The sequence below is a fragment of the Pipistrellus kuhlii genome, unplaced genomic scaffold (assembly GCF_014108245.1).
Source record: "Pipistrellus kuhlii isolate mPipKuh1 unplaced genomic scaffold, mPipKuh1.p scaffold_m20_p_24, whole genome shotgun sequence".
NCBI classification, from domain to species: domain Eukaryota; kingdom Metazoa; phylum Chordata; class Mammalia; order Chiroptera; family Vespertilionidae; genus Pipistrellus; species Pipistrellus kuhlii.
Window position 1 is genome coordinate 3,918,779 of NW_023425523.1, and position 106,239 is coordinate 4,025,017.

Here is a 106,239-nt window from a genome sequence, read left to right on the forward strand (position 1 = left end):
TGTGCTACGGTGTGTTTACATGGAAACATGTCTATGCCAGGTTGGATCTTCAACTCTTGACAGCGTTTCTCCAAATGCACTCAAGGAACCGTAGAAGTTGCCATGATTTTGTGGACGATGTGGTTCCAAACCTGAAGGGGACCCAGTGGGCTTGGTTCCTGGGACATCAGAGATGAACAGGCGCATTTAGGGCTAATTATACACAGTAGTAGGTGCCCACTACACAGGGCGAGGAGCCAGGAGAAGGCTGACTCAGCAGCCACAACAAAAGGGACACATCCTCACAGGAACCTCCTCCTCACGCTCTGAGCAGAGCCACTAATCACACACTGACATATGGCGTGTCTACACAATGAACTTGATAATAATGGAAAGACCACACAATTTCTGCAGACTTGTGAACGAAGGCTGTGAGTAATGAACTTCCCAATTCAAATCCTTTCTCCAGATTTGGAAAACTTGAGAATAAGGAGTCGCTTGGGTACAAATTGTTGTTTTGTGTTTTTGTTTTTTGGCATAGTATCCTGTCCATTGAAAAGGGGGGAGATGAAGGGTGGCTAGCTAACATTCTCCCAGTGCCCTTATCAAATGTGCTTGATAACTGTCTGATATGAGATCTGTTCCAGGAGAACTAATTGTGATTTCTGAGAAATTGCTGTCATGTCCTGCCTATCACAGGAAGTGTGTGCTTTAATGGCTGGTATCACTCAGGCCATCATCCTGAGACGTTCGATTTTCTGATGCAATTATTCTTTTTAAAAATTGTGAAAATGCCATGTGAGCTGACAAAAAACAAACAAGTGGTTTTTGGTCTCAACAACTTAGGTTTTTAAGGAGACTATTTGAAGAAAATAGTAAGAGGGCCATTCTGATGCTAAGAGTGGGGTGGGGTGCAGAGAGATGGTCTTGAATAAATGAATAGTAATTAAAATGGTCCAACAAAATGATCACATCCATTTTAATCCTTATTATCTACAGCTCTCCTGAATCTCATGTTGCTAAGTGTGATTTTTTTTTTTTTATCTTCACCCAAGAATATGTTTTATTGATTTTAGAGAGATAGAGAGAGGAAGGGAAAGTGAGAAGGAGAGGAAGAGAAACATTGATGTGAGAGAGAAACATCAAGCAGTTGCCTCCCATACACACCCTGACTGCGGATGGAACTCACAACGTAGGTGTGTGCCCCGACTGGGAATGGAACCTGAAGCCTTATGGAGTACAGGACGACGCTCCAACCAACTGAGCCATCCGGTCAGGGCTATCCCGTATTAATTTTATTCATTAACTCCAGAGTAGACATGTCTTCCTCAGGCTGGTGAAGCAGAATCGTTTCCCTTGGAAACATAATATTTTTGTTCCTTAGCATTTACGAGCGAGCTCAGACTACCTTCTTCTTCATTCTTTCAAATCACGTGTCCAAGAGGGAGGGGGAGCTCCCGGGTGTCCTAAGACAGCTTGTCCGGGGTCAGCTTTCACAGTGCTGCTCGGATTTTCAGCTTCTTCGGCCCTGGCCACCCAAAAAGGGAAGTTTCTCCTTTAAACAACAACGTTCTCATGAACATGTGTCTTGCGTCATAATCGCCATTTACAAGTGTGGGCCTGCGTCACCGCATGATGAGCCCTGGTGTCCGGTTACCTGCAGGTGCCCAGCGAGTCCTCACCAAGCCTCTGGGTTTCAGGGAGGGCTCAACGCTGTCCTGGGAGCTTAGGATTGATGCCACGTGGGGCATGAACTGAGCATCTGCACTCCGCTGGGCATTAGGATGCAACATAGGAAGGATGCTCCCCGTGCTCAGAGCTCAGGGAGAAGCCAGCTGACGAACCGCAGGTTGAGCCAGCGAGTGCCAGAGAGGAGGGGAAGAGGAACTCCTTTTTTCTTTGGAAAATATTTGCATTGATTTTTAGAGAAAGAGGAAAGGAGACGGGGAGAGAGGGAGAGAGAGAGAACGATTGATGTGAGAGTGACACATGGATCAGCAGCCTCCCGCACGCCCCCCACTGGGGATCAGGCCCGCAACCTAGGCATGTGCCCTGACCCAACCAGCAGCCCGTGCCATGGAAGGAGAGACTTTTTAGGGAGCAAGTGATCGCTGACCCCAGGCCTTGAATCCTACCAGTTCAAGATGAGTTAGGTGAGAACTGTGGGGAAGTAAGTTTGGGTAAGTAAGGTGGTTGCAGGGGAACTTGAAAACCAGGGGCAGCCCTAACCGGTTTGGCTCAGTGGATAGAGCGTCGGTCTGCAGACTGAAGGGTTCCAGGTTCGATTCCAGGCAAGGGCATGAACTTTGGTTGCAGGCACATCCCCAGTGTGGGGTATGCAAGAGGCAGCTGATAGATGTTTCTAACTCTCTCTCCCTCTCCCTTCCTCTCTGTAAAATATAAATAGAATATATTTTTTTAAAAAGGAAGAAAGAAAACCGGGGACAGGGACTTGGACCTGAGCTGGTGAGTCTCGGGAAGCAATCAGCTGTGAGCTGCGGAGGGGGACGGCATGACCCGCGCGCTGTTCGAGGGAGCCCGCTCAGACATGCCCTGCTGGAGGCAGGGAGGCGGCCCAGGGGCAGCCAGGCAGTTCTGCCCAGTGCCAGCCAATGGGAGGTAATGAGTAAACGAGGGGAAGACGGCGTGGCTTTCAGCCGCGCTGTGTCCTAAAACGGCTCCTCCTGGAGATGCCTCTCAAAGTGCTGCTCAGGCTCTTAGCCTCGTTGGCCTCGGTTTCCTCGTCTGAAAAGTGGGGCAGCTGATTGGTGACTGGCTACCATCCTGCCAGCGTTAATAATCAGCGACTCTGTCCTTTTTTGTCGATATGGTGCTCTTTCTCCTTAAAAAAAAAAAAAAAAAGGCTGAAAAATGAACCTCAAGCTTCCCCCCCGCCCCCCGAAGTGAGCGGAGGTGAACACCACTGTATGAGGTACGCAGAGAATCTAAAGGCCTGTGAGCCGAAGGCCTGTTGCTCACTGTTTGAAGGATCCCATTGCCAAAAATGGAAGTGGCGTTTGGAGTGTTGTTTTTGCCGTGTCCCCTGGACTTAAATGGAACGAAATCCTCTCGCAAAGATGCAGAGAGGAGAGGAGCGGAGGGGAGAGAAGGGGAGAGGAGGGGGGTGCCTTGGCTGGGAGCGGCTGCTGTTCTATGCGCCCGAGGTTCAAGTTCAAATACGCTTGCAGGAAAGCTGCGGTCCAGTCCCTCGCCCCCTACACAATGAAGCTGTTGTGAGTCCCCGGGCTGGGAGAAGGCGGCTGGGTTTCTGGAGCTCCGTGGCCACAGTCTTTCTTGCTCCTTTCTGAACCCCCTCTTCTGGAGACACGCCCTGCAGGGCACGCTGGTCCGTGGAAGGAAATCCTCGCCGTCACGTCTAACCCACAGGCAGCGATCCCGACCGGAGTCACCGGCCCTCGTGAGCACGCGCCTCCCTGCCTCACCGGCCCGCGCGGGGAAAACGACTTTCCCTCAAACGGGGAGCGCCCTCCCCGCGCCCCGGGCTCGCCCTGCCCCTGGTGACCATTTTCGGTGGGGGAGTCGCTGCACAGCTGGGTCTTTTTGCTGCGCTGGCTGGATTCTGTAAGCTACCCCCTCCAGGAATGTGCTGGATGGATGCCCATCTGATTGCCAGGGTCCAGAGGGACTTCTGTGCCTACTGCTCATGAGATCTAATCGGCCGGCCCCCGACATGGCTCTGACCCCTGTCTCTGCCAAAAATTTCCCAAATGATAAATGGCTTTTCCTGCCAAACCCCTCTCTGTGCGACCGTATTTTTCTGCGCGTGAAGCGCCAGCAGTTGACACAAAAGGAAACTGAGGCTCACAGAGACGGAGGCAGGCGATGCATCTGATACGGCACTAACACGGTGGACACCTGTTCGGTGCTGGCTCTGTGCCAGGCCCTGGTACGGGCTCTTTAGGAGTTTAACTCACTTCATCCTCAAAGTGGCTATCTGGTAGATGTCACTGTCTTCAGCCCTTTAAGGCTGAGGAGACGGTGGCCCAGAGAAGTGACGTCATGGAGCTGCTGGGTGGCCGGGCCAGGACCCCGGCTGTGGTGCTCAGAGCCGGACAGGGTGCTGATTTCCCGTGAGCGGGTGGCCCCCTCACTCTCCCGCCTCTCGGTCTCCTGAGGGCCATGCTGTGTTTTAGTTCTGGATCCGGTTCTTGACTATTTGTTGTCTTTGTGCTCGTGTTCCCAGACATAAGATGGGCAGAAAGTAATGGGAGAGTCCATAGGGATGGAGGGTAAGGGAAGAAGCCATGTATTGAGTAAACACACGTGTGGGTGCATGCACACACACACACATCAACACATGTGTATACAGGCGTGCACATGCATGTGCATGCATTACACAGACATGCATGCACACAGACACACACTCTCGCTCACAGGCTCCAGGCCCCTTTCCTGCCAGGTTATACATAGTCCTTCCCCGGGGACCAGCCCTTTGCCCGCCAGGCCCTGGGAAGGGGCAGGAAGGAGCGGCTTCCTCCCGGGGCCGCCGGAAGGCCGTGTTTGGGGCGGAGCCGGGCCAGCACCGTCCGTAAGAGCAGCGGCTGGCAGTGCCCCGGTGCCCGGCCTGCCTCTGGCTTCCGCAGGGCTTGGACGGAGCGGACCCAGGTCCCCCTTCTCCCAGCCTCCGGCCTCCCTCCGCGTCTCCCTGTCCCCATCCCTGTCCCCCGGTCCCCGTCCCCATCTCTGTCCCTGTCCCCCATCCCTGTCCCCCCGTCCCCATCCCCATCTCTGTCCCCATCTCTGTCCCCGTCCCCATCTCTGTCCCTGTCCCCCGTCCCTGTCCCCCATCCCCGTCCCCATCTCTGTCCCCGTCCCCATCTCTGTCCCTGTCCCCCGTCCCTGTCCCCGTCCCTGTCCCTATCCCCATCTCTGTCCCTGTCCCCCGTCCCTGTCCCCCGTCCCTGTCCCCCATCCCCGTCCCCATCTCTGTCCCTGTCCCCCCGTCCCCGTCCCCATCTCTGTCCCTGTCCCCATCTCTGTCCCTGTCCCCCGTCCCTGTCCCCCGTCCCTGTCCCCCCGTCCCCGTCCCCATCTCTGTCCCCGTCCCCATCTCTGTCCCCGTCCCCATCTCTGTCCCTGTCCCCCGTCCCTGTCCCCCGTCCCTGTCCCCCCGTCCCTGTCCCCCATCCCTGTCCCCCCATCCCCGTCCCCATCTCTGTCCCTGTCCCCCATCCCTGTCCCCCCGTCCCTGTCCCCCATCCCTGTCCCCCCATCCCCGTCCCCATCTCTGTCCCCGTCCCTGTCCCCGTCCCTGTCCCCATCCCTGTCCCTGTCCCTGCCTCCGGCGCCCCCTTCGAGGCCTGCAGCGCCTCTGATGCCCCTGATGCCCAACCACCTGGGCTCCCAGCCTTGTCAAAATGAACCACCTGCGGAGGTGATGGCCCGCACCCGCCGGCCCCTCACCCTCCTCTCTCTGGGGGACCCCTCACCCTCCTCTCTCTGGGGGACCCCTCACCCCCCTCTCTGCACGCTGTGGCCCGAAGGGCACGTCTTCCTCGAGTTGCGCCGCAGGTGCGCGAGGGTCCGAGCGGGCCTGACAGGGGCAAACCCCGCGCCGCGGCCGCCTCGGCCTCCCGGGATGGGTGGGCAAAGCTGGGAGCCATGGGAGCCTCGCAGGTGCTGCTGAGGAGCCGGAACCGGCCCTTTTGGAGCCGCATGCCAGTGCAGACGCTCAGCTCTGTGACTTCCGGGCGAACCACTTCCGGGCGAGCAACTTCCGGGTGAACCACTTCCGGGTGAGGAGGTGAAACTCTGACTCGCCAAGTGGGCCGCTGGCCCCAGGCTGGCTGGGCACGTGTCTCTTCCAAAGGCTCCCCCTCCCCCTCCGGCAGGACCAGGAGCCCAGACACCCTCCGCCTCCCTCGGTGTCTGGCTTTTGCCTCAGTCTCTCCCTGAAGCTACCAGCCATTCCTTCCACCACCCGCAGCCCTCTCCCAGGCATTGGGTCAAATGGAAACAATAAAGCTTTTTGCAAAAAAAAGAAAGAAGCAAGAAAGAAAAGAAAAAGAAAATTGCCACTGTAAAGGCCGGGCCTCTGGGAGTGAGAGGCACCACCGGCAGCTCGCAGACCCTGGCAGGAAGTCCTCTGTGCTCGCCTTGAGCAAAGCAAACCCCAATCCCAATGGGTCACCCCACACATGCCCCTAACCCAGGACCCCAGGATTGTCATCTGGGGACATACTCTTTTTAAAAAACATTCTTTATTTTTCAATCACCGTTGGCATACAACATTGTATTAGTTTCCGGTGTACGTGGGGACATGAGACATGCTGTCATGTGCTCTAGTGTCTTACACCCTGGACTTGAGAACAGCTCCAGCCCTTACAACTATCCCATCGAGAGCTGTGCCGCCATTACAACCAACGAGGCTGAATTAATCCTGAAAGATGCCCGGGGTGTGCTTATCAGGTGAAATAAATTTTCAGAACTGTGTGCATGGCACAATCCCATTTGTGTGACAAAGATAAAAACACCTGCATCTTAACAATAAGAATGCACAGTAGGAATACCTACCTAGGCTTATTATGCACTTGCCATTATACTAAGTATATTTATTAATGTATTAGTCCTCAGAAAACAGTCCTAGGAAATGGGTACTCAGACTGCCTCCGTTTTATATGAAGAAGTCCAAGGACAGAGAAGTTAAGTAACCTGCTCAAGGTCACCCAACTCAGAGGCCACGTCAGGATTCAAACCCAGGCATCCTGGCTCCAGAGCGTCTGTCACTGAGCAGCACAAGCTACGAAGGCAAAGGACGATTCTAGACCAGCACACGGCACCCTGCGAACAATGGCTGGCTGAGAGCCGTGGAAATGGTGGGTGGGACGAAGGACGACACGGGGATTTTATTTTTATAATCCCTACTTCTGTACTTTTGGGCGTTATCCTTCTTTTGTTGTTGTCGTTCACCCTCACCCAAGGATATGTTTTTGTTTGTTGTTTTTTCAACTGATTTTTAGGGAGCGTGGAAAAGAGGGAGGGATGGGGCAGAGAGAGAAACAGCGATTGCTTGGCTCCCGTCAGCACTCAGCAACCCAGGGTCATGCCCTTGACCAGGAATCGAACCCAGGACCCTTCTGTGCACGGGCTGGTGCTCCAACCACTGAGCGGCAGCAGCCGGGGCCTAGGCATTGTTCTTAAGCTCTCGCATTATCTGTGCACAGCTTTGAAAACTCTCGAAGGGCTGCAGGCCACCATGGATTCCGGGGTAGCGCAGCCAAAGGGAGAGGTTCCGCAGACTCGGTTTCTGGGAGGACAGAAGTGGGCCGGGCTCCTGAGCAGAAAGGAAAGAGCAGAGTGTGACGTGAGGATAAGAGGAGGTAGGAGGGGCTTAGCCAAATCCCGGAGACAGGAAGCGGATCGGCCCATGGGGCTGGGGAGGGGGATGGGGCCAGCGTCTAACGGGTGCTGAGTGTCAGTCACACAGGGCGGGGAGCTCCGGAGGTGGGGGGTGGGAACGCCGCGATGCCGCCGACCTGGGCGCTTAAAGACGGTCAAGCAGAGCCCTCACCAGTTTGTTCAGTGGATAGTGCACCAGCCTGCGGACTGACGGGTCCTGGGTTCGATTCCCGTCAAGGGCACATGCCTAAGTTGTGAGCTCAATCCCCAGTATCGGGTGTGCAGGAGGCAGTCAATCAATGATTCTCCCTCATCATTGATGTTTCTACCTCTTTCTCCCTCTCCCTTCCTCCCCGAAATGCATTTAAAAATATTTTTTAAAATGGTTAAGGTGGTAAATGTTATCTTAGTATCGATTACTAAATTAGGAGCATTGAGGAGATGCCTGGCCAGGGTGGCTCAGTGGCTGAGCCAATGACCTCAGTCCAGGAAAGCCATCTTGCGTTGCCACGGAGACAACAGAGGGGATGTGGGCCCGGCTCACTGAGGGAGGAAGTCACTCACTCAGGCTATGCGGTGTCGGTACTTTCTCCCACCAGATGTTTTCCTGAGGCCTTCCTGTCTCTGAGTGTGTGTATCTGTGTGTATATGTGTGTGTTTGTGTGTGCGCATGTATGCATGCCTGTGTGTATGTGTATGTGTGTTTGTGCATGCATGTATGTGTCTCTGCGTATGCATGTGTGTGTCTGTATGTTTGTTCTTTGTGTGTGGTGTGTGTGCCTGTCTGTCTGTGTGTGCGCGCACCTGTGTCTGTGTGTCTCTGTGTGTGTCTGTATATGTATGTACATGTGTGTGTCTGTGCGTGTGTGTGTGTCTGTGCATGTGTGTGTGCCTTTGTGTGTGTCTATGTGCCTGTGTGTGTGCTCACGTGCGCGCGCGTGTGTTCGCATGTCTGTATGCCTGTGTGTATGTGTGTGCAGTGGGATGAGGCCACAGTGGGCTGGGGCGGAGGATGGGCAGAACCAGCGGAAGCCGGGCTGGCAGTGGTCTCCCTCCACCAGCAGCTCCGTTCAGAGGTGGCGGCCTCTACGGCCCCTGAGGCCAGCAGCGCCCAGGGGTCGCACATGATGCCCGGGCTGGGCTGGGAGACAGGCATGGTTTCTGGCTTTCCCGGGCCCCCTCACCCCATCCGGTGTCGGGAGGCGTCACGCCCTCTGCGGGCAGACCCGGGCCGCCCCAGGCGGGCACGGATGAGGCTGCGGCCGGGAGCCTGGCCCCTCAGCGCCGGTCTGCTCGCTCCGGGAGGCTGCGCCCTGCCCGGGCCGGTGCACCCACCCGGCCTTCTCTGCCGAGGAAGCCGCTGCGGGCGGGGCGGGGGCAGCCTCGGGGAGACAGGCGGGGGGTGGCTGGAGGGCCGATGGGGGTGGGTGTGCTCCCCACGGCCCCACACCCCCCTGTGGGCCTCTCGGAGCCACCGGCCTCCGATCGCAGCCCCCGCATGCGCCCCCCGCATGGCCGGCGGGAGGAGGGCTATTTTTAAGCCGCTCTGGGTGACTTCCTTTTGGCCTCCATCCTGCGCTCCTCTCTCAGAGGCTGACAGCGGCTTCCTGCTTAGATCAGCCGGCCCCCGGGGGGGGGGGGGTGTGTGCGGGGTCCCGGGGGGCAGGGTGCTGTGTGCAGAGTGTGCTGGGGCGGGGGAGGGAGCCAGGGCCCGGCAGGCAGAGTCCAAACCCGAGGATGACAGGACTGTCCGAGGCCTCCCAGCCTCCGCCCGGGTCCCCATGGGGGTGAGGGAAGGGGGCTGGGTCGGTGCCCAGCAGCGGTCACAGGGCACCTGCAGGCTCTGGCGCCAGGTCCCAGCTCGGCTGCTGGTGGGGAACGCCCTCCGTCCCTTGGCCTGCGGCGTGTCCGGAGGGTGGGCCGGCATCCTCACATTGTGCCCCAGTGAGTCACCCGACAGCCCCGCACAGCGAGCTCCCGGGAGCCCCGGGGAGGCGGCCCCGCCTGCCCCGCTGCCTCCTCCGGCTCTCAGGCCCTCCGCTGGGAGCCCAGCCCGCTGACCGCCCCGCCGGGGGCTCGCAGCCCCTGCCCTGAGCGCCTGCCCACCGGGGACCCCTCAGGGCGGGCTCGGCCCTCAGCAGGTGGGCATCCTGGTGCCCGGGCACAGGGAGACGGGCCGGGAGCGCCCCTGTGTGTCCCGGGCCCGGTGCCCACGGCGTGCCCAGAGAGGGGGTGCAGGTGAGGGTCAGGGCCAGGGCCTGGGCCTTCTCGCTAGAGGCTCCTCCTCCAGGGGCAGAGCCAGCCCCAGGCCGCCCTCCTGTTGGACCCTCAGCCTCGGGGACTCTGTGCGGAGACTGGCCGTGGCCCCGGGCCCGGTGTCCCGGCAGCAGGTGGAGAGCCCGGGGCCTCGCCCTGGGCCAGGACCACCGGGCTGGAGGCTGGCTCCCCGCCCGGCACTGCAGCCTCGGCAGGTCACGCAGCCCGCCCCACGGTCAAGGCCCTCACCTGCAGGAAGCAGATGGGAGGAGGGGGCTGGGGACTCCGGGCGGGGCCACGCCCGGGACCATGGGAGAGCCCGCGGCAGCGCTGGGCACAGTGCCAGGCCCAGCGGAAGCACAAGAGGTGGAGCTGCTATTTTTGTATGACTGCTGAGGAAAGTCCCGGGCCACACTACACACACGCACACACACAGACACACACACGCGCGCACGCGCACACACACATGCATGCACACACAGACACACACACGGGCACGCACACACACACATGCACACACACACAGACACACACGCGCGCGCACGCACACACACACGTGCACACACACTGTGCTAGGTGTTACTTTATTATTATTTTTTTTAATAAGCAGTGCTTATTATTTTATCACATTTTGTGATTTGGGTTTTTTTGTAAATATATTTTATTGATTTTTTTTTTTTTTTCAGAGAGAAAGGGAGAGATATAGAGAGTTAGAAACATCGATCAGCTGCCTCCTGCACACCCCCCACTGGAGATGTGCCCACAACCAAGGTACATGCCCCTGACCGGAATCGAACCCGGGACCCTTCAGTCCGCAGGCCGACGCTCTACCCACTGAGCCGCACCGCTTTTGGCTGGGAGTTACTTCAGACTTTGCCGCTACCGTGGGCACATCTGCCTCCTCTTCGGGCCTCTGTCACCGTGTGTGACGTGGGGCTGGACTTGCTGTTCTCGAAGGCCCGCTGCAGCGTTCAGAGAACTCAGCACTCAGAAGGGCACTCACACAGGGCCCTGCAGACCCCCTTCCTGTGCGGGTGGAAGGGAAGGAGAGGTGGGGGGCCTTACCCCGGGGCCTCTCGGACTCGGGCGGTCGGATCGAAGCTGTGCCCTGTGCCCTCGCCGAGGTTCTGGCATCTTCCCCCCCAGCCCGCCCCCACGGGCCCCTCCCGCAGCCCGGCGGGTTCCCAGCCTGTAGATGGCACGGCGGCCACGCCGGTCACTTGTTCCATCTGCTCAGGAACAACGGCCGGCATTATGGGCCGCGGGTGGAGAGGGTGCCAGCTCCACCCGGACACACAAAGCCCCAGTCAGGGCGGGCGGGGGCGGGCGGGGGCCGGCGGGGGGCCGGCGGGGGCGGGCGGGGGGCGGGCGGGGGGCGGGCGGGGGCCGGCGGGGGGCCGGCGGGGGGCGGGCGGGGGGCAGGCTGTGGCCTCAGGCCCGTGGCTGCAGCTCCAGTCCTGCTCTCCTCGGGGCAGGGCACTGGCCGCCCAGGGACTCCCCTCGGAGGGACAAAGATGGGGTGTCATTCCAGCTGCAGAGGGGCCGGGCCTGAGGGGAGTCCAGCCCGGCCCTGAGGTCGAGCCCTCGACCCAGGCAGGTCAAATCCTATTTCTTTGTTTCTTTGAAATCAGGAGAGAGCCCAGGGTTGACGAAATCAATACAAATATATATATTATATTTTTTCTTAAAGAGGAAGCTGGGTTGTGAGGAGAACTCACAGGTTCCGAATGGGGAAAGGCCGGCCCGGGTCCAGCACAGGCGGGGAAGCTGGCCGGGGGCCCTGTGTGCGGAGCAGGGGAGGGCAGGCCAGAGCTGAGGCAGGGGTGGCAGGCAGGTTGCTAAACAGCCCAGGGAACCTCACTCCGGCAGGCCCTCACCCGGAGTGCGGAGGCCGGAGCGGGGAGGCCTCTTCCCAGCGGCCTGGCCTCGGGCAGCGCTCTCGGCCTCCGCTTCTCCCGCTCTGAGATGAGGTGGACGGCACCCGCCTCGCGGCGTTGTTGGGTTAATTTAGCGAGGGAAACGCAAACATTGCTTTTACTGGGACAACCAGGGGTTTGAATGGGGAAGCTGCCTCTGCTCAGCCTTCTTGAGCCAAAGGGACGGAGTGTATTTTTGTCTCCTTTGCCCTTGATTCTCACTTTTGTCCTTCTCCTCCTTTCATTGTCCGCACGTCCTGAGGTCGCGGCTCAGGAGGGCTTGAAGCAGGGATGCCACTCCATGCTCATCGTTTTCAGCCTGCGTCCTGCGTGGCAGTGGGACAGTGCTGCCACCTGGTGGTCACCGCTGAGCATAGCAGCCCAGCGGGGATACAGGAAGAAGCTTTTGGTGCCTGCTAGCTTCTACCCACTGAGACTTAACGCAGTTCGAACACCTCTCCTTTCTGAGGGCCGAGAACTGGGACTAGAGGGCTAGCTGAACCCTTTTGTGGGTTCTCCGCTCGGGCCCGGAGACCTGGCACACCGCTGGGGGGGGGGGGGGGGGTTGTCCAGTGGGAGGGGTGTAGTGCCTGGAGTAGTTCCCCTTTGCTGGCAGGATTTCCTGTTACTCAGAGTGAAGCAACACACACACACACACACACACACACACACCCATACACACACACACACACACACCATACACACACACACACACCACACACACACACACACACACACACCATACACACACACACACACCATACACACACACACACCATACACACACACACACACCATACACACACACACACCATACACACACACACACACACACATACACACACACACACCATACACACACACACACACACACACACACCACACACACACCATACACACACACACACACACACACACACACACACACCATACACACACCACACACACACCATACACACACACACACACCATATACACACACACCATACACACACACACACACACCATACACACACCACACACACCATACACACACACACACACACACACCATACACACACACACACACACACACACACACCATACACACACACACACACACACACCATACACACACACACACACCATACACACACACACACACACACACCATACACACACCATACACACACACACACACCATACACACACCATACACACACCACACACACACACACACACCATACACACACACACACCACACACACACCATACACACACACACACACCATACACACACACACACACACACCATACACACACCATACACACACACACACACCATACACACACACGCACCATACACACACACACACACACACACCATACACACACACCACACACCATACACACACACACACACACACACCATACACACACCATACACACACACACACACCATACACACACACACACACACCATACACACACACACACACACACACACACAGCCTTCCTGGGCTCTAGGGGAGCCTCCTGAACTCTGCAGGTCTCAGGGGGCCCTGGCTCTGGGGCCACCCCTGGATTGGCTCAGGTCACTGGGCCGCAGTAAGAAGTCCCCCGGGGACAGGGGCTCCAGGCCAGCGCCTGCAGGAAGCCATCTGACGGGCCCAGCCTCCGCCCTCCGGCCGGAGCGGCGAGGAGGGCAGGCTGCTGGGAGCCGGGAGTCAGGGCCGGCCACCTCGCTGGGCTGACTGTGGGTCCTCGTCCTTCCTAAGCCCCTGCCGTTGGCCAGCAAGACTAAAGCTCTGCGAGGCTTTGGGGAAGTCGCCCGGAGCCGAGAGGAAGTGAGCACACTGATTTTGTGCAATTCTGCAGGCAGCAGTGGGCCCGGGAGAGCCAGCCCCACAGAAGCGGCCACCTCCCGCCTGCCCGACATCCTGTCTCGGCTGCCACCTGCACCCGCCGTGGGGCCCGCCTCCCTGCCCGGGCCCTGCTCACGCTGTCTCTTGCTGCCTTTGCAGGCTGGCTGCTGGGGTTTCCCAGACTGACCTGAGAAGCTGCAAAATCTCTGAGAGTCTCTGGCCAGCCTCTCGGGATGTTAAGCAGAACCCCAAGGTCAAGGCTACAGGCTTGTGGGTGAGCTCTTGGCCAGGAGGCTCCGACCCGGGCTGGGTACAGGGCAAGCCTTTCCTCAGGGCTCCAATGGCCTTTCCTCCCACAGCCTTGCCTCCTCGACCAAGTTCAAGTTCTTTAGTAAAACCAAAACCAACATGACACTCCTTTTATGGGAAAATCCCTGAGCCACATTTCACTTGTAGTTTATTTTATTATTTAGAACTAGAGGCCCAGTTGAAACTGGTTTGGCTCCGTGGATAGAGTGTCGGCCTGCGGACTGAAAGGTCTTAGGTTCAGTTCCAGTCAAGGGCATGTACCTTGGTTGCAGGCACATCCCCAGTGGGGCGTGCAGGAGGCAGCTGGTCGATGTTTCTCTTTCATTGATGTTTCTAGCTCTCTGTCCCTCTCCCTTCCTCTCTGTAAAAAAAAAACAAATCAATAAAATATGTGTTAAAAGAAAAGAAAAGAACTAGAGGCCCAGTGCATGAATTCGTGCACCAGTGGCCTGTGGGATCGGGCCTGGCCTGTGGGATCGGGCCTGGCCTGTGGGATCGGGCCTGGCCTGTGGGATCGGGCTGAAACTGGCTCTCCAACTTCCCCCAAGGGGGCCTGGGTTGTGAGAAGGTGCAGGCCAGGCCAAGGGACCCACCGGTGCATGATCAGGGCCAGGGAAGAACTCAGTATATTGGTCAGCTGCGGGGAGGGCTCCAGGGTGTGTCCAGCCATCTTGCTCAGTCCCTATCAGCTGGACCCCAGCAGCAAGCTAACCTACTGGTCAGACCTTCTTCCCCCTGGTGGTCAGTGCACATCCCAGCAACTGGCCTACCAGTGTCCTGCCTGCCCCCGGTGATCAGTGCATGCCATAGCGAGGGGTTGAGCAGCCTTAGCATATCATTAGCATATTACGCTTTGATTGGTTGAACGGCCGATCGGTTGACCATTCATATGAGGCTATTATGATATAGGATAATATTTTTTGGCATCTTGGTCCAAAGGGAGGCTTTTCTTTCTGACCGAGGTCTCCCTCGGACCCCAGCCCCAGTGGCCGGTGTGTGTATGTGTGTGTGTGTGTGTGTGTGTGTGTGTGTGCAGCGTCGTCTGCCTGGTGCCTCCCTCTCTCCCTAACTCAGGGCTGCGGCCCGACCTGCCTATACCTGCGCTTAGCTCCCATGGCCTTGGCCACTCCTTTCTTTTCTGGACGTGAGGTTAGGACCTCCCCCTGACCACCCGGCGCCCTCAGACCTAGGGGCTCGTCCATGAAAGCCTCGAGAGGTCCTTCGCCAGCTCATTCCTTCAACGAAGGCCGAGGTTCGGACCCTGTGCCCTGCAGCCAGGGCCCCGGGCAGGGACCCCACGCCCTCGCTGTGCGCCCCTGGGCAAGGAGCTTACCCCCTCTGAGCCCAGCTGGCTCCGCGGTGACGACGGTCTGTCTTTCATGGGAGAGCAGTGAATCAGGACGTGTAAGTCCAGCGGCGAACACAGCAGCTATGACCATGGGGAGCAGTCCTGGCGAGTTACTGGTGCTGAGTGCAGTCCGGGCTCCCAGAGGCGCTTGCCTAGCAGGTCATGTCTCCTTAGACTGAGCACCCGCCACCCGCCAGGCCCTGCTCGGGGGACAGGCAGCAGGCAGGGAAGTCGGGGCGCTGCCCTCCAGAGCTTGCAGGAGAAGCTCAGCATCTCGGGGCGCCAGGAGGGGCGGCGCCTGGCACTTTCCCCCAGGCCTGGCTCCCAGGCAGCCTGGCGGGGACCGGGCTTGTTTCCCAGGCCTCCCGGCCGGCCCGGACGGAGCCCGTGTGCAGGGGCGGGGAAGTGAAAGCTGCCTCCAGCCCCGGGGATCCGCCCGGGGGCCCGTGGTTTCTGGGAAATCAGGCGACGGGAGGCTGCAGGGGCCAGGAGGCCCCATCGCAAAGGGCCCCCTGGCCATTCCAAGGAGCGTGGTCTTGACCTTGGGGGCCGCCGGAGGCTGTGAGGGAACCTGGCCTCCAGGGTGGGTGAGGAGGGGGAGGAGGTCCCCGCACGAGGTGGTGGGGCAGCTACGTAACCAGGACTCCTGTCCTCTGTCCCCTGCGCCCTTTGGCGGAGAGGACACTCAGGCCCCGTCCTCAGCCCCGATGTGGAGTGACCCAAAGGCTCTCTCTGCTCAGAACGAGAGAGAGGCAGTCCCAGGTCTGCACAGGGCGTTCTGGAGACGGAGTCCTGGGTGCGACGTGGTGGCGTGGCCGGTGGCCCCCAGCGTGTGCCCTGCCTCTCCTCTGTCACAGGGGTTAACGTCTCCCGGGCTATCCTGTCCCCACCAGCTGCTCTTTCCCTGGCTTCTCTCACGCAGCTGAGACGGGCTCCCCTGGGCGCCGAGGGGCAGAGAGGGGCAGATGTCATAAAACACGCCCCTCAGGGGCTGGCTCCGTGGCTCGGACACTTCCCGGCCTGACCACCCCTCCATCGGCACCTGAGCTTTGCTTGTAGGAGCCCTGTGTCACCCCCCAGCTCTCCCTCATGGAGCCGCCTCCCTGGCAGCCGGGCTGGGTGCGAGCGGACCTGGCTCCCCTCCTAGGTCCTAGAGGGCCTTTCTCCATCGGCTCCTGGCTGCCCTGGGCGGGAGGGGCGGGGGGAGGGTGCGCTTTTCAGAGTGACTCAGAGATCGCTGCGGGGTGAGAGCAGCCGCCCCACCAGCACAGCCTCCTGGACTGGCTCCCGCGGCTTCCTTCTCTGAGGGGAGATAAAGAGAGCGGTTTCAGGGGAGACGTTGACAATGACCACGTGGAAGCCAGGAAGGGGATGCAGTCAGAGGCCCCTTCGCGTCTGGGGAGTTGGCTCAGGGAGACGGGGCAGGGCAGGCGCTCAGACAGACGTGGGCCTGCCAGCCTGGGGCGCCGTGGGCCCCCATGGGTGGCAAGGAGAGCCTGGCAGGCCCCAGCGGAGGCACCCCTTAGTTGACCGCCGGATGCATTGGGGGCTGTGCATAGGTTGGTGCTTTAAGGTAAATATTCCAGACCTTAAACCCACTGTGTGGGCTGAGGCTCAGCTGTTCTGTAAACGACCCCTTTGGGCGGCACAGAGAGGCGCCTGGATGAGTGGCCCTCGCCTGGCAATCGCTCCGAGTGTGTGGTTCCCCCGAGCGGAGACCAGGTGAGCAACTTCAGGGAAAGGGCCCGATCCCCAGACAGACACCTGTTCCTCAGGGTGGGGTGGGCTTTGGGCACCAGAGGGGCTGGGGATGCCCTGTGATCACGTGAACACATTGCTCTTTCCCTCCTTTCTGCATGGCCGGCCATCCTGCCGTCCTGTTGGCCCTCAAGTAGATTTGACACAGGTGGTTGTATGGTGGGGTGAGGGCTGGGAAGGAGAGGTGGGGTGAGGGGTGGGAAGGGGAGGTGGGCTGAGGGCTGGGGAGGGGAGGTGGGGTGAGGGCTGGGGAGGGGAGGTGGGGTGAGGGCTGGGAAGGGGCGATGGAGCAGACGTGATGCCACGGGATGTGCCGCATCTTCTGAGCAGGGAACCTTCGCTTGTCCCCAATGACAAAAGACCTTTACATGAAGGCTGGGTCCCACTTGTGCCCAGCAGAGCAGGTGGTTTATAAACAAGAGGCTGGGAAGTTCAGGATCAGGGCTCGGGCAGAATCCGTGTCTGATGAGGACCACCTCCTGCTTCATGGATGTGGGAGGGGCAGAGGAGCTCTGTGGGCTCTCCTATAAGGACCCTGGTCCCATTCCTGAGGGCTCCGCCCTCATGGCCTAGCAACCTCCCGAGGATCCCGCCTCCACAGACCATCGTCTTGGGAGGTGGATGTCCATGTGTGAAATGTGGAGGGACACACAGTGGGGCTCTGCGCTCTGTGCGGTGGGAAAAGTGAATTCTGGGGAAGGTGAGGGGCCACTTCTTGTTCCTCTGGGCCTCTGTTTGCCTCGGTGTCACGGGATCTTCTGCTAAGCCAGCAGAAAGCCAGGATAGTCCGCTGTCAGAGCTCCCGGCGCCTCTCCCTCCCTGCTATGCTAGCATCCAGCATCCGGTCCTGAGCGCAGAATGCTGAGCTTTCCCCGGGCCACTCACACCCCCTCCTCCGTCCTCTCCATCTTCTTGCTGAGGGTTCCTGGCTCTGTGCTTCCTCTTGGCCCATCTCACTTCCTGAAACACCCTGCCCGACGAGGGCTGCTTATCTCGATGGAGCTTCGTGAGCCCTATGGACAGGGGGAGGCGGAGCCCCTGAGCGCGTCTATCTGGGGAACTAAGAGCAGCGGCTCTTTCAGATTCAGCTCGAGGAGCTTTGGGGAGCCCGGGGATGTGTGGCCGGCAGAAGGGCTGGAAGTGAGCCCTGTGACGGGCTCTCTCTAGAGAGCGGACGTCCTCCAGGGGAGCGCCCCACCAGAGAACAGAAGGCATGGGCGAGTGGTGAGCATCTTAACCATTAGGCGGCGGCTGCTGCACCTGGACCTCCAGGAAGAGCTGGACTCCCCGGCCCGCCTGGAGCCTGTTTGTGCACCTGCCACCTGGGAGACGCCCCTGGGAGACCAAGATGCCTGACCACAGCACCACCCTGACGTTGGCCAACATAGCCTACATCGCCATGGAGATTGTCATCGGGCTCTGCGCCATCGTGGGCAACGTACTGGTCGTTTGGGTGGTCAAGCTGAACCCCAGCCTGCAGACCACCACCTTCTATTTCATTGTCTCCCTGGCCCTGGCGGACATTGCTGTTGGGATGTTGGTCATGCCCCTGGCCGTGGCCATCAGCCTGGGCATCAGGGTCCACTTCTACAGCTGCCTTCTCATGACCTGCCTGCTGCTGGTCTTCACGCACGCCTCCATCATGTTCTTGCTAGCCATCGCTGTGGACCGATACCTGCGGGTCAAGCTCACGGTCAGGTAACCTGCTGGAAGAGGGGCGGGGCAGGGCGGTGATGGAGGTGCCTGGGAAACAGGGCTATCAAGTTTCAGGCCCCAGACTTTTTGAACAAAAGCAAATCCCAATTAGCCCCTGAGCCTGAAAGAGGTTCATGTCACCATTGGATGGGGGGGGAGGGGGGGAGGGGGGGGCCTTCGACGGTGACGTGCTGAGACTCGGGAGCGAGAAAGAGGACTCAGGGTGTGGGTGCTGGATCAGCCAGGGGAGCCAGCGACAATAAAAGCTTGATGCATTTTTTATTAGCAAAACAACGCTCTGGACTTTTAAAACGATGATAGAAACCTACTAGATAAGATAAGGAACAGACATCTAAGATAAGGTCGAGCTTCTCTTCTTTGCAAATAAGTGCGGGTTAAAGTTGTTTCCATGTTGCTTCCTCCTCCATGTCGAGAAGGGGACCAAAAAAGTTCCCCATTGCTCAGAGTAATAACAATCTTTCGTGTGACCGAGTGAGTGGAGCGGACCACCTCATGGAGGAATCCGATTCCCCTGACTGCTTCCATCTCATGTTTCTCCTCTCTCCTCTCAGGGAAGGATCTCGGGGAGGGAGCTGTAGACAAGCTTTTGATACAAACAAACCTGGGTTCAAATCCCAGACCTTGAGATCTGATCTTGGGAATATGATAGAACTTTCTCTTCCTCGGTTCCTCATCTTACCCCATAATGGTTAAGATGCTCTGCGCCTTCCCTCTTCTCAATGTGAGCTGCTCCATTGTGATCTGTACAAGTTACTTAACTTGTCGGGTTCATTCTTCTCACCTGTGAAAGGGGGACAGTGATTGCACCTTCCTCGCAGGATTAAGTGGATTAACATTCGCAGAGCTCTTAGAACAATGCCTGCCCACAGTCTAGGCTCAATAAATGGTAACGCTACTATTTATTTCCCCTATTATTTTTTTAAAATATATTTTATTGATATTTTACAGAGAGGAAGAGAGAGGGATAGAGAGTTAGAAACATCGATGAGAGAGAATCATCCATTAGCTGCCTCCTGCACACCCCCTACTGGGGATGTGCCCGCAACCAAGGTACATGCCCTTGACCGGAATCAAACCTGGGACCTTTCAGTCGCAGGCCGATGCTCTATCCACTGAGCCAAACCAGTTTCGGCTATTTCCCCTATTATTAATGAAATGGAGATTCTCGTAAAAATTGTGAGATTTCATTAAGAGAAAGTCTACTAAGTGCACAGTACTTAACAAAGTCTGTGTCCTTCTGTGCAGAACGTTGTCAGGAAGGATGGTTTAAAGAGAAATGGAGACACTCAATGGAGGAGCATTTATGGTCCTGGAAGCATTTCAACATGACCTTCCCAGCTCCACAGTCACTGAACTCAAACACCAAGTGTGGTGTCAGTGTAAGAAGAGAAGCAGGGTATTCAAAGGCAGAGTGAGTGTGGGGGAGGCAGAGTATAATTAAAGGACTTCAGAACAAAAAAGCAACCCAACGAGCAGAGGATGCAGGCAAACAGGCTTTGAGATCATTTCTCACCAGGTAGGCCATGCCAGGAGACTTAGATGACTGACTTATCTCCCAGGAACTGAAGAATTCTTGGGCTGGAAATGGACTTGTGCATGGAGTATGTGAGCACCTGCTCCGTTACAGATCATACTTCTTTTAAATATGTTTTTAAAATTTATTTCAGAGAGAGGAAGGGAGAGGGAGAGAGAGAGACAAACATCAACGATGGGAAAGAATCATGGATTGGCTGCCTCCTGCACACCTCCTACTAGGGATTGAGCCCGCAAACTGGGCATGTGCTCTGACCGGGAATCAAAACAATGAGCTCTTGGTTCAGAGATTGGCATTAACCACTGAGCCACACGGAGAGGGCCAGATCATGCTTCTTTAGAAAGCCCTCCCAGAGAGGTTTTCGTATTTTCCTCTAGTTGTTGTTTGTTCATCTCATCTTCAGATCCAGCATTTAGCCAAAATCATCATAGAATACCAACTCCATATTCCTCATTCCTGGGCCAGCTCCGCCTCCCCCGTCCTTGAGCAAATGCCGTGAACTCACCCACTCTCTCCCGTTCAAACAGATACAGGAGGGTCACCACTCAGAGGAGAATATGGTGCGCCCTGGGCCTTTGCTGGCTGCTGTCAATCCTGGTGGGGTTGACCCCCATGTTCGGCTGGAACACGAAACTGTCCTCGGAGTCCCCCCAAAACGAGACCTTCATTCCTTGCCAGTTTCGTTCTGTCATGAGGTTGGACTACATGGTGTACTTCAGCTTCTTCACTTGGATTTTCATTCCCCTGATTGCCATGTGCGCCATCTATGTCGACATCTTCTGCATCATCCGGAACAAACTCAGTCTGAACTTTTCAAACACCAAAGAGACCGGTACATTTTATGGACGGGAGTTCAAGACGGCCAAGTCCTTGTTCCTGGTTCTCTTCCTGTTTGCTTTGTCCTGGCTGCCTTTGTCCATCATCAACTGTATCACCTACTTTAATGGTGAAGTGCCCGAGGTGGTGTTGAACTTGGGTATCCTGCTGTCTCATGCTAACTCCATGATGAACCCTATCGTCTATGCCTTTAAAATAAAAAAGTTCAAGGAGACCTATCTCTTGATCTTCAAAGCCTGTATGAACTGCCAGCCCTCCAATTCCTTGGACCCAAATATTGAACAGATTTCTTAGTAGTTATCCACGAAAGATGATTGTCTGCCCAACTGACCTTCAGATTCAACATCAACATTCAATTCAGGTCCTGGGCCAAGGTCTTTCACATCCTTAATTCCCCCCACTGATGTGGGGAGCATTTGGCCGGCTGTCTCCAATTATACCTCTTCTACTACCCTCTGCCTCTAATTTGATTTTTTACTTTTGTCAATCCTTCCTAATTCAATTCTCTGGATGCCTGACTTGGGTAAAATGTTCTATTATTGTTAATATTGCCCATGTTCCTCCTTGCTCCCAAAAGGAGTCACCGAATCTGAAGGATGCCTCACTGACTTACTGACAAAAGTTTCAGTTCAGGCTGAACATGTGTGTGGTGGTGACTCAGTTCTACTCCACAGACCCTGCTCTCAGTAGATGCCCGGGAGACGGCGGGAACAGGAGTGAGCTGAGCTTAAGGGGGTACTTACACTGCCAAATCCATATGTAAATGTATCTGAGTCAATAAAGATGAAAACCAACAATTGTGGAGCTCTTTGCTAAAGGCCAGGGTCACTTGGGGCTTGAAGATCCAGCTCTTGGCATTCAGCCTACTTGCTACCCGGAGCCACGTGGCATGTTCGCCTGTATGAATTCTGGGCCCCTCACTGCTTACCCCAACTCACTCTGCTCCCTTTTCCTGGGCTGATTGGAGCACCTGTCAACTTTATGATCCATTCGTGGATTGATAAGGAAGGAATGATTCTCCCTCGAGAGCTGAGTCCTAGTAGTTCCTCTGGTGTTTCATTGTAATGGGAGTAGTGGGGGCGGGGCAGAAAGAGACAAGGGCATAGTTAGTGTCTGTTGGGTACTTTCAATGCACTAAGCACTGCGCATGCATTATCTTTTTAGATCTTGACAATCTTTGAGGTAGGTACCACCAGTACTATCACCTCCATTTTGCAGATGAAAGAACTGAGAGGTGAGGTCCATGGTCGGCAAACTGCGGCTCGCGAGCCACATGCGGTTCTTTGGCCCCTTGAGTGTGGCTCTTCCACAAAATACCGCAACCTGGGCGAATCTATTTTGAAGAAGTGGTGTTAGAAGAAGTTTTAAAAAATGTGGCTCTCCAAAGAAATTTCAATCGCTGTACTGTTGATAGTTGGCTCTGTTGACTAATGAGTTTGCCGACCATTGGGCTAGGTAATCTGTCTATAGTCACGCAATTAACAAGCAGGAGAACCAGGATATAAACTCAACCCTACCTTATGGGAGGACCCCAGATTCTCAGCACCTATTCTCAGGCATGAAGAGGGACTCAGAGCTGCTCCAAAGTCCAAACCCTCAAGTTCACCTAATGGACCAGTAGCAGATGCATGGGCACAAGCTATGATTTGTGTACTCGAGGGCTGCTGGCTTCCTCTTCTTCCCTGCCCCCCCCCCCCGCCCCCGCCTTAGTTATCTCTTATTAATCAGTACACCACACGGGGACAGAGTTTATGTCACATCCTTCAAGCACTGAGTGTGGCTTTGGAGAGTCAAGGTGACATCTCTGGCTTGTCCACCCAAATTCGCATCTGTGGACTCTCACTCCCAACACAGTAAGTACATTAGCTTGGTGAGAGCCGCAGGATGGGGATTTCAGTGTAACTATGTCCCACAGGATAAGTCGCTGAAATGGTGTTTATTAATTCGTAGCCAAGTCCTGAAAGTTTCTCTGGACCACCGTCTTAGGCTGGAGCCTGATGATCATGTTTATCTGGTTAACGTTTCAGGGAAGGGTCCTTGTTTCTCCTCCTGTCACCCCAGGAAGAATCAACACTGGGAAGTTCAACTTGGTCACCCCACCCGTCCACTTCCTGGCGTCACTCACAATCACATCTTCCAGGGAGAAGAACCGGAACAGCCCCCACTGTCCCTGTCGGTCCCTGGGCGTGGGCAATGGCTTTATTCCTGACAATCTCTTCCGTTCAACATTTTGGGGGATATTTTTCCTTAAGAATTACACCCACTGCCCAGGTTTTTTTCTTAGGGGTATCTAAGGCTCCCCCACTGAATTAAATGTCTGTGTAGTTAGAAAGCACCTCCGGGACAAGGCCCTGGGCTGCCTCTGGGGCTGCTGGTGACCCCCGTACAGCGATCTGCCCAGGAACCACCTTTCCCAGATGGCTACTCGAGGGAGGTACTGGTTCCTTCTCAGTCCCCACTGGTCTTCACATGAGCTTCTTCATTTGCAGTCTTGCACTTCATTGCTGTAGCAACACTCAGCATCAGCCCTTTTTGGAAACTTGATATAAAGTGATCATTTCCCACCAAACAAAACAGCAGTCTGTCCTGGGTCATCTGATGTCATCCTAGGGGCTGTAGCTCCTGAGAGTCAGGAAAACACTGTTTTCTTTTCTCCCTTCCTCCTCCTCCTCCTCCTCCTCTTCCTCCTCCTCCTCTTTGTTTTTCTTCCCAATGGAGCTAATTTTTTATTTATTTTTTGGTCATGTGGGTGTCCCACCAGCCCAGAAGTAGCCATTAAAGTAGAAATGTCCCTAGGAGTGAATTAAAAAAGAGATGAACCAAGAATCACGCGTGAGGAGCTTGGGTAGAAGCGGTGAGTCCCACGCTGGCTTCAGGTTTAGAGATTACACCACAGGGTCTCCCCGACTCCAGCTCCTGGCTAGCGCCCTTCGGCTGCACACCGGAGGGCGGCTGTTGGGCTTTTATTCCGAAGGAATAAGGTGGGAAGACCACCCTGACACAACGAAGGTTCCTCCTCCCCTGTATGGTTTCCCCGGAACCCAGGCAGATATTGAGTAGGTGGGTCTGTTTGCCCATTGTTTTATCAAGGCCGCTATGGAAATAAGCTAAGACCAGATGAGAATAGCAAAGGCCATTTCTTCCGGGTTCACTGTAACAAGGGAGTCAGCCACCACCCTGCGTCTTGGCAGAGACTCAGAGGCGGGCAGAACAGCGGGGAAGCTCTGTTTGGGGAGAAAGGAGGCTGTGGGGCCTGGCCGGAGGCTGCTGTCCTGGGGAAGCTGCAGGCGGGCTAACTACAGGGGCACCTCTTGTGTGCTTGGTTAGGGGGGCACATTGGCCTTTCTCTGGCTGCCCCCAAGCTGGAAGCAGGAGGAGAATGTAGGGGAGCTGTCAGTATATCAAGTCCTGGCCGCTCAGGGCTGATGGTGGATGGGTTATTGTTGGGAGGTCTGGGCTAGTACTAGCTTCCTGCTCGTCTGACTTCTGGCCCCTGAGCCTCTGACTGGAGATAAGGGGCTGGTTTCCTGGGCTGCTTGTGGGCCTGCTCACGTGTTGCAGACACCACCGGACACATCTGCTACTGACAGCTTCATGTTCCAGCCCTGACCCCACCCCCAGGGAGGCTTCTGCGTCTACCTTGGGAGGCAGGGAGTTAGGAACCTCCTTGCTAGTCTTCCTCTGCGCTAAAGAGGAACTGAGCAAGAGTGGTGGGCCCGAGCAGTGGCCACTGGGATACCCGGAACCTTGGCAGGGCGAGGTACAGCTGCACACACGAGCATGTGCCAGCGACAGGTGCCCGTGTGCTCCTCTGATTGTGTCCAGGTGGATTCATCCAGGTTGGGGATTTCCATGCCTGCTTGGGGCTCTGCCAGGAAGCCCAGGATTTTCTCAGTTGCCCCACTTTATCCTATACATTCACGATCATGAATGGTATTCCTCCAATGAGGTACCCTGGTGCCATCATGTGATGGACACCTGAACATGGCAGCAGTTGTTCCCTCTCCCCTGGTTTCTCCAAAAAGGATAGAACCACCTTGAGCTCAGAGATACCTGTTTCTCTTAAACAGATCCAGGATTGCTGAGACCCCTGGGTGCCTCTGGCCACTGGAGGCTCATTTCCGTTCAGCCATGGGGCTCTTCGTTCTGCTCTCCCTGACTGTCCTTTCAGGTAAGACATGGGGAGAAGTGTCGCCAGCCTCCCCAACCTCCCAGGGACCTTCCAGTACCACCTCCTCTCCTCCTTATTAGCTCCCGCTGCCAAAGGAGTGGGATGGGAAAATAGGAGGTAAAATAGATCTTGCCCAAAAATAGTTCTTGTTCTTAGCTCTGACTAGAGAGCTGTAGGGAATTTGAAACCCTCGGCTAAAATGAGGGCCCTGCATTCTCTCTTTCAGTTTAAGTTCCTCTTCCCTTCCCCCGTATCCCCTTCAAAAAACATTTCTGCAGATATACGAGAGTAAGACGTTTCCCTTTCTGCCCATTCTCTTTTTTATTTATTACAGAGAGAAAGGGAGAGAGATAGAGAGCTAGAAACGTCAATGAGAGAGAAACATCGACCAGCTGCCTCTTGCACACCCCCTACCGGGGATGTGCCCGCAACCAATGTACATGCCCTTGACCAGAATTGAACCTGGGACCTTTCAGTCCGCAGACCGACGCTCTATCCACTGAGCCAAAGATGAGACTGGGAGGACTGGGCTGGCCCTGGCTCTGTCGCTCCAGCCGTGACCTTTGAGAGTTGCTGGGGTCTCTGTGGGTCAGTGCCTCTTCCTGTGAACTGAGCATCACATGATCTTCCTTGTGAGGTGGATATGAGAACAAAATACCAAGTGATATCCATTGGTACCAAGGACACGAGTCTGCCTTGCAGGCCAGTCCCCGCTCACCGTGAGCCACGCCGGAGCTGGCGTTTGAGGGGATCCCAGCACACATCTGGAGGCTCACACAGATGGGCTGCTGCCCCCCTCTCTTCTCCTTGGCTGGACACTTCCCCAGCCGGGGTCAAGCTGGACGTGGTGTGCACGACTTCCTCGCTATGCAATACTCTCAGATGACAGAGGTGCTCGTGCTGGCCTTGTAGGGAGGAAATGAAAAGTTCTTGGCCTCTAAGAACCGCCCCAGACAGTCAACAGAAGCCCCCAAACCTTCTCATTTTCTTTTTGAGGGTCCGGGGTGGACTGTGGGGGAGCGTGGCTGAGGGCAGAGGATCTGTGAACGGTAAGCCTCAGGCTCTTCAAGCCTCCCGCCAAGCAATGTGAGAGGCCTCCTCAGTCCTTGCAGATGGGGGTGGGGGGTGGGGGTGGGGGAAGAGGGGGGATATTTTACCTGTCCAGAGGCCAGGGAGGAACACTTCTCCAGGGCTGCTATGTTCATTTGCTAAGCATTCGCTAGGCCTGCTGTAACACGCCTCACAGACTGGCAGCTTAGACAACAGAGATTTAGTTCCACGTGGTCATGGAGGCTAGAAGCATAAGGTCAAGGTGTTGGCAGGTTTGGCTCCTCCTGAGGCCTCCCTCCTTGGTTTGCAGAGGGCGGCCTTCTTGCTGTATCCTCACACGGTCGTTCCCTCCGTCGTGTGTCCTGATCTCCTTTTTTAAGGACAACAGTCATGTTGGTCTAGGGCCCATTCTAACAGCCCCATTTCAATGTAACTGCCCACTTCAAGGCCCTGTCTCCAAGCACAGTCACATTCTGAGGGACGGGGGGTAAGCACTTCAATGTATGAGTTTTAGGGTTCACACCACTCAGCCCCTAAGAGTTGCCAACCCCCAACAGGCAAAAATCAGCCTTCAGTGTTTTCATTAATTTTCCTCAAGGAGGGCAGAAGCTACAACCCGTTAAAAGAACACTGGTGTTTTTGTACGTGTGCGTGCGTGCGTGTGCGTGTGTGTGTGTGTGTGTGTCATGTTTTTTATTGAGTTTATTGGCGTGAATTAGTTCATAACATTATGTAGTTATGAACTACATAACTCTGTATCATCTGTACACTGTATTGTGTGTCCACCACTCTGAGCCAAGTGTCCCCATCACTGTTGGTCCCCCCTTACCTCTCCTGGCTCCGTGTTTTTGTTTTTGTTTTTACAGAAGCCATGGTCATGGACAAAAAGCTCAAGGAGAGCTCTGTGCTGGACACGATGTCTGCCGTCTGCAGCTACGCCGCCCACTACAAGGACCACCTCAAGTACTGGTGCCGAGGCTACTACCGGGACTACTGCAGCATCATCGCCTTCACCCCCAACAGCACCGGCCGCGTGGCCCTGAGGGACACGGGGGAGCAGCTCATTGTCACCGTGCCCTGCCTGACCAAAGAGGACGCGGGCTGGTACTGGTGCGGCATCCAGCGGGACTTTGCCCGGGATGACATGGACTTCACCGAGCTGGTCGTGACTGACTCCAGAGGAGCCCACACCGGTGACTTTTGGTCTATGAAGGGTAGGGGCATGCCAGGGGTCCATGTGGGGGCGCCCCTACAGCGGTGGCTCAGCGAGCTGAGTGCGGTGTCTCGTTCCCTCGACCTCGCTCCCTGCAGGGTACCTGTCATGCCACGGTGCGTGGTGCCTCTGCATGACCAGCCATCACGCACGCGGGGGAGATTGAAGGAATGCCAGACGGAGATGCAGAGGCAAAGGGTGGGCCTGGGAACGGGCCTTGCTTGGCTCTTAGCAAATCCTTTCTTTCTGATGCAGATGCGCCAAGGAACACGAACAGAAGCTGCAGGGCTTCCAAACTTGTGTACAAGGCAGATCACTACTGGTGAGCAGACGCGACCATGCACTCACATCCGCCACTTTCAGCGGCATAGTTTCTCCACCTCAACAAGGTCTCCCCAACGTGACCATATGGTTCCTTCCCAAAGGATACAGTTTAGAGCTCTGGGTCACAAGATGCCACAACCTGTTTTCATTTGAAAGGAGAGAGTGGTGTCTCACAAATGCAAGGGCAGGACGCGGCCGCCCTCAGTCAGCGGGAACTTCATCTCCGTCTCCCATTGGCTGGTCTTGCGTGTGTTTGCCTTCCCCCCCGTCCTGCTCCCTGTCCTTCATCTTGCCCTGGGAGAAGATATCCATGTCTAGCTCCTGAGTTCTTGTCTCCCCTTCAAAGGCCTGGTTAGTCTGAGACTGGATCCTTCTCCTCCAGGTCTCAGGCTGGTTTCTGAGGAAGGGACTCAGCCCAGCGCAGACACACACCCGCCCTGGGTGCGATCAAGTGCGGCCTGGAGGGCGGCGGCCCCTCGGAAGGCATACACATATACACACTTGGCAGGAGCTGCTGGAGAACTGGCTGGGGCAGGAACAGGGCGGCGGGGGCTGATCTCAGACAACGGGATCCTGAGCAGAGAGTCAAAACGTGGTCTCTTCCAAGGGACATAAAAGTGTCTGTGGTTCCTTCCAGGATGTCCATTCTCATCACCTGCGTACTGATCACAGCCGTGGGGATCATTTCTCTAACGACTCACTTGTTCAGAAGGAGGAGGGGCCAAAGAAGCAGAAGTAAGCAGTGGTTGGGAGGGGGGTGGGGGGTAGTGTAGGGGAAAGAAAAGGGGAGCAGCTTTCAAATGGGTCAACGTGACCTCTTCTTATGGCCTGGACCCCTGGAAGCCAATGCAGCCGGCCAGGGGCTCAGGGAGGTCCTGCTTCGTGGTGACAAAGGCATCATGAGTTGTGACAGAGACAGCGCTGTCCCCTCGTAAGCGGGGGGGTGTGTGGACCAGGGAGGAGGGCGGCCCGGAGACAGCCACAGCACAGCTGCCATGACGAGGGGCCACCTCCCTGCCCAGCACCCAAGCTTTGGGAGCAGCCTTCCTCTTGAAACATTTCGTTCTCTCTGGAGGGACTGGAAGCCACGCCTCCTGTCAAAGGGAAGCCCCAGGGGGGAGGGGGCATAGAAAGGCCACCTTGAGAAGGGTCAGGCGTGGAAGAGGATGGGACCACCAGCCTCAACCCTAGTCCGGGGTCCTTGAAGCCTCTGCCTTCGGGCGATTACAGGTAAAGGCCTAGCTCGAAGCCAGAACACCAGGCAAGCTGCTTCTGCGTTCGCCACGCCTCTGGTAGGTTCCCTCCTTGGCTCTTCCGCCTGAGCCCTGTGCCCCACAACTCCTCAGTCTTTAGGGCTCCCCGTTCCTAACCAGAGAGCAGGGGCCCCCTGCGGGGCGGGCTATGTGGACCTGCCCACCTTTCCTTTCCAAGTAACAGCCAGCTGGTTTCAGCCCTGAAAACAAACTGCGGTGTTCCGGCCCCAGGAAGCCCTCATGGGAGAGCTGGTAACTTTGGCTCAAGAGACACTCGGCCTGGGCAGGCAGTAGATCTCAGCTTCCTTTTTCCTTCTGTTTCCCACAAAGTAAACTACTCTCTGAAGCCCCCCTCGTGTGTCCAGACTCCAAAGAAACTGGCTCAAACTGGACAGATGCGACTGAAGATTTATTTAGTTCCTAAGCAAAGTGATGCTCCAGTAGAATCAGCATGACAACCAGCCACATCTACAGCTAGGTAAGAACAGTGGCCATGCCTGCGCAAGGCTAGTCAGAAGACACCTCAAGATCGTGGTTCTCATGCATTGAGCCGGCTGGAAGCAAAGAGGAGGGGCAGAACTTATAGTCAGGGGCCCAGATTACTTGTATTTTATTTGTGAGCTAATAAATTTCTAACCAGTGTTGAAAGTACTCCAAAATATGACTAACTTCTCTTGGGATGTTATGGGGAAAATATTTCTGGAAGTTTCTTTTAAAGTAGTATAATATTCCAGCTGAAACCGGTTTAGCTCAGTGGATAGAGCGTCGGCCTGTAGACTGAAGGGTCCCGGGATCGATTCCGGTCAAGGGCATGTACCTTGGCTGCGGGCACATCCCCAGTTGGGGGTGTGCAAGAGGTAGCTGGTTGATGTTTCTCTCTCATTGACATTTCTAGCTCTCTATCCCTCTTCTTTCCTCTGTGTAAAATAAATAAATAAATAAATAAAAATAAAATAAAAATAAATAAAATATAAATAAAATAAAATAAAAAATAAATAAAGTATAATATAAATAAAATAAAATAAAAAATAAATAAAGTATAATATTCCAATTATTCCTGAATTAATATTACCTGCTATCCTATCCAAAGAAAGGGAGAGAGATAGGCTAGATCCTTGATTTTCAGATTCTCTTGGTGAAAAACTGCTCTTTGAAGACTGAATGGATGCTGGTTTTGGTCAATGAGAAACCAAAATGCAAAAGCTTTAAATGAGATATTCATTCAAATCAGGAAAACAAGGAAAGACAGAGGCATCAGCCAATGTAGGTGCAAGTGAGGTTATATTGTCATTAACACCCGAATTACCGAATTAGCTCCCACCAGCATGTCTGCAGCCAACTCTCTTAGCTCCCACCTCATGCCTGCACCCTCTTTCCCCATGTAGTGTCTCTCCTGCTATTTCAGGGAGTTCCCAGGGTCTCCCCATACTGCTTCTGCTGTCCTCATAAAAACCCTGCTCTTCTGGTCTCCTCCAATAGGGTGCCGGCCAGGCTCCGTGCTCAGGGCTAGGACAGGGAGGTTGGCTCGATTCCGCACACACCCTGCAGGTTGAGGTCCAGGCTCTCACAAAGCCCCGATGAACACAGCTCCTTCCCCATCCATCCTACAGAAGCCCTCTCTGCACAGGGAGGGAACTCGAAGCCAGCCAACAGCCTGAAGAAAAGGGGAGGGCATGTGGGCATCACCCCATTCCTGCATCTTCCGTGTCTCCATACAGCCAGTCCCCCTTCCTTCCAGAACCTTAGATCAAACATCAAAGTGCCGCCTTATCCCTCAGCCGCACACCAGCCCTGATCCCTCCCCTGTGGCCATGCACCCAACTCACTGGAGGAGCCACTACAAAGAGCGACCCAGTCCAGGCTCGGTTAGAACCTCCTACGACGCCAGGCAAGAGAGCAGACAGCCACCTTCCCCGAAAGACGAAGCCACTCTGGATGTCTTGGGAGAGTCGCTCTTACCTGTGTGGGAAACTACCTCCCTGAGGGCCCTGAGGGCTTGTCTGCTTCCAGGATCCAGGGCCTCGTTTCTCCCCTCACCTGCAGATTCCCAATCAATGGTCAGTCATTCACTCACTCATCTCGCTCTCCAGCAAGGCTAGCTGCACACCACTCTTCATGACAGGGAGACAGAAACAAGACTTTGAAAACAGAGCTCTGCTGTTCAAAATGGGAAGCTTCATGAAAACAGAGGGGAAACAATGAATCTGATGGTTCACATGCACGTGGCTAAGGAGCTGGTTCCCAGCTGTTGCTAAGGAACTGGCTTGAACCGAGAAGCAGACGTGGCTTCTAGCATAGGGGTGGGTAGGATTGTTTGATGTCATTCTATAGTTTGGGAACCTCTGAAAATAAATGAGGCTCAACCAGTGTGGCTCAGTGGTGATGTGGCTCAGTGGTTGCGCATCAACCTATGAACCAGGAGGTCACAGTTCGATTCCTGGTCAGGGCACGTGCCCTGGTTGTGGGCTTGATCCCCAGTGCACAGGAGGAAGCCATTCAATGATTCTCTCTCCTCATGGATGTTTCTCTCTCTCTCTCTCTCTCTCTCTCTCTCTCTCTCTCTCTCTCTCTCCCTCCCTCCCTCCCTCTGAAATTAATTAATATAAATATATATATATATATATATATATTTTTATTTTTATTTTTATTTTTTTTTGTGCCAAAACCTGTTTGGCTCAGTGGATAGAGTGTCAGCCTGCAGTCTGAAGGGTCCCGGGTTCGATTCCGGTCAAGGGCATGTACCTTGGTTGCGGGCACATCCCCAGTGGGGGGTGTGTAGGAGGCAGCTGATGGATGTTTCTCTCATCAATGTTTCTAGCTCTCTATCCCTCTCTCTTCCTCTCTGTGAAAAATCAATAAGATATATTGAAAGAAAAAACCTTTTAAAGAGAAAAAGTCAATCGTAAAAGAAAAAATAAAGGAAGTGGATGGGGCCTCCTTGCGGCAGGGGGGGGAGTAGGAGGGAACTGGTGGCGCTCTGCTGCCCTCCTGGGGCTGCCTGCTCTGCTGTGCCCAGGCTTTTTCGCAAGCCTGCATCCCTAACTAGTCTTTCTCCTGGACCCGTTAGCCCCCTCGATCAAACCCCAATTCCATTTTCTCCTCAAAAGCCAGCTGTCAGCCGAAACCGGTGTGGCTCAGTGGATAGAGCGTCGGCCTGTGGACTGAAAGGTCCCGGGTTCGATTCCAGTCAAGGGCATGTGCCTTGGTTGTGGGCACATCCCCAGTCGGGGGTGTGCTGGAGGCAGTTGGTCGATGTTTCTAACTCTCTCTCCCTCTCTCTTCCTCTCTGTAAAAAAATCAATAAAATATATATATATTTTTTAAAAGCCAGCTGTCAGGAGCAGCCGCTCTGTCTCAAAATAACCATGCTCCCCTGCCCGTGTGGCCTGCCCCTCACCTGTCTGATTTCTCTGCCCCTATTCGTGCTGGGGCAGCGGGCAGTGCAGGCCAGAGGCAAGAATCAGAAGTCAGAGGATCTGGTTTCGATTTTGTTCTACTACATGCTGGCTGGAGACCTTGGGTAGATTATGTCAGCTCTACGAACTTTAACATTATTTAATATATTTTTAAAAGAGGTTTGAGGAGGAGGTACCCCCTCCCCCCACACACACACACACTCTTGCTTCCTTCCCTGTGCACTGAGCCTCATTGGGGTGACACTCCTTAGCGATGCCCCTTTGGAGGTGCAGTGACCTATGTGAAGTGGGAGATGGGCAGAACTGGGCGTACCTGCTCTGTGCTTCCTCTTTTTTAATCTTTGGTGTAGCTTACAAAGAGCACGTGCCCTGTGCTGAAGCGCGTGGGGATAGCGGGCGCCGGGTGGGTGGGCAGGGCACCTGCCTCGGGGCAGCTCTGTCCCCACGGGGCTCACTGGTCTGAAGCCCACTATCTGCAGCTCCAGGACTCGCTGTCCTCTCCAGCGTGAACTCTGTAATAAAGATGGCACTTCGTTCTCTGTCTACCGAGTACTCTTCTCTCTCAGTTGGTTTAGAGTTCTGGTGGGGAAATGAGCACTAGATATCAGGCCCCTGAAGATGTGCAACAGGTAAAGGAAGAATGTTAAAAGTTACAAAAGGCCCTACCTGGTTTGGCTCAATGGATAGAATGTCAGCCTGCGGACTGAAGAGTCCTGGGTTCAATTCCAGTTAAGGACACATGCCCGGATTGTGGCTCCCTCCCCAGTAGGGGGCATGCAGAAGGCAGCCAATCAATGATCTCTCTCATCATTGATGTTTCTCTCTCTCTTCTTCCTCTCTGAAATCAATAAAAACATATTCTTTAAAAAGTTACAAAAGGCATTTAAGAGAAAGCCTATGTCCTTCCATGCCACCCCTCAGTCCCTCAGATACCAAGTGATTAGGGGTGATCACTAAGACCAGTTAATAGTGTTTCCTTCTGGAGACAAACTAAATATCAGATGTTCCAAAAAATGTATATACACACTCTGAATAATTATAAAGGCAGTGTTCATTAAAATACATTTCATTTTCAAAATTGAGCTTTCAGCTATTAAAATGTGTTACATTTTTTGGAATACTCTGTATCTAGGATACAAACACAGGTGTGCACGCATGTATGGGCCACACACACACACACACACACACACACACAGGTATTTTCTACATGAATCAAGAATATGCAGAAATCTGTTCAACTGCATGCCTTTTCCTTTAACATCACTTGGAGATCTTTTGGCCCTGGTATCTGGAGGTAACAGGGTCACATGATGAAGAATTGCCAACATCACAGAGGGTTTGCTTTTATTTGTAATTCTTGATAGATTGTTAGATTGGTTGCCTCTTCCCACGTTGATCGATGACACTGAGTGAGCACTCTTGGTGCACTGAGCCTGTAGCACACACTGTGGAAGAGGACACAGAGAGGCAGTCTCGGCCCTCAGGGGCCTTTGTTTTGTTAGTCCAGGTGGGAGATCCAGGAAAAAGACTGACCCTGGTCACAAAACTGACGGCTCAGGTTGCCAGATCACACCCAAACAACTCCATCTGCAGTCTCACCCAGACTGCGGTGCACATCTACCAAGAAAAAGCCATGTAGAAGATGCAGCTGGCGTGAGAGGAACCGGATTCAAGCCTCATTGGAAACTCAGGGAAAGTTTGCCCCTTTAATCTGAGCATAGACAACGGAGTTCGAGTCTGAAGAAGGATTTGCAATCAAGTCGTCTCTCTTTCCTTTTGAGGTTCTGAGTGCCTCCTGGGTGGATTGCAGCTACAGAGGAAGAAGGAGGAGGAATGAGCGAGTTCAATTTGGAGAAATGTGTCTCTTCAGAAGCAACTTGAAAGCTTCAGTCAAGAGAAGACCCAGCGACCAGAAGAACCCTTCAAAGCATCACTACCCAGCATCCAGAGAGCAATGCTACTATTTAGCGGAGAAGCCATAGAGCATAGAGGGAAATTCCAATGGCAGCAGGTCTCCAGTGTCATGGAAACAGCGTGGTCAACTTACCTTGGCAAGAGAATCTGAGTTAGGATCCAGAGCTCGGGGACTTGAGTGATCTGCCATAAGAAAGGGACACATCTCACCAATGGGGACTGGAGGCCTTAGAAGCCTCTCCCTTCCGTCTTGGGTGAAGGGGTGGGGCAGGGAGGGAGGCGGTGCAGGTGGAAAGGTGGAGGGGCTGGAGGGTAGCTGAGAAGTGGAGGAATTCAAATCTGTGGTCTGCAGAGAAGGCGGGCTGAGCAGGTTTTATCCCCTTCTTTCCAGGAGCCATTCCAGGCCAACTCTATTCTCAACAGCAGAGAAAGAATCACTGCCCCATCTCTCAGAGGCCACTCACATTTTCTGTAGCTCTTTGCGATGAGGAAGACAAGGGCCATCAGCAGCAATGTCAGTAGACTTCCAGCAAGAAAGGCTAAGGCCAGATGAAGTTCTTTGCTGTTGTGGCAAAAAAGAGAAAACAGATGACCTTCTGGGCTTTTTGAAGGCCTTTCCTAAAGATCAGAGTGTAATCTTTTCCTCTAAAACAGCTTTCACACCTCCTACTGCTTTTCAACTTTTTGGTTTCAGGTTTCAGATCCATGTGAGGCCTCAATGAAAGCTGTGAACTCCGTTTCCCTCTAAAAAAACATTCCTAGCTCTAAATCTATTCCAAAAACTGAAGGAGAAAAAGCTCCCAAACTCATTTTATAAGGCCACCATTACTCTAGTACCAAAACCAGACAGAGACACTGCCCCCCCCACCCAAAAGAAAACTACTCTAGGCCATGAGCACAGACATAAACATCCGCAAAAAATTCTTAGTAAACCGAATTCGGCAATACATTAAAAAGGTCATACATTATGATCAAGTGGGATTTATTCCTGGAATGCAAGGCGAGTTCGGAATACACAAATTACTAATGTGATATACCACAGAAACAAAATGGGGGGGGGCATACAATTATATCAGATTGATGCAGAAAAAGCATTGGATAAAATCCAACATCTCTTTATGATAAATACTCTCAGCAAAATGAGGATAGAGGGAACATACTTTAACATCATAAAGGCCATATATGACAAACCCACAACTAGCATCATACTCCATGGTGAGAGCTAAAAGCTTTTTCTCTAAGATCAGAAACAAAGACAAGAACATGCACTTTCACCAGTTTCATTTAACATAGCATTGGAAGTCCTAGCCACAACAATAAGTCAAGAAAAAGAAATAAAAGGCATCTGAATTGGAAGGGAAGAAGTAAAAGTGTCTTTTATTTGCAGATGACCTGATATATATAGAGAGAACCCTAAAAAATCTACCAAAAGCTATTAGAATAAATTAACTCAGTAAATAGCAGGATACAAAATTAATAACCAGAAATTGGCTGCATTTTTAATACATCAATAACAAACTATCAGAAAGAAAAATTAAGAAAACAATCTATTTACTATTGCATCAACAAGAATGAAATACCTAGGAATGAATTCAACCAATGAGGCAAAAGATCTGTACTGAAAACTATAAGACATTAAAGCAAGCAACTGAAGACGACACAAATAATGAAAGGCTACATATACTGTACTCATGTATAGGAAGCACTAGCATCGTTAAAATGTCCATGCTACCTAAAGCAATCTATAGATTTTAATGCAATCTCTACAAAAACATCAACAGCATTTTTCACATAATTAGGACAAATAATCCTAAAATTTGTGTGTAACCATAAAAGACCCTGAATAGCCAAAGCCATCTTGAGAAAGAAGAACAAAATTGGAGGTATCATGCTAATATCAAACTATACCACAAGGCTATAGTAATTAAAACAGCATGATACTAGCATCAAAAGAGACACATAGGTCAATGGAGCAGAATAGAGAACCCAGAAATAAACCCATGCCTGTTAAGATGAACTACCCCTAATCTCTCCTACTTGGACATGTTTTCTGAAATATGTATTGTCATAAGCCTTTCCCCATAGCTTGGAACAGATGGCTGGTGCCTGCAGAAGCAAGATAAGAAGACCTTCCCTCTGACTGACTTGTTTACTCTCCTCCCTTGACCAGCTCCTGCCCAACTGCTTGACCAACTTGTGCACACACATCTTGACCCTATTTTTGCATACTTCTTCCCTATATAAGAGAACGTAACCACCCCCTCAGGGCTGACACTGACACACTGGTCTCAGCTGCCTGTGAGAGAAAGTAATAAAATTTCTTAAACCCTCACAGCATCTTTGGCCTGCCTCCTTTCGGTAAAGACCAAACAATGCCTCTGTGGTTAATCTCTGACAAAGGAGGAAAGAATATATACAGTTGGATAAAGATAGTCCCTTCAATAAACACTGTTAAGAAAACTGAGCAGACACTTGCAAAAAATGTAACTGGATCACCATATACAATAATAAACAAAAATGGATTAAGTACTTAAAAAGTAAAACCTGCAATCATAACACTCCTAAAAGAAAACATAGGCAATAAACTCTCTGACATTGCTCTTAGTAATACCTTTTTGGATGTCTCTTTTGGGGCAAGGGAAAGATCTCAACAACAAAATGAGACTACATCAAACTAAAAAGTTTTTGCACAGTGAAGAAAGCCATCAAAAATAAAAACAGCCAGCCAAAACTGGTTTGGCTCAATAGATAGAGTGTCGGCTTGGGGACTAAAGGGTCCCGGGTTCGATTCCGGTCAAGGGCATGTACCTTGGTTGCGGGCATATCCCCAGTAGGGGGTGTGCAAGAGGCAGCTGATCGATGACTCTCTCTCATCGATGTTTCTAATTCTCTCTCTCTCTTCCTCTCTGTACAAAATCAATAAAATATATATTTTTTGGAAAATAATAAAAAATAATAAAAAATAAAAACAGCCAAAACCGGTTTGGCTCAGTGGTAGAGCGTCGGTCTGTGGACTGAAAGGTCCCAGGTTCGATTCCGGTCAGGGGCAAGTACGTTGGTTGCGGTTACATCCCCGGTAGGCAGCTGGTCGATGTTTCTCTCTCATTGACGTTCCTAGCTCTCTCTCTCCCTTCCTCTCTGTAAAAAATCAATAAAATAGATTTTAAAAAAATAAAAACAAAACGACAATCTACTGCCAATGATAGATTCAATAATATCCAGAATATATAAGCAACTCATAAAACACCACCAAGAAAACAAACTGGTTAAAAAATGGGCAGAGGACCTGAGTGGACATTTCTCCAAAGAGGACATACAGGTGGCCAATAAACATATGTAAGTGTATCCAACACCAGGGTAATGCAAATTAAAACCACATTGAGATATCACCTCACACCTGTCAGAATGGCTATCATCAATAAATCAACAAATAATAAGTGTTGGCGAGGATGTGGAGAAAAGGGAACTCTCGTGAAATGTTGGTGGGTTATAAATTGGTGCAGTTACTATGTAAAACAGTATGTAGGTTCCTAAAGAAATAAAAAATGGAACTGCTTTATGTACTTTTATGTAGAATTTGAAGGAATCCAAAACACTAATTATAAAGACACATGTACCCCTATGTTCATTGCAGCATTATTTACAATAGCCAAGATATGGAAACAACCTAAGTGTCCACCAATAGACAAACGAATAAAGAAGATGTGATATTTACACTAATAAAAAAGAAACATGGAAATTGACCATACTTCTGCTATGCCCACAAGCCAAGTATGCAAGTATGCAAATTAACCCAATCAAGATGGCTGTGGTCACACAGCGAGCAGGAGGTGTCAGTTTCTCTGGCAATGGAGGAAGGCAAGCTTCCCAACCGCTCTGGCCAGCCCTGGCCTCCACTCAAGGCTACAAAGTTTCAGTTAGAGAAGATAAGTAAATCCCAACAAAAATGGCGGCAGCCACATAGCTGGAGAGAGCAGGAGGCTCGAGTTGCTCCCCAGCGATGGAGGAAACCAAGCTTTCTGCAGCCCTGGCTTGCCCTGGCCTCCACTTAAGGCTACAAAGTTTCAATTATAGAAGATAAATCCCAGATACCAGGGCTTCTGCTTGGGTTGCCAGGGGGCGTGGCTGGCCTGCAAACCACCACAGGCCCCTCACCCAGGCTGCCCATTGCCCCAAGGGAACCCCCACCATGATCTGGGACACCCTTCAGGGAAAACCAGCTGGCCCCCACCCATGCACCAGGCCTTTATCCTATCTAATAAAAGAGTAATATGCAGATTGACCATCACTCCAACACACAAGATGGCTGCCCCCATGTGGTTAAAGATCCTGCCCCCATGTGGACACAAGATGGCCAGCAGGGGAGGGCAGTTGGGAGTCACCAGGCTGCAAGGAAGGGCAGTTGGAGGTGATCAACCCTGCAGAGGAGGGCAGTTAGGGGTGATCAGGCCAGCAGAGAAGAAAAGTTGGGGGCAAACAAGCTGGCAGGGGAGCAGTTAGACATCAATCAGGCTGGCATGGGAGTGGTTGGGAGTGATCAGGCTGGCAGGCAGAAGTGGTTAGGGGCAATCAGGAAGGCAGGCAGGTGAGCAGTTGGGAGCCAGCAGTCCTGGATTGTGAGAGGGATATCCGTCTGCCCATTTAGACCTGATCCCACAGGGCAGTCAAACATCCCTCTAGGAGTCCCAGATTGGAGAGGGTGCAGGCTGGGCTGAGGGGTGCCTCCCCCACCCCCGTGCACAAATTTCGTGCACCGGGCCTCTAGTGTAGTATAAGAGGAAGTGGGTGGGAGAATGCTCACTTACTCGGAAGGGCAGGGTGCAGAGGTACTTTTTGGAGCTGCTGTGGTGTGGATTTGTTTGCCTATGAGAGAACATGAAGGGGATTAATGTATCTGCCACTTATCCAAGTAACCAGTGGAGATAAAGACAGGGGCTACGACTCCTCAAATGGAGAGAACATCCTGCCTTAGGTCCTGGGTACTTTAACATAGAAATTAGAACAGGGACTTAAAAAACCACCAGCTACACAAATAAAAGCCTAGCGTATGTCCTTTGATAAGCCCATATATCCCTCTGATAAACAAAAACATCTCCTGTGTCTCCCTCAGAGAATCTCAAGGCCAGGGAGTCGAGTATCTAAAGTGAATCTTAGAACTAGTGTTTCCCAACACTAGTTGGTTCCTTGGGAACCTTACCTTGGCACCCGCTGCCTTATGATTTTTTTTTTTTCCTTTCATTTGTTTGCAGTGAAGCCAAAGGCAGCCCCGGTGAGTTTGCCCAACCCTCACACCACAAATGGGGTGGGGAGTAAGGGAAGTAAGCTAGATTCCGCAAACCACCCAACTGGTCTAATACCAAGCAAAGAGGCACTCTTCTCAAACTCAGAGGATCAGACAGTTCTCTCTGCTTCCCCTGTTCACTCTCCTTGATATTACACATCATGGTGAATTCTGATCCTTCCAACCTCAGAAACGTTGTCCCGTTACAGCCATTCAGCACACTTTCCAATTATTCCAGTTCACATTCACCCGGCCGTGAGGCAGATAACGGTTTCTGCCCTGAACTTACCAGTGCTGGTATCCTCTTTGGATGCACCTCCTCCCATTCTGTCTTCCCCCGAAATAAAGAAGGAATCTCTGAGAAAGCCTGGAAAGGAAAGGCAGTGGACGGGTCAACCTGGACCTCGAGAGAGGAGCAGTAACAAGGAGAGGCAAGTCATGACGAGTGTTCTAGTGAGGTCGGTGGTCACAGACTTTATGTGGGGTGGTTGCCACAGCTCAGCAGTCAGTCCTCAGCTCTGCAGGTCCAGGAATTTGATCTTATCAGGGCACCTAGAATTGACTACACAAGAACTTCCACGAACCAACTCAGAGACTGGTGTATAAACTGAAATGACATAAGGAACGTGTTGGTATAACGAGTAGCAACCAGAACATTTAAGAAAGCCAATGAAAAACTTAATTTTGCTTGGTAAGCATGGAATTGAAATAAGGATGGGAGATGAAGGATATTTTGAACTGAGTATCATCTAGGTCTGATGCATCTGCCTCCCTCCCGTGGCAGTATGGAGTGAACATTTACAAATTTTTGTTGCAGGATGTCCTTCCGCTAGGTTCCATCAGACTCTTCTATTCTGTTTTCATATTGTCTTTTAGAGTGAAAACATTCTCACCTTGGTTATGGTCCTATTTGTTATATATCAAGCTTTCTATATTTCCCTCTAATTTTTTTTTTATGTATTTGTACCAAAAAGTATAAAGCACCAAAAAGCAGAAGTCAAGTCATCTAAACCACCACTTCCCATAGTTTAACATTTTAGGGTATTTCATTTTTTTTTGTACTTCCACGAATTCTAAATATTTTTAGTTTTTCACTCCCCCCCCCATTTTATTGAGATATAATTGAAATATCACATTGTATTAGTTTAAGGTATACCAATTAATGTTTTGATATACGTATCAAATGAGTTCAGTTAACATCCATCATCTCAGTTACACTTTTTTTTATGATAAAAATGTTTAAGATCTACTCTCACATTTTAGAATGTGCAATACAGTATTATTAACTACTAGAGGTTGGGTGCACGAGATTTGTGCCCTTGGGACAGTGGGGGGTGGTCCCTCAGTCTGGTCTGTGCCCCCTCAGTCTGGGAGCCCTCAGGGAATGTCATACTGACGGCAATGGCCCACTCCCTGGACATCCTTAGCTCTGCCATGGAGGAGAAGCTCCTGCCACCACTGCTGTGCTCACCAGCCGTGAACCCAGCTCCTGCATTGAGTGTCTGCCCCCTGGTGGTCAGTGTGCGTCATGGTGACTGGTCGTTCCACTATTTGGTCGATTTGCATATTAGCCTTTTATTATTTAGGAGAATCACCATGCTGTCTCCAGGACTTATTTGTAACTGAAAGTCTATACCTTTGACTATCTTCACCAATTTTCAACACCTCCCATGCCCTCGTCTGTCACTGGCATCTATTCTATGAGTTTGATTTTTAAAGATTCCACATATAAGTGAAATCAGAGTGTTTGCCATGCATGTTTTAAAAGGCTAGTTGAGATATATCTTCATATATCCATTAAAAAAAACCCACACTAAGCTTTTTATCATAGACATTCTCTCATTCCACTAAAAACTTCCTCTAAATATTTTTCATGGTGATAGATTTTTCTGTTACAGCTGTGTATTATGGCTTGTTTAACCAGTTCCCTATTATTTACAGTTCTAGGAGGCCACAATTTCATTTCATATTTAAGTAAACCCATTCTAAGAATTTTTGGCTTTGCTGTATCTATTGTGTTTTAAAGGTAATTTATTTAGACAACAAATGCCACTAGTGATTTGTTCAGCTCTCAAAAGTGAATCCTCCAAGTTCTGTGGCATCAGGGAGGTTTGGAAGCAGAACCTCACTGCCAGGGACCAGTAGCAACAGCAACCTTCTATGAAGTACCTCACAATCAGACCAGATGTTTTCAGATCATGCGTGTGGGACAGTGAGAAAGGCCGCAGGGGAAGCGGGTGAGAGAAGTGTGACCCGGGAGAACCGGACGCTCACCATAAATTGCAGAATCAGCAGTGGAAACTAGCTTCCCAGCACTTTTTCTGTTCCTGTTTTCACTCAAAAGGCAATGATCCTCTTTGTCAAGCACCATAAAATATTTAGATAGCATTTTAAATATATTGAAATACATGTTTGTGCTTAAATATATTGAAATACATGTTTGTGCTAAATAAATGGAGTAGGGACTAATCTTATTAATTTATACTAGATCTTACCCCTGGGAGGTGGAATAGAAGAGCATGGTAGATTTCTGTGTGTGTGTATATATATATATAATTGATTTCAGAGAGGAAGGGAGAAGTAGGGAGAGATAGAAACATCAATGATGAGAATCATTGATTGGCTGCCTCCTGTATGCCCTCTACTGGAGATCAAGCCCACAACCCAGGCATGTGTCCTAGGCTGGAATCTAACCTGGGACCCTTCAGTCCACAGGCTGACGCCCTATCCACTGAGCCAAGCCAGCTAGGGCTCTGTATAATCTTAACCTTTACATGAGTGCCTCTGAATCTGCTACTCTCCCAAAAAAACGTTACCTCAGCCACCTGGACAAAAAGTTGAGTCATCCAACCCTGAAAGACCAAATCATCCCACAAAACCACAGGGCCATAGCCACTTACAGATCCAGGTTGAGAAAAGAAACACATGTCCCTTTAAAAACACACACAGTCACAGAAGCATAAATTAAAATAGAAACGATGCCATACATACCCTTTCACGTTTTGTCAGGCACCAGAGAGAATCTTCCAGATTGCCATTAAATTAACCAACTCAACACAGGCATTCAAATATAACCCTTCCCCCCCACACACACACACCAAATAAAGTTGTAAAGAAAAATAAATGATAGAAACCATTACCAATGGGAAGACTTTTTTTTTTTTTTTGGAGAGCAATTATCCTGTGTTAGATTAAAAACGTGGGATAAAGGCACTTACCTTGAAAAGTCCAGTCACGAAATGCCCCGTCTAAAACTGAACTTTTGCTTCCGTGGCTAGTCTTAGTTTTTAGAAATGACGAAATAATTGCTGCCACTGTCAATCAACTAAACTTGAGGGCAGACTTCCTCTTTGAGGCCAACACTGAATTTTTTTTAATCCCATAAGCAGAAAACTTTCGTATCTTTGGACACATGAATGTTCGAGCACAAGGGATAAGACTTTATTTCTAATTACGGACACATGGAGCAACCACACGGCGGATACTATGGGGGTCACAGCAGTATGACATGATCCCTGTCATCAAGCATCGCACTGTCATTTATTCTAAGCAATAAAAGACACTGGACAGTCATGTTAGAGTTAAGTGCCCGGTGTGCAGACTGTGTGTTGAGCATGGAGAGCCTTTGAAAGAGAAGGCAAATCATTTATAAACGTCTATTCATAAAACAGCATCAATAAATATACTCAGTAAATAATTACGATGGGTCGTACAGTGGGCTGGGTGTGGTGGGTAATTCTGAGAGCAAGACAGAGAGGTTCCTGTTGGCGCTACCATCTAATTGGAAAGATGTGCTAAATGAGCGAAGGGATCATCCTGGGTTGCCTTAAAGGCCATGAAGAGAAGCAGCAGGATGCCATGCTCGCGAGTGAATGAGAGGACGTCTTTAGAGAACACAGGTGACTGGAAGGAGCAGGTGCAGGCACGTACGGTGAGAACCATAGGACAGGACAGAGGTGGCCAGGCAGCGAGGACTGGGAGAACAGGGGAACTCAATGAGGGAGGAGCTAGCAGAGCTGGGAATCAGACTAGGGCTAGGCCCACGGGTCCGCAAACTCGCGAGCCACATGCGGCTCTTTGGCCCCTTGAGTGTGGCTCTTCCACAAAATGCATTTATTTTGGAGAAGTGGCGTTAGAAGTTTAAAAAATTTGGCTCTCAAAAAGAAATTTCAATCATTGTACGTACTGTTGATATTTGGCTCTGTGGACTGATGAGTTTACTATTACTAATGAGGTGTGGGCATATATCCTGGGTAAGCTATATGCCCACGCCTGGGGCTGGGCTTGGCGCAAGGGTGGGGTTTGGACGGAGGGAGGAGAAACAATGTGAGTGAGGAGTGCCTCAGGCACCAAGATGGATTTCTGAGATATCAGCAAGGGTGAAGGGTGGAGCATTTGTAACAGGTGGGAAGTAAAAAACAGTTCCAAAGATGTACTTCAGCCAAATCGTAGAGGCCTCTCAATCCAAGCAATAAATGTTGTGTTAATAAGGAGCCACAAACGATTTTTGAATTGGAATACAATAAACATGGCCGTTAAAGAAGGTTCCACCACATCCACAAGATGAGGTGTGGGAAGAGGAAGAGAGGAGGACATAAGCCAGGAGAGTCGGGCAGCATTTTAGGTATTTAATAGAGGCACCAGCAGAAGGAACAGGGAGGAAGCCCCAGGAAACCTGCTTGAAGGCTGGAAGTTCTAAGACGTGGGGCATGGTTCCGGGAATGAAACAGCAGGATGAGTCAATGATAGGGTGACCAGACGTCCCGATTTTTAACCATTTGTCCCGCGTCCCACAGCGAATACTTTTAAAACTCCGCGGGACGCGGGACAAATTGTTAAAAAGCAGGACGTCTGGTCACCTTGATGATGATGCCAAGTTTTTGAATCTCAGTGGCTAAGAGAATTCATGTTTTCACCCACGCCACAGTGAACCGTTATTTGTGCCATGTATGAGCATAAGTTCTGAGGATACCGTGGTGAGCAAAGAACGGCCTTCCCTGCCTTCATGGAACTCTGAGGAGGAGGCTGGGACCAGAGGAAGGATAGCAGCCCCATGGCTGTGAAGGAGCAGGCCCCTCAGGCTGTGTGTGCCTGTGACACAGGAACCAGGGTGGGCTTCCTGGAGAGACACAAGCCAAACCCGAGGTGGGAGTTGGAGTTTCACTAGACCAGTGGTCAGCAAACTGCAGCTCGCAAGCCACAAGCAACTCTTTGGCCCCTTGAGTGTGGCTCTTCCACAAAGTACGACGTGTGGGCGCGCATGTACAGTGCGATTGAAACTTCGTGACCCATGTGCAGAAGTCAGTTTTTGGCCTGGGCGAGTCTATTTTGAAAAAGTGGCCTTACCACACTCAAGGGACCAAAGAGCCGCATGTGGCTCGCAAGCCGCGGTTTGCCGACCACTGATCTAGACCAAGAGACATCCTCCTATTCCAAATCACAGTAAACAGTGCCTCCTTTTCTTCTCTCAAGCGAGAAAACTAACTCATCACTCCTTCTTCCATAGTCTCCCTGCTCAAGTCCTACTAATGTTGCCTCTAGTATTTCTAGTAATTCCTTTCTTCCCACCCACACTGCTAAGGCCTTTAGTTAAGGTCTTCAATGTCCTTTAGTTAGAATGAGCCAAAATCCTATCTCCAAACCACCCTCTTGTTGCTACCGATTGTTCTGAAACAAGAATCTAGTCATCATTTCTCTGCTTCAGACCTTTTTCATTGGCTTCCTGTCTTCAGAACAAATGTCCAACTTCCAAGCATAGAATTTAGGGACTGGAATATAATTCCTTACTAATGTTTTACTCTTTAACTTCTTGAGTTTAAAAAATGCTACTCTCCTCCAGGGCTTCTCTACACTCAGATGCTGCTCCACCTTCCTGGATTCCAATCCCATCTTCCTTGGCTAACTTCCTCTCAATGCCAGCCAGACACCATTTCTTTTCCAACCTGTGGCTTTTCTGTTTTACTATCTTAATAGATGCTTTCATTGACTTCTAAGGACCAGAATTTTTGCTTTAAGTTTTACTCATTCGGTTAACATTTGGCAGTATAGTTAACATATGGTGGTTCATAACATCGATTTGGTTAGACTGAACTATACGTTTCAGAATTCTCTTCCTTGAATATTCTAGTGAGAGTGAGCTGCAAGAGATTCTTGAGCAAGTTTAGAGGGCGGATGTGAGGCGACTATTTTGCAGCCCATGTATGTTGTCATCTGTTGGTCCACCAGTTCCGTTGTAGCCAGGTCTGCAACTTCCCAATCTTTCCCTGGGTCATCCTTCAGCTTCTCCAACCTTCGGACTACGTATGTGTGATGAAGGGCCTGGGGTTTTGTAGGACAATCTTACCATCAAGGTCAGAGGTAATAAAACTGATGATGTCAGTGTGTACTTGTGATTTTCACTCATTCCTACCCTCTCCCACTTTATATCCATAATCCCTTCTTAACTGGCTGTTCTGTGAACTTCAAGCTCCTGCATTAGAAACAAAGAGAGGGACTGCTTTAACCAGCTCACTGACAGCATCAAATCAAATTCCTTATACAATCTGATTTCTAGAGTAAATGAATATATTAGCCATCAATAAATATTAGTCCAATTTTACATAAGTTAAAATCATAGGAAGTCAAGAAAATAGTAATTACTCATATGATACATATTTCCAAATATTTCCTATTATGTAAGTTGCCCATTTGTGTACAAGTAAAACATGTAAACATGAAAGAAATGCAGACAAACCTATGGAAGGGCAGAACTTTCTGATTTATCTGTTGGATTCTTTTTTTTTGTTGTTAATCCTCACCCAAAGTTATTTTTCCACTGATTTTTAGGGAGTGAAAGAGAAAGGGAAAGACAGACAGAAACACATCGATTGGTTGTCTCCTGCATGGGCCCTAACCAGGGCCCACGCCTGGGAGAAGTCTGCAAACGGGTACGTGCCCTTGACAGTAAGAGAACCCGGGATCCTTTAGTCCATAGGCCAACACTATACAGTGAGTCAAACCAGCTAGGGCTATCTACTGGATTCTTAAAAGCAATTTTACGACACACTGAGTTGGTAATATTTTCCATTGATATACTACTAAAATTAATACAAAGTAAATGGAATGGCTTGATGTACAATATTCCCTTTCATTATTTTAAGAACCCTTAAATTGTCCATAATCTGTCAATTAGCCAGAAGCAGCTTACCAATCAATAATAATGATCTTATAAACAAGAATATAATTTCAATGACATCTTTAATTTTTATCCATATGGCAAATGTTGAAATAGTATTTCAGAAGATTATGCAATTTGAAAAAAATTGTTTCAACTGTCATTTATTGTTTCAAATTTAATTACAAATTTAAATTATAACTTGGTAATCTTTAGTCAGGTTCAAAACTGTAGTAAAAGGAAACTGCTGATTCAAAAGTGATTATAGAACTCAAAATACAGAGCAAGAAGGACAATAAACATCTTACTGGCCAATATAGTTTTAATTCTCTCACTAGATGAAACTCACGCTTTTCTTTTTTAAGTAGTGTAAACTGTAACTCCAGCAGATGGCGACATAGAAAGCTTTTGTCACAGCCTAGTTTCCCGTCAGTCACTCTGTTTCTAGCGGTCTCTCAGTCAGGAGAGATGCATTTACATAACCGGCTCTGCTTGAGCTTTCTTTGCAAGCAGCTTTAGATCGGAAATGCACTTGGCAATTGTCTCCTTCTCCTGTGATAAGGAAAGAGAAATCTGGTTAGATCTTTCCAAATCACGGAAAGACAGAAACACATAATTCTTATCTCATACAAAACCTGAGATTCTTACACAATCTTTGGTTGTATTACTGACTTAATATCATAGACTAATAGGAATTATTTACTTATTTACACAGGGAAGAAACAATTTATTTTTAAAAAATCCCCTGGCTCATAGCTTTTATAAGTGAAATCCTTGTCAAGTTTGAAGCCAGTTACTCCTGAAACCACATGTCATTGGTGTGAGCTATACAGCTGCTAGCTGCTTGAAAGAGCAAACATTAGCAATACAGATTTAAGAATGAAAATAACTTCTTTTACTTGCTGCATTTTTTTTTTTACATTTTCCAACTTTTAAAGATAAGTGTATGTTATTTTTACATAAAAGTTTATTAAAAAAACAATTCACGCCGAAACCGGTTAGGCTCAATGGATAGAGCGTCAGCTTGGGGACTGAAAGGTCCCGGGTTCGATTCCGGTCAAGGGCATGTACCTTGGTTGTGGGCATATCCCCAGTAGGGGGTGTGCAAGAGGCAGCTGATCGATGACTCTCTCTCGTCGATGTTTCTAACTCTCTATCTCTCTCCCTTCCTCTCTGTACAAAATCAATAAAATATATATATTTTTTAAAAATAATAAAATAAAAAACAATTCATTAATATAACACTATATATCTGGGAAAGAAGAAATCATGTCATAAGTAAATAAAGAACATAATTTTTAAAAAGGAAATCAAATATAGGTAAATTTCTGTTCAAGACCAATAAGTCAGGTGTTGGCAAAGAGGAATGGAATGAAAATCATGAAATTAAGAAATGGAAGGGGCTCAGAAACAGCCTTGTCCAGTCTGTTTTATAGAGAAATTAAATGTGTTGGTTAATGTTTCCCAAATGATGAATTTGAACACAGTCTGCAACACCCAGTGTTCTGAACAATCTACTGTTCTGAGCTGAGATAAGGGGCCTTTAGCCAAATTCTAAAGGAGGCGGCGGAAGCCACCCAGGTAGCGGTGCAGCATATTCTAGGTTCCACCATTCAGAAAAACCAACCAGATTGTCTCTAAAAACTGGCCGGGCCACCAGCGGACACCTGTCAGAGACCCCGCTCCACGTCCAGAAGCTTCAAACACCAGGTACCTGCTGTGCAGAGATGCTCTGCACCACATGCTTCTCCACCCACTGCACCATGTGCTCTTGTTCCTTCCGACGCATCATGTTCTGGACAGAGATGTGATAGTCCATGCGACTCTTGACCTCCTTGTACACTCTATGCAGCCGTTCCCGGTATGTGACCTCCAAGGCCATAGCAATGTTATTCTGAAGCAAAATTAAGAAATGATGAAAACTATTTGCACTTCAACATTTAGTTTACAAATTATTTTTTATTGAGTGTAATTGACCTCTATGTTAATTTCATGCATTCAATGATTTTGTATATACTGTGAAATGATTACCACAATGAATCTAGTTAACATCGTACCACAATATTTTAGAATCTAATTCTGCTCTGACCACGGTAAAAAGCTCTACTACTATCTAAATCTGCTTATAAATTTGGAAAGTGAGTATCAGATTTTCTTACAGCAAACATGTTTCTTCGTGACATGCCTTAGACAGTGAATTCCAATCTTTAATCAGCTGTAACTTAATGACCATTTTCCTTTTATGTGGATTTATAATTGTAGCTCTTTCTAATATTTAGAGTAATAACATTTACACACCTGATAGGTCTTTAATGTCTAAACAGCCTGTACTGCCAACCCCCACCTAAATCTTCTCTTTTCTAAATAAAATATGCTCAATCTCCAGCCATCCCTCATGTAAGAGAGTTTAATTTTTTTTTTTTTTTTTAATGCATACAAATGAGTAACTTCATTCTCCTTAGAAAGTTCTGAAACTTACCCTCTGGACATCAAAAAGGTAATGGCGCTTTTGAACCAATGCCTGCTGGGACTTCTCCAGCTCAATTGCATCCTGGATGCCTTTGATGGTAGCCTGTTTCGCTTCTTCTAGTTGGGCAATTTCTTGCTGCAATTATGATATTTAGAACAAAGATCAGTGAAAGTACCAAGAGTAAAAAGAAATTCATTTTATTTTTCTTCAAAGTTATATTCCTCACTTATAAAAAGACAGAAACATACACACATATAGGGAGAAATGCACAAATCCTTGAAAAGAATTGCCCATGACAGCTACACAATATCTGTTGAATGAACAAAACCATGGAAAAGCTGGAGAAAGTTTGGTAGATTTCTAAAAATTTCTGATTTCTGATCTCAAATTAGTAGCATATAAACACCTGTAATTGTACTCATTATAATTAGATTTTTAATTATACTGAATATATATACACAGATATATATATATATATATATATATATATATATATATATATATATATCCATATCAAAAACATCACTTGATGGCCTTGATACTTCTACTATGGTCTCAATGGGAAATAAGGTTTATTGGTTCTTACCTCATTGAGTTTATCAGCAAATTCCCCAATAGAGGCACCGTATTTTTTAATGATATAGACAAGCAACCCTATTGTTGATACAGCAGAGATGGTGTCTGGAGTAACCACATAGATTTCTTTGGATAGAAAATATAAGATAAGCCCAGTTCCGAGCACATAGGGTCCTGAAAGAAGGAAAAAGTTATTTTATGATGAGTAAGATAGAAAGATAATTCTGCATTTAATTAGTTGAAGGCCAAATAATGATTAAAATAATTGGACTCAAAGAACACTGGATTGAGAAGCATTATGGTAGAGTTGAGAGAACAAGGATCTGAATTCAAAGAAATCTGACTCTACAACTTATGAGAAACTGGGGAATGTAAGTAATTTCTAAGCTTAGATTCTGCATCTGTAAAATGGAAACAGTACCTTCTTCACAGGGTTGATGAAATTAAAAATAATGTATGTAAAGTGCATAGCACAGCCCGGCTGGTGTGGCTCAATAGTTGAGTGATATCCCAGGCACATTTGATTCCTGGTCAAGGCACATGCCCACGTTGTGGGCTCAACTCCTACTAGGGGGTGTGCAGGAGGCAGCCAATCGATGTTTCTCTCACTGATATTTCTATCCCTTTCTCCCTCTCCCCTCTCTATAAAATCAATAAAAGCGTTAAAGAAAAAAATAAAGTGCCTAGCACAGCTGCTTAACGAACGTTTTTGGACCATCCGACATCCCCAGAGGGGTCCCAGGTTACAAGCGTGCAGAACAGGCTGAGGGACCCCAGCAGTGCACAAATCCATGCACCAGGCCTCTAGTTGCATTATAAAAATGCAATGTTTTACAACATTTTATGCTTTTTTGAAAGGGGAAAAACATAAACACAGCCCACTTTCTGTTTTCATACTTATATATACAATTTAATACATTCTACTGCCTTACCTGACCTTATTCTAATTCACAGCTATTTCTATTAGATAGTATATTACAATTACTTGTTTCTTTATTGTGTATCCTACAATAGAATGTACGTTCTGTGATGACACACCACTGCATGCCTAGACCAGTGCCTGGCATAGAGCAGGCATTCAATAAATTTAGTATATCAACAAATGGAAACAATGTTAAAAGTCAAATTAAAACCCCAAACAAATTTATTCCAAAGATAAGTTAGAGCAACTAAACTGTTATTATGAATCACTTCCACAAGTACATTTAAAACAACTGGCTTGATTTTTGTGGTGTACGTGAAGAGGTAAGAGGCTGCCCAAATCCCACATTAACATAAATCACACAATCCAAACATGCTATCAATACTGGGCAAATGCTCACCTGTTACTCCGGTTTTAGGGTAAAGAAACTGGAAGAATTCCTCAGGGATCAGTCCAAGACGAACTTTTCCTCCATGTTCAGGAAGAGGTGGTAGTGGGGCAAGACTTGGCTGCCCAGTGTGAAAGATCCTTGTTGCTTGCAATGCCCTAAGGTAGCAATTACACACATTTAAAGTCTATTCAGTGTATGAAGTTAGTAGAAACAATGAATGGGGATAAGGACTGAGGCAAGAGAGAGACCAAGAACAGAAAGGTCATAACAGAAAGAACAGACCAAGAACAGGAAGGTTAGGGTTAATGATTAGCTGTGTGAAAAGGACAAATGGCTTACATAAAGTCATATCTAATCGTCTACCCCAAACTAGAATCCCTTCTGTAAGCCTCATCAGTCATCTATTATCAGCATGGAAATATAAAAGAACATAGACCGAAGGCTAACTATTTGGGTTCAAATCCTAAACCTGCTTAGAATGGTACTTGGCATGTGTTAGAGTCCTATGTAAGTGGCTATTACATGTCTACTGTGTTATGAGCTCCCTGATGGTAAGAGCTTTGACCTATTTGAATATTCTCTGGGATGGGTGCTGACCAGCACTATGTGAAACAGGAAAGCTCTAATTATGTTCATCTTTGAATTGAACGGCTATGTATGTCTTGAAACCTCGTTTCATTGGTTCTGGTTTTATTTTTCTCTGTATGAGGATAACGCTCCTACTAGTGCATCTGGGTTAAACATCTCACTCCCCACACAATCCTGACTGTACACCACAAGGAACTCGCTGATTTTGTTGCAAATTATTCTTGTACTGAAGTAGCCGAAGATTCCATTTTTAGCAGTTATAGCAAATTGGTGGCTCATTAGGTTTCAGATGAAATAAATAAAATCCATTAGTCGTTTTCCTATTAGCTGTCAAGCAGTCTTCTTCAAATACTCTATGTTTTTGCCCCCCTTCCAACTCTCTGAACCTCTATCCCCTTGCAATGTAAGAGTTTATATTATTTCTTTGATTTCGGTTCACTGCTTGTCTTTTTAACATTACTGTTTTTTATCTTTTTGAATTACAGTTTACACTCTATGGTTATTTTCTTTTAATTTCAACACCCCACCAACTTTTGAAATCTGAGAATCATGCTCAAGATTCTCTCATTTAAATCAGGGTTTCTCAACCTTAGCACTACGACAGTTGGGACTGCTGACAATACTTTGGGGTGACAGACTGTTCTGTGCCCTGTGGTCTGTACACACTAGAAGGATCTGGTGTAGCATCCCCCCTCCAAATGTCCCAGCACTGGCCCAGGCCGAGGACCACCGCTTTTAATCACAGCGCTGGAGAATTGGACACAAATCCTCCCCTCATCTCCTGCTTGATTTAATAATCCAAAACCCGGTCTGTCTTCTTCTGGTCAAATACCCCTTATCCTAGCCCCTGGCACACTGCTGCCAATATCTATAAAATGCAAATTTTACGTAAAGCCTACAAAAAAACCCAAACTACTTAATATAGCACATATGATCGAGCACCTGTCAAATTTTAGACCCTCACCTTCCTTCCTTCATTCTTCTATCCTCTAGTCATAAAGAAGCTCTCAGCTCTCAAAAACAAACAAAAACCAAAAACATGCGCATGCTGCTCCTTCTGCCTGGTATGCCTTTCGCTGATTAACTGCCAAACCCAACCAGCCTTCTGCTGTAAACTCCTTGTGGCACGCAGGTTGAAAATCGCCGCTCTGAACCACTGCTCTACAGGAACCTCCTCTCTGGACTGAGCTCCATAAAGCCGTCCTCATTTTCTCTCTCTGGCTCTCTGGGTGGTAAACAAACAGCTACTGAATCCATCGCTAACTCTTCTCACCTGGCAGCAAAAGTCCGAATCTGGGAGGCAGACTGCAAGCCAACTGGCTTCATTTTTATTTTATTGATTTTGTACGGAGAGGAAGGGACAGAGATAAGAGAGTCAGAAACATCGACGACAGAGTCATCGATCAGCTGCCTTTTGCACACCCCCTACTGGGGATGTGCCCGCAACCAAGGTACATGCCCTTGACCGGAATCGAACCCGGAACCTTTCAGTCCCCAAGCCGATGCTCTATCCACTGAGCCAAACCGGTCCCGGCTTCATTTTTATTTTAAAGAGCCTGTTCACTCATGTGTGGGATATGAAACATAGAGCAACAGACAAAACAAATAAACGCATGGACACAGACAACAGTGTGACCAGAAAAGGGCTGGGGGAAGTCTGAAGAGGGTAAAGGGGGTCAAATATTCGGGGAGGGAAGGAGACTAGACTTTGGGTGGTGAGCGCACAATGCAATATACAGGAGATGTGTTATGGAACTGTTGGTTAATAACACTGAGACTCAATGTTATTAACCAATGTCACCCCCACGCACTGAATTAAAAACAGAGCAAAAACTTGTTCTTGGGTCTGCAAAAATGCCGATGCCAGGACCTCCGATTCGCAGTGTGGCAGCTATGGCTATGGCTAGCTGAAGGTCACCAGGGAGAGGGGCGGGGCTTGGGAGACATCAAACCAGTCTACAGTTTAGTTAGAACACATCCCCTAAACCCTTCAACTTTGCCCTTCTGTGATACGACGACGATATTCTAGGTGGTGCAGAAGCCCAAGTGTTTGAAGGAGACTACGCGTCCCAAAATCACTTTTTATTTTTATTTTTAAAAAAGATAATTTCTGGCCCAAAGCTAGGAGGTCACAGAGAAGCGCGATGCGAGGATAAAACAAGGGCGAAGGGGGGTAGTATTCGGCCCCTCTCACTTACCCTGGACCGAGGAGGGCGGCGTTCCTCAGAGAGGGCGCTGCAAATACACACGGCGCAGGTCAGCAAGCTCAAGGTGACACTTACTCTGTCCCTCCCTCGGTCCCCGCGAGGCCCGGCCTCGAAGGCCACTCGCCTCTCTTTCCTGCCCCCCGAGACCTCACGCTCACCTCCCGCGCGGCGCAGGTCACTCCCCGCTCAGGCCCAAGGCTCGCTAGCGTTCCTTCCGCCCCTTTCCTCCCGCCCGCTCCGCATACGAAAAACCCTAGACGCGCTTCTCTACAGTCACTCTGGCAGCCCCAACCGGCTCTACACCTCTCACCCGCGGCGGCGGCTGCAGAAAACACCACCCGGGACAGCATGGTCGGCGAGGGCAGGCTGCGCGGTCTCGGCGTCCCGGTGACCTGGGCGAAGGGTTCTATCCGAGTCCGAGCAAGATGGCCGCCCGCAAGTCTCGCGAGAAGAGAACGCGAACCTCCGTTCCCTCAACTTCCGCTCAAGGTTCTTTATTCTCGCGAGAAGAGGCACGCTGCGCGGAGTACCAGTCGCGGAGGGAGGGCGGCGGCTGGAAAGCGGAGTGGAGCCGTAAGAAGCAAGTCTCGCGAGACGTAGAGCGCCGCTAGCCAGTCCAGAGGGGCGGAGGCCCAGCGGGGTACCACGTGGGGACCGTCGGAGCTGGAGTCTCCCGCGGGCGTCCCGTTTGGGTCCAGGTTGGCGTTGAAACCGTGGAGATGAGGAAGGAAACCCCGCCCCCTCTCGTGCCCCCGGAGGATCGCGAGTGGAACCTTCCCCCTAATGCACCCGCCTGCATGGAGCGGCAGTTGGAGGCTGCGCGGTACCGGTCCGGTGAGCCGAGATCCCGGGCCTGGGGCTCCCTCCCCTCCCCTCGGGGCGACCCTTCCCGAGACCGTTCCTCTGGCCCGCCCCCGCCCCTCCTGCCGCCCTGTCCATCCCTCCCTGAACTCAGTCCCCAGCCGTGCCCCGCGGTCCTGAGCTCACGTCCAGCCTCAGCCCGCGTGGTTTTCGGAGCTGTCGCCATGGAGACGAACCCTTGCATCCCCCACGCGCCGACAGCATGTCCCTCCCTTAGATGGGGCGCTCCTGCTCGGGGCTTCCAGCCTGAGTGGCCGCTGCTGGGCTGGCTCCCTCTGGCTTTTCAAGGACCCTTGTGCCGCCCCCAACGAAGGCTTCTGCTCCGCTGGAGTCCAGACGGAGGCCGGAGTAGCTGACCTCACTTGGGTCGGGGACAGAGGTATCCTAGTGGCTTCCGATTCAGGTGAGTCACTTTCTGAACCTCAACCCCAAAGGTGCAATGAAGGCTAAGGGGCACAGGTCGGGCTAGGTCCAATCTTTCATGCCCCACACTCGGTGTATGGGGTAGCTTGAGGGTGTTGGTCCCTAAGGAGAACTCCTGCCCCATAACCCCCCAATCCAGATCTAGGATAATCTTAGCCTTAGAGATAGCGTTGAAGCCAATCTCTGGTGTCGCTTTCCATTTTTTCCCATTTTCTTCTGAAATGTCTCTATTCTGCTTTCTTTGTTTTGAATGTCAGACTCAGTAGTGGAGATTTTGTTATTTTTTTTAAAAAGATCAGAATTGGCGTGTTGGCAGACATCACATGAAATTCAAATTTGAGCTTCTAGCAGTGGCCCTTGAACACTACAGATATTCAAGACAACTTTTGGGGTGTTTTCAGTCCTTAACCAGTCACTGTGCAAGCCGTTGACTTATTCAATGTATTTATTATTATTATTATTTTAAAATATATTTATTGATTTTTTACAGAGAGGAAGAGAGAGGGATAGAGAGTTAGAAACATTGATGAGAGAGACTTCGATCAGCTGCCTCTTGCGCAACCCCTACTGGGGATGTGCCGGCAACCCAGGTACATGCCCTTGACCGGAATTGAACCCGGGACCTTTCAGTCCGCAGGCTGATGCTCTATCCACTGAGCCAAACCGGTTTCGGCTTATTCAACGTATTTTTAAAGACTGCAAGACATTTATTGAAAACGTTCAACAAATCATCCTATATAATCAGAGGAATATGCTGATTATACATCATGCCCTGAGGCATAAGGACCAACCAAAGAACTGCAGGAGGGTGGAGCAGCAAACTACTGGGCTGGGGAGCTACAGGAGGGAGCAGGGCTGCAAGCTATGAGGGGAGGGGAGAAGGGGAGGGGGAAGGGGAGGGGGAAGGGGACTTGGAGGAGCTACAAAAGGGCGGCGGTGACCTACTGGTACACGGATTGGTGTGCAGGGCTACTAGTATTTATTATAATTGGGAAGCTTTAACCACACTGGACTGTGTGTACATAGACGATTGTGGTGCTATCATCCCTTTTCTCCCAGGAACTTAATTTCCAGTATTTTCTCCCTGGAAAGGGGGTGATGAAATTTACCAGCTGGCTCATCTTTTCCTAGAAGCCTTCCCCACCTAATTGTTTGGACTGTTATTAGGAAAATAGTAATACCAGCATCAAGGCAAATGGCTTGGAACATAGCGAACCCCTCTAACAACAGGGACTTTGCTTCTATCGAAATCACTTACTTTGTTAGCGTAGTGACAATGGACTACTTAAGTCCTAGAAGCGAACTGCTGGGTTGGTATCATTCAAGCTTGTTTCCCTCACCCTCCATCCCATCCCTGACAGGTGCTGTGGAATTGTGGGAGCTGGACGACAATGAGACGCTCATTGTCAGCAAGTTCTGCAAGTACGAGCACGACGACATAGTGTGTACAGTCGGTGTCCTGCGCTCCGGCACGCAGGCTGTCAGCGGGAGCAAAGACTTCTGGTGGGTCCTTGTTCTCAGCACTCCTGCCTCTAAGCCTCCTTTGGGTGTCTTCACCATTTGATTAGCCTTATTATGTTATATAACGTTTGAGACTCATTGTAAAACCCCAGTGACTAATTATGGCATACCTATAAGGTTTCCCTGGAGATTTTGTAATCCACTGAAGTATCTGTTTCCTTTTGCTTCTTAGCATCAAGGTCTGGGACCTCACTCAGCAGATGGTACTGAATTCATACCGAGGTGAGTGCCCTTTCTTTTTTTTCCTGTCCTGCCTTAGCCGTTGTATCTATCTATCTATCTATTTATCTATCTATCTATCTATTTATGTTTTTATTGACTTAAGAGGAAGGGTGGAGGGAGAGAGAGAAACATCAATTACGAGAATCATTGATCAGCTGCCCCCTGCATGCCCCCTACTGGAGATGACCCTTGACCAGAATCAAACCTGGGACCCTTCAGTCCCCGACGCTCTATCCACTGAGCCAAACCAGCTAGGGCAGCTGTTTTATTTTTATTTTATCTTTTTTTGAACTTTGCTTGAATGTTAGGGGCAGCAGGTCCTCGCTCTCCTGCCTGACTACTACAGGCAGCTACTCGTTCACTTGGAGGAAAGAGAACATTCAGGAAATCTATTCCCTTAAAACCTTGTCCAGAACTCCTGTGAGGTATGCGTCGTGCAGTATGAAGAATACTCTTCTAGAATGTTCACTATGAAATCTTTCACTGTTCCTACCCAGCCCTAATTTCTCTCTCATTGTCTTTGCTAATTAATTTTTCCCAAGCCCTTTTGAAGTTTTGTAACTCCATCAACATCTCCTATTAGGTTTTATTTCATTCAAAATCTCTTGTGAAATTTATCACATTGCATCCTGAGCCTAGGCCTGCTTCTGCCCCTCCTTCCTGCCCCTTGCTAGGGTCTGGCTGCTGGGTAGTAGTGGCTTCCGCTTCTCACATTTCTCCCTCCCTCCTGCACAGCTCACTCCGGGCAGGTCACCTGCGTTGCTGCCTCTCCTCACCAGGACTCCGTGTTCCTTTCGTGCGGTGAGGTGAGACAGAGCCTCTTCCCTCCCCGCTCCCCAGCCGCACTCCAGCCCGGAGGCCGAAGTCTGTGTGGAGACCTCCTGGCCCCGCTGCTGCTTTGGATCCTGAAGCCTTTTCTCTCCTCTGCTTCTAGGACAGTAGAATTTTACTCTGGGATACCCGCTGCCCCAAGCCAGCGTCTCAGATGGGTGAGCCTGAGAAAGCGCCGTGGGAGAGAGGGACTGGGACCCACCAGGACAGGCTCTCCTTGGCCAGAGTCAAAGGGAAAGTTGTCAGAGGCCAGTTGCTGTGACATAAGCTACATGACCACTCTCCTTCCCACTGAGGCTCTGCTGACCTCAGGGGAAGGGCTGGTTCCTGGGTGGTGATTCTCTTTCCAGTTCCTGGATGGGTCAACATGGGGGCCAGAGCTGAAATCTTCATGTTTATGCTTGAAACTCGCCTGCGACTTGTGTCCAGAAAGGGCAGGAGGCGGTGGGTAAAGGGGAGTTATGAGGGTCAGGGATGAGGAACCGGCTGCCTTGGTGGCTTTGAGAGTCGGAATGAAGAGTTCCTGGGACTTAGACTGACGTCACCTGAGAAGCATCTCCTCGGAGCCGGGCCTCATACGGAACCCTCTTCTCTCCTTTGCAGGCTGCAGTGCCTCTGGCTACCTCCCTACCTCGCTAGCGTGGCATCCTCAGCAGAGCCAAGTCTTTGTCTTGGGTAAGGGAGCACCTCGGACTGCGTGTTGGCTCTAGAAAGGGGAGATGAGAGAGAGAGTGCCAGCTCCATAACGCACAAGGCTCCGGCTGCTCTGCCTCCGCGCACCTGGCCGCCCTGAATGGTGCTGACGTGGTTTTAGTCCAGCTTTGGACTTGGTGGTTTCCTCCCCCGTGGACTCGAGTCCTGACTGTTTGTTCTGGCTCTTGTGTCCTGGCTATGACTAGAAGTCAATGGGCCACAAAGCTCGGGGACCGTGACACAGCAGATCCTTGGATAATGTCGCTTCATTCAGTACCGTTTCATAACATCGATGAGATGCCACGGGAACTTAAAACTTGTTTATATCACCGAGCCTATGCAACTTGGTTTCATTATATGTTGTTTCATTTCAATCACAATCAATCAGTGATGTTAAGTGAAGACTTACTATAGGGGGAATTTCGTTCTCCTGTGCATAGGCGTGCTATTATGGTGACAGGGTCTGTGGTTGAGCTGATAACTACATCATCCATCAGTTTAATTTTCACAGCCACCCCAGGGCTACTTATTCCTCCTTAACAAAAGAGAAGACTGATCCTAAGAGGGGTTAACTTGTCCAAAACATCGTGGGACTGGCATTCAAATCCAGGTCTGGCTGGCTCCCAACGCCCGCACTCCTAACCCCTGTGCTGCGCTCTTGCTTCTCCGCAGGCGATGAGAACGGCACTGTCTCCCTGGGGGACACCAAGAGTGCCAGCTGTGTCCTCAGCTCCGCCGTGCACTCCCAGGGCGTCACCGGGCTGGTGTTCTCCCCGCACAGGTACTGTTCTCTGTCACCTGGGCCCAGCAAGCGGACCTGCTTATGTCAGCCGAGCATAGGAAGTGTCTTAAAGCAGACCCGGCTCTGCTGAGGTTTCAGAATGTCGGCGGCCTCTTAAGACGGGTCCTTTTTTGGGCTGTGCAGTCCCTGTCGCAAATGGCTGACATCCAGCTTAGCACCCAACACCATGAATTGCTCGGGCTTCTGGGACAGCGGGGTTGAGAATCCTGTGTTTCTGGGTTATTGCTGGAGCTGCAGGGAGGGACCAGATGGGGTGGTTAGTTGCCAGGACAATTGTCCACCCTGGATTTTTTCCATTTCCCTCATCTTTCCTTGGAATTTACAATATCAACTTGAGAGGTAGCCAGACCTTAACCCACCGTGAGGATTAGGCCCCCTTCTCCCGTCACTTTGGACTGGGGTTGGGAGCTGGCCCTTCGGGGTTTGTCTTGGGACCCACGGCCTTCCCTTCTCCTCCCTCTCCTAGCGCTCCCCTGCTGGCCTCCGTCAGCGAAGACTGCTCCCTGGCTGTGCTGGACTCGAGCCTGTCCAACGTGTGAGTGCACGGGGAGCTCTGGGCGGGAAGCGGGGAGGGGAGCAGCGGTGCCGGTCCTTCTCCTTCTCAGGAAAGTGCATTGTCTCTCAGGGGGACCAGGCGGGGGAAGCGGCTTCACAGCCCGCTCTGTCCCTGGGGGAGGAGTGTGGTGGCGGGCGGTGTTTCTGAGACTGGCATGCCATCTCCCAGGGCAGCCTGCCCTCTTCACACAAAGATCGCTTAGTGAATTGGAGCCTGGTACCAGGAGAAGAGCACCAGGTGGAGGGTCTGTCTGTCTTCCTTCTTGGCCATGACTGTGGTCTGAGCTTGGCCCGGGTCCCTGCTCTTGCTCTAGCCACTGTTTCTTCGTCCATGGAAATAAGGTTCCGTGAGGTCCTCTGGGGTCATACCTATGACGGAGTGTGTGTGATTCAGCCCAGCAGTGTGCCTGGAGGTGGTGGGTGCTCTCCGCCTGTCCCTGCCACGCTCACACTTTCCTTTCCCCTTCCAGGTTCAGAAGCCGAGCCCACAGAGACTTTGTGAGGGATGCTACCTGGTCTCCGCTCAACCCCTCCCTCCTCACCACCGTGGGCTGGGACCACCAGGTCATCCACCACCTGCTGTCCACAGAGCCGCTCCCAGCCCCTGGGCCTAACAGTGTTGCCAAGTAGACTGGGTTTAAGGCAGAAAGCACACCCCCCAGGAGTACCCTCTCAGTCTGGGAGACCACACAGGAGCCTTTTCAAATCCAGGCCAGCGGATACCCCAGACCTGGGCAGTCACTAGGCGTGTCTCTCAGCCTGGGGTGGCAGATTCTGGGATCCCATAGTCATAGGGGAGAGAAACTGTCTGGGAAACGGATAGGTATGTGTGTCTGAGTGTGTGTGTGTGTGTGTGTGTGTCGTTTTTTTGGTCAGGAGAGGGAGGAGGATAAAAAGTCCATCCGAAGCCCACCATCTCCACCCCCTAAAAAAGAGGTCATGAGGCTTTTATGCTCCCCATGAAGTTGTGGGTGCGGAATCAGCTGAGTCTGGATGAGATGTGGACACTCCTGGGTTCTAGAAGCAGCTCCTAAACTACTCAGAGAGATGGGAGCAGCTCCATTTTTTTTATAGAACTTATTTCACTTTTAACATGGACAGTGCTTCCATTCACAGAAGCCCAGGCCAGCTAAGCTGGAGGAAGAGCCACGCCACTCACCAGTTTGCACATCTTGCCATTAAACTGAGTTCGACCTCCATTTTCTGGCCGAATAAAGTTTGGTGCCTGTGGAGTGCCCCCTCCCCCCTGCCTCCCGCAGAGCTGTGTATGTGAGAGACGAGGGTTTTTCTGTCATAGAGGCCATGGATGGGGATGGTGGAGAGCTTACGGGCAATTCAGTTAGTTAAAAACTGACATAAGGACTTGGGACTTGCAGAGAAAAGGCTGCCACCTTTCTTAACTGAAAATTGCCGGGCCTGACCTGCCTCGGCCCTTTCTGTGGATCCTGGCTGATGAAATAAAACGTTTAGGCTTTGTGGGCCTGTCTTTTCCAACGCGTCGTACATGCAGTTACACATTTTTCACTTCTCAGGGTCTCAGTCCTACGCCCCCAAAGCAGCTGGTTGGATCTTCAGCTAAACATTGGGTGACTGGGGTTGGACTGGCGGCTACTGCCAGTTAGAAATCATGAATCAGTTACTGAGCGTATTGAAATGAAATATAATCATCATGTACTTTGGTACTTGCAAGTTCAGCTTAGCAAAAATCGCATGGAACTGGGGCAGTTTGAAGGAACATGGACACATTTTTTATAAGTAAAGATTCACGTCAATCCCTAGCTGGTGGACTGAAGGGTCCTGGGTTTGATTCCAGTCAAGGGCACATGCCTGGGTGGTGGGCTTGATCCCCAGTAGGTGGCGTTCAGGAGGCAGCCAATCAATGATTCATTAATGTTTCTCATCTTCCTCTCTGAAATCAATAAAAATATTAATATATAAAAAATAATTCTAGTCAAGGGCATGTACATTGGTTGCAGTAGGGGGTGTGCAGGAGGCAGCTGGTCGATGTTTCTCTCTCACCGACGTTTCTAGCTATCTCCCTTCCTCTCTAAAAAATCAATAAAATATATTTTTTTAAAAATAAACTAGTTTCAAAGTTAGCTTTCCCATTTCTGTAGGAAACCCTTTACCTGGGGTTTGGGCATAGTATTGACCTCTACTGCTTTATTAACTGCCTCAATTTTAAAAATAATTTTATATGATATTTTTGGGGCATTATACATTTTCTAATATAATACACATTAAACATTAAAAAATTGTAAACCATGTACAACCAAAATCATATTTTACATTAAATGTTGGAAAGTGCTCTATAGTCTATTTCATTCATTTAAAGGACGTGGTAAGGCTCTTTGATGTTCACACTGATCTGTAGCCAGCACTCGAGTTATACCAATCAACCAACTGATCTTGTTCAAGTCGTACCTGTCGAATTCTTTCGGGATAATTCATGAAAGGTTTGGTCAAATGCTTTGTTAAAACTAAACCACTTCCTTCTGTGGTCTTGTCTTCACCTAGCAGTGTTACACAGGAGGGGCTGCACTGTTGTAGGGAATTCTTCAGCAAGTCCCCTGTAAGATCTGTAGATGTCTTCTGTTTCCTGGGATCAGGCTAAGCCCCAGCAGGGAGTACTGCGTGGGTGTGTAAAGATGAAAAACAATGGTGGTATTCTCTGACAAGAACTCGAGGAGAAAGATTGAGAACAAACAGTAACATGCCACGCTGCTTTTCAGCATAACCCATTCAGCTTCTTACTATTCATCATCTGCTGTACACCGAGGGGCATAGTCTCCCACTCTTTGGCACAGTCATCCCTGAATGAAGCAGAGGTCATTCCTGGCAATCCATTGTATCTTGGCATTTCCCTCGGCATTATCAGTCCCTTCTGGGGGAATGAAATGGTTAAGTCTGCTTTCCAGCCTTGCCCACTGCAACAGAACAGGAGCCCGAAGAAGTGGCCCTGGTGCAGGTGAATGAGGTTGAGATAGGCAGACGGGGTGCTGTGATGGGGACGGCATTAATAGCCAGTGCCCCTGGCAGGAGGCTGTGCAGGAGAGCATAAACCGAGTGTGAAATCTCAGTGATGTGGAACCTGGGGCTGGGGGAGGGGAGGAGAGGTGCTGGTGGTGAGGGGAGGCTCAGAAGAAGAGAGGGGTAGGCATTCTACATCAAGGAGGTCTTCAAAGACAGTCAAGGCCCTGGAAGCTTGGCAAGACTGAGGGAGGACCCATGTCCTAGGAAACAACTGAAGGGCCCACAGCATGTAGATTAGGAAGAGAAATCAAAGCAGAGACCTAGTAACAAGAATGAGGGCACATGGGCTAGAAACTGCAACAACTCAGGGTAAGATCCCTAGATTAGAAGCCACACCAGGAGTCACCTAACCAGCAGTGCAGTTGCCAAGCCTGACCCACAGTTGCTCTCAGAGGCTTAATTATCTCCTGACTGAGGTTAGCATTGGCCCAAGGCAGTGGTCGACAAACTCATTAGTCAACAGAGCCAAATATCAACAGTACAATGATTGAAATTCCTTTTGAGAGTCAAATTTTTTTAAACTTCTTCTAATGCTACTTCTTCAAAATAGACTCACCCAGGCCGTGGTATTTTGTGGAAGAGCCACACTCAAGGGGCCAAAGAGCCACATGTGGCTCGTGAGCTGCAGTTTGCCAACCACGAGCCTAAGGAATGGAGGATGGGATGAGTGCACAGGTGGGATTCCAGTGGCTCCAGTGATGGTGCCAAGCAGGAATTCATCTCAAGGCAACAAAAAACTCATGTTTTTCTTATTGCACCCATCCAAGAAAGATGAGAGACACACACACTTCAGCAAGAGATCATACACACACTCACTTCTCCAAGAGAGGAAGAAGGACACACTAGTTCTCGGGATGTTCACTAGACTAGAAGCCCTTTAAGAGCAGAAACCATTGTATTAGACCACTTGTATTAGATACTTTCTGAGTGCCCCGATGGCACACTCGGCCCCTGGGGCTGAACGCCAGGAAGAAGGGCTGCCCTCCCCCTGGCTCATGGTGCCAACTCACTCCTTGTTCACTGTCTGACGGAGCTTTGCTTTGTTGGCTCTGAGAGCTGGAGAGGGAGGACCGGAGTGCTGGGGTCGCTGTGACTCTGGGCGGCAGCCCATCCATCCATCACTGTCCCTGTTTTGTGCGTGAGCAGCTGGGCCGTCCGGTGCTATCCCACGGCTGTCCCTGGGACGCCCCTATAAAGGGGCCTGAGCTCTAGCCTCGCAGCTCCCAGACCCTGGCCATGGGGAGGCTGCTGCTGTGGGTCGGTGAGTGTGTCCCGCATCCCGGAGGGACCAGGCCTTCTCCACCTGCCATCCCTCCGGGGCCAGCAGGCAGCCTGGGCCTCTGGTGGCCTGGATTGGAGGAGGGGGACGGGACACAGTGAAAGGCCAGAGGGGCCCAGGGAGGAGCAAGGAGGGAGTGGCTGTCAAACCTGGCTGCACGGTAAACACTTCATGGCTGGTTTCCACTTCGGACCAGTGAAATCAGGATCCTGGTACGGAGGGGCCCGGATGCCACTGCTTTTCCATCGGCAGCAGGGCTGCGCGGCGCTGGCCTGGAGCTCTCCCGGGACTTCTGAGAGTCCTGGCTGTCCCCGCGCCCAGCGTGTGTGTGTGTGGCTACAGGGTGTTCAGAGAGTGAGAAGGAGGTACAATAGATAGGTCTGGCCCCACTGACTCAGCTTAGAGACAAGAGACAAGAAAATGGGCAGCGAGGTGCTGGGCCAGTGGCCGCTCTCCAGGGCTGGAGGCGAGCTGGGTGTGTCTCTCCCTCTGGGCTCTGGGCCCTGAGCCCTGGGGGGGCACTGACTGTGCGGGTCATCCCTTCCTTTGTTTGCCGCAGGGCTGGCTCTGGCGCTGAGACACCGGGATGGTAAGGAGACAGAGTCCCTCTCTCCGGAGCCAGATCGATTCCCTGGCCGAGTTGTGCTCTGCGTTACGTCCCCTGAGTCCTCACCCTGCCCTGGTCCTATGGCAGGGTCACCGACCCAATCCAGTTCAGCAGAGGCATCTGTTTGCGTCCCTGTCTGTGCTGAGATCCAGACCGGAAAACCTGCTCTGACCAGGATTTCCCAGGCCATTCTTTTCCTTCTGGGACCGCAGCTGCGGGGGCTCCGTGTGGCTGGGGGTGTATGTCTGTGTGTGTGTAAGGGGGTGGGGGGATTGCAGTGGCCTGGCCTCTGGGGCTGTGTCCACGATGCTCTGTGGAAGCTGAGCCCCCTCCCCACCCTCGGTCTCTTGTCGACTAATGTATGCTCTCCCTTGCCAGGTGCTGCCCACAAACTGGTGTGTTATTTCACCAACTGGGCACTCAGTCGACCCAGCCCTGCCTCGGTCTTGCCCAGTGACCTGGACCCTTTTCTCTGCACCCACCTGATATTTGCCTTTGCCTCAATGAATGACAATCAGATGGTGGCAAAGGACCTCCAGGATGAGAAAATCCTCTACCCGGAGTTCAACAAGCTCAAGGAGAGGTGGATTCATATGGGACGCAGTGGTCATACTTCCAGATTTTACAGATGGACGAGAATTAAGACACCCCTCCTCCCTTTTTTTTTTTTTTTTTTAGAGAGAGTGGAAGGGAGGGAAAGTGGTAGGGGAGAGAGAGAGAGAGAGAGAGAGAGAGAGAGAGAGAGAGAGAGAGAGAAACATCGATGAGAGAGACACACATTGATTGGTAGCTTCCCACATGGGCCCCAACCGGGGCCAGGGATCAAACCTATAAAACCAGGACTCTTCAGTGTATGGGCTGATGCTCTAACTACTTGAGCAAGGGCAAGAATTAAGCCTTTTGTTATTTCCTCCATTCTCCTGGTCTGAGCCTCCCCTCAAGCAGGACTCCAGAAGGTCCCTGAGTTGGGGCTCCCTGCTGATAACACCCTGAGCTTCTTCTTTGCTGTGGCTGTTGCCTCTGTCCGAATGTCCTTCTTGCTCTTCTTGGCTTGGCTGCCCTCAACTCCCCTTCTTTAATGCCAGTGGGAGGATTCCAGGAATTTATCCCGTTACAGTGTTTCATCCCAAATGCTTCACAAACACCTGCAATCCCCAAGCTGTGAGCCCAGAAGGGGGTTCCTGTGGGTGGGTTACGCCCCTCTCTCCTCCTTTGTTCCCCTTTCCTGTGCCTTGCTGTGCTCCTTCCCTCCTCCTGCCTTTATCTCTTCCCCTCCCTCCCAGCCCTGCTTCCCATTGTTCCCCCAATGAATGCAGCTGCTCACTGACCTCTCCCATCTCATAGGAACCCGGAGCTGAAAACTCTGCTGTCCGTTGGCGGCTGGAACTTCGGCACAGCAAGGTGAGACTCTGCCGTCCCCATCTTCTCTCCGGGTGGTGATGGCAGGTGGGAGGGTGGAGCAGGCCGGTAGGAGCCAGGACAGGACAGGTGGGGAAGCCGGAAGAGCTAATGCAGACACTTGGCCCAGGTCCTGATCTGGCCCCGGACTCAGGGGCCCCCTGACCTCTCCCTGTGGGTGAGAGACTCAGGGAAGTTCTCGCAGATGGGAAAGGGGGTGGGGAAAATGAGGGGCAAAATGGGGTCCTCATAATCGTCCCCCAACCCTTCATAAGAGGCAGGGGTTTTGTCTCAGACTGGGGAGGAGTCCTGTTTGGGGCCAGAGGAAGGAACACCAACCCTCACAGGGCCTGAGTGTCCCCGCTTTATAAATGGGTACTTACAAATATCCACCGCAGAGGGCTGTTCGGGGTGTGGGGGTGTGGGAAGGAAGTAGCGTCCATGAAATGCCACACGTAGGGCCTTGGCACATGGCGGCAGCTCGGCGAGCCCCTCACCCCCCAGGGAGGCAGCGTGCAGGTGAAAGCTGCCTTCATGTTCCCTGAGGGAGCAGTTCCCCAATGTCATGGCTGAGGCCTGGGAGGAAGGAACCGCAGGAGAGGGCGACCTGGCCGCCTGGGAGTGCCAGGATGCACCAGTGAGACAGTGGAGGGAGGACTTGGGATGTTGGGTGAGAACTGGCTCCGCCCACCCAGGCCCCGCCCCTCTCTCTGTGGCCACGCCTCTCCCTCTGTGGCCAGGTTCTGAGCACTGGCCATTGCAGATGCGGGACCCGGAGCTTACACACAAGAGGCCTCAGGGTGGTTGTTTGCATCCCACATTTGCAGAAAAGAGAGCAGGAGCGGGAGGGATTAAGGAACCTGCCACATTTCATGCAGGTGTCCCTCAGTGACCCCCGGGCTAGGAGGTGGCCTGCCTCACCCTGACTCTGGCTGTGTCAACCAATGCGCACAGAGCTAGCCCAGAATTGCTTGAAGTTCTACTCCCATAAATTAGTTTTCCAACAACGAAGAAAAAAAAACAAAACAAAACAGAACATCATCCAACAGCCAATGAACAAAAGAGGCAAGAGGCCAGACCCCTAAAGAGCCTGGGCCTCTGGGACCACTTTTTGGGGGCCAGGCCCCCATCAGCTCCGAGATCTCTGTGGACAAGCTGGCCCTTGGCCCGGGTTCCCTCCCTTAGGCAGGCCAGGGAGAGAATGTCCGAGGGAGGACGGGTGGTGGGGATTGAGTAGTTCCCCAGCAGGGCACAGCAGGGGCAGAGGGCCTGGCCTGTGGGCACCATGTTTTCTGCAGCCGTTGATGCTGAGCCTGCCTTCCACCCCAGGCCGGCGCTGGCTTTGTGTCTGTCCAAATCTCCGTGCCTGGGTACTCAGCCCTGGGACTGGGAAGGAATTGGAAGACGGTTTGAGATTTTCAAAGACCTGCCTTCCTCTCCTCCAGCCACCTCCCCGTGCCCTTCATGGGGAGAGGGACCAAGGCACCTTACAGGAGGTCATGGTTTTACAGAGAGAGCTCCTTGCCACCCGCCCCTCCCCGTCTGCCCGCAGGTTCACCGCCATGCTGTCCACACCCGGCACCCGGGAAAAGTTCATCAGTTCGGCCGTATCCTTCCTGAGGACACACGGCTTCGACGGGCTGGACCTCTGCTTCCTGTACCCTGGGCAGAGAGGCAGCCCCACGCATGACCGGTGGAACTTCCTCTTCCTGATTCAGGTAAGGCCCGGCGGGCAGCTCCCCAATCTGGAAACGATTCTGCTTTGGTCACAGGTGGGCTCGTGGCCCAGGAGGAGCAGGCGGCCCAGGGCTAGGGCAGGAGAGTGGTCAGGGAATGTTCCTTTCCTGCCACCACCCTAGAGGTGAGGGGCCAAAGAGCTGCGGGGCAGGTGACCCGCGGTGGCTCTTGTGGCTCTTGCTCTGTCGTAGCCAGCGCTGGCCCCAGGCCTCCCGCCCCGGGGACACCTTCTCTGGGCAGCTTGCTGGGCTCCTGCCGGCAGGCGGTCCGACCCCTGGCTCCGGAGCCTGCCTGCCACCCTCTGTGCCAGTGGTTCTCAGCCGCGACCCTTTAATACAGCTTCTCATGTGGTGGTGATCCCCAACCATAACATTATTTTCATGAAAATTATTTTCATCCTGTTAATGAATCGTAATGTAAATATCTGTGTTTTCCAATGGTCATAGGTGACCCTGCTAGTGGTTCTCAACCTGTGGGTCGCGACCCAAGACCATCGGAAAACACAGGTATTTACATTATGATTCCTTAACAGTAGCAAAATGGCAGTTATGAAGCAGCCACGAAAATAGTGTTATGGCTGGGGGTCACCACCCCATGAGGAGCCGTGTGAAAGGGCCGCGGCGTTAGGAAGGTTGAGAACCGCCGTTCTATGCAATCACTGAGCTCCAAAGGGCCTGCAGACAGGCCTGCGGCTAACCCACCTTTCTGCTTCCAGAGCCTGGTCCAGGCTCCGTCTGTAGAGGCTTCCTGAGCAGTGTCCTCTCTCCCTGACTGTTTTGCCTGGTTCTCTGCGTCTCCCTCTCTCACGTCCCAGGAGCTGCTGCTGGCCTTCGAGAAGGAGGCCCAGCTCACCACGTGTCCAAGGCTGCTGCTCTCGGCTGCCGTCTCTGGGGACCCTCAGATCATCCAGACGGCTTACGACGTGCCCTGTCTGGGAAGGTGAGCGGGGCCGCCTCGGAGGGGGGCACCTTGAAGGGCAGGAGGCGTTTCGAGGTCAGACCCCAGGCCCGGGGTGGAGACAAAGATTGGCTCCATGAGCCCGGCTTTCTAGGAGTCAGAGTGAGGAGTTGTGGTACCAGCCCCCTCATCCTCGTGGGGAGAGTCTCTGGGTAGCCCCCTTGCCAGGTCTCAGGGAGAGAGTCCCATGAGCCCGGCCTCTGCTGTCCCAGAGGACACTGCAGACACTGGCCGTTGGCAGGTGGCTGGCCCTGAGAGCCGCTGAGTACCAGCCACTGACACAGAACGAAGCCTGCGCAGGCCCAGGCGGGCCCAGTTTGCAGAGCAGCCAGACCAAGAATAGCTTGTAACTCCTCCTCCTGAACGGGCCAGCTCTGGATTCATTTGCTTAGATGTCAAGACCTGAGCGTTTACAGAAGGGAAACGGAGGCAGATGCAGGACAGAGAGAGGCTGGGGTGCTTCTGGGAGTGGTTACACCAGGGAGTGGTTTCAGCGTGAGTGGGAGGATGGGAGAGCCAGGAGGCGCGGAGTGCGTCAGTCTGACAGCCAGGCAGGGCTGAGGGTCCTGCCTGCATCAGCTGGGTGTCCTTGGGCAAACTGGTTAAGCCACCCCAGTTCCAGTTTCTCAGCTTTCAATCGGAGACAGTGGCGGTACCTGGAGTATTGGCCGATGGAAATGAGATGATATAAGCCACGTAAACCCTTACACCAGCGACCTGGTAAGGGCTCAGTAACACTTGGCCACTAGGACAGCTTTCCGGATGAGGTGGGTTTCAACGTCCCTGGGATTGCAGACGGACAGAAGCCCTCTCGCTGCTGTGGACAGTATTGCTTTACTCACGTCAGGTTCTGCAGACCTGTTAGTATGTGTGTCAGGCCCAACTGCCTGTGTTTTCTTGTCTGTTTCCATGGATACAGGATGCTCAGGATGGCATCGGTCCCCAGGCACAGTGGTCCCTGTCTAGTAATTTGTTCTAGTGGCAGTATCTTAGGTGGATGGCCCAGTATGGAAGCTTGGGTGGCCAACGCACAGCGAGTTAGCTAGTTAGTTGGCAGGTTAGTGCAGTGATGATCTGACTGAAACACCTAAGCTAGCTCAAACCGAATACACATTTCCTCCTCCTGCTCATTACAGGCTCCTGGATTTCATCAATGTCTTGACTTTCGACCTACATGGGAGCTGGGAAGAGTTCACAGGGCACAACAGCCCCCTGCTCTCTCAGCCAGGAGACCCCAAATCTGTGGTAAGAGAAGGGAAGTTCTCAGAGGCAGCCAGATCTCTGCCCTGGAGCCCAGGCCATAGTAACAGGAGGGTTTGTGATGTCCTACGTGCAGGCACAAGCCATGGACTACTGGCGGAAGCTGGGGGCCCCCTCCGAGAAGCTTCTCGTGGGGTTCCCCACCTATGGGCGGACATTTCGCCTCCTCAAGGACTCTGAGCATTGGCTGCAGGCGGAAGCTGTGGGACCTGCCTCTCCAGGGAAGTACACCAGGCAGCCTGGCTTCTTGGCTTACTATGAGGTGACAGGACAGGGACCTCTATCTGCTAGTTAAGGCTTCGCCACCTACATCATGAGCAAGAGTAAGGTCAAGGGGCAAAGGAAGGGTGAGGGCTACAGACAGGAACAAGAGGTAGTTTCCTGGGGCAGGGGAAAGCCACTCTGTGCGGTTGTTTCTTTTTCTCCAGGGGAGTTATCTGAGTCCTTTGTGAGGGATGAGGGGCTAGGTGGAATCGGAATAAAGGGGGCAGATATTTCACTCTTAAAAAGAATCTTAAATGTCACACATACCAATCCTGACTTACTATATGGCCTAAATATAATTAAGATTTGCTTTCTATGTGACTTTTCAAACATTTGCAAAGTAAAAGAATAGTGTGACCTTCTCTCCCTGACGCCACTACCACACATCCCTCACCCTGTTTCATTGATTAACCTCTCCTGGCCAATCGTTTCATCTCCGCTCCCTGACTCCCTCCCCACTACGAGATCATTTTGAAGCGATTCCAAAAATATCCTCTACCACAGACTCTTCCTTCTCTACCCCAGTTCCACTTCTTTAATCCCAGTCTCAGCAAAGCTTGCTGTTTTGTGGAGAAGAGACGAAAAGACCCAAGGGGATGTAACACCCAAGAGAAGGCCAGGAGAGGCACAGTGTGTGTGGCTGTAGGATCAGGAAGGGTCTTATGGAACAGGTAGAATCCCGCTGGGCAGGAGGGACAGGGCGGGAAGGACCTCCCAGGTAGAGGACAGGACAGAAAGTGCCAGGGTGCCAGAAGGAGTTACAGCTTTGCCTTAAGTAGTAGCGGCAGGGCCTGTGTCTCTCCAGTCTTTGCTCCGGGCTGACCTGCTGGAATGTTTTCTGGATTGATTGCAACAACTGACTTCTCGTTGCCTTTGAGAACTTGAAACTCATCAGAGGTTCAAAGACTAGTTTGATAACTACCTAGTTGGGGTAGTTTATCCTAATTTCTAATGAACAGAAGAGAGATTTGTTTATAAAAAATCTTTGAAAACAATACAGGTTTGGTCAAGGTCAAGTGTGCTACTTTTGGTACATTGGCATTGGCATTATTCACCAAACCCAGGATAGGTTTCTTAAGGAAGTCATCCATCCACTTTGGTTCTCTTTCTTTCTTTTCCGTCATGGACACTAGAGGAAGGAATTGACGCAGAATAGATTGAGGTCCTGCCTGATTGGCTTCCCCACACCCTTTTATTCTACCTTCTTCTCACTCCCCGGTGAGGAATTCTTTGTTCCTGGGCAAGGAACAGCGTGTCTGCTGGTGCTTCTCTCCATGGCCCTTCACAGAACTAACCTGCGATGCCCTGGCAGGTTTGCTCCTTTCTCCAGAGAGCGCAGAAGTGCTGGATTGAACATCAGCTTGTCCCTTTTGCCTACACGGGGGAGGAGTGGGTCGGCTATGATGACGCCAACAGCTTCAGGCACAAGGTGAGGCCTTGGTTTTTTCTTGATCCAGCATATAGTTTCCATCTGGCTGCCCCAAGGCCCTGGTCTGTGCTGTGTGTGTGTGTGTGTGTGTGTGTGTGTGTGTGTGTGCGCGCGTGCACGCGTGTATGCACGCGCACATCTGCATGACTGGGTGGAGGATGAAAATGCCAGGGTAACGATGTTGGGTGAGTTTTAGGCATACCTGAACTAAATGGGGTTTCCTAATACCATATAACCTAACTCTCTTCTTTTGAGAGAAGAAATCTCAGTTTCTCAAGATCCCATAGCTAAAAAGTGGTAGATTCAAACACAGCCTATACACCTCCCCATCCTGCTGTGTTGCCTCCTGGGAGTCCATCTTCTGCTTTTCTACCATCGTGCTCCATCTGGAGGGCGGCCAGTGTAGCAGGTTGACTGACCACTCCTTTGCAGGCATCGTTCCTAAAGAAGGAGCATTACGGGGGGGCCATGGTATGGACATTGGACCTGGACGATGTCGGGGGCACTTTCTGTGGCACCGGCCCTTTCCCCCTGGTCTCTGTGTTAAAGAACCTCCTGTTACAGGCTGGTGAGTAGCCATGACCTGGAAGCTGGGGTTGGAGGTTGTATATGCAGGCCCTGGGTGGGTCCCTCCTGTTAGATCTAAAGGCTTTGGTGAGGCAACATGACTTTGAGAAAAGAGAATGAGCTTTGGTTATTCTCAGGCCAATCTGTTTTCTAATCTTGGTTTGGATGTGTGTTCCACTGGACCGCTCTGAGCTTGGTTTCTGTATCTGGTAGATGGGAATCATCCTTATGCTCCTGGCATTATTATAAGAACCGGATGAGATAGGGAATGGAATCTGTGCTGGCTCATAGTTAGCACCCAGTATCTGTTAGTTTATGTCTCTATTTGTTTTTATCTCCTGCTTTCATGGCCAAGGGCCAGAGGAAATTAGATTTCTTTGGCTTTCTCTTTGAGAGGAGAGCCTTCCCTGGCAGTTAGGAGATGGCCTTGGAGTGATGGTTGCTAGGGCTGATGGTTGATAGTCCTCATTTTATGGATAAGGAGCTTAGGGCTCAAAAAGGTACCACAACTATACAGTGATGCCGACGGGACTCCGACCTGATTCTTTATGATATACTGTCCAGAGCAACTTTCTTTCTTTCTGTTTTTTTTTTTTTTTTTTTTTAATAGTTTTTTATTGCTTTTTAGAGAGAGTAAGGGAGAGGGATAGAGAGATGGAAACATCAATGAGAGAGAAACATCATCCATCGGCTGCCTCCTGCATGCCCCCTACTGGGGATGGAGCCCACAACCCAGGCGTGTGCCCTGACCAGGAATTGAACAAGTGACCTCTTGGTTCATGGGTTGATGCTCAACTACTGAGTCACACTGGCCAGGCCAGAGCAGCTTTCTTGACCTCAATGCTGCTCTTGGTGCCTCCTACATTGGGGGACAGAGGAGGTTTATCCTTCAGGACTCAACAAGTAAAGAACTAGGCCATGGGGGACAAGGTCTTGCTGAAGGTGCTGCCAGAGAGGTCAGAGTGACAGGCTACTTCTTGGGCTCATTCACCAGGAATCTAACAAATCCCCTGAGGGCCCATGGGCACCTGGGATCATGTTAACACGATGGGGTAGGGGAGCAGAGCTTCCATGTGGTGGGATTTTATCTGTGTCCTCAAGTACATGCATTGTGGGATCCTCCAAGTTTGGATTTGGGGAGCAGGTACTTCCGCCCTGGAGTGGTGCTAGCCCTGCTAGTAGTTATGGGGTGGGAAGGAAGGGGTAGGACTCTCATCTTTTTCTGATGATTTTCTGTAGAGTCCAGTTCAACTTTTTCACCAAAAGTTTGGCCCTTGTCTGCTATGAGTTCTTCAAGCACTGGCCCTGGAAGGCTGACTGTGACCAAGGCACTGCCCACTGTTCCAGGGATTTCGCTCTCAGGAGGAGAGGGTGTGGCCACTGAGACCCAGAGAAACACTGAAAATATGACTACAACCCCCGGAGGTGGGATCATGACCCCTACAAGGGGAACTGCATCTTTTGTGAAGCACACTGTAGTGCTGCAAGGGAAGACTGAGACCCCTGGGGAAAAGACCAGGACCCCTGTGACCCCTGAACAGATGCCTGTAACCCCTGGGCACCTTCAGACTGAGACCCCTGGAATGAAGATCAAGGCCCGTAGAAGGAGGGCTGCAGCACCTGCAAAGATGATTATCCCTCTGGGAAAGATGACAGTCACCCCCGAGGGGAAGACCAAGACTCTAAGAGGAGAGCACTGGACATCGGAGGTGGACACAGACCCCTGATAGGTTACTTTGCTCTTTAGATGGAAGCTGGAACAGGATGCTACCCTCTGACCTGTCACTCAGCTCCCAGGACATTCCTTTTGCCTTGGTGACCCCATTTGTTCCCGTTGATGGAAACCATTCTGTCAACCCGATGATCCTTTCAACCAGTCCTCTCTCTCTAAAGACAGGAAACTCCGCTGTGGATCAAGGAGCCTGCGCTCTGCTGGTGGCAGACGCTGGGGAAAGCCCTTGTCTTTCCTTCCAAATCACCTGGCAGAAGCCTCCTGTGCCTGACCATTCATAGACCATTCATGGGGCTGAGCAGGCCCCAAAGCCACAGTGAGCTAATCTCTTCACTGTTGAATAAACTAGAAGCAAAATATCCATCCGAGTTCTTTGATGTGACTCCCTCCCTCCCTCCCTCTCTCCCTTTTTTCCTTTCTCCTTCCACACAAAAAGACTGGAATATCTTATGATTCCATAAAGGAAGGAAGTACTCAAAAGTCAATGAGGCCATGTCAGAGAGACTCAAAGGCCACCCTGAAAGAGTTCTAAATGGCCAAAATTGGGACAATTTGCACAACAAAATAATAATAATTTTAACCCATAGAATAAAGTAAATATTTTGATATTTTGAGTTCATACACTATTGATGAATAACTAAATTAAAAATGGTGAAGAAGGGACTGCTGTTCCATCCTTAAAATAGACTGTCAATTAATAAATGTTGAAGAAAGAGTCTAGGGTGTGACAAGAGACTGAGGCACAGATAGATGGGAGTCTTAGGAACCACCGGCAAGGTGACGATTTGACGGATTGACATGGGTGGGAGAGGGGCAGGGCGCAGGCTCAGCGGGCATGACTAATGAACAGGTACAGTTGTCTACACCCAGGAAAGTGAGCTGAGGAGAAAATGTTATGAACTTTCATTACTTTCTAATTTGAATTTTCAAAAAAAAACTCCACAATTTTTTAAAGTCAGAAATACTGCCAACAGGTGGCAGCACCATACAGGGTTACATTTTTTTTTTTTTTTTTACGTGGACCAGAAGAAAACTTGATCATTGTAGGCAAATGAATGGGGAAAAAATTTCCCCCCCCCCCATAAAATAAAATATATTTCCCCCCATAAAATGAAATGCCTTTCTACAAAAAAGGGAAAGCAAGTATAAATCTCTTTGTTGTTGCTATCTTTAAAATTGATAATTTCATGCATATTGAAGCTGAGAGCCTCCGTACACCAGGTTCAGAGGAAGAGGCTGTGGTTAGGGACAGGCTGAGTTCAGACACACCAAGACTTAGTCCCATCTCTACCATTTATTGACCATCTGATCATGGAAATGGGGGTCATTTGATTATATGTAGGTCATTTTAGCAGGAATGCAGACATTTGCACACCAGGGCCATTTCTTAATTGTCTTTGCACTTCCAGAGCTCACTACGGAGGTGAGCATAGAGTGGGCATTCAATACATGTTGGCTAATTTGTGAACTGAGACGTTGAAAATAAGGAGCGAGAATGATCTATGGAAAGCTATAGACTGGACTGATCAGAGGAAGAGGGAGGAGAAAGAGAGTAGAGCGTGGACTGTAAATCTCAAAAGAGCGCATGCCCTTTGAAGCTAGAGAGCAAACTGTTCAGTTGTTCTGGCAGAAGTCGCCAGCACCCACTTCCCAGTAGACAGGGGCACTGGGATCCTTTGTCTCCAGTAAACTTTGCATTTGTTATCACACCCTAATCTTTAGATTCCATCAGCAAAGCCGCTAATGGCTCTTTAAACAGACCACAGAGGAGATAAAGTCCTTCATGCTTGCCAAAGGGAAAAACAAACAGAATCCCTGGAAGCACAGGGGAACGGGCTGTTACAAAGGCAGAAACGTCCAGGTGCCTGGAGATGAAAGGGCAGGGAGATCAGGTATAAGAGAGGGACCCAACCTCCCGCTGTGCGTTCCAACACGGGTCTGTCACTGTGTCCTGTGTGTTGGTGGACATCAGCACCATGAAGATCCTGGTCTTGGTCTTGGTTTGCCTACACCTCTCAGAGGGTGTGGAAAGGTGTGTATTGGGATGCGGCTTCACTGTGGATTCCAGCTCTAAGGGAGCGTAACAAGCTAGGGAAGAACAAAGGGTTGCAGGACCCTAGGAGAGGCAGGCAGATTGTACCATGAACTGAACTTCCTTGTGGCCAAGACTTGAAATGGATGGATGGATGGACAGATGGACGGGGTGTGAGTGTGTGTGTGTGTGTACACATATATACGTAAGAGTGGGTTGAGTGTTTTGTTGGCTTAGAAGAATGGACAATCCCTGTCCCAAGCTTACAGCAGGCACTGGGAAGAAACAGTTATTCTCTGGAAATAAGATATAAGCACAAAACCCCCAAATATTATGAAGTGTGTTTCTGTGCTGGGAATCTAGGAATGACTGTCGTGGTTAGAACTTGCTAAAATCCAGGAGGATTTCCTGTACCTCGCTCTTCTTGAGCAGAGAGTCCTGAAGAGATTTGAAAACTCCTGGTCAGATTATTGAAGAGGTTGCTTTAAGAGGGCAAGGTGAAGCTCATTCATTTTTTTTTTTTAAACCCTATTCTTTGCAGAATCATTCTTAAAAAAGGCAAGTCTATCCGCCAGACAATGGAGGAGAAGGGAATCCTGGAGAAGTTCCTAAAGAACCACCGAAAGGAGGACCCGGCTGCCAAGTATCATTTCAACAACGATGCTGTTGCTTATGAGCCCATCACTAATTACTTGGATGTGAGTGAAGGTGGAGGGGTGTCCATCCTCTGGGCTGATAACCATTTAAAAGTACTCACTTATACCCCCCATTAGCTCTGATTTGGACTAATTACTAAACCCAAGTCTCACTTTTCTATGGAAAGTATCAAAATAAGTTATGAGTTGGTAGTTTTGGTAGTACCCAATAGGATATTAGCTCCCTTTTCTCTCATTATTTCATTACTGGCTCATCTCTCCAAAGCCCCATTTATATGGTAAAGAGACTTATAGGGGTAATGTTCAACTCAATGGAGAGATCCCAGGGAAGTCCTAGCCACGAGCTGCAGGAAAAAGAAGGAAAACACATGCTTATCTATTGTAGTTTGGCTCAGTGGATAGAGCATCAGCCTGCTGACTGAAGAGTCCCAGGTTCGATTCCAGTCAAGGGCACATGCCCAGGTTCCGGGCTTGATCTCTAGTAGGAGGTGTGCAGGAGGCAGCTGATCAATGATTCTCTCTCATCATTGATGTTTCTATCTCTCCCTCTCCCTTCCTCTCTGAAGTCAATAAAAAAACATTTTTTTTTAAAAGAAGGAAAACATGTGCAAGGCCACTAGGGAAAATTGCTCCCTTTGGAAAGATACACTGGTGTCCACAGAAAGTATTAGAATGTTCTTGAGGCTATGATGTCTGCTCAGGGCATCTTGACTTACTGGTGTCCCGTGGATGGTTCTTAGTAAGATGTTACACAGAGCACCGGAGCTGGAAGCCACTTTAGGGAATCCCACATGGGGTGGGAAAATCATGGGAGAAGCCTCTTATTCCCCTAGGGAATGATTTGGGCAAAATGGGACTCCCAGTGAGTCAGCTTCTTCCCCACCCCTCCGACAAGGCTAAGCTGCGGAATGAGGGTGACAAACCTTTCTTTGCAGGCTTTCTATTTTGGGGAGATAAGTGTGGGGACACCACCCCAAAACTTCCTCGTCCTGTTTGACACGGGCTCTTCCAATCTGTGGGTGCCCTCCACCTATTGCCAGAGCCAGGCCTGCTGTGAGTATACCACCATGCCACCCCGGCCATGGTTGGGAGCTGAGTGAGGGGCGGAGTCAGGATTGGCCCAGGTTATGATGTCAAGTACGGAGTTCTTGGTGCATACCCATGAATCTCCTCCTTCTTAAATTAGAAACCTCTAGAAGTCTTGCCCTCAGTCTTGCCAACAGTTTTGGAGAGAGGCACAGACCTAGACTAAAACTTCCCCATCTTTCTGCATTGTCCCTTTCCCTCCTCTCTCTCCAGTGGGCCAGAGTCCCTGACATTTTTTAGGGATCCATCCCTCAGGGAATGATGGATTGAAAGGAATTCAGGCAATGTTTGCTGCCTAAGGGGGCAGACTTTTTGGGGTGAACACAGTTTGTCTATAGTGTGAAGGATCCGAGGCTGAGCCCCATCCCAGACGTGGTCTGATGACCCCAGGCCATTGAGGGTATGTTTCCTCCAAGCATTCTGGAAAGCGGTGCGTGATGCTACTATTTCATCCTGTCTTTCCACAGCCAACCACAACAGGTTCAACCCCAGCCTGTCCTCCACCTTCAGAAACAACGGGCAAACCTACACCCTGTCCTACGGGAGCGGCAGCCTGAGTGTGGTCCTGGGCTATGACACCGTGACCGTGAGTGACGCTCTCACAGCCTCTGAGGTTCTGTGCTTTGGCTCCCATTTCTAAAGCCTTGAGCTCCCCGAGAAATCCACGATTACAAGTCAGGTCAAACCCTCCCAGGAGCTGAGGGTTGGAAAAGGCATCCGAGGCCGCCCCATTCAGCCTTCCTCCCGAGACAGGCGTGGCCTCCGCAGCAGGCCGGGCTGCAGAAAGCCCTCCGTGCTGTGTTGAAGCCGTGTGTCTTCTTGTGACTTTGTTCCCGGCTCTTCACCCCTACCCTCTGCCACCACACAGGGCGTCTGCCTCCTCCTCCACCCAGCTTCACCTTGTTTATTTGAAGATCCGTCCTTTCACTGTTTTCTTGTGTTTTTTATGCCTAACACCCATAGTTTCTCTGCTGTGTCTGCACGTGGACTGCGCAATCGAAAACCAGTCGCTGTCCACGGAAATGGAAACTAGAACTCCAGAAAACAGCCGCCTCTGCCTCCCCAGCACCCACACTCCTTTTCCTAAGACACGTGGTTGGGTGGCGCTGTTGTCCTTTCACCTTCCACATCCATGCCCAGGAGTGAGCTCAGCATGAAAGAGGCCAGCGTCTCTTCCCAGAACAGGGTCTAGGTTCCAGGCCCTGGGCACCTCCACCCGGGAAGGCTCTGTCCCCGTGGAGTTGCTCAGCTGCTCTGTCTGCTTGGCCCAGGTTCAGAACATCGTCGTCCAGAACCAAGAGTTCGGCCTGAGTGAGAATGAGCCCAACAACCCCTTCTACTACTCAGACTTCGATGGCATCCTGGGGATGGCCTACCCCAACATGGCGGTGGGCAATGCCCCCACCGTCATGCAGGGGATGCTGCAGCAGGGCCAGCTCAGCCAGCCCATCTTCAGCTTCTACTTCTCGCGGTAAGAGGCCTGGCCCCGGGAAGAGGTCAGCAAATGGGCTCCCTGGGGCCTTGGACAACTCAGCATCAGGCAGAGTTCAGGTTGTAGAGTTTTCTGGCTCAGGGACTGCAATTTGCTGTGCATTTCTGAAATTTTATAAACACATTTTTTGGGGGGAATTTTGTATTAAACGCACTGGAAGAATTTTGAATTATGGCCATAAACTATACAATAACTCTTTTCTTTTTCTTTTTTCTTTCTTTTTTTAAAATATATTTTATTGATTTTTTACAGAGGAAGGGAGAGAGATAGAGAGTTAGAAACATTGATGAGAGAGAGTCATCAATCAGCTGCCTCTTGCATACCCCCCACTGGGGATATGCCTACAACCAAGGTACATGCCCTTGACCGGAATCGAACCCAGGACCCTTCAGTCCGCAGGCAGATGTTCTATCCACTGAGCCAAACCAGTTTCGGCTACAATGACTCTATCTTAAAAAATAAGTACTCCCTCAATATTTATCCAGTAAATCCGGAGATTGCTGTGAGCAGTCAGCATAACTGTGGAGCTGTAGCACAAGCGCCATTGACCAGTGAACAATAAAGAAATGATAATTATAACGGCATCTCTGGCTTTGTGAAGGGTTCTTGTAGCAACAAGAACTTCAAACGACATCTTACAAATCCTGTTGTTGGCCTCATTTGTCCAGTGAGGAAGTAGCAGCTCAAACAAGTTGTGAATGTTAAGAAAGCCACACACACCCCACCCCCCAATGTGGGTGTAAATCTTGATGTGAAAGCCAATGCTTTTCCTTCTCCATCTGGCCTTGAACTTTGTGACACACTTCACTCCCTGCTTTTTTTTCCTACACACATGCTCCTCAGGGAACCTGAAGTCCAAATGCCTTTAGTCTATGACCGGCAGGTGCAGGGTCGTGAACACAACAGACCCCAATCCTCTCAGCACTACCTGGTGACCCCCCTGGCCACAACAGAAGCACCCCCATCCCGGCAGCCGTAGCATCTGTCAGCCATCCCAGGTGCTCTCAGAGGGGGCTTTGCCCCAGGCAGGATACTTTTATAGCTTTTTTCCAGGTGCCTGATTTCCAAGTCCATCTTCTTTATGGACATAGTCTGTGTTTCCAATTCTCTGATAATTATTTCCGAGAACAGCTGGGTGTCTCTCTGAGAATTCCCCTTTCCCTGGTACCTTGAGCCGGGAGAAGCCTGAAGAATACCCCCTCGTTCTGTGGGAGGGAAGGAGAGAGGGGCGAAGGGAGGAGGGAGAGGAACACCTGACCCATCTGTGTTATGGAAACTCATGCTTGTTACGTTTCTTTTCAGCCAACCAACCCGTCAGTACGGCGGAGAGCTCATCCTGGGCGGTGTGGACAACCAGCTGTATTCTGGTCAGATCGTCTGGGCCCCGGTCACCCAGGAACTGTACTGGCAGATCGCCATTCAGGAGTAAGTAGAGGTGCAGATAGTTCCCGTGGATGAGGGACACTCGTGGGGTGTTTCTCTAGCATGACAGCATTTCCTGTTGCTGGTATGGCATGGCATGGCATGGCTTGGCTTTCTCGAGGAATCACCAAACCCTCAGACTGAGCTAGACTCTGGCATCCAGTTTCTGCCTTCCAAGAGCTTCCAACCAGAGCTGGAGGGCTTGCCAGACCAAGACTGAGGGCAACACTCCTGCGACCAGAAAGGCACAGAAGGGCGCGTGGGCAGGGTGTTAGGGGTGGCTGCTTCCTGGAAGAGCCAGGATGCCCGAGCTGTGCGGTTGGCGGCAGACACTCCTGACCCTCTCGGTCCTGGTGTCCCCTCAGGTTTGCCATCGGTAACCAGGCCATGGGCTGGTGCTCCGAGGGCTGCCAGGCCATCGTGGACACAGGCACCTTCCTGCTGGCCGTTCCCCAGCAGTACATGGGCTCCTTCCTGCAAGCAATGGGAGCCCAGCAGGCTCAGAATGGAGATGTGAGTAACCGGAAGCCATGGGAGTCTCTGTGTCACAGCCAGGCAGGCTCAACACAGGAGCCCGCACTCAAGCAATGAGCCATCAGAGGGAGGGGGACAAGCAATGAGCCATCAGAGGGAGGGGGAAGGGCTGGGTGGGCCCCTGAGCCCCTGGCGGGACAGATCGGGTGGGAACACGGCATGAACTCTCAATGCAAAGAAGGGTAAGGGGGTGAGTGATACTGACTCCATCCAGACTGTGGGTGTGGGACCGATGGCTACGGGAGGTGCTGTTAACCCATCGCAGGTCTTAGGAGCACACGTCAGCTTGGCCTGGCCACTGTCATTTGGCTGCAGTGTCATTGGGCGCAATGCACTTTCCCATTCCACTTGGGTTTCTGTCTTCACTAGGAATACATCTTCGGAGTTTACTCCCAGAAGCCTCCTGTCCCCACCCCTCCTCCTCTTTGCACACGTATCAGTAGTTTGCTGCTCCCTGTATGCGAGAGACTGGGCCCAGACTGAATCCTGGCTCCCCAGGCTGTGTGTGTGTGTGTGTGCGTGTGTGTATGATCCCACACCTTTTCTCTGTAACTTATACTTTCTGGGTTTAGAAATGGTTGTGGAATGAGCCTAACTCCTATAGTCCTATGGATACAACCCAAGTCTAAGAGCTGAGATGCCTGAAAGGAGAGGATTCCAGAAGAAAGACGGGAGTCAGGCCCTGTGGTTCTCGCTCTGAGAGAGCCTGTGCTGCACAGTCAAGCACAGAGTCACACAGGAAAAGGGGGCCCCACCCTTCGTCTGGGCTCCAGGGGGCGCTCTCCAGCTTTGCCTTTTCTGTCTCCCAGTTTGTGGTCGCCTGCGACTCCGTGCAGAGTTTGCCCACCATCACCTTCATCATCAGCGGGTCCCAGTTCCCTCTGCCTCCCTCCGCCTATGTCCTCAACGTATGTCGTCACTCCCAGCATCTGTGGTTGACTGGCTGGCTGGGGCCTACAGCTGTCCCGTGTCCCAGCTCACATCTGGGCAGCTATGGGGAGTCCCCGGGGCAGGCCTGGGGGTGAACAAGAATTCAGGGACCCCAAAGGGTGCTGTGAAATGCAGGGAGGGGAGAGTCCGGGTGGGGGAGGTCTGTCTGTACAGGGCAAACGGTCATATCCCGGTGTCCCCTGTCCCCTCAGAACAACGGCTACTGCAGGCTGGGCATCGAGGCCACGTACCTGCCCTCTCCCAACGGGCAGCCGCTGTGGATCCTGGGGGACGTCTTCCTCAAGGAGTACTACTCGGTCTACGACATGGCCAGCAACAGGGTGGGCTTCGCCGTGGCCGCCTAGGCGGTGAGGGGCCGCCGTCTGCACCCCGCACGCAGGGCCGGCTGGCTGTGGGCTCACCGCCCCGTTTCAAACTGCCCACCCCCTTCTGTTCATGCAGTCTTACCTCCCACAATGAATACATGGAATAAACCGGGAGACTCCGAACGTCTCTGACGCTCCTTCCAAAATGTCCTTTTTGTGAGTGTTCTGCTTTCAGGCGTCTATTCTAAATGAAACTCAGCAGCAGCTGTGTCCGGGGGTCTGTTCGCCGGGCGATGGGGGAGCACCCAGGGTGTGTATGGGGGAGCAGGCCTTCCGTTCAGCACAGACAGGAGGACGCAGTGGGACCTGCGGGAGGCCTCCGCCCGGCCTCACCCCTCTCCCAGCCCTCCACGCCAACGCTTCCCTCTCTCCCTTCTGGAAAAGAACACGAACCAGACCAGTCCCCAACTTAGGAATGTTGGAAAGAAGCCTTTGTATTCCACATAGGTGCCGAGAAGGCCCAAGTACAGTAAGAACCCGCCTTGATGCGCTCACGTGGTCCGCAGGGGCCTCCGCCCCTCCCTAGGCCCCACGCTGGCCCCAGAGAGGACCACCCGGGGCCGGGCCGAGGGAGCGGAGCAGCTCCGTCCTCCATCCGGGAGAGGCTGTGCTCAGGAGGAGCACGCGAAGGCAGGCTCGGCTCTGGAACCGTAAAACAGGCTCAAGTAGGCCATGCGGTTCCGATATCTTCTGAAGTCCTTGTCGCTGGGCAACTGCAAGGAGAGATGGCGGTCTCAGACCCCCGCGGAGGAGGGCCCTCGGGCGCGGGTCCGCCTGGCTGTGCAACACAGAGCTGCTCATTGCGGCCGCTGTGACCCAGCCAACCCCCTCCCCACAGTCATCTAGCCTCGGTGATTCTACCATTAAAAAAAATTATTTATGTACTTATTATGTATTTATTTATGAGGGAGCGGAAGGGAGAGGGAGAGACAGAAAGCGACATCAATTTAAGAGTGGAACATTGGTCGAGCTCGCAGCATCAACAACCATTCCGTGCAAGGGTCGATGCCCACCCCACTGAGCCACCCCAGCCAGGGCTGATTCTCTCGGCTTTTGTATGTGCAGTGACTCTTTGCCACTTACCTATCATGTGAAGAATTATTATTATTGTTATTTTTAATTTGGTAAATCTCTAAGAGTTCACTGGTAAACTTCTTGAAAACAAAGATTCTATGTTCAAGTCTTGAATGTTACCTCGAGGCCCTAGCACAATTATACTAACACATCAGGCAATTAATAAGTATTTGTGAAATGAATCCAAAATTCCACTAGGAAATGAAAGGCACCTTTGGGATTATGATAGCTAACATGTATTGAGCATTTGTTATGTTATAGGAACTGTGTTCAATGCTTTTCTACCTTAACGTAATCTTTACAACCTTATCAGATCGATTATTATACCCATTTTAAAGATAAGAAAACTGAGGCTTAGAAAAAGTAGGGGACTTGTCCAAGATCATATATCAAGTAAGTACCAGAGCTAGGATTTGAACCCAGGCAGTTGTCCCCAGAAAGCTCTTACCAGAAAGCTCTACAACCCCCTGATGATCTAATACTTAAGTGACATGATGGAAAGAGCAGGGTTTTTTTTCCCATCATCCTCTGGATCTAGATCTAGATTCATGTGTAGCCTGCACAAGTCACTTAATCTGTCTGAGTCTCAATTTCCTCCTCTATCATATACAGACTGGAGGCCTGGTGCACAAAATTTGTGCACTTGTGGGGAGGTCCTTCAGCCCAGCCTGCGCCCTATTGCAGTCTAGAAGCCCTCAGGGGATGTCTGACTGACTGCTGAGGCCTGCTCCCGGGGGACTAACATCAGTTAGACATCCTTAGTGCTGCAGTGGAGGCAGAGAGGCTTCTGCCACTGTGGCCATGCTTGCCAGCTGTGAGCCTGGCTCAGGGCTTCTGGCTGAGGGGCACTATTGGTAGTTCCACTGTTCAGTCGATTTGCATACTAGCCTTTTATTATACAGGACTAGAGGTCTGCTGCATGAAAATTCATGCAAGAGTAGGCCTTTCTTCTCCTGGCTGCCAGCACCGGCTTCCCTCCAGCACCTGGAACCCAGGCTGGCTTCCTCCCGGCCCTGGCTTCATCAAGAAGTACATTCGGAATGATGTCCAGTCTAATTAGCATATTACCCTTTTATTATTATAGATAGATAATTCTCCTGTACCTACCACAGACCATTTGAGGATTAAATAAGATTCCCTGGAACTTTTGTGTAGTCATGCACAACTTAAAAAAAAAAAATCTAATAAAATTGCCCTGGCTGGTTCGGCTCAATGGCTAGAGCATTAGCCTGTACCTGAAGGGTCCTAGGTTCTATTCTGGTCAAAGGCACATGCCCAGATTTCGGGCTTGAACCCCAGTAGGGGGCATGCAGGAGGTAACCAATCAATGATTGTCCCTCAGCCTTGATGTTTCTCCCTTCTTCTCTGAAATCAATAAAAATGTTTGCTTTTTTAAAAATCTAATAAAATTGTACAACTTTCCCCCAAATCCCCATATGCATATACACACAAAATTGTGCATATAATTTCAGGGGATCAGGACTTTCCAAAGCTCCTTCACAGACTCCCTGTTAGGAGCCCCCACGGAAGAACCAGGTAGTGTTCTAAAGAAGCCGGTGTTGTTACCTCAGCTTTTATGGTCCTCTTCCGCAGACGTGGAATCTGATCCCAGTCTGGAGATCCAAATTTCATTGGCCAGGTGACTTTTGGGGGTGGCTTTATCACTGGGTTGTACATGTCAGGGCTACATGTAAAAACATGCAACATGATGTCTCTGACGCAGTGGCTATTGGTGAATCCTATCAGCTGACCCTGAACTAGGTCTAACTCCCTGATAACAGGCAACAGACTGATCCGGTTTTTAATGGTGGGTAAGCACCTTCGGCGGGTAAAGTCTTTCTAATTAGGTGTCACCTTCCCAGAAAGAGCTCTCTCCACAACCCTTGATAAAGTAGCCTCCAGTCTATCCATCACTCAGCATTGTATCATCGCCTGTTTTATCCATCCTCTAGCACATGGCCAGGTCACCGTTCTGCCTGGCTTGGCTCATGGCAATCTTAGCTTATGGCTACTGTCTTGGTAGAGTTATTAATAAGGTCCCCTCTAACTCTCAAATGTGTTCATGGTCAGACTAAAACATCATATGGCCACTCTCCTTCTTACTGCTGTTATTTTCTTACTTGCTCCTTGCCTGTCTGGATTCCAGAATGTAAGCTCCAAGGAATCAGGAGCCTCATGTGATGGGTTCAATGCAACATCTCTGGAACCCAACGGAACTGCCTGGCACCTTTATGAATATCTATTAAACAAATCACTATGGTTTACCCTTCTGTGATGCCAGACATCTGGAAGGCAAAAGAGGCTGAATCTTAAAGACGAGTGGTTGTGCACCTGTCCTTCCTTTCCTATCACTTTCTGTTGAAGTGCCCCAGAAAAGAGGACACATACCCAGGATAACTCATGTCCTTTGAGCGTTTCACAAATCGAGGCAACATGACATTAAATGGAGCAAAACTTTGTTTTTGTTTTCCCTCCTGAAGATCTATTGACTGGTATGTGGCTGGGTGAGGTGTCAGATCCTGTTTCCAAGAAAAAGATCAATATGTTAGAAGGTAACACACAGGTATACATGTGAAGCCTTATAAGTAACACACACACACACACACACACACCCCAAACCGATCCTCTTCTGGTTTATGTATCAGCTATGGTTTAACCATCTCAAAACATGGAAACAGGCCTATGATAGGTAGAAAACTAAGATAGGTGTGGTCCAACCACCTAAAAATGCATCCTGCTTAGGTTGTAGAAATCAACCTCCTCCTGCACGCCCTCCACTGGGGATTGAGTCTGCAACCTGCATCCCGGGCATACGCCCTGACCAGGGAGTGAACCATGACCTCCCAGTTCATAGGTTGATGTTCAACGACTGAGCCACGCTGGCTGGGCTTGTTTTCTTTTCCATCTTTATCGGAGAATATGTTTATTGAATTAAGAGCAAGGAAGGGCGAGAGAGGGAGAGAACCCAGGTATGTGATTGGGAACCCGGCAACCTTTTGGTGCACTGGATGATGCTCCAACCCACTGAGCCACACCAGTCAGGGTGGAATTTTTTAAAAATATGTTTTTATTTATTTCAGAGAAGAAGAGAGAGGGAGAGAGAGGTAGAAAAATCAATGATGAGAGAGAATCTTTGATCGGCTGCCTCCTGCATGCTCTTTACTGGGGACTTAGCCCAACACCTGGGCATGTGCCCTGACTCAGAATCGATCAACCACTGAGCCACAACAGATTGGGCTGGTTTATTTATTTATTTATTTATTTCAATTGACAAGGTAATTTGATTCATATAAAGCTTCCAGTACTTTAGCATCAGGTGTCTCAGCCAGCACTGAAACTAATTTGGTACCACTCTCCTGCTCATTGTTTCTCACTCTCCCAGGCACTCACTCACTCTCTCTCTCTCTCTCAATGCATTAGCCCAACCTTTTCAGCTAGGCTTAAATGGCTTTTGCCTAAATGTCTACATTTCTTTAATTTCAGAGCATATTGTTTAGGCAACCTCCCACGCACTGCCCTGGGCTCCCCAATCCAAATACATGGATCATACAGACATTGAAGCACATGCAACCGTGTCTCACCTTATTCGGCTTAAACCTCATGGTTGTTCTGGCTCCCAACGCGTATCCTTTCTTACTGGTCGGGGTTTTGGAGAGGTTGTACGCCCAGTCATACCTCTTTGGGTAGAATATATATATATATTTTAAAACAAACAAAGAAAGAAAAACACGAAGAACATTATAGTCATCAAAACAGCATGAACTTAGAACGAATCTTCTCTGCAAGCGTTCCTCTTTCTTGACTTCTTTTTTTTTTTTTTAATATATTTTATTGATTTTGTACAGAGAGGAAGGGAGAGAGATAGAAAGTTGGAAACATCGATGAGAGAGAGTCATCGATCAGCTGCCTCTTGCACACCCCCTACTGGGGACATGCCTGCAACCAAGGTACATGCCCTTGACCGGAATCGAACCCGGGACCCTTCAGTCCCCAAGCCGACGCTCTATCCATTGAGCCAAACCGGTCTCGGCTCTCTTGACTTCTTGGCTTCTGTGGCCCAAGTCTATAGAAACAGGGGCATAAGGAACAGGTCACATGGCAGGGGAACGCGCCGGGTCAGGCAGAGCGGGTGACATCTCTGCCTTCCGGTGCATCCAGTCCTCTGACCGCAGGGCTGGATGTGCTCTCATGCAAGCGTGTCTGATCCTCTCTCACCTCACCAACTCTCCTACCAACACAGGCACCACCCAGGTTTGGACTAACGGGTGGGTCACTGGCATTGGCCACAAGCCTCTGGGGTGGGAATGGCGTGGGGACTAGCCTGTTAACGACATGAAGCCGAGGCTTGTGTTGGATGGAGGCTGGGAAGGGGGAGGGGTGGCCCTGTCACCTCTGACATTGTGACCCTGACAGCTGGCTGCAGAGCCCAAGGGCACTTTCTCCTGTTGGGGACCCTGAAGGTCACACACGCTGTAGCTTTTTTTCTTCCCCTAAACTTGGCAATCTTTAAATAGAGGGGGAACGGAGACATCCCTGGGGGGAAGGTGGATACTCACAGTGTCTGTTGTGTAACACCCAGGCCCTCTGTGGGGCGCTCCTAGAAGGGGGAGATACTTGTTTCCCAAAAGGTTGTGCGGGTGGAACTGCGGAAAGATCTTCTTCTCTTCCCCTGTGTTGAAGGGGGGCTGAACCACACGTCCTGCAGGGCGAGGAGGAGGAGAAAGGCCGCTGGAGGGACTGAGGGAGTGCCTTAGAGGAAGGGGGCGGGCAGACACAGCTGAGAGGACAGGGCCTCGCCGAGCTCTTGGCAAGAACCAGACCAAGGTCCACGAAGAACCAGACCAAGGTCCAACTGCCTTCCTTCCCTGCACTTCGTCTTCCCAGCCGCCCCAGCCTTCATCCCCGGCCCTCCCGCAACCCTCCTCACCCTCTTTGTCGAAGCCTTTCTTGCCCATCTTCGAGGTTAGCATTTCCTCCTTGCGCTTCTTTGGGGTTGGCATTTTTGCGTACCGCTCTGTGTACCGCTTTGTGTACCGCGTTGCCAAGGGAATGGACGCTACCTGCCCGCCCGGCCTCTGCGGCGAGCTCGCCTGCGCCTGCGCAGCAGGTGGGAGGGCCGCCCTGGAAGCCGGCCACCCACCGGGCGGGACCGGCACCTCCTCCCGGACCCCGAGCCCAGGGGAATGTGGGCCCTGCAGCCGGGCTGGCAGCAGATGGCGTGCTGGACCCGTGACTCCTGGGGCTGCGGGGGTAAAGGATGGGCCCAAGGCCTTTGGAAAGTCGGCCCCTGGGGCTGTGCTGAGGATGGAGGGGACACGGGGCTCAGAACGCCTGGAAATCGGGCCGCTGGGATCAGGGACTAGTAGCAGCCGCTGCAGCGATGGCTCATGGAGGTGCGCGCCCAGGGCAACCTGAGCAGGGGAGTTGGGGATCCTCTGAGACCCCTTTTCCCTGTTCCTCAAGCCCTTTCCCATCAGGGTTGTCTCCTGGTCGCCCTCAAGGGAGCACAAGGCTGTCACAGGACTGGAAGCCTTAAGAGGAGCAACAAAACCACAGACGTTTTCGCAGTGTGGACCTCGCGGGCAGACATGTAAATGTCTAAGTGCCCGTCTCCTCGTCTCTACGTGGAGAGTAAGAAGCATTCTTCTTTATAGGGCTGTGGAGAGGATTGGGGTCCCAGAACCAGAGCAATCCGGTGGTCTGGAGGCGGCAAGGCAAGAGGTGACTATTGCTGAAGACCGCCTCCAGCAGGCTCAGGAGCACTCCCTCCCACCCTCACCCACGGAGGGCTAAGGTGGGTGTTGACTTCTTTACTTTGTCCCGCATGTGATCACTAACTAGCTTTCACCTGGGTTTAGGATGGCATTAGGATCCAGCAGCTGTAGGAACGCGTGCCCCATGCACCCCTTGGCCTCTACCGAGATCCTGGAGTCCACACTTACTCCGAGCTAGCATCGTATGCGGGGGGATGATTTTACAAATCTAATGTAGGATTTCCAGAAAGGTGATACTGAGCCCTGGAGGACACTGGGGCACTCGTGGAGCATTTGAATTGTTGAAATTATTGGCGGGATGCCCCTTCTCAATGGACCAGGGAGGCTGGACACCTGGCCATGGCCGGTCTCATGTCCTCCCTCACAGTCAGTGGCCTGCGGAACACTATGCAAATAATTGGCTGTACTTGACATAGAACATCAAAACTGTTTTTTAAGTAAGAAATAATGCAGAAAGCCCAGTAAGATAGGAGAAAGTCATCATGAGAAACAAAGGTTCCATCTCAAAGTTATTGTATAATTTCCTCCAAGCATTCTGTCTACTCAAATTGCAGTAATACTGATGGATAAAGAAATCCTGGCATTGCTCAATCACTTTCACTTTTATTGATATTCATAGCAAAATTAATATTGTAGGTACCCACAATGCATTTGAAATTCGTGTTTATTTTTATTTTATTTTAGTGACATGAAACATGTCTTACAAAGGACTCTGAACATATGACAAAGGACTTTGAACATATGGAAGCACACCAGTCATTGGTGATTAGTGTGCTTCCAACTAATCCTCTGGCAGAAATAAAATTAAAAAAAAAAAAAGCTAGACTAAATAAAATACTAGTATTTGAAGAGATCAGAGATATTCTAAGCAAGAGGAAACATGCAGACTCAAGCTCCCAGACACAGGGGAAGCCCGCAGTGCTGAGCCCAGCAGTTGGCGCTGCTCTTCCCTTTGGATATTTGCTAAGCAGAAAGCTGGCTGCAAAGCAGAAGACTCCAGGGGAACTTTGAACAGCCTCTGAAAGCTGGGGGGCAAGAATTAGGCTGACCACGAGGAGGGAGAACTGGAAAACACCTTGGGCTTTTAGTTGGGACTTAAGAGAGATAAACCCTAGGAATAAAGGTGTCCATTTATAATTCTGCTCTTTTATTTTTTAAAAAATATATATTTTTTATTGATTTCAGAGAGGAAGGAAGAGACGGAGATAGAAACAATGATGAGAGAGAATCATGGATCTGCTGCCTCCTGCATGCCCTCCACTGGGGACTGAGCCCACTACCAGGGCATGTACCCTGACGAGAAATCGAACCGTGACCTCCTGCTTCACAGGTCAATGCTCACCCACTGAGCCACAATTCTGCTCTTTTATTTTCCTACACTGCTTGTATGAAATGGCATCTAACCTCTCTTAATTCTGTACTTTATTCATTAGTCATTATATGGTGCAAGAGTCTGACTACTTCATTGTCTCCCAAAGTAGTCAAATCTGTCTGGCTGATGTGGCTCAGTGGTTGAGTGTCAGACCATGAACCAGGAGGTCATAGTTTGGTTCCCAGTCAGGGCAGGTGCCTGGGTTGTGGGCTCCATCCCCAGTAGAGAGTGTGTGCTGGAGGCACTCAGTCAATGAATCTCTCTCATCATGGATGTTTGCATTCTATCCCTTTCTCCCTCACCCTTCCCCTCTCTCTAAAGTCAATAAGAAACATATAAAAAATGTCATATCTGAGCATTTATGTTATTTTATTAGGAATTATATTTTTTCCTCCTTTACATGAAAATTAATGGCACTATGTTGTTTTTGAAATTATATATGGTAGGTAATGTTACCCATGAATTTGATTTTAGGATAAAATAGTTACAAAATAATGTTTCAAAATCTTACAAAATAATTGGTAACTCAAAGCAGGACTTGGGTCTGAATAGGATCGAGAACCCATGACCTAGATTCTGCCAGAGGATGGATGTACCTAGTTGGGAAGAGAGGAAAATAAACTTTCTCAATCCCACCTTCCAGTCTTTCTTACGTACCAGCCTCTCTCTTCTGCCACTAGGAGAATGGACACAGGCTTTGAAGCCACTCGGAACTGGTTCCCAACAGGTCCTACCTAGTCTGTCGTTTACTAGCAACGTGACTTGTGGAAGTTACCCAGTATCCGAAGCCTTGGTTCATCTATAGAATGGCTCCAACCATTCATGCCTCTTATGGCTGCCGTGGGACTTTAGGAGACACCATGGGACAAATCTTGCACAGCCAGGACGGACCTATCATTGGAATTTAACAAATGTCCAATGCACTTCCAATCCATCACCTCCATGCCCAGGGCTACAGCTAACTCCAAAGGTACCTTCCTATAAATTACAAAAAAAAAAAAAAAAAAAAAAAAAAAAGGTGCCCTTGCAGCTGGGAGGATGCCACCCCCTGTCAAAGCTCATGACTTGGTGAGGGGAGCACCTCCCCATCCCCCACCCAGATCAGGGTCCTTATGGAATCCCATTGCATACCCCACCCCTTTCCAGTTAAGACTCCAACATTGAAAGAATGAGTTTTCATAACGTACGGGCAGCCGTGAAGCGTTCTTCGAAGTTCCAAAGGAATGGATGGGAGATCAGTTTTTTCCCCCTTTTTTTCTTAGGTACACTGGGCAGCGAGGCCTTGGAAGACTTCGAAGAAGAACCTTTCTCAGAGGTATTTTCCATAATCCCCTTTTTCCTCGCCGCAAGCTCCATGAGCCACTGCTCTCATAAGTGGACCTCAACCAAGAAAATGAAGGCTCTCACCTAAACTGGCTGCTAAGCAATAGCCCCACCTTCGAGGTCCCTTCCAGGTCTTTGTGACATGACTCTCTTGGAACCAACACATTGTGGTGTAAAGGGAGCCAGGAAGGCCTAACATGGAAAAGCAGCTCTGCTAATTATTCACTACATGATCTTGGGCAAGTTTTCCACCCAATATCTCAGTGTCCTCACCCGTAACTCTATGGCTATTGTTAGCTGGGAGCCTGTTAGTTCCTCTCTCCCTTTCTGCCTTCTTTGACTTATTCATTTAACAAGTACTTATTTAATATGTCAGGCACTGCTTTAGGCAGTGGGAAAAGAGCACTGAGCAGAAATCCATGTCCTCATAGAGGCTAATTTTTCTCCAGGCCTTGCGATTCTTTGGCTAGAAATGTAATTACATTTATGACAATACCCAATTTGACTGACTCTTGCCTTCACCTGCTCATTGAGGACCCTAGTCTCCCATTTTTTTTTTTTTAACAGAGAGGTAGAGAGAGGGATAGAGTTAGAAACATCAATGAGAGAGATACATTGATCAGCTGCCTTTTGCACACCTCCTACTGGGGATGTGCCCGCAATCAAGGTACATGCCCTTGATCGGAATTGAACCCGGGACCTTTCATGCTCTATCCACTGAGCTAAACCGGTTTTGGTCCTGGTCTCCCATTTTTATGTCTTTGACCTCCAAGGCATGTCACGTGAGGGCTCAGAAGTCGATACGTTGGCTGCAATCATAGGGAGCATGATTTTCCTATGTTCTGTGACGATATTCCAGCGTCCCTTTATCAATGTTGAATTGTCATCACCCCTTCATCCCTGCTATGCCCTTCTCATGGCTCCCCAGCTCACTTACACTAAAATGCAAACTTGACCACTGTCTTTAGTACCTAGAACATAAGCTGGCACATAATTAATCATCAGTAAGGTCCTAGCCAGTTTGGCTCGGTGGACAGAGAGTTGGCCTGCGGACCCAAAGGGTCCCAGATTCCATTCTGGTCAAGGGCATGTACCTTGGTTGCAGGCTTCTCCCAGGCCTGGACCCCGGTCGGAGTGCATGCAGGAGGCAACCAATTGATGTGTTTCTTTCACATTGAGTAAATACGCGAGAAACAGTTAAAGCAGAGTGTGACATATAGGAAGCGTGCCAGGAAAAAACGGGAGTCGTTGTATTCTTTTTTTTATTAGTCAAAGTTCTTTTAGTTGCAAGAAAAGGAAAGAAAATAAGGCGAAGAATTTGTTACGTAGTTATAGGGGAGTTTTACAGAGTCCACAGGCAGAAATGCATCTGGGCCTCAGGAAGGAGCTAGAATCCAGTTGGAAAGCCATTGCTACACATGTTCTTTCTCCATGGTGTTGTGGTTTTCCTCTGTAGTTCCCCGTTAGTGTTCCTGCTCTGTGTCCAGGGCAACTTTCCATTCTCAGTCTCTCACCACAGCTCCAGAGCTGGCACATTACAGGCACAGACTCTCAGGGACCGACAGCCAGTCCTTGTTCCCTGTTGCTTATTCCAAGAGGTGATCATCGGATTGGCCCTGTGGAGTCTGATGTCCACCCCAGTCAACCAGCTAAGCCAGGGGAGGACCTGATGGGTGAACGCACAGTGGCTGGTGACCACCACGATGGGTTCAAGGAGGGGGAAACCTCCTGAGAAAGGGACACTGCTGGCCCTTGGGCTGGGCAGACACCCCAGAAGGAGCCCACTGCATAGGTCTTCCCAAAGCTGCCAATCCAGACAGCTGGCGGACTAGCTCGGGGACTTAGGAGACATGGAGAGAATGCCCTGGTCTTCTGCTCTCTGAGTGAGCCGAGCAGGCCTGTGCCCTCTAATCTCACGGAATCACTTTGGCTCCTTCTTGAGGACAGTCACCAGGCAACAGACCAATCTTCATCATGTCCACATCCCATCCCAGCACCAAACCTTCAAACCTTTCCATCTGACAGCCGCAGCCTGCATTTTCACATCTAGTGAGGTTTCCACCCAAATCACTTATACCAAGGCCACTTGTGTTTTGACTGATGGATTTTATTGCAGAACTCCAGTTAGAAGCAAGATAAAGGAAGAAGACTGTTCAGAACCCCAGGGGATGGAGAACAGGTCAGGTTCACGGCCAGTTGCAGCAAGAACAGCTGGGGTCAAAGACTAGCCCGGCCTGGCAGTTCTGCTGGTACGTGATCCCATTTATGCAGTGCCAGAAGGCATTTCTGTTGTCTGCCACAGGGTAGAGGCCATCGGCTTTGTCAGCACAGAAGCCAGAGCCCCCACTTCCGCTCCCACTTCCGCTCCCACTTCCACTTCCGCCCCCGCTCCCGCTCCCACTGGTGGGAGGAAGAGTGGTTGGTGTAATGGGCGGAGAGGGGGCAGTGCAACCTGGAATGACACAAGAGCAGACTAGTGACTGGAACGGTGAGGTCTGGAGGTGGGATACAGTTAGCTCTGGATCCCTACAACTGAAAGGATCACAGGATAGGCCCACTCTCAGTAGGGAAAGCTATCATTTTAAGCCAGCCTGGTCTCTAATTTTATTAAGTTCTCTCTTTCCTGATGATGTCAAAACCATTCAAACAAATTTACTGAGCACCTAAATGTGAAAAATACTTTCTATACGATCTGAGTATAAGTCCTGAGCAAATAAGCTCTAAGAGAAAATCTGGGGGAAGTTCAGGGAGTTGATAATTTTCCTGAATTAAAGAATAGAAATAGGTGAGCACTATTAAGGCTTTCTTGTTAAATCTCCCCAGAGGGGTTAAAAGAGACTTTTAATAAAGAGATCACAGAGAAATAAATGCTTAGATTATAAGGTCAGCCTAATTTCTTGAGGTTTTGCTATACCTTTAAGACTCAGATGACCTGGAAAACCCACCCATGTGGTCTTGGTTTCCCATAAGAGCATGACATTTCTGACATGGAAGTTCAAGGGTAGGGAAGGATTTTAGCATCTATCTCTCAAGAGCAGGGAGATGAAATGGGAAAATGCCCCCTGGTCAATGGGGATGGGCAGATGCAAGAACTATCTTTTGAGTTGGAGAAGGAGCCCTTATAGATCCCTGGACATCCTCCAGCTGTCACTCACTTCCGCTCTGCAGGCCCAGGGCATCCTTCAGGGTGGTGGTCAGGGGGAATTTGCCCTGGTTGCAGAAAGTGCCCGTGAAGTCATCCAGATCGATGGCCCAGACCATGGCGCCTCCAAAGTTGTTCTTCTTCAGCCAGTCAGCCTGTGGTAATGACAGAGACACCCAATGAAGTGCAGACACCAGGGCCTACCTGGGGCTCCAGGGCTACAGAGGGGAGTAAACAGGCCACAGCAGTCCACGGCACCCAGTCCACCTTGATTTTGAAGCTCTTGGTGTCGTCATAGCCAAGCCACTCGTTGCCTTTGTAAGCGTAGGGGACTTCCTGAGCAGCCTCCCACACTTCAGTGGCGCCATTCTTCAGGAAGGGACAGATCTAAGAGGAGATAAGGAAGAGGTCAAAAGGTGGGCAAAGGGTCCATGTTGCAGGGGTAGAGGGCACAGGGGAGGGAAGTAGAGAAGAGATACATGAAAGATACTTGAAAAGGAAGGCCTAGAGACCAAACGGTTTGGCTCAATGGATAGAGCGTCGACTTGGGGACTGAAAGGTCCCGGGTTCGATTCCGGTCAAGGGCATGTACTTTGGTTGCGGGCATATCCTCAGTAGGGGGTGTGCAAGAGGCAGCTGATCGATGACTCTCTCATCGATGTTTCTAACTCTCTATCTCTCTCCCTTCCTCTTTGTACAATACAAAATCAATAAAATATATTAAAAAAAAAAAGAAAAGAAAAGAAAAGAAAAGGAAGGCCTAGAGCTCTATGAGCAAATTTCTCACTTCATTTAGGATTCTAAATCTTTGTCCCATTCAGGTAACTTATTTTCAATGCGGGAGAAGCTCTTAAATCAAAAAAAGCCGTGGCCGGCAGTGAGCAGTGCCCGTTCACTGATGTAATCTCATTGATGGATCTCTTTGTCCTACTCTCTCTGTGTTTGGAATCCAGTCTAATATGCAACGTGAGTGCTCATCCTGCCTTCCCTATAAACAGCCAGGTGCATCCACTTTTAGCCCCAACTACTTCAGTGAGCCAAGATGTGTTGGATTGTTTATATTGTTAACCTGTGGCTTTTCTCTGTCTCTCTCAGATTGCCGGGAGCATACCTCGTAGTAGGCCCAGAACCCAGACTGCCTGGTGTAGGGCCCAGCAGGGCCAGGGCCAGTGATAGGAGCCCCGATTCCATGGTCAGAGGGGTTGCTCAGGATGTAGGTGTGACCGTAGGTTGGGAATCCAACGATGAGCTTCTCAGCTGGGGCCCCATTGTCCTTCCAATAGTTCATGATGTAATCCTGCAATGGCAACAGGTTACCAAGAGGCCCCACCGAGCTGATGGCCCGGGGCTTAGTTATGTTAGACCCCTGTTCTAGCGAGCAAATTGTTTGATCTTAATGACAGGAAATTTGTTAGAATTTTTAATACACATTTTTGTGGAATAATAGTTAAAGAGATTTGATTAGCCACTTACACGGATAGTTATAACAAGTGAGATTTTTGTAGAATCTATGTTTTCCCCCAAATCCCCATGTGATTTAGGACACCATCTCTGGTCTGTGTATGAGTTGGTATAGGGACTCACCACATTGAGGTAGGCATTGCTGCCAGTGTCGGTTGGGTATTTGTAGAGGGGGCTGTTCTCTCCAGTGTAGCCCTCCCAGGAGCCATGGAGGTCATAGGACATGACATGGATGAAGTCCAGGTACCTGCAGGGCAGGTAAAGCAGGTAAAATCATCTCTGATGGTCAACTCCCACGCCTCTGCAGGAAAAGGTACCCCTTCCTAAGCCCCCTCAACAAGGTCCCTGGACAGCAAGACAGACTAAGGATGAGCGTCTTTTACACAAGCGACACAGAGGAGCTGGGGACAGTGGTCACTCACTGGGACAGCTCTGGGATCTCATAGCCAGCCTGGATGTTGGAGATGCCACCAGCGACTGCGGCAGTGACCATCAGCCTGGGCTTGTTGACCTGCTTGGCCTCCTGCTCAAAAGCTTCACGCATTTCCTGTGCAAGAGGAGGAGTACGTCTATGAACGTGAACTCTAAGTTGACCTTCACGACTATTCTTCGAAGTAAATTTAACCAGTCGTCCATCTTTCATTCTTCAGCATTCTCACAGCAATAGGGCATCCAGGTCGTTCCTCTCGCACTGAGGTTGCAGGCAGCTGGGTTTTCTGCACGGCCTCACTGACCTTGTACATGAAATGGGTTGTGGGCCCTCCAGAAACTAATACCAAATGATGTTGAATGCACACTGGCATTTAAAAATGAATTTTTAAAAATGACATGGAGCACAGCTCACCTGGACCAGGACAGTGAAGAGGTGCTTGTCCTGAGGCGGGCTCCCCCGAGAGCCAGGATACTCCCAGTCAAAGTCCAGCCCGTCAAAGTCGTACTGGCGCAGGAATTTGATGACCGAGGTGATGAAGGTCTGGCGGTTCTCAGGAGAGGACACCATGGCAGTGAAACTAAGGGCGACCCCAAGAGGGCAGGTGAGGGTTTGCCTCCACAGTCCCAACCCCTTGTAACATCAAACTCCTATATTTTTGCCTCCAAGCTCTTCACCAGGATCCACAACCCAAACAAAAGAACGTTCCTGGTTTTCTCCTGTCCTCACTTGTAATCACAGCCATGGCCCCTCAATGTTGCCTCTGCTTTATTGATCCAAACTCTGGTCTTCCTGCCAAGTTGTGCTGGTTGCTTTGAACACCGGAGCCCCTCTGCTCACCTCACAGCTCTCTGTGGTCTCTCTCCAAACAGTCCCCCAAGCACATTTGCCCTCAGCCAAGTCTCATTCATTTGCATGCCTTTCCCTTCCCACAGAAGGTAAATAGAGAAAATAAATCCAACACTCTTCTCAGGGGCTGTGCTCTTGAAAGACTCTAAGAAGAGATTGTTTTGCAATCCCATTCACTAAACCTTGATGAGTAGGATCCCAGAATATCCATCAACATTTAAATGTCTAAAAGCAATTGCATCCTTGCATCCTACGTATTATTGAGGCTCTGGTGTAGTAACTTATTTAAGCAGCCTATTTGTTTGTTGTGCATCCTTAATACCCTGCCTTAGACTGTGAGGTCTGAAAGGACACGGGGCACAGAGGGCCACCTTGTTTTCAGTAGCAAATAAGCACCAGCCCTCCCGCAGGGACTCACGGGGCAGTTCCGAAGTTCCAGCCGCCGATGGCCAGGAGCGTTTTCAGCTGGCCGTTCCTGGAAAGCGAAGGGTAGAAAAGAGGACCTTCAAAACCCTTGAGCCGCTCTACTGAGAATTCCAACGCTTTGGTATCGGGCCCGGTTTATACCTTGACATGTTTATTACAGAACAATTTTCCTCCACTTCCAAACACTTTATAACAATTCTTTGTGTTGTGGTTATCATAAATTTACTCAGGGCTCTTTGGAGAAAACTAAATTATGGAAATGGGATGTTTGTTTTAAAAGAAGTATGTATTGGTGACATTTTTTGAAATATATCCACATGTAGCTATCTATATCTATCTGTTTATCTATCCATCCATCCATCCATCTGTCAGCATAATATAATCATATTCAATTCCATCAGATGAAATGGTAAATGTGGCTTGAGCTTAGTTACTTTCTCAGCCTCTCGGAACAGTATTTCTCAAACATCAGTTTACAGAAGAATAAAATGCAAGGGTCAGAATGGGAGGGCACCATGGAATGCCAGGTGTATGGCCGCCTTCCCAGAGATTCTGAAGCAGCTGGACCAGGGTAAGCATTGGCATTTTTATCAAGTGCCCCAGGTGATTTCCATACAAGTAGTCAAATGGGCCACATTTCCAGAAACACCACTCCAAAGGGGTGGTCGCCTCTTAGGTTATCAGAACTTACCTGGAGTAGCTGCACCCAGGACAGTGCTACTCCCAAGGGAATGCTACTTCTCCCACATATAACTAAACCGAACAAGTCAGAAATGAAAAAACAGTAGGGTTTTCAGTTGTTTGATTTGTGGATTTTTTACACAAACTAGAACTCCATTCAAATTCAGTGAACGCTTCTGTTTTCTTAGGTTTAACGACATCTAATCGTTTATATCCTCTGCCTCCTGCTCTGAAAGTAGCTAAGATGGCTTGCAGTTTCCTGGGTCATAAAAAAGCTTGACAAAGAAAGGAAGAAACACAACTAATATGTTTCCAATAGCTGCTAGAGCAGGCACTGTGCTGAGTTCTCTATATTCTTGCTACTTAAAGGGCAGATCCTGGGCCAGAAGCATCAGGGAGCTTATTGGAAGTGCAGGTTCTTGGTCCCCACTCCGGACTCATCAAATCGGAGCTGCATTTTAGAAAGACGCCAGCTGATTCGCTTGCCCATCACGTTTGGGAAGCACTGCACTGAGAGATACTCAACCAGATATTTCCCCCTTCTCTTACTTGTTCTTCAGGCCATTGAAAGCCTGGTAGAGGGTCACGTCATTCCATTCGATGGTGGTGATCTCGTTGTTTCGCATGCCCGCGAAGGCGTAGATCAGGTGAGTACAGAGGCAGGGGTCGAGGTCCTCGGGCGTGAAGCGCCCCAGGCCTGGCCGGTACTGGGCCCAGTTGGTGAAGTAGCATATCAGCTGGTAGGCAGAGCCTGTGGGCAGTAAGGAGGAAGGACAATGGCCTTGGTTTGGACATTGCTGAAACGTGCCATGAGTCTTGGCCCTCCTGTCTCCCTCACTCTGCCTCAGATGCCGCATCTCCATGTGTGAGCACGCTCACAGATGAGTTCAAGGATTCTGACTTGGGAACTAGTGGGCGACCGGGGTCGAGGGTGGGGAGGTTGGCTATTTTTAACTGTGATGAATTTATTTTGAGATTTTGTATAAATAGACCTGGGAACCACTGAAGAAAAGATTCCTATGAAGCCCAGTGGACACCCGTTTCTAACTGGTAGGTGGCCATGCTGAAGAAGACAACATGGCAGCCGATCCTAAACCCTAGATTTTCCCAACGTCAAACCCACCCGTCTCTGAAGTAGATCGTAGCTCTCTTTCCTAGTATGGCTTATCTCTTGATATACTTTTGAAAAAAAGGATTGGAATATTTAAAAAGCACATATCTTAGCAGGTCATTGCAATGGGAAGAATTGATAAGAATTTGAGGGTTTTGGAAGAAAAAGATAAAATCCAGGACTTACCTAGCTGAGCATTCAGCAGAAGGGCCAGACCTAGAGAGAGAGTGGGAAAAAATGAAAACAAAAGCATGTGCTCTGGAACGGCCGTCTATCCTGTAGAATCTAATTCTTAGGACTTGGATGCCGTTCTATTTGTCAAAGGTTGTTACAGCTCCAGCAGCCCTCAGGGGTTATGCCAAAGAGTATATTGAGTATGTTGAGTGACTACACATACATACACACTTCACCCCCTTGAACTGGAATGAGAACAGCCTTCACAGACAAGGCATTCTCCGAATCAATGAATTCAGTATCTCCTGGGGCCTGGGAATTTTTTTTTTTTTAACCAACTTTTAGTCTGTGAGGTCAGACTCCAGATCCCTCTCCCTGGCTTCTATCAAAGTGCTTGCAATATGATTTTTTTTTAATAAGTTGAGCCAGAGGTTTTATTTGGAAAAGGTTCTGAAACTAGGAATATAGACTGCCTCTCAGCTGCCAGTTCCAGAGAGAAAAAGCTGTCAGCTGAGGCAGAACAAGGCTCTATCCCTGATTACGAACCCACCTGTGAGGAGAAGAAGCTTTGCCATGGCTGCTGTCGGTACTGGTCCAGCAGGGCCCGGATTGGCTTTTTATGCCATGCGAGTTGCTGGTTATCAAACGGAGAACATTGAACCCAGGTGTGCATATAGCTTATCAGGAACCCACAGATCTCCTTTCCTGCAAACAGGAAACAGGACCTCCAACCTACGTTCTCCCACCACCTCGCTCCCTGCCCCGTGAGGACAGAACATGCCATGGCTCCCAGCAGGGTGGCGGAGACCATCACCACCGAAAGCACCAGCTTAAAAGCCTTTTTGGCAGTGCCCAGGGTTGATAAGCATCTGTTTCAACACAAGGCTAGTTTTTAAGTTGTGGACATTTCGTGCCTAGAGCACCAAAGCTTGTGTTTATTGGAAAGTAAATAATAAAACCTTTGGAAGTTATTAGCTGTTCTTAAACTTGTTCATGGAATTACTTGTACAATTGGTGCCTAAGGAACGTCTCCATTTTAGGTGCTGCCTTTTAAACATTCTACCCACTCTGGAATGACCTTAAGTCATTTTTTTAAATCCTGAGGATATTTTTCTATTGATTCTTTTTTATCCTTTTTAAAAACATATATATCTTATTGTTTTTTTACAGAGAGGAAGGGAGGGGGGATAGATAGCTAGAAACATCGATCAGATGCCTCCTGCACACCCCCCACTGGGGATGCACCCATAACCAAGGCACATGCCCCTGACCGGAATCGAACCCGGGACCCTTGAGTCCACAGGCCAAGGCTCTATTGATTCTTAGAGTGGAAGAGAGAGGGAAAGACAGAGAGAAACATCGGTGTGAGAGAAACACATTGATTGGTTGCCTCCTGCACAAACCCTGACCAGGGCCCAGGACCAGGGAGGAGCCTGCAACCAAGGAATGTGCTCTTGACTGGAATCGAACCCGGGACACTTTGGTCTGCAGGCCAATGCTCTTATCCACTGAGCCAAACCAGCGAGGGCAACCTTAAGTCATTCTTATACAATAATTTCCTCTAAGAATGTATGAATCCATAAATATCCTTTCCAAAGGTCACAGACAGCTCTCTAGGGTTCCACAGTTCCAAATTACCTCCAGAAGAGGTGGAAACATATTTCATGTTGCTGATAGAGATGATGGCGATGATACTGAAAAGAATCTCTTTTGATAGGAATATTTGCAACTTGACTGTTTCTAGAATTTCTTGTTTGAAATTTATTTCAACCCACCTTTCCAAAAATTATTCATTGTTTTAAAATAAATTTCTGCTTCAGCAAAATGACCTATTCATGATCCCTAAATATATCATATGCATTTGTTCTCACTGTCTCTCTCCTTTGCCTGTACTGTAATGTCTTCCCCTCTCCTCACTGTCTATCCTGATATTTCAATTCTTCAACACCCAGCTCAGATCCTCTCATTGAAGCTCAATGGTCTTTCCTTCCTCGGAAATACTTGATAGACTCTAATACATGTTGTCTGTACCGCTTACTGTCCTGTGACAAACCTGGAATCCAGATGGTGGGCATCCCCATCATGGGATGTCAGCACCTTAGCAGACTTATTGTGAATCCAGACTCGTTTGATGCCGGAAAGGACAGGGCACGTGGATTTTTCATTTCCATCAGGACTGGTCACAAAATGAAATTCAAAAGAATGGAGGGTCGATGGTGAGTGACCAAAAAACAATGAATGTTTATCATAGGCTCTCCTCATTATTTAATTTACCTTTTCTTATTATCAGCCCAATTTTGTAGATGAGAATATGGACCAAATCTTAAGCACCAGATCCAGGACTCAGTGCCAAAATTAGCTGCCTCTAGATTCAGAATGAAAATCTAACATTTACACTGTGCTACCTCCTATCAATTGAATAGGCTAGTTGGTGGTCTAGGATAGGCATTTTCCTGAGACACCCAGGAGAATAATGTTGGGACTAAGAGCCAGAATTGTTGCAAATCAGGGTTAAGTCAAGGACTTGTAAGAGCCAGCAGCAAGGCAATCATCCCAGGTTTATCCTATTTGACCATCAGGTCCAGCTGCTGTGTAAATTTAGTGAAGTATTTTCTGTTGAATTATCCCTAGTGCCATAGGAGTGACCTGCAGATAAAGCATCCATTCCTGATAGCTCCTTAAAAACTCCAGGTGAGTCCCCATCCAGCTTGCCTGCCATCTGAGCACTGGCGTGTTGGAAAGAATCCCCATCCTTGAGGTCATACAAAGGTTAGAGCACTTTATTTGCACCAGCACCATGATAAAAATGGCTTCTCAGTGCCCACATGGCAGAGTTCAGAGCCCGGAGCAGGTATAATAATGGACACAGCTGTGACTGGGTAGTCCATCAACAGCCAGGTAAAGATGGCAGCAACCCAGCTTACTCTCCACTCATCCCTTAGCCCAGGGAGCAACCTGATTTCACAGTCACCAAGAGAGCAGGGCTGGGGGGATAGAAAGGAAGAAAGGGTACCTGGATTGGGTTCTCAACCCACAGTTATTCGTCCCCAGAAAACTTCCTGTTTTATTTTTCTTATCTTAGACTCAAACAAACTTAAATATATAATTTTGCTGAAAAAAATTTTTCTACTATAATTTACAAAATTATTTCTCTCTGGCCTGACTGGCCTGGCTCAATAGTTGAGCTTCGACCTATGAATCGGGAAGTCACAATTCAATTCCCAGTCAGTGCACATGCTCCCGTTGCAGGCTCAGTCCCCAGTGTGGGGCATGCAGGAGGCTGATGATCAATGATCTCATCATTGATGTTTCTATCTCTCTCCCTTCCTCTATGAAATCAATACAAATGTATTTATAAAAAATTATTTCTGTCTGGCTATCAATTCTTTCCCTTATACATATAATGGCTAATGGTTACATAATATTTATAAATACTAAGTAATATAGTTGATGAAATTGATCCTCTAGGGAACTGTGTAGTATTTTTTACTTCTTAATTATATACATGTATTATATTGACAAAAATGAAATTTAAATTTAAAAAGAAATAAAGGCTGAGAAGTAAAGAAGATATGATTGCCGAAACCGGTTTGGCTCAGTGGATAGAGCATCGGCCTGCGGAATGAAGGGTCTCAGTTCGATTCCGGTCAGGGGCATGTACCTTGGTTGCAGGCACATCCCCAGTGGGGGGGGGGGGGGAGTGCAGTAGGCAGCTGATGGATGTTTTTCTCTCAACGATGTTTCTGACTTTCTATCCCTCTCCCTTCCTCTCTGTAAAAAATCAATTAAAAAATATGAAAATAAAATAAAAAGAAGATATGATTTTGGTGGTAAACATGAACAAAATTTTAAAAGTAGCTTAAACTTTCCAGAGTATAATTTGTTGTTAAATACTAAGATCCCAGGCCATGTAAGAAAAGCTCAGAGCTAACATAACAGTCTGTGTGAAAAGATGAAAGCTTTTTCTGTAAGATCAGAACTAAGTCAAGGACGCACCTTTCCCACTTCTCTTCAACATAGCACTGGAAGTCTTAGCCATAGGGATGGAGCAACAAAGAGAAATTAAATTTTGCACAGCAAAAGAAGCAATCAACAAAGTGGGAGAAAAATATTTACATGCCATATATCGGATAAGGAATTAATAACTAAAACACATAAAGAACTCATACCACACATTAACAACAACAACACCTTGTTATAACAGAGTCAATGTTGATATTGGTAGGGCTCAAACCCCAAACCCATTTAAGAACCCACTACTGACAGGGAAACCATATTATCTTGATTTTGCTGTACAAGAAGGAAGGACTGGGCTCAAGCCCAGGCACCATACAAATAAGCTCCATCCTGGAATAGCTTACATAATTCGAGATGGTTTTGTACAGTGGGCTAGACTCTCTGTTTGGATAGCCCTAATTGGCTATTTCACCCTCATCTATTTGTAGCAAATGGTTTCCACAGTCCTTTCCAGAAATGGGTTAGCATGCTCTCACTCTTTCCCCTGATGCTAGAATATCTAACAGCCCTTAAAAAAAAAAAAAAGTCCAGGTACTCAAATTTCCTATGTACAGTTTTCTAGAATTTATTTGCCTGAAGACTAGTCTGCACTCTGAAGATTTTCCTTCCTTGTCTCCCTTTTCACAACTGTTGTTCTCCTCCAAAGAGGAGAAGCAGAATTGGAGATGTGAGTCAAGAAGGAGTGTAGCTATGGCTCTTTCTCTCCAAGGAGGCAGCCAGTCGCCTAGTGCAGAGATGCAGAGCTTTGTGAGACCCTGGTGGACAAGATCATCGCCCTTGAGATTGAACCCAGTGACACCATTGAGAATGTTAAAGCCCAATTTCAAGACAAGGAGGGCATCCTGCCCAGCCAGCAGCATCTGATTTTTGTGAGTAAGCAGCCAGAGGATGGCCACACTCAGACTCTACCTTCCAGAAAAAGTTCACCCTGAACCTGGGGCTTTGCCTGCCAAGTGGCATTACTGAGCCTTCCCTTCTCCAGCTCATTCAGAAATGCACCTTCCACAACATGTTCTGTCCCAGGTGTTTCCCTTGCCTGCACTTCTGTGCTGTCACATGTTACAAACCACCACCAGCCTCCACCCTAAATGTTACAAACCACCACATGCCCTCCAGCCCTGCAGGGTGGCCTACTGCATAAACCCCATGGGTGTGGGGTTTCAGGAAAGCTTCCTTTTAGTTAGTTGACTGGAGTCATAAAAAAAAAAGAGAGGAAAAATGTAGGATTAAACCTAACTACAACAGTAATTACATTAAATGTAAATGGACTAAAAATTCTAGGTTGTCTATATCTCGTCTTCTTTAAAAAATGCTTAAGTGTGCCGAGACCGGTTTGGCTCAATGGATAGAGCATCGGCTTGGGGACTGAAGGGTCCCGGGTTCGATTCTGGTCAAGGGCATGTACCTTGGTTGCGGGCATATCCCCAGTAGGGGGTGTGCAAGAGGCAGCTGATCGATGACTCTCTCTCATCGATGTTTCTAACTCTCTATCTCTCTCCCTTCCTTTCTGTACAAAATCAATAAAATATATTTTTTAAAAAATGCTTAAGTGTATGTTGAGAGTGTTGTCATAAAACTTAGCATATGGGAAATCCATCAGGAAATATTTTTTATAAAATATATTTTATTGATTTTTTTACAGAGAGGAAGGGAGAGAGATAGTTAGAAGCACCGATGAGAGAGAATCATCAATCAGCTGCCTCTTGTACGCCCCCCACTGGGGATGTGCCCGCAACCAAGGTACATGCCCTTGACTGGAATCCAACCCTGGACCCTTCAGTCCGCAGGCCGACGCTCTATCCACTGAGCCAAACCAGTTTCGGCAGGAAGTATTTTTTTAAAAAGCATTCTTCCAGTAAAATTTGAGTCACAAATTGGAAGGAAGAAAGGGAGGAGGCATCGTTCTTGTCT

The 106,239-nt window shown here is 50.0% G+C and overlaps 8 protein-coding genes and 1 long non-coding RNA gene across 22 annotated transcripts; 4 read left to right on the forward strand and 5 right to left on the reverse strand.

Moving 5' to 3' along the window:
• Positions 1–17,594: 17,594 nt before the first annotated feature.
• On the forward strand, positions 17,595–29,515 carry ADORA3 (adenosine A3 receptor). Of its 5 annotated transcripts, XM_036453342.2 has the most exons (6): positions 17,597–18,467; positions 24,927–25,027; positions 26,944–27,291; positions 27,546–27,612; positions 28,252–28,349; positions 29,198–29,515. In XM_036453342.2, exons 1-6 carry the CDS (start codon positions 18,118–18,120, stop codon positions 29,320–29,322), a joined length of 1,089 nt encoding a protein of 362 aa, XP_036309235.1. In that variant the 5' UTR covers positions 17,597–18,117; the 3' UTR covers positions 29,323–29,515. The 5 variants fall into 5 exon arrangements, with proteins under 5 accessions (XP_045442834.1, XP_036309235.1, XP_045442835.1 ...); XM_045586879.1 differs by lacking the exon at positions 29,198–29,515 and having other exon boundaries at positions 17,598–18,467; positions 28,252–28,928; XM_045586880.1 differs by lacking the exon at positions 28,252–28,349 and having other exon boundaries at positions 17,599–18,467.
• Positions 27,604–33,057, reverse strand: LOC118727509. Its single transcript, XR_004990591.2, has 3 exons — positions 32,265–33,057; positions 30,843–30,904; positions 27,604–28,276 (listed from the first exon to the last, which is right to left on the reverse strand). It is a non-coding gene; the product is annotated as an uncharacterized LOC118727509 (long non-coding RNA).
• A 553-nt stretch (positions 33,058–33,610) lies between these two features.
• CUNH1orf162 (chromosome unknown C1orf162 homolog) lies at positions 33,611–46,630 on the reverse strand. Of its 10 annotated transcripts, XM_045586882.1 has the most exons (7): positions 46,212–46,630; positions 45,822–45,947; positions 39,768–39,845; positions 39,003–39,060; positions 34,662–34,759; positions 34,331–34,380; positions 33,611–34,093 (listed from the first exon to the last, which is right to left on the reverse strand). In XM_045586882.1, exons 3-7 carry the CDS (start codon positions 39,802–39,804, stop codon positions 33,971–33,973), a joined length of 366 nt encoding a protein of 121 aa, XP_045442838.1. In that variant the 5' UTR covers positions 39,805–39,845; positions 45,822–45,947; positions 46,212–46,630; the 3' UTR covers positions 33,611–33,970. The 10 variants fall into 10 exon arrangements, with proteins under 10 accessions (XP_045442838.1, XP_045442841.1, XP_045442843.1 ...); XM_045586885.1 differs by lacking the exon at positions 45,822–45,947 and having other exon boundaries at positions 39,768–39,815; XM_045586887.1 differs by lacking the exon at positions 45,822–45,947 and having other exon boundaries at positions 39,003–39,053; positions 39,767–39,815.
• Positions 46,631–46,779: 149 nt separating this feature from the next.
• ATP5PB (ATP synthase peripheral stalk-membrane subunit b) lies at positions 46,780–54,247 on the reverse strand. The gene is made up of 7 exons (XM_036453352.2): positions 54,096–54,247; positions 53,777–53,813; positions 51,000–51,145; positions 49,688–49,851; positions 49,111–49,236; positions 48,346–48,525; positions 46,780–47,183 (listed from the first exon to the last, which is right to left on the reverse strand). The coding sequence occupies exons 1-7, from the start codon at positions 54,133–54,135 to the stop codon at positions 47,106–47,108; spliced, it is 771 nt and encodes a 256-aa protein (XP_036309245.1). The 5' UTR covers positions 54,136–54,247; the 3' UTR covers positions 46,780–47,105.
• Positions 54,248–54,351: 104 nt separating this feature from the next.
• Positions 54,352–61,168, forward strand: WDR77 (WD repeat domain 77). Its single transcript, XM_036453338.2, has 10 exons — positions 54,352–54,619; positions 54,864–55,049; positions 56,431–56,572; positions 56,763–56,812; positions 57,548–57,618; positions 57,747–57,801; positions 58,247–58,318; positions 59,009–59,117; positions 59,605–59,673; positions 60,164–61,168. The coding sequence occupies exons 1-10, from the start codon at positions 54,505–54,507 to the stop codon at positions 60,321–60,323; spliced, it is 1,029 nt and encodes a 342-aa protein (XP_036309231.1). The 5' UTR covers positions 54,352–54,504; the 3' UTR covers positions 60,324–61,168.
• A 3,272-nt stretch (positions 61,169–64,440) lies between these two features.
• OVGP1 (oviductal glycoprotein 1) lies at positions 64,441–74,313 on the forward strand. Its single transcript, XM_036453325.2, has 9 exons — positions 64,441–65,195; positions 65,957–66,013; positions 67,563–67,728; positions 68,562–68,686; positions 69,841–69,949; positions 70,041–70,226; positions 71,541–71,657; positions 72,090–72,225; positions 73,464–74,313. Exons 1-9 carry the CDS (start codon positions 64,693–64,695, stop codon positions 73,949–73,951), a joined length of 1,887 nt encoding a protein of 628 aa, XP_036309218.1. The 5' UTR covers positions 64,441–64,692; the 3' UTR covers positions 73,952–74,313.
• A 1,468-nt stretch (positions 74,314–75,781) lies between these two features.
• On the forward strand, positions 75,782–82,584 carry LOC118727498 (pepsin B). The gene is made up of 9 exons (XM_036453337.2): positions 75,782–75,988; positions 76,530–76,686; positions 77,580–77,697; positions 78,198–78,316; positions 79,002–79,201; positions 80,525–80,647; positions 81,010–81,157; positions 81,988–82,086; positions 82,321–82,584. The coding sequence occupies exons 1-9, from the start codon at positions 75,933–75,935 to the stop codon at positions 82,471–82,473; spliced, it is 1,173 nt and encodes a 390-aa protein (XP_036309230.1). The 5' UTR covers positions 75,782–75,932; the 3' UTR covers positions 82,474–82,584.
• Positions 82,585–82,903: 319 nt separating this feature from the next.
• Positions 82,904–88,587, reverse strand: PIFO (primary cilia formation). The gene is made up of 6 exons (XM_036453254.2): positions 88,496–88,587; positions 88,125–88,267; positions 87,150–87,245; positions 85,957–86,087; positions 85,135–85,252; positions 82,904–83,207 (listed from the first exon to the last, which is right to left on the reverse strand). The coding sequence occupies exons 1-6, from the start codon at positions 88,566–88,568 to the stop codon at positions 83,106–83,108; spliced, it is 663 nt and encodes a 220-aa protein (XP_036309147.1). The 5' UTR covers positions 88,569–88,587; the 3' UTR covers positions 82,904–83,105.
• Positions 88,588–94,126: 5,539 nt separating this feature from the next.
• LOC118727495 (acidic mammalian chitinase) lies at positions 94,127–101,272 on the reverse strand. Its single transcript, XM_036453326.2, has 11 exons — positions 100,862–101,272; positions 100,324–100,353; positions 99,576–99,777; positions 98,338–98,394; positions 97,485–97,650; positions 97,063–97,187; positions 96,764–96,887; positions 96,291–96,476; positions 95,447–95,566; positions 95,193–95,334; positions 94,127–94,489 (listed from the first exon to the last, which is right to left on the reverse strand). Exons 1-11 carry the CDS (start codon positions 100,884–100,886, stop codon positions 94,224–94,226), a joined length of 1,443 nt encoding a protein of 480 aa, XP_036309219.1. The 5' UTR covers positions 100,887–101,272; the 3' UTR covers positions 94,127–94,223.
• Between the last annotated feature and the right edge of the window lie 4,967 nt (positions 101,273–106,239).

Excerpts from the sequence above, each read along its gene's own strand:
- ADORA3 (XM_045586878.1), top strand. The coding sequence starts at position 18,118 with ATGCCTGACCACAGCACCACCCTGACGTTGGCCAACATAGCCTACATC. Across the intron at positions 18,468-24,926 it reads CGGGTCAAGCTCACGGTCAG|ATCCAGGATTGCTGAGACCC; the intron begins GTAACCTGCTGG and ends TCTCTTAAACAG. Across the intron at positions 25,028-26,943 it reads CTCCCTGACTGTCCTTTCAG|AAGCCATGGTCATGGACAAA; the intron begins GTAAGACATGGG and ends TTGTTTTTACAG.
- CUNH1orf162 (XM_045586885.1), bottom strand. The coding sequence starts at position 39,804 with ATGGGAGGAGGTGCATCCAAAGAGGATACCAGCACTG. Across the intron at positions 34,760-39,002 it reads TCTGCACCCTGCCCTTCCGA|CAAAGAACTTCATCTGGCCT; the intron begins GTAAGTGAGCAT and ends TTGCCACAACAG. Across the intron at positions 34,381-34,661 it reads CGCAAAGAGCTACAGAAAAT|ATCACTCAAGTCCCCGAGCT; the intron begins GTGAGTGGCCTC and ends TTCTTATGGCAG.
- ATP5PB (XM_036453352.2), bottom strand. The coding sequence starts at position 54,135 with ATGCTGTCCCGGGTGGTGTTTTCTGCAGCCGCCGCCGCGG. Across the intron at positions 49,852-50,999 it reads CCCTAAAACCGGAGTAACAG|GACCCTATGTGCTCGGAACT; the intron begins GTGAGCATTTGC and ends TCCTTCTTTCAG. Across the intron at positions 47,184-48,345 it reads AGAGCATCTCTGCACAGCAG|GAGAAGGAGACAATTGCCAA; the intron begins GTACCTGGTGTT and ends TCCTTATCACAG.
- WDR77 (XM_036453338.2), top strand. The coding sequence starts at position 54,505 with ATGAGGAAGGAAACCCCGCCCCCTCTCGTGCCCCCGGAGGATCGCGAG. Across the intron at positions 55,050-56,430 it reads CCTAGTGGCTTCCGATTCAG|GTGCTGTGGAATTGTGGGAG; the intron begins GTGAGTCACTTT and ends CATCCCTGACAG. Across the intron at positions 57,802-58,246 it reads CAAGCCAGCGTCTCAGATGG|GCTGCAGTGCCTCTGGCTAC; the intron begins GTGAGCCTGAGA and ends TCTCCTTTGCAG.
- OVGP1 (XM_036453325.2), top strand. The coding sequence starts at position 64,693 with ATGGCAGGGTCACCGACCCAATCCAGTTCAGCAGAGGCATCTGTTTGC. Across the intron at positions 65,196-65,956 it reads TTCAACAAGCTCAAGGAGAG|GAACCCGGAGCTGAAAACTC; the intron begins GTGGATTCATAT and ends CCCATCTCATAG. Across the intron at positions 70,227-71,540 it reads GCTTCTTGGCTTACTATGAG|GTTTGCTCCTTTCTCCAGAG; the intron begins GTGACAGGACAG and ends ATGCCCTGGCAG.
- LOC118727498 (XM_036453337.2), top strand. The coding sequence starts at position 75,933 with ATGAAGATCCTGGTCTTGGTCTTGGTTTGCCTACACCTCTCAGAGGGT. Across the intron at positions 78,317-79,001 it reads TGGGCTATGACACCGTGACC|GTTCAGAACATCGTCGTCCA; the intron begins GTGAGTGACGCT and ends TGCTTGGCCCAG. Across the intron at positions 81,158-81,987 it reads AGCAGGCTCAGAATGGAGAT|TTTGTGGTCGCCTGCGACTC; the intron begins GTGAGTAACCGG and ends TCTGTCTCCCAG.
- PIFO (XM_036453254.2), bottom strand. The coding sequence starts at position 88,568 with ATGCCAACCCCAAAGAAGCGCAAGGAGGAAATGCTAACCTCGAAGATG. Across the intron at positions 85,253-85,956 it reads AAGGACATGAGTTATCCTGG|CCCTGACATGTACAACCCAG; the intron begins GTATGTGTCCTC and ends TTTTACATGTAG. Across the intron at positions 83,208-85,134 it reads AGAGGACCATAAAAGCTGAG|TTGCCCAGCGACAAGGACTT; the intron begins GTAACAACACCG and ends CTCTCCTTGCAG.
- LOC118727495 (XM_036453326.2), bottom strand. The coding sequence starts at position 100,886 with ATGGCAAAGCTTCTTCTCCTCACAG. Across the intron at positions 100,354-100,861 it reads AAAGCTTCTTCTCCTCACAG|GTCTGGCCCTTCTGCTGAAT; the intron begins GTGGGTTCGTAA and ends CTCTCTCTCTAG. Across the intron at positions 96,888-97,062 it reads GAGATCCCAGAGCTGTCCCA|GTACCTGGACTTCATCCATG; the intron begins GTGAGTGACCAC and ends CCTGCCCTGCAG.